The following is a 117,566-nucleotide window of genomic DNA, read 5'->3' on the forward strand; positions in this document are numbered from 1 at the left end:
AATGTTCCCACGCCAACTCCTCTATCTTGAGATCTTCAAGTTGATTGAAGATCCCCGCCGCACGCCGCCACACAGGCTTGCCTCACTGCAGCTCCCAGCTAAGTATAGTTGAGAGTGCGTCCTATGTGAATGCTATACTTCCAGCTCCTGATGTCCTCCCTGCCTCCCACACCTGTCACCCTCACTCATGCTGACACCCATGGATGCATTGGGTACTAGCATGGGTGTGGGTGATAGGCGTGGGTGGGTGGGGAGGACAGCAGGAGCCGGCAGTATAGCGTCTGCATAGGATGCACTCTCAGCTATACTTAGTATAGCTGAGAGCCAAATATCTTTAAATTTCCCTCCTCATGATCCCCATTGGTCTTTTAAGGAACCAATTGGGAGCTTTGGAGGGAAATGTGAAGATGCTTTGGCTCTCTGAGAGCAGTTCGGCGGAGGCGGCGTATGTGGCGGTGGTGCGCAGTGATCTTCAATTAACTTAATGAAGATTGCAAGATTAGAGGATATTGGCGTAGGATATTTCCGAGGATTTTGGCGTGGGAACATTTTTTTAAAGGCACAGGTAACTATTTATGGTTAATAAAGATTATTAAAGGACTTTTTCTTGTTGTTGTGTTTTTATTTCATTTAACCCTTTGTGGAAATGGGTAAGGAATTCTTTGTACCCCTATACTCATTCCTCCTGGGAGGGGGGTGGTTTCACCTGGGCGGTGGGCATCTGGGGTCCTCTTCTTGAAGGAGTCTCCAAGATGCCACCATGAACTCCCCCAGGGAACTGTCACCCCCACCTTCTCCTGGTGCACTAGAGGTGGGGAAGAGCCCCTTGTCCATGGATTGGACAAGGACTCTGGGGGGAGGGGAAGGCTTGGACATTCCTCTCCCCCGGAGCCCCCGCATACCATGGACCATGCAGGCTGGTATAGCTCAGGGTGCAAAGCCCCAGTCGGCTTCTTGCTATCCCATACGCTCGATAGGGGGGACCCCACATCATTTTTTTTTATTTCTCACCCTCCGAACACAAAAAAAAGTTTAAAAAATAGAAAAAGATGCCATGGATCTTTATAGAGCCATGTTGCGGCTGTATAGCGATCCCTGGCCAAAGCATTGCGGCTCTGGAGGGGTTTCCAGGGGTTCCGTACGCACCACCTGGAAACCCCATCAGGAAATGAATTACTCTTTATTTTGTTATATGTAAAATTACACCACCATTGTTACATTAACTGTCATTTACCACATTTAAGTGTATACTTTTTTCCTTTGAAACCTTAAAATCATTTTTTTCAAAAACCATAAGGTCTTTTTTCCCCCTTGTTCCCACTGTTCTACTTAACATATCCTGAAAAGTTGGTGTTTCTAGCATGTAAGGGGGCTTTGCTATTAACCGCTAAAGTCGGCGGGTTTTCAGGTAATAACAATGGCTGTGATCACGGCTAAATTCGTGATCATGAGCCGGATTTGGACCACGATCACGAGTGCATTTGGAACTGAATCCGTGATCGAGAGGCAGTCACGGAATCTGACCTTGTGATCAGGAAAAACAGCTTGTGATCACAGGTTACCCATGATCACTAGCTCGTGATGAGCAATACTAATGGAGACTGAAACCAGCGCGAGCCTGACGTGGGTCGTGGGCCATGCCTACTTCATCAGAGGTACGTTGAAGAGATCAGACATCATCTTGGTCACTGTTTGATAATAAATCTGCCCATCACTAAATCAATTTCTAATCAGATTTTTCTTACAGGTGTTCTGCTGCCCGGAGTTCTAAGTGCTGCCCTACATTTGATGAGTTCTATTGCCAGTAAATTATTGCTGCTGGTAATGAGCCCCATGAGGCTTTTGGTCTCTCTAGGAGCACAGTTGCTCCAAAACTGTTATTTAATGGTTACTGTTGATATCCATCTGTTCATGAGTATCGTTTTGTAGTCACATGGGAGGCGTTGTGCACTGGGAACCAGATCTTCCCCTAGCATATATTTTTATTCTGGTAATAATAAACCTTTAACATCATCACTAATAACGCCAAGGGGCTAAATTCCCCCGTTAAATATATAAAACTTGCCAACCCGCGGCATAGCATACGCCGAATAAGGGGATATTGGCACCCCCTCCCTCACCTGGGTCCCCCATGTGCACTCCCTATGCTGTCTCTCCATTAGTAAGGGACGCAGCTACATTTCCCACTCCGAAACTAATCTGAAAGTTCTCCACAGCACTTGCCTCACACCAGCAATTTTACACAGTATGGATGGCAGTGGATCTAGTCGTTGTTTTAGACTCTGCGGGAGAGAGGGCACCTGTTCTCATATATGGTGGTTTTGCCCCATTGCCCGATCCTTCTGGTCAGAGGTGGTGGCTCTCATTGGCTCAATTTTAGACAGAACCATCTCCCCTGCTCCTTTTATGCTGTTATTAGGTGACAAACCAATGCGGTGGAAATATGCTTTACATAGATTGTCGCAGCATATAGCCAAGGCGGCCAGGCTCCACATCGCTTGACAGTGGCAAACTCCCGCATTTTTGATTGAAATGACCAAAACCATTGTCTCTTCTATTCTTATCTCTGAACGTTTAATTGCTGTGGTTAATGACACAATGGATGTCTGTACTCATGCTGGGGATCCACGGTATGTTTCTGTACCGTGTATCGAGCAGCTGATCCAGCCAGCTTATAATATTCAGCTGGTACGATCACGCTGCTCGACCCGCGCCCGCTCGATCCGCGGCGGCGGACAATGGCAGGGAATCAAGCAGCTGATAAGGAGCACCGGCGGGGATGAGCAGCAATCGATCTGCGCACACGCGCGGACGAGCGGGGACGCGGCGGGGGTCGATCCGGCAGCTAATCGACCGCCGGATCGACCCGTGTACTCCCAGCATAAGACCTGGCAGCCTTGGTTGTCTTTTGTAGACAATCCTGGTTTTTGCTCTGTGGTTCTCACCCCATGATGACCTTACACATTTATGTTAATTGGCCTCAATATTGTGATTTGTGTCCCTGTGTTGCCACCTTGTGCTCTCGTTCCTCCTATTTAATACTCATGTTCTTCTCTGAGGTTCATATTGCCTTTTATCCTGTTTGTTTGTTTTTCTTTTCGCCATGTTATCTTCTGCCATGGGGAAGCCAAACAGGAAATCCCGTTCTGAACGGGATTTTCTGTTTGCTTTGATTGCCGGAGGCGATCGGAGGGGGTGGGGGGATGCCGCTGCACAGCGGCTATCATGTAGCTAGTGCTAGGCTAGCTACATGATTAAAAAAAAATAATAATTTAAAAAAAATGTGCTGCGCCGCCCCCTGGCGATATTATTGTATCCCCCAGGAGGTTAATTGCTGCTCATGTTTGTAATTTTGAACTGGCTGTTCAATAAAATTATTTGAAACAAAAAACATCTATAGTTGTCCATGGCTAGTGACGAGCACACATTTTGCAAAACTGTCATTTTGCATCGTTCTTCGCAATTACAATGCGAAATTGTAATGCAAAATTTCTGAAAAAATGTATAATTAATTTTGCATGTAAGCATAATGCATCAGTCATTTTGCATAATTATGCAAAATTTAATATTGAGTAATTTTGTGCCGAGTAGGTTAACAGCAAAGCCCCCATACAAGCTATTATCACCAAAATTGCTACGTATGTTAAGGGGAAGACTGGGAACACGTCTGTGAAATGCACACAAAAAGTGGTTTGTTAAACTGTCATATTTAAGAGTTTAAAAAACATTTTTCTTTGTATTTTTAAAAAAGATTTTCTCAAAAAAATCAGACCTGCACCCACTATTCTCCTTAAAGAGACTCTGTAACAAAAATTTCATCTTTTTTTCTACCATCCTACAAGTTCCTAAACCTATTCTAATGTGCTCTGGCTTACTGCAGCACTTTCTACTATCAACGTCTCTGTAATAAATCAGCTTATCTTTCCCCTGTCGGACTTGTCGCCCTGTGTCTGGAAGGCTGCCAACTCTTCTGTGCTGATCTGTTATGCACACCCCTCTCCAGGCCCCTCTATGCACACTCCCCTGTGTGTTACTTGCATAAGCCCACAGCGTCTCTGCTCTCTTATCAGTGAGAGAAGAGAGCTGGATAAAAATCCTCCTCTGTTAGGCTGTGAAAGGGGCTGGGCTGTCACATACTGAGGAATTACAGAGACGGGGCAGAGCTGTCTGCAGGAAGAAACAATCCGCCTGTCACTCTTCAGTGCAGGAGAGCTGCAGGGGACACTAGGTAAACACACAAATGATCTCTTGAGATTCAAAAGGAAGGCTGTATACAGCCTGCTTGTGTATGGATGTATTTTCTATGTGTGGACATACTGTACATCAACCTACTTCCTGTTTTGGTGGCCATTTTGTTTGTTTATAAACAAACTTTTTAAAACTGTTTTTGACTACTTTTAATGCGTCGGGGAGCGGTGAAATTGTGACAGAGGGGAATAGGAGATGTCCCCTAATGCACAGGTATGTTTGTGCGATTTTAACAATACAGATTCTCTTTAACATATGTAGCAACTGGTGTCAATAGCATGTACGGGGACTTTGCTATTCACTGCTAAAGTCAGCATGAAATAACACAAAAAATACACCAATTTTTGCTTGACATTACGAATGATTATATGAAAGCAATTGTATTTACGTAATTGTATTTAGCTGATTATGATCATCACTGTCCATGGCAGTCTGAGGGTTAAGACTTATGCATTTCATTATTTAGTGAATATACCCCATTGGCCCATAACACATTTTCTTTTTTGAGATTTGAATTTTTTTTTTGTAAATCTTATCCATTACTGGATGCCTTTCTTTGTTGGAGAAGTCTTCTGTCCTGCAACTCCACCCCACAAGCCCAGATGTACAGTGAATATGGGAGATTGCTGTCACACGTAGTACACAGCCAGTACCTGCCAGAAATCCCTTCAGCTCCTTCAGTGCTGCTGGAGGCAATTTGGCAGCTTCCCCGACCAGTTTTATTTATTTTTATTTTTTTTAAAGAGACTCTGAAGCCACTTAAAAAGGGTTTTTACCTTTTATTTATGTAAAGCACGCTTGCCCCTGTTAAAATGCCGCTATCCTGCGGCAGAACGAGGGTTTTTTACCCCCCAAATCACCTGTGCAAAATCCACAACTTTCTTGGGCGTGGATTTTGCTGCCCGGGGAGGCAGAGGTTTCGGCTGTAGCCCTGCCTCCATTTGCGTCAATCTGCGCTGATCACCGCCTCTCCCCGCCCCTCTCAGTAAAAGAAGAGTGAGAGGGGTGGGAGAGGCGGCGATCAGCACTGATGGACGCATGTAGAGGCAGAGCTGCAGCCAAAAGCTCTGCCTCTCACGGAAGCGCTCTCTGCAATGTGCCCCGAGGAGTTTGGGGGTAAAAAACCCTCGTTCTGCAGCGGTAGAGCAGCATTTTAAGGGACAACATAGTTAACATAAATAAAAGGTAAAAACCCGTTTCTAAATGTCTCTTTAAATCATATTTAAGTGGTGGTCAGTCTTTGACTATGTCTCTGTTGTCCCATATTTTCTCATTTTTATTTATTTATTTTTTTTTCTTCTTTTATGCCTGTCTTAGCTGTATTTTATGGGATATTCAATGTTGTAGATTTATTTTGCACCCTTTTTCTGACTGGCAGTGTTCGACAATGAGGTTGGATATTATGTAAGCTCCCTGGGAACCATAGCTTTTGCCATAGCAACAACTGTGACAGGGAAGTGCTACTGGGGCAGAATACATTGGAGCCTCTTTTATTGATGTCAGGTGTGTACTCTAGAAGAGGGAATGCTGGGATTACACTACAATGTGCATCAGAAAGTATTACATTCAGTGTGTGCACTCTTATGCAGCCAGTTTATTGTACAATAGCTGATGACCCAGCATTGTCTGTTTATGTATTTGGCTGGTGTTGGCTCCACCCTCTTTTTCTAACCCTAACACATAATTACTCAATTACTCAATGACCTAGTTTGTGAGCTTTGTGGTCTTCGCATCAATAATTTGCATTGAAATGAAACAAATCTGATTGGCTGTTTGTGGCTCCACCCCCTTTTCTGAATTTGAACCCCAGTCACCCAATGACCAACTGTACCAGGTCTGAGGCTTGTGCCATTAACAGTGCAAGAATGGCAGCAATGAGATATTTCCCTTGAAAATCAATAGGTGCATTTTTGTTTGGCTTTTGTAGGCTTCACTCACTTTTCTGATAATGGATAATGAAATGGTGCCAGTGGATGACAAAATCTCAATAACGATAAACATCATTAACGAAATTGGTTAACAATAAATACGACCCGGGTGGTGCCTAACCCTAACCAACCCCCCCCCCTGGTTTTGCCTAACCCTAACCAACCCCCTCGTGATGCCTAACACTAATACCCCGGTGTTGCCTAACCCTAACAACCCCTGACCTGAATGGTGCCTAACCCTAACCACTCCCCCTGGTGGTGCATAAACCTAACCACCCCCTCTGGTGGTGCCAAACCCTAACCACTCCCCCTGCAGAAACACCCTTTTTACACATAGAAAAAAATAATATCTTTGATAATATAAAGTCTGTACACACAAACAAAATAATATGACAAAAAGTATAACATTGCAAGCTTCTAACATGATAACTACTTCAACTTTTAATGTTGTAATGTTGTTAACAATATTTATCGGGCAACTTTTTTTTCCCGCCGTATTAACGATAATTGCATTAGAGTCCATGGTGCTAGTGTGAAAGTAAGAAGCAGAGCAGGAATCAGAGACGTCTTCCAGCTCATCTGCTTCTTTAATACCGACTAGGAAAGAGTTAAATATGACATCATCTTCGCCATCCCCTAGACCAGACTATTGGTTGAGGGGGGTCATAATACCCACCTACTCGATTAATATTTAATGAGGCTTTTGACATACTTACAAGAATTTGGTATTTAGAAAACAAGGCCTATGTTTACTGTTCCTGTGGTGTACGTGTTGAGGTCAGTGTAGGCCTGTGGCCTTCTCTTAGGAACATGACTTTGATGAACAGAGGCGCCAGCCAGGGCCGGGCCAAGGCATAGGCTGGAGAGGCTCCAGCCTCAGGGCGCAGTGTCAGTTGTCATTCCCAATTGTGTTTGAAGCAGAAAGAAATAGGAAAAGGGGATACATGGCAGTGACTGCAAGTCAGATAACTAGAGATTAAGGTATTGGGGAGGTTGGGGGCCCTGGGGCGCCTCTTAGTCTAGTAGCAATCAGTGTGTGACGGCTGGGGCGGAGGGATGGAGGGGCGCACTTTGGTGTCTCAGCCTTGGGTGCTGAAGGACCTTGTCCCAGCTCTGGCGCCAGCAGAATAAAAACAATAATTAAAAGTTTTAAAATATGCTGGGGAGGCAGTGGTGGACTTACCTACGAAAGCAGACTAGACTACTTGTCTGACATAAATAAACACTTTATTAGTACCCCAATAGATGCAACGCGTTTCGCAGGACCAAGCCCGCTTCATCAGGCAGTAAAACAGGGGACAAAACAGTAGCTCTCAGGTAGCACATATAGCGCCTCTGGGCTATTCTCTTAGGAACATGTTCTCAGTATCTGCGTGTATCCTCTGCTACACGCAGACCCTGAGAGGCCTCTGCCTGCATCACAAGAACTCTATCTATTTTAAAGGCATACACTGCGGACAAGCCTTTTACATAAAACTCAGGCCAAGTAACTGAGGCCTACTTAAATTATAACAGCGCCCTTTTTTGCCCACTAGCCACCAGCAATCTTTTTTTCCTGAATAGAGATAAAGCTGCGCTAATGGAAAAAACAAATTAGCACGTGGAGCGCACTAAAATAAACAATACTGTAAATTGTCCAATCACAAATCCAAAAACTTTCTAATGCGCTCTATAGCTGATAGCAATAAGAGTTCAGTTCACATAAGTCACCATCCAGCAGCTTAAATCCGTCCAGCTGAATGTCCCAGGAAGTCACTGAGTCTCCTCATTGGCCAGCCAACACGTCATGAAAAAATGAAAGAGAAACATACATAGCGTAATCCAATTGATGCAACGGTTTTTCCCTTCACCACTCCAGAGTGATAAAACACACCACCTTGTGCTGGAACACACTCCCCCCGATGTGCCCGCACTCACCCTGTCAACCTCCAATCGAACCGGAGGTATGGATATAAAGCATGTACAGGGGAAGGCAGGGGCGGCAGAGATCAATCCGGCAGGTACGCAGTCTAAAAAACTTAAGAATGCGCCATATAGTGTAAAAACATTTAATACCACAAAAGTAAAAACCAGTTACACTCACAAGCGTAGAAGATCAAAGCGCATTGTATCATGTATAATGGCAGTCCCGGGTAGCCGCTCACATAGACGCTTCTGCTTCAGACCCTCACGTCCTGCAGTTTCCTGGATCCTTTGGTCATGTGACACAGCTCCGCCCTATGCATTTCGTCACATAGAGTGACTCATCAGGGGCATGTGTCACAGAAGAAGAACGTAGGTTATATTCACATCTAAAAACCCACCCCCTTTTTGGTTAGACCCGCCTGGTATTAGGCTCGAATCCTCTGCAAGCCTCTATATCAGCGCTTACCCGTGGGGGACAAGAGGACAACAGAGGAAATATTGCACTATTGATATTACATCAAAAACACAGGCTTCCAAACTTCAAACAAATAAAATCAATAATAAACACAATAATATAGCAGCAAAACGTTATATTGCAACAAACCCCCCCACATGGATCTCATCCTATGGATTATACTGAAGGAAAAGAGGTGTACAGCGCTAAGCCAATTTGTGGCAGAACACCACACACCAATCAATAGAAAACATACAGCTCCATAAATGAAGACACCCCCCTATATATAATCACGGATTTATATACTCCAAAAACCCCATAAAACACGCAAAAGACGCGAAAAAAGCGTCGAGAAAACATTAAAGCGGTAAAAACACGTGAAAAACGTGAAAAAAACGTCGGTAAAACGCCAAAGCGGTCAGACCAAATAAGGTCAAAACCTACTTATTTGATTCTACACGATTATACACGGTCGGATGAAGATCCACAAGAGTGAAATGTTAAAAAATAAATAAAGCAACATCAGCTATTAGAAATAAAACAATTAATGTCCAACTCAACATTAAGACCAATTGGACTGGACGTATCCAAATCGAAAATCCACTTGGTCTCTTTTTTTGACAACTCTCGGACCCTATTGCACCCCCTCCAGTTAGGTGTGAGTTTTTCAACTGCGCAAAAATGCATTGCCTTTGGATTACACTGATGTTTAAGTTTAAAGTGGAGAGACACACTATGTTGCTCAAACCCTTTCCTTATATTTGTAATATGCTCACCGATTCTTTCTTTTAGTGATCTGGTGGTGCGGCCCACATATTGTAGGCCGCAATCACACCAGATCACATATACCACAAACGCCGTAGCGCAAGTCACAAATTGCCTGATCTTGAACACACCACCATTTGCTGTTGATATAATTTCATTGGTTTTGTGGGCAATAGCCTCTCTACAACACTTACAGCCCCTACACGGAAAAAATCCAGATGTTTGCCATCCTATTACATTTTTCTGTTCTGGGGGGTCTACACAACTTGGAGCAATCCTATTTTTTAGAGTGGGAGCTCGACGATAGATAAAGCTAGGATTATTAGGTAGAATATTCTTCAGTACATAGTCACTCTGCAATATATTCCAGTGTCTTCGAAAAATCCTCTCGACTGATTTATAATCGGCCGAAAAATCACTTAAAAAGGAAAAGGCCTTATTATCATCTCTTGGCTCCTCCCCCTTTGGTTGCAGTAGAATCATTCTATCCTTCTCTCCAACCCCTTTTTGAACTTCTTCTAACCAAGTTTCACTATACCCCTTCTCTATAAACTTAACTTTCAAGCCATCTGACTGCTCATAATAATCTTGTAGGCTTGAACAGTTCCTGCGGACTCTCGTAAATTGTCCTTTTGGGACACCTCCCAACCACTGTGGGTGGTGACAGCTTGTTACATCAATATACGCATTGCGGTCCGTAGATTTAAAAAAACATTTGGTGGAGAAACCCTCTCCTTCTCTCGTGATCGTAAGATCTAAAAAATGTATGGATTCAGTACTACATTCTGCTGTAAGTTGAATGTTTTCCTTTATACTATTAATCTCAGCAATAAAGTTTCCAAAACTTACCTCATCACCCCTCCAGAAAATCAGCAGGTCATCGATGTATCTTTTCCAGAACACCAACCTAGACCCCCCCCTTCTAATCGCCTCCTCTTCCCATAGGGCCATATAAATATTTGCCAAACTTGGCGCATAAGATGCCCCCATCGCACAACCGTATATCTGTCTGAAGAACTGATATTTATGCCAAAAATAATTACGTTTTAAAGAAAAATCTAGTAAAGATAAAATAAACTCCATCTGAACACCGCGCATCTCACCAAACCGGTGTAAACACGATCTGACCGCTTCAATACCATCCTCGTGGGGTATATTAGTATAAAGCGACCCCACATCTGCCGTCGCCAACAAAATACTACCCTCTATCTTCAGTTCTTCCAACAATTGTACGGTATGCTTGGTATCCAATAGCACATGAGGTAAACGAGGAACCAATGGCTGAAGATAACTGTCTATGAACTGACCCACTCTATGGGTGATAGAGCCCACCCCACTGAGAATAGGTCTACCCGGAGGATTATTAGGGTTCTTATGGACCTTGGGGAGCTGATACATAATAGGTATTCTTGGAGCTGATGGCACCAAGAAATCACTGGTTTTCTTATCAAGTAATCCCATCATCAATCCCTCATCCAACATGAGGGCCAATTCTCGTTTGTACTTTAAGGTGGGATCACCTGACAATTTCTCATATGTACTTTCATCGTAGATTAATCTATCCAATTCTTCAAAATATTGATCTTTACGTAATACTACTACTCCCCCCCCTTTGTCTGCAGAACGCACGACTAAGTTTTTTTCCTTTAGAATACTGTTAATGGCTTGTTCATCCGATTTTCTCGATTTAATATTCAATTTCTTTAGGTCATAAATTACCCGATCTTTAAAATTTTCCACTGCGTTCAAAGCTGAATTATCTTGTGGGTTAAAAGTTGATGCATTCCTAAAAATTACACTACTGGTAGACCCAATATTGTTTGCTCTATTCGTGGGACCCTCATTCTGAGCAAAATATTTCTTGATGTTCAACTTCCGTGTATAACGGTGAACATCAATAAAAGCATTGAATTTGCTCAGATGATTTCTAGGAGCATATTTCAACCCACGATCTAGCAACTTTATTTCACATTTTTCCAGGGGGACTCCACTCAAATTAAAAATACCAGTTCCTATTACTGCCTTCTTCTTTTGTTCCCTTCTACCTGCTCTCCTCCCCCTTCTGCACCTCTTTTTCTCGGTGTGTTTGGATGCCCCCCCAGGTATTCTCCCTCCTCCCAACCTTCTCTCCAATACCGGGGGCGTGGGGCTAAAAAATGGGGTTGTCCAAAATTCCTGTCATCAACTAACGGTTGGTATCTGTTCTGAGTATGAACGGGATACTGGTGGTAGGGTTGTGGATCCTGTCTTCTATTCCAATGGGACCCCCTGTTATTCTGATACCCACCTCCCCTCCCCCTATATGATCCAGGGTTAGTTTGATCCCCACTTCCCACCGGCTGTTCCTGAGATCTAAGTATCTTCCCTTTGGGTTGTGTTACTTGTACTGGGACATTAGATACTACAGTGTTAGATTGGGCCCCTGCTGAATTCTCTACTTGCTGATCTCCATTTTTTCTCGCTTTGTCGGCTAGTCTTTTTTGTACAATAGGTTGCCATTTATAAGCCATTTTCTTCTTATGGGCCTCACTATCCCTTGCAAACTTTCTTTGCTTATCCGCTATGATATTCTTCTCACTAACTGCAAGAACCTCTTGGATCTTTTTAGTTCGCGCCACATATTGTTCAGTATTCTTATATGGTTCAGTTTTTATTCTAATATTCTCAATTTCCGTACCTAACCTTTCAATTCTTCCTGTTTTCCTTTTAATTAGAAGCTCAATCAGACCCAATCCGCTTTTATCAAAATATTCCTCCCACTCTTTAGAGTTTTCCTCTGTATCTTCCCCATCATCAGGGGTAATATCCCACCTGATTTTTTTGGGGATAATTCCTTCCTTGTGATATTTTTTAAGTGTTGCAATATCCCACCACGTTTGCTGCTCTTTAACCATTACATTCTGGAGGGATTTAAAATCACTATCCAAATCAATTACACCTGGCGCTGTATCTTTAAACAGCTCATCTAAATCATGCAATCTTCTGTTCCTACTTTCAAATAGATCCATAGCTGCAAACAATTTTTTACAGAAAAATGACAAAACTTGAATAGAGATAAAGCTGCGCTAATGGAAAAAACAAATTAGCACGTGGAGCGCACTAAAATAAACAATACTGTAAATTGTCCAATCACAAATCCAAAAACTTTCTAATGCGCTCTATAGCTGATAGCAATAAGAGTTCAGTTCACATAAGTCACCATCCAGCAGCTTAAATCCGTCCAGCTGAATGTCCCAGGAAGTCACTGAGTCTCCTCATTGGCCAGCCAACACGTCATGAAAAAATGAAAGAGAAACATACATAGCGTAATCCAATTGATGCAACGGTTTTTCCCTTCACCACTCCAGAGTGATAAAACACACCACCTTGTGCTGGAACACACTCCCCCCGATGTGCCCGCACTCACCCTGTCAACCTCCAATCGAACCGGAGGTATGGATATAAAGCATGTACAGGGGAAGGCAGGGGCGGCAGAGATCAATCCGGCAGGTACGCAGTCTAAAAAACTTAAGAATGCGCCATATAGTGTAAAAACATTTAATACCACAAAAGTAAAAACCAGTTACACTCACAAGCGTAGAAGATCAAAGCGCATTGTATCATGTATAATGGCAGTCCCGGGTAGCCGCTCACATAGACGCTTCTGCTTCAGACCCTCACGTCCTGCAGTTTCCTGGATCCTTTGGTCATGTGACACAGCTCCGCCCTATGCATTTCGTCACATAGAGTGACTCATCAGGGGCATGTGTCACAGAAGAAGAACGTAGGTTATATTCACATCTAAAAACCCACCCCCTTTTTGGTTAGACCCGCCTGGTATTAGGCTCGAATCCTCTGCAAGCCTCTATATCAGCGCTTACCCGTGGGGGACAAGAGGACAACAGAGGAAATATTGCACTATTGATATTACATCAAAAACACAGGCTTCCAAACTTCAAACAAATAAAATCAATAATAAACACAATAATATAGCAGCAAAACGTTATATTGCAACAAACCCCCCCACATGGATCTCATCCTATGGATTATACTGAAGGAAAAGAGGTGTACAGCGCTAAGCCAATTTGTGGCAGAACACCACACACCAATCAATAGAAAACATACAGCTCCATAAATGAAGACACCCCCCTATATATAATCACGGATTTATATACTCCAAAAACCCCATAAAACACGCAAAAGACGCGAAAAAAGCGTCGAGAAAACATTAAAGCGGTAAAAACACGTGAAAAACGTGAAAAAAACGTCGGTAAAACGCCAAAGCGGTCAGACCAAATAAGGTCAAAACCTACTTATTTGATTCTACACGATTATACACGGTCGGATGAAGATCCACAAGAGTGAAATGTTAAAAAATAAATAAAGCAACATCAGCTATTAGAAATAAAACAATTAATGTCCAACTCAACATTAAGACCAATTGGACTGGACGTATCCAAATCGAAAATCCACTTGGTCTCTTTTTTTGACAACTCTCGGACCCTATTGCACCCCCTCCAGTTAGGTGTGAGTTTTTCAACTGCGCAAAAATGCATTGCCTTTGGATTACACTGATGTTTAAGTTTAAAGTGGAGAGACACACTATGTTGCTCAAACCCTTTCCTTATATTTGTAATATGCTCACCGATTCTTTCTTTTAGTGATCTGGTGGTGCGGCCCACATATTGTAGGCCGCAATCACACCAGATCACATATACCACAAACGCCGTAGCGCAAGTCACAAATTGCCTGATCTTGAACACACCACCATTTGCTGTTGATATAATTTCATTGGTTTTGTGGGCAATAGCCTCTCTACAACACTTACAGCCCCTACACGGAAAAAATCCAGATGTTTGCCATCCTATTACATTTTTCTGTTCTGGGGGGTCTACACAACTTGGAGCAATCCTATTTTTTAGAGTGGGAGCTCGACGATAGATAAAGCTAGGATTATTAGGTAGAATATTCTTCAGTACATAGTCACTCTGCAATATATTCCAGTGTCTTCGAAAAATCCTCTCGACTGATTTATAATCGGCCGAAAAATCACTTAAAAAGGAAAAGGCCTTATTATCATCTCTTGGCTCCTCCCCCTTTGGTTGCAGTAGAATCATTCTATCCTTCTCTCCAACCCCTTTTTGAACTTCTTCTAACCAAGTTTCACTATACCCCTTCTCTATAAACTTAACTTTCAAGCCATCTGACTGCTCATAATAATCTTGTAGGCTTGAACAGTTCCTGCGGACTCTCGTAAATTGTCCTTTTGGGACACCTCCCAACCACTGTGGGTGGTGACAGCTTGTTACATCAATATACGCATTGCGGTCCGTAGATTTAAAAAAACATTTGGTGGAGAAACCCTCTCCTTCTCTCGTGATCGTAAGATCTAAAAAATGTATGGATTCAGTACTACATTCTGCTGTAAGTTGAATGTTTTCCTTTATACTATTAATCTCAGCAATAAAGTTTCCAAAACTTACCTCATCACCCCTCCAGAAAATCAGCAGGTCATCGATGTATCTTTTCCAGAACACCAACCTAGACCCCCCCCTTCTAATCGCCTCCTCTTCCCATAGGGCCATATAAATATTTGCCAAACTTGGCGCATAAGATGCCCCCATCGCACAACCGTATATCTGTCTGAAGAACTGATATTTATGCCAAAAATAATTACGTTTTAAAGAAAAATCTAGTAAAGATAAAATAAACTCCATCTGAACACCGCGCATCTCACCAAACCGGTGTAAACACGATCTGACCGCTTCAATACCATCCTCGTGGGGTATATTAGTATAAAGCGACCCCACATCTGCCGTCGCCAACAAAATACTACCCTCTATCTTCAGTTCTTCCAACAATTGTACGGTATGCTTGGTATCCAATAGCACATGAGGTAAACGAGGAACCAATGGCTGAAGATAACTGTCTATGAACTGACCCACTCTATGGGTGATAGAGCCCACCCCACTGAGAATAGGTCTACCCGGAGGATTATTAGGGTTCTTATGGACCTTGGGGAGCTGATACATAATAGGTATTCTTGGAGCTGATGGCACCAAGAAATCACTGGTTTTCTTATCAAGTAATCCCATCATCAATCCCTCATCCAACATGAGGGCCAATTCTCGTTTGTACTTTAAGGTGGGATCACCTGACAATTTCTCATATGTACTTTCATCGTAGATTAATCTATCCAATTCTTCAAAATATTGATCTTTACGTAATACTACTACTCCCCCCCCTTTGTCTGCAGAACGCACGACTAAGTTTTTTTCCTTTAGAATACTGTTAATGGCTTGTTCATCCGATTTTCTCGATTTAATATTCAATTTCTTTAGGTCATAAATTACCCGATCTTTAAAATTTTCCACTGCGTTCAAAGCTGAATTATCTTGTGGGTTAAAAGTTGATGCATTCCTAAAAATTACACTACTGGTAGACCCAATATTGTTTGCTCTATTCGTGGGACCCTCATTCTGAGCAAAATATTTCTTGATGTTCAACTTCCGTGTATAACGGTGAACATCAATAAAAGCATTGAATTTGCTCAGATGATTTCTAGGAGCATATTTCAACCCACGATCTAGCAACTTTATTTCACATTTTTCCAGGGGGACTCCACTCAAATTAAAAATACCAGTTCCTATTACTGCCTTCTTCTTTTGTTCCCTTCTACCTGCTCTCCTCCCCCTTCTGCACCTCTTTTTCTCGGTGTGTTTGGATGCCCCCCCAGGTATTCTCCCTCCTCCCAACCTTCTCTCCAATACCGGGGGCGTGGGGCTAAAAAATGGGGTTGTCCAAAATTCCTGTCATCAACTAACGGTTGGTATCTGTTCTGAGTATGAACGGGATACTGGTGGTAGGGTTGTGGATCCTGTCTTCTATTCCAATGGGACCCCCTGTTATTCTGATACCCACCTCCCCTCCCCCTATATGATCCAGGGTTAGTTTGATCCCCACTTCCCACCGGCTGTTCCTGAGATCTAAGTATCTTCCCTTTGGGTTGTGTTACTTGTACTGGGACATTAGATACTACAGTGTTAGATTGGGCCCCTGCTGAATTCTCTACTTGCTGATCTCCATTTTTTCTCGCTTTGTCGGCTAGTCTTTTTTGTACAATAGGTTGCCATTTATAAGCCATTTTCTTCTTATGGGCCTCACTATCCCTTGCAAACTTTCTTTGCTTATCCGCTATGATATTCTTCTCACTAACTGCAAGAACCTCTTGGATCTTTTTAGTTCGCGCCACATATTGTTCAGTATTCTTATATGGTTCAGTTTTTATTCTAATATTCTCAATTTCCGTACCTAACCTTTCAATTCTTCCTGTTTTCCTTTTAATTAGAAGCTCAATCAGACCCAATCCGCTTTTATCAAAATATTCCTCCCACTCTTTAGAGTTTTCCTCTGTATCTTCCCCATCATCAGGGGTAATATCCCACCTGATTTTTTTGGGGATAATTCCTTCCTTGTGATATTTTTTAAGTGTTGCAATATCCCACCACGTTTGCTGCTCTTTAACCATTACATTCTGGAGGGATTTAAAATCACTATCCAAATCAATTACACCTGGCGCTGTATCTTTAAACAGCTCATCTAAATCATGCAATCTTCTGTTCCTACTTTCAAATAGATCCATAGCTGCAAACAATTTTTTACAGAAAAATGACAAAACTTGAATAGAGATAAAGCTGCGCTAATGGAAAAAACAAATTAGCACGTGGAGCGCACTAAAATAAACAATACTGTAAATTGTCCAATCACAAATCCAAAAACTTTCTAATGCGCTCTATAGCTGATAGCAATAAGAGTTCAGTTCACATAAGTCACCATCCAGCAGCTTAAATCCGTCCAGCTGAATGTCCCAGGAAGTCACTGAGTCTCCTCATTGGCCAGCCAACACGTCATGAAAAAATGAAAGAGAAACATACATAGCGTAATCCAATTGATGCAACGGTTTTTCCCTTCACCACTCCAGAGTGATAAAACACACCACCTTGTGCTGGAACACACTCCCCCCGATGTGCCCGCACTCACCCTGTCAACCTCCAATCGAACCGGAGGTATGGATATAAAGCATGTACAGGGGAAGGCAGGGGCGGCAGAGATCAATCCGGCAGGTACGCAGTCTAAAAAACTTAAGAATGCGCCATATAGTGTAAAAACATTTAATACCACAAAAGTAAAAACCAGTTACACTCACAAGCGTAGAAGATCAAAGCGCATTGTATCATGTATAATGGCAGTCCCGGGTAGCCGCTCACATAGACGCTTCTGCTTCAGACCCTCACGTCCTGCAGTTTCCTGGATCCTTTGGTCATGTGACACAGCTCCGCCCTATGCATTTCGTCACATAGAGTGACTCATCAGGGGCATGTGTCACAGAAGGGGCATGTGTCCTGTTACCCCCTAACCTATTTGTTCATTTGTCAATCAATAGCACAGGTTACAGGTCACATGAAAGGTGGGACAAGTTCTGACATGATTTATTGTGATCTCATTTTCTCTACATCACAAAAATCTGGCACTTTAGCAGAGCTGTGTACACTTTCCATATCCGAAGTACATCATATCTCTGCTTGATTGTACACACATGTGATTGACATATAATTATTTCACTTCAGGAATAGTTCTTTAGAGTTCATTTCAGGCTTTATGAGAATAATGTATATTTTGGGGAGGAATATGCAGCATAACAACCCAGCACTGGAGGCCAGTATGGCAAATACCTCCACAGCCACCATGTACTTCCCTCTGGTGCTCACATAGGCCGGGATCATGGCAATCCAGACACTGCAGAACACCAGCATGCTGAACGTGATGTACTTGGCCTCATTAAAGCTGTCCGGTAATGTCCTCACCATGAAAGCCAGAACTAAGCTCACACCGGCCAGAAGCCCCATATAACCCAACACAGAGTAGAAGCCAATCACTGAGCCCTCATTACACTGGATGATGATTATCCCAGGAGAAGAGGACATGTCATTCTCTTGGTAGGGAGGAGACACTGACAGCCAGATAATACAAATCAGAACTTGGACAGAGGAGCAGGTTGTTACAACATAATTAGATAATTTACTCCCCATCCACTTTCTCCAGTAACATCCAGGCTTGGTGGCTTTGAAAGCAATGCAGACAGTGATAGTCTTGGCCAGGACAGAGGAGACAGCGATGGTGAAGAAGGTCCCAAATGCCACCTGTCTCAGCATGCAGGTAATGTCCACAGGACATCCCAGGAACAAGAAGACACACAGGAAGCTCAGCAAGATGGAGGTCAGGAGGATGAAGCTCACAGTCCGGTTATTGGCTTTCACAACTGGAGTGTCCCAAAATGAAATAAACACTTTCAACGTAATAACAGTAATGATACAGCTTGTGAGAGAAAAGACTGAACAGATGAGAGCCAAAGTGTCCTCATGTGACAGGTACTCAAGTGTTTTTGGAATACATGTTACTTTCTTCTCATTTGGCCATTCTGTGTCCGGACATCTGTGACAATTATCACTGTCTGTGGGAAGATAAAGTGAGACATGAAATACAAAGATGTACTCATGATGTGGTGATTGTGGATATTAAACATTTGTTACAGATTACCCAGAAGGCTGATGGTGACACAGAACCACGAGGACAGTATAGGGGCTAAAAGAGACCAGAAAACACTCATACTAAAAAGCAATGCTGGGTATAATTCCCCTTCTTAAAACAAAAGCTATTTGGAATAATCCAGCCTTAGGAGAGCTATTGTGCCCCTGGCTTCAGGGGCAGACAGAGAGGATTTGCATATTCAGAAGCAATGCATCATGGGAAACCACAATTGTTCACCTAAAGCTAAATTACCTCAAATAGCTTCTGTTTTAAGAGGGCAACTTATACTAAACATTTATCATGAGAGAACGGGTTCCAACTTTTATTTTCCATATTTTTGGAAGCAGACTGAAAGGATATGTAGGTATATATGTATGTATATATATATATAGTAGTAGTATATAGTATAGTATATAGATCAATTTCATATACAAGCATACATGTATCTGATCAATGTGATATTAATGTGTCTATAGAAGAATCAGCCATCTGAATCTGAATTATGCATGTGTCATTTAATATAAGCTTTTCTGTAAGAGAAACATTTCAGAAATACAGTAATGTAATTAATTCCTGTAAATTAGGGTATAGTTATACAATAACATGTATCATAATGTATTCATATGTATTGTGTACAAATTGACACATATGTGTGTAAATTGAGAGATTGTATTGAGTACATGTTTGTGATATGTATGGTAGAAAGGTGATACCCGCAGGGACGTAAAAATAGGGGGTACAGAGGTAGTGGCCACACCGAGGCCTTTGGTCCACAAGGGCCCCGAAGGGTCCACCCTCTATCACAGTATTAACTCTCTATTGGTCCTGTAGTGGTAATAATCACTTCTATAGTCTTTGAATAGTAGCAATCCTTAACACACTGTTTCCAATCCCCGTCTTGTATCTCTGACACTGTAGTTGTCTTTGACAATTTTTGGCGCGCTGTATCAATTGCTATGTATAGAGTTCTTGGGGGGGCCCTAATGTAAAACCTACACCAGGGCCCGCAGCTCCTTAGTTACGTCACTGTGCACCCGTGAAAGTATGTGTTGAAACTTTGGGTATATCTGCCTCATAAAATAGCTTTTCTTCTTTCTTATAAGGAGATTACTTCTTTAAATTATTTATTTATTCTCAAGTAGTTAATTAGACAGATACACACTCCTATGGGTAATGATTTTTAGATAAATGCAGATGTAATTTTGAAATAGTTAGAAATAAAAGTATCGAGATATGTCCGGTTCTTTGACAAGGGATTCATTTTTTATTGGTGTTTCCGGGTGGCTGCGTGAGACACCTGCTTGTGGGTTTTTTCTTCTGCCAGCAAGAGAAATGAGGAACTAATTACTTTGTCGTTTCTTTCTTGCAGAAGGGGAAAAAATGCATTTAAAACCCTTTCTGAATATACAGTATATCTGTATACATGTATGCATACATATGTATACATGTATATAGGAGTAGAAAGGAATTTTATGAGTTATATTATTGGACTATTTAGAACAGTGAATAATTTATATATATATATATATATATTCCTTTTGGAATATTTTAAAATGTAACTTTAAATGTCATATTTATCTACACAACATCTTAGGTTTTTTCTTAGTTAGATGTTAGACATAGCAGTCATTATTTTCTCCTGAAACTTAGTATCCTTCAATCAGATTAGATTAATTCACTGATACCAACTGTCACCCAGGTCTATATGTATGTGAACGAAGTTTCCCATATTCCAGAATAGATTTTTGGAATTTTTATATCGTGTCCAAATGAGGTTCTGATATTTTTTCATAGGTAGTATAGTGAAATCATATATCATAGTTTGGGGTCAATTTGGAAGGGAGCCGGTTGACTTGTCTGTGTTTTTTTTGGGTGAGGAAACTGGAGTGCCTGGGGGAAACCCATGCAGACACGGGAAGAACATGCGGACTCCTTGCAGATGTTGACCAGGCAGAGATTTGAGTAACATTGCAAGGCGAGAGTACTGGCTGCTACACCACCGTGTTACCTTAGTTTTTTTGTGTAAAGTGAATTGAGTTTTTAGTACAACCATAATTCCCTTAGGCTAAGGTGGATTAATTGAGTAATGGCATTTGTCACCCAGACTTATACAAGTGAGTAGAGTTAAATCATTTCCCCATGGCATGGTAGTTTGCCATAAGTTTGTTAGAATAATGTTCATATTTGAACAGAATTTATATAGCTTGTAACTTTGAAGCAAATAGATTCAAATGATTTACTCAATAGTTCTCCATGGATAAGTTCCTTCTTGAATATTGTATCATAGTTGGTAGGCTGTATTTTTTATATAAATCGCAGCAGAGAAGGCATTTAATGTTGTTTGCAACTCATTTGAAATGTTACTAGCTCTTGTAACTAAGTTGTGTCTGATTTAATTCTTCACTGGCCTGGTCAACCAGTTGAAGAAATTTTCTCAGCCTCTTCGCCACCTAGAGGTTGATAAGAAAACTGCTCCTCCTCCAAGCCACACTGATAAAGCACAGTTATTGTAACTTCAATATTTCTAAATGCCATGCAATTATTGGAAAAAAAATAATGCATCGTATACTGTCTGTACTTATATTTTAGTGGATATTGTGAAACTGTGACAGCCATATTCATTTGGGAAGATTTATGGAAAACATTGAGGACATATTAAATAGTCAGGACAGGTATACAGTTTTAGGTCAATTAAGATCACATGTGTAGTTCTGGGTCACACTTGCTGTTTATTTCATATCGCCCTTTAGATTATGGGAATTCTTTTCCAATAGTGGGGGTTTTTGACCTTAATAACCCCTCTTCCTGTTAATAAATCCATCTCCTTTAAATTAATATCTCCTCTCCGGGTGACACAACATCTTTGTGTGTATGTAATTAATGACATATATTAGCAGAGAGTTGTTTAAGGCTCTGACTCTAAGTCACTCGTGGTTTTAGTGAGAATATATGGTTTTTTGTAAGCCCAAAATCCTTGCACTCAGCATAGGAAAATAAGTACATTTTTTCATCCTTAAGAAAATAGTTTATTTTAGTTTGCTTGAACTTTTTGACGAACTGCAGAATCATTTGATGTTGGTATGACAATTATTTTATGGATTTTTCACTGTTCTGAAGACTCCAGAGAGAAAAAATACACTGTTTAATTGTATAGTGTACTGATTAGAAGCTTTACCTCTGACAGGATTTTAATTTCAGTTCTGTAGTTCAGTGTCTGTTTAGTAAGGAGGCCTCAGCCTAGTCTCTCTAGTGCTGTTCTTTGTATGTGTGCCTATAGAAGTGTGTCTACCTTAAGCGCACTATGGGGAAAAGGACATTATAGATGTTCTTTGTATGTCTGTAGCTTTAAATCTGAAAGGGGACCCAACCCTATTACAGGGAGACAGTGCTGGCCACTGTCCCGCCGTACTGTGACCCTGGTCATATTATGCCATATAGCCTTTTACTAACTCTGACAAGGCATTAAAATAACTTTAATGTATGGTGAAATGGGGGAAAGGAGGAATATGGAACGGTCATGTTAGTTTGTTGTCTATACACATGTCCAGCCCTGCCCAGGCCTAGTGATCTGTGTCATGTCATTTCATGTAGTGGTGTAGTAAGAAGGGGTAGTGAGGTAGATATTGCACTAGGGCCACCTAAGTTCTTTAAATACATTGATTGTGGAAGGTATGATGGAATGAGAGTGTGACTGGTAATGGAAGAATGAAAAATGGGAATTCATTATGGTGTAAAAATTAATTGGGAATTTATCCTCTCTGCCATGTATGGAGTCACATACTCGCACGGGTACAGCGACACGACGTCATGCGAACGGGGTATTGCGAGAAATCCGTTAGGATCATAGAAAGATCCGCTAAGTATGTTTTGAAGTTCATGGTGGAGAGTATGAATCATATTAGTATTACAAGTACTAGGAAAAATAAATGACTTATTGGATTTTTGGGAAAAATATGATACTCGCACATTTTTCTTTATTCTTTCAGAAACAACTTGCCAGACATCTATCCTGAGGAGGACAAGAGTTGACTGCCTGACCAGAGTCCATCCGGAGGTAATCCATCCAGTGGGAGTCTGACCAGAGGCTATCCTGAGGCTATCTTTACAGAAGGATTTTCTACTGGATCCACTGTATCTGGTGAAATAGTTCAACTAAGTCCTGAATCCCAAGAAAAAAGAGACTATTCATCAGGTGGACAGTAACGCGTGCTCTGATAAAAGTTTCAAGGTTGCTTGTGTCATCTGTTGAAGAATGGAACAAGATCTGGATCTCAGACCCAGGAAGATTGTATGGATTGTGGGACATTCTTATGTGTATTGGGCTCGTAAGAAAGCTATTAATAGTAGCTATGGGGAAAACCTTGGTTTATCTAAAAATAACTTCTATTGGTTCAGTACTAGAGGGGTGGGCTACGATATTAAGGATATTCTAGATGGAGAGTTAGTTGGAAGTCACATTATGGGTTAATGCTTTCTGAATAGTAAAAAGCCTTTATTCTTGCTATATCATTCTTTAAGTAAAGATTAGGATTAGGTTTTTTTTTTGTAAGTTACATAATGGGTTGATATGTAATGAGCTGATAATTTTTTTTATCTCAATTACTAAATAAGGCCAAGTGCTGATTATCCAGGGATTTTTTCTGATTGCCATTTTGGAGTCGGGAAGGAATTTTTCCCTTTCTGGGGCTAATTACACTATGCCCTATAAGGGTTTTTCGCCTTCCTCTGGATCAGCAGTGAAATGGGCCGGTGTGGTGCTTTGTTTTGGTTAAACTTTATGTACACACATCTTTCTTCAACCCAGATAACTATAAAATTGTATATTTATCAGACGGTAAAATATATATATATATATATATATATACGCATATGTGTTACTACACATATAATTCAGCAGGCCTGATCTCAGTGGGCAATTTTCAGGGAACAAGTCTCCTATTTTCTGATACTTTGGTCTTCAGTAGATTCAATCTGGCCATAATTGTTTTGTGAAGGGTCCATGTTGCTATTGTGTTGTGTCCTATCCTGATTGTGAATATAGTTGGTGAGTGTCCATATGTGTGATTAGCAGAGTCCTTCTAGTATGGTTAAATCTGAAGGTAGCCATCATTACAGTTGTCCTGTTAGTCCTGACCTAGAAAGAGTATCTTTGGCAGCGGTTGCTATTAGTTACATCTTTTTCTGCTTTGATTTGTAGTGTGTCTGTATAGATATTTACCATTACTGTGGTAAAAAGTCAATTAGCTAACATTCCCTTCCCTTACTAAATCAGAGTTTGTTTATCTGTTTGTCTGAGCAAGCATAACAGGCTTTGGTCAGTATGATTGGTGTGATGGACTACAATTTCACAGCACCACAGTTGCCTTGAGCAACCAGATTGGTATATTTAATATGGGATAATTGGAAGGCCAGAGATGTTGATGGTCTCATACAGCCTTGTTCCCTAGCCTTCTGCTGTGATCTGTGTATTCCCTTTCACAAATATGACCTGTACCTGAGGCCTGTAGCTACGTTTTGACTTGCTTAGTGAGTTCTGGCAGTACTCCTGTATTTTCTGATCTCAGCCTCTGTACTCTGGGCATTAAGACCTGAGTATGATTGTAGTTGGGTTGGTGTCCACCCCCTGGGTTAACAGGAGTGTGTGACTTAGAGTAAAGGATACAGAGATAGCTTGGAGTACAATGGCTGATGGAAGGTGAGAAGTTTGCCATGCCTCACAAACGGTTTGTGAACTAAATTGTAGAGTCAAGACCACCCTCTCCCAAATATAGCCACCTTATGCATGAGTTAGTTGCTACCATAAGGGTTTCTGACCTTGGCCTACCTAAGGCCTAGTATTTAGAAAAGTCCTTTTCCAGAAAAGAGCAGATGGAAGTTTCTCTTGGAGTAAGTGCTGAGATAAGAAAGCTTCTTATATTGATCTAAGAGAAATATCCCTGCTGCAGGCTAAGTTATACACATGAGTGTACCCTCACTTGTAGTCCGCATAAGATCTTTACTAGATCACATCAGGAAAGAGAAATGTTCTTAGTTCTGATCTGCATCAGGAAAAATAATTATTGGTTTTTTTCCTGAATAATTTCTGATTTGGTTCTTTTCTGATTTTTCTGATGTGTTTGACCATTAGATTGGCCAACAGTATTTAATTGGTTGTTTAAGGTTACAGGTTGGTTAATCATTTTCTTTGGTAGGAGTACTTTACCAAATAGCTATTCGTGTTTTGACCATTAGGAGGCTTCGACCAAAATTTTTGCCCACTATGATGCTAGCTCTGCCTGCTTTAGGTATTGGCTTTAGTATGGTCATCTTCTTCCTTTGGAAGAAATGACCAAAGGGGGGACTGAAAGGATATGTAGGTATATATGTATATATATATATATATATATATATATATATATATATATATATATATATATATATATATAGTAGTATATAGTATAGTATATAGATCAATTTCATATACAAGCATACATGTATCTGATCAATGTGATATTAATGTGTCTATAGAAGAATCAGCCACCCACACACATCTGTGCAGGAAGAGCTGGCTGCATGGAACAGAGAATAGCCAAATTCTTCTTGCTGGGCAAAACCCCTAAGTGCCCCAAATGGGGACACCTGGAAAGTCATAAATAACATGTTTTCCCCGTGATCATTGAACTGTGTTAATTCTCGTAAATCACATGACTTTCTGTAATTATGGTGACATATGATGATATACTGCGCATGAGCAAAACCCTGTATTGAGTAGGATATAAGGAAAGCAGCTGAAGTAAAAAGCTAGCATAATTTGTGCTCACATCTCCTGTGTCTGTGTGTTCTGTTAACCATTTTATGTCCTGGCGCCAGGAAGTGAAGTAGTCTAAAGCATCTGATATCTGACATGAACTTAAATAGATACGACTCCTTTCACAGACAAGAATCAGTATTTTCACAAACAGAAAGGGCATTAAGTAGAACAGCGAGGAGAATGCCAGCGCATACCACTAAGGCTGCATCTGAAATGACCCCAGCTCAGTGTGTAGCACCTATATAGACTTTCTGCACACTTCGCATTCAATTCAGATGCAAATCATATGCAAATCTGCTACTACTTATCATGCAAACAGAAAACTCAGGAGGAGGGGCTGGGTGCAGCTAACCTGACAGTTACTTTGCATGCAAACCATATTGGAAGCTAAAGTTCCTCCTAGTTTAATAAATGTTAGCACTTGTTTTGGATGCAGGGCATGCATTTTTCAGTCTGGCAGAGGCGGTGTATGCCTGTGCGATTAACCATTCAATTGCAACATGTGTTTAGGGATGCGCAGCCTTTTCCTCCAACCTTTCCTTAAGAAAGTACATTAACATTACCAAAATCTATTGGATGTAATGGTGTATTTGTAATGCATTTTTTTTGTCAAAACTGGAATGTCACCAAATTATAGATATTTTTTTGTGAAAATTAGGGCTCAGAGGACACATTTGTTTTACTGAAAAGTGGCGGGCAGAATAATGTGAGATCAGTGGCGAGATCAATGATGACTTTAACCAGCCACCATCCAAGTGAGAAAGACATGGAAATATGGTCAACATGTTTTCATAGAAAATTGCCAGATTATGGAATGTAAGGGCAGTTCTGCACAACATTCCTCATTGTCAGGAAACATTATTTCATCTCCAAAGAGATTTCATAGAATTGGGCTACTCAATCCCTCGAAGGCACAGTGTTTGGCCAAGAGATGGAGGATTTTTGTAAACCTTGTTGCTATGGTGTGCTGAAGTTTTAGTGCACAATATTGCCGCGCTCATGGCTAAGAGTGGACGCTCGGCTATGAAATAGCCAACCGTTCATTGAAAATTGATGATCATGTGGAGTGAGGCTTGCAGCTGACTGAGATGACCACCTAGTCCCGGAGCTCTACACTGATGAGCATCTTCCCCACGGGATTAGAGCAACATAAGCTGCGTACCCACCTTACCATTTTACCAATGATTTTTCTGACAATTGGCGATTGAGTGATGAGCAGTCATTTACGCGATTTTGCAATCAGTGGGTGAAGGGCAGGAAAGGGTGTGTCGGGGGCGGTGCTATGTATATGACCCTGTCTGGCAGGGAGTACATCAGTGGGTGAAGGGCAGTGAAAGGTGTGTGGGGGGCGGTGCTATGTATATGGCCCTGTCTGGCAGGGAGTACATCAGTGGGTGAAGGGCAGTGAAAGGTGTGTGGGGGGCGGTGCTATGTATATGACCCTGTCTGGCAGGGAGTACATCAGTGGGTGAAGGGCAGTGAAAGGTGTGTGGGGGGCGGTGCTATGTATATGGCCCTGTCTGGCAGGGTGTACATCAGTGGGTGAAGGGCAGTGAAAGGTGTGTGGGGGGCGGTGCTATGTATATGACCCTGTCTGGCAGGGAGTACATCAGTGGGTGTAGGGCAGGGAAGAGTGTGGGGGGGGTGCTATGTATATGACCCTGTCTGGCAGGGAGTACATCTGTGGGAGAAGGGCAGTGAAAGGTGTGGGGGGGGCGGTGCTATATATATGACCCTGTCTGGCAGGGAGTACATCAGTGGGTGAAGGGCAGTAAAAGGTGTGTGGGGGGCGGTGCTATATATATGACTCTGTCTGGCAGGGAGTACATCAGTGGGTGAAGAGCAGGGAAGGATGTGTGGGGGGGGGTCCTATGTATATGACCCTGTCTGGCAGGGAGTACATCAGTGGGTGAAGGGCAGGGAAGGGTGTGGGGGGCGGTGCTATGTATATGACCCTGTCTGGCAGGGAGTACATCAGTGGGTGAAGGGCAGTAAAAGGTGTGTGGGGGGCGGTGCTATGTATATGACCCTGTCTGGCAGGGAGTACATCAGTGAATGAAGGGCAGTGAAAGGTGTGTGGGGGGCGGTGCTATGTATATGACCCTGTCTGGCAGGGAGTACATCTGTGGGTGAAGGGCAGGGAAGGGTGTGTGGGGGGCGGTCCTATGTATATGACCCTGTCTGGCAGGGAGTACATCAGTGGGTGAAGGGCAGTAAAAGGTGTGTGGGGGGCGGTGCTATGTATATGACCCTGTCTGGCAGGGAGTACATCAGTGGATGAAGGGCAGTGAAAGGTGTGTGGGGGGCAGTGCTATGTATATGACCCTGTCTTGCAGGGAGTACATCTGTGGGTGAAGGGCAGGGAAGGGTGTGTGGGGGGCGGTCCTATGTATATGACCCTGTCTGGCAGGGAGTACATCAGTGGGTGAAGGGCAGTGAAAGGTGTGTGGGGGGCGGTGCTATGTATATGACCCTGTCTGGCAGGGAGTACATCAGTGAATGAAGGGCAGTGAAAGGTGTGTGGGGGGCAGTGCTATGTATATGACCCTGTCTTGCAGGGAGTACATCTGTGGGTGAAGGGCAGGGAAGGGTGTGTGGGGGGCGGTCCTATGTATATGACCCTGTCTGGCAGGGAGTACATCAGTTGGTGAAGGGCAGTGAAAGGTGTGGGGGGGCGGTGCTATCAATATGACCCTGTCTGGCAGAGAGTACATCAGTGGGTGAAGGGCATGTGATCGGTGTGCGTGGGGGGCGGTGCTATGTATATGACCCTCTCAGCGCACTCTGCCGCAATGTCATATAAATAGATTTTTTTGGCATTGTGGTGCAATGCAAAGGGGCGGAGAATCCCACCACAACACTCACAACAAGTAGTAAACCGGTCAGAATTTACAATACTGACAAAAACATAATGACGCAATTACAGCTGATTATACACCGCAATAAACAAAAAATGTCACACACACAAAAAAGAAACAAAACAATTATATAGCTTTGTAACTTTGAGTACCCGTCATGTTGGATATCTCTCCCTCTGAGCAGGGGACACATTCATAGCAGCAGACAGGGTATTTATTGACCATAACTTTCCTGTATCCGGGGGGACAACGTTCTGAGCAGCGAGACTGCGGGGCCTACATAGGAAAAAAAAAGAAAGAAAAAATGAAAATTATCTCTTTTTGGAAAATTCTGTACAAATTGTTTTTAGGGTTTGCTCATCAATGCTGCCTGAAGAAGTGATGGATGAGGAGGCGGTTTACAAAATAACCTAACCCTGATTTGTATGTTTAAAACTAGTGATGATCCTAATCTGCTAATGACAATTATGCAACATTTTGCATCATTTTTTGCATTTATGGCCAAATGTATTTACGATTTGGACATTAACCATTTCAGCCGGCAGGGATTTTTCACCTTATGCAACAGTGCAATTTTCACCTCCCATTTATTCGCTAATAACTTTATCACTAATTATCACAATGAATTGATCTATATCTTGTTTTTCTCCACCACTAATTAAGCTTTCTTTGGGTAGTACATTTTGTTAAGAATTATTTTTTTCTAAATGCATTTTAACAGGAAAGTAAGAAAAAATGGAAAAAAATCATTATTTCTTAGTTTTCGATCGATCATAGCTTTAAAATAATACATGCGACCATAATTAAAACCTATGTATTTTATTTGCCCATTTCTCTCGGTTATTACACTATTTACATTTTGTCCCTATCACAATGTATGGCGCCAATATTTTATTTGGAAATAAAGGTGTATTTATTTTCAGTTTTGCGTCTATCACCATTTATAAGCTTATAGATTAAAAAATGGTCGTAATATACACTCTTCACATGCTTATTTAAAAAGTTCAGATCCTTAGTTAACTATTTATGTTTTTTTTATTTATATATAATTGTAATCTTTACATTTACAAACACCGGGGTGTGCAAAGTAGGTGGGGTTCCATGCACTCACACTGCTTGGGACCATGCTCTGCAAATTACACTCCGAGGAGAGCAGGAGAAGCACAGACAGCCCCCTAAGAATGCTCTCACCACCTGAGGGGACCATCCACAACTGCTCCCACCAATCAGGCACGTCGCTTTTTGGGTTAGATCCGTGGCCCGGGCCCGATCCCTGCTTAAAGTATCCCGAACCCCGAGTCCCAGCAGTGATCACCACTGTTGCCATGGCAGTGCAGCCGCCATGATAGTGGGCAGGCGGCAGATGCTAAACAGAACTCTTCTCAGCCTTCCTTTGTTTCTGCCCGGCCGGCCCCCTTTTGTATGCACAGAGCTACAGAGGTGGAGGTGGTTGGAGAACATGTGCATGCTGCCTGCTGCACATTATGCAAAGATTTCCTGAGACCACCCAACACCGCACACACTTCTAGATCCCTGCAGCTTCCTCTAATCTGTCTCAGGTAGGTGGCTGCTGGAAAGATCACTGCATGGGACATAGGCGAGGGGGACTGCAGGGGGAAGAGTTGCTACTACCCCCAACTTTGAATGGAAGGAGCGTATACCTGCCTGGAAAAGTCTGGCCAGAGGTAGCCTTCCCCCCTTTCAGGATGAAGCCATGTCCCCTGCTAGAAATGAGTAACTGTGCCCTATTGCCTCCATTAGTGACCTCTCCCTGCCTTAAACAGCACCCACAGTGACCCTTACCCTTAGGTACCCTACAGTAACCTCCCTCTCCCTTCCCCAGTGGCACACACAGTGACCCTTACCCCTAGGTACCCTACAGTAACCTCCCTCTCCCTCCCCCAGTGGCACCCACAGTGATCTTTGCCCCTAGCTACCCCCCACAGTGACCTCTCCCTCCCCCAATGACACCAACAGTGCCCCTTACCCCTAGGTACCCCACAGTAACCTCCCTCTCCCTCCCCCAGTGACACCCACAGTTAACCTTACCCCTAGGTACCCCCCACAGTGACATCTCCCTCCCACAGTAGCACCCACAGAGACCTTTACCTTCCCCCAGCATGGTGTGTCAATCAGGCCGGGCAACACAGCTTGAAGGCCAGGGCATCCAGCATGGCATTACGGCCAGCACAGCATGACAACCAGCACAAAATTGTGGCCAGCCAAGCAGCACCACCTGCTACTGTCAGACCAGCCCAGCACACATCACTACCAAACCAGCTGAACGCAGCACCCAGGCCACCAGACAAGTCAGGTGAGGGAACACCCTACCTATTATTGTGAAATGCTGCCTTTGTATGATATTTATATGTGGCAGCGCACTTGTTGCACTGTGAATGGCAGCACAGCACACTTCTAGATTAGACTGCTGCTAATTTTAAGTACATTTGGCCTCACCCATGTCCATGCCCACTCTCCGTACATGACCACATCCATTTTTACCACTAACCTAGTGTCCAGAGGTGCCCCAGATCTCCCAAGACCCTAGCAATGCCCCTGCCACCAATTACAAGATTTTTTTGTACAAAACCCCCTCAACAAGCAAACAAAAAAACACTAAGGGCTTGATCATAAAGCGGTGCTAACTGTTAGCACGCTTGTGAAAACCCCCTTAGCACGTCTAAACCAGCTTTTCGCGCGTAAAACTTTACGCGTGCACTGCACAGAGCGCAGGGCGCTCCACGCGAAGTGCCTATAGGACTTAGAGCGCGCATAGGACTTTGCGCGCGTAAAACTTTGCACGCAAAACTTTGCGCGCGATCTGATTGAGAAATCCGGTGCTAACCTACTTAGCACCCTGGTTAGCACGTCTAAAGACTTTAGATGTGCTAAGTAGGTTAGCACTGCTTTGTGAATCAAGCCCTAAGTAGGTTAAGAACTAACGTGCAAACAGCGCCTGCCTTAGAAATAATCTGCAGAAGCCCATAAGCAAATTGAAGGCACAGCATGTGCAGTCAAGCTGCAGTACCAAACTATCCGTGGCATGGGATTTAAAAAAAACAAATATACAAATGCAGAGGTGACCCCGCCTGTTTTGCACACCTGTGTGTTGGGATATTTGTATTTTTGAAATCTCACAGGTAAGTTGGCCTCCAAGTCACATATAGTGGTGGGGCCCCTTTTGACTTTGGAGGGATTTCAATGTTGTAAAAGAGTCTAGTATGAAATGCCTTGTCATGCAAAACATTTTGGAAGTGAACATCCCCATTTAGTGTAACTGAATGCAAATGTATGCAAATAGAGCAAAAACATTGTATGTTTTTATCTGTACTCTAATTCCCCCTATCAAGCATCTCCCTTTATTTTGAGGCAACAGTGGCGTGATTTCAGCCCTTGCATAGTTTGGTGTTTCAGTTGCATAGTTTGGTGTTTCCGTTGCATAGTTTGGTGTTTCAGTGTTTTTTTGTTTTGTATTTTTGTGTGTTTTTGTGTGCTCTTGTATTCTTTAAATTTACAATCCATAGTTTTTATTTTTCTAAAAATAGGTCCAGCTTACTAAAGAGATCTGGTTTCCCTGAACCCTTTGGGGACAGGCCTAACCCCCCCTTAAGGACCAGACCATTTTACATGCGGGTGGGGGAGGATGTGGCGTTTGGAGGGGTCAGGCAGCCGGAACCCTGGTAGCGCCAGCTGGGCATGGTGTCCTCAGTGTGGCCAGGTGTCCCCGGTATTGCCAGCAGCCTTTACTCACCACCCAGGCTCCAGTGATGAGCAGCTCTAGTGCCCTCCACTCTGGCCGGCATCCCCACTCGCACGGCCGCTCAGTTCCGGGTCGAGAATCACATACTGTAGTCCTGTAGCTGATGTCGTAGGCCTGCTTATGATTGGCTGGCGGGGGTGGAGTCTTTAGGCTGGCTTGTGGACATTGTCGGTTATATGTAGATTGGCTGACTCCGCATTAGACTGATACGCACTGCTACACAGGGATTTACTGAGTTTTTTATGTGTTTTTACACATCTATGACCAGACTGACTGTTTTGCAGCGCGCTGTCTGTGTGTATGGGCTAACCTGACTTATTACCACCTTTTATTGGTTTATTGCTAAAAACCCAAGAAGTTTGGAATGTATGAAGTGTTTGTAATACTCTGTACAGCTATTGGCTCTTCAACATTATGAATATGCATGTATGTAATTTAGATGTAGACACTGCAGTCTTCCATCAGGTCCACTGATGTTATATTTAAAGGCATCATTTTGTAGAGGTGTTTTAGTGAGTATTGGTGTCTAGGAGAAAAAGAAAGTCTGGCACTATAGTTTATTAACAGCAGAGTGAATGCGGCATGATGCGGTAGCAAAAAACAGATGTACAGTACAGAACTGACATGCATGAGAAACTCGTCTGACAAGTGAATCCAAGCGCTGTACCTGGGTAGTGGGAGGTGGCAGATGTGGGCGCAAATGGTGCATGGCCTTATCATGACCATTTTGCTGGGCTAAACACCAGGCTTCTTCTGAGGTGGGATGTGCACAAAGTGACTAGAACGGCAGCGAGGCTAAATGCGATCAGAGGGTTTTACTTCTGGGTCCCTGCAGGGGGAAGGCCCCTCCCAGGTGATTGGTCCGTAGGATCTGTCCTGGTTATGAGTGTGGTGGAGCGCACGGCCATCTGAGGGAGGCTGTCTGAGCGCGTCACTGATGACGCTGCGATCAGATGATCTCTGGCCGAGCACCCGCCTCCCGTGGCTACGTAGCAGGATCTGTTGTAAGGTTGCTATTGCAACCCAAGGAAGCTCCCTGCTAAGAAAAAAATCAGCGCACAGGGCAAAAAATAAAACTCTTTCCCATAAAACAAGTTATACAGGGAAAGGTTGCCGGATAGGCTGAACAAAATAATAGCCCGTTCAGCAAGAACCTGCTGTGCGTGGAGATATTCTCACACACATAGGCTAATTGGACTAATGGAGGTAGCAAAAGGACAGAACAAGTGGACGAATGGAGGTGGGGCAAGGGTAGGATGCTGGTGTAGTGTCCCAATGGGTGGCAAAAGGTGAGAGGGTGAAAGTGAAAGGGGAGGAGTGAAAAGAAAGAGAGAAGAGGTGAGGATAAGAAGGGACACCAACAAAACTGTGCTAAAGGGAATGGTGAGCAAGATATAGGACCAACAGCACATGAAGTAAGAGGTATGGCTCTCGCCGTGGCAGAGGTGGGCACATCTCATAAGAAACATGCAACACTGCTTACACAATAACTTTATTAGAAAAATTATACAAAAAGGGCTCTTCAAAAGAGAACATCTTTAAAAGAGAATTGTATATTCAAAAAGCATTATAAAAAATCCTAATAGAGTGGACCTAGTGCGGTTGCACAAGTTGGTCCAATAAAAGAGAACCCCTACCAGGGCGGGAGCTAAAAAAGGGCAACAACCGGAAGTCGAGTGGAAAAGGAAAGCCAGGAGCCATTAAGGATCCAAGAAACAGGCACGATCTATATAGTCATTAAGACCCAAAGCGCCCATTGCATTAGTGCGCAGGATTTTAAGATTTTCTCTTTTGAAGAGCCCTTTTTGTACAGCAGCTCAGCACAGAAGCCCACAGCACACCATGATGTAAAATCTAGAAAATGTTTTTTGCTCACTCACAAGCTGCCTTGGCTGTCTTTTGGATGTGCAAAATAAAGGTTTTCTGGACTTAACATCATGGTGTGCTGTGGGCTTCTGAGCTGAACTTCTGCATGTCACCACATGGAGAGATTGCCAGACACCACCATACGACAATACGACAAGGGGGTCAGTAGCATTCTGTGTACCCATTTTCTATTCTGGAGTACATATGATGAACAGTAGAGAAGAAAGAATAATCTCTTTCCTCAACGTTAAGAACCTTCCAGGCATGTAAGAGCTTGAAAGCCCTCAGAGTTTCTTAGATTTTCAGTAAGCTTTTATCTGGTAAATTTGTTTTATTCCTAGAATTATCCAGGATGGGATCCAAGGTTACAGTGACATCTTCAGCTGCCATGATCTTGCCCCTAGCCTCAGCTTATCCGGGAATAACTGGATGAAGCCAGACTCCTCTGAATTAGGGGCATAGACATCGGTCACCAGTGCCAAACAGCCATGAATAAGCCTACAGACCTATATAATAAGAATGTGATCACAGAACTTCTTTTCTACTAGAAGATTCATTTTACAGTTGAAAGTAATAGCTACCTTACCCTTTTTCCCTAGGAATATAATTCAAAATCTATTTTTGATATCTCTTAGAGGTTTGTGGGAGACTAGTTCCAACTTTAAATTCAGTCTCCAGAATGATGGCCATGTCAATTTTAGAAGAAGTTCCTAGTCAGATGGAGAAATCCTGTGAAAAAAGCCACAGCTTGGTGTTAGATTAAGAATTATCTTGGGGTTTTGATGAAAAAGTGATCAAGATGCGTAATGACTCGGTCCAGGTCACTGGCTGCTCTCAGGGCCGGGCCGAGGCATAGGCTGGAGAGGCTCCAGCCTCAGGGCGCAGTGTAGGAGGGGGCGCAGAATTCATTCAGCTGTCATTCCTAAGTGTGTTTGAAGCAGAAATAAATAAGAAAAGGGGATACATGGCAGTGACTGCAAGCCAGATAACTAGATATTAAGGTGTTGGGGAGGATGTGGGCCCTGTGGTGCCTCTTAGTATAATAATCAGTGTGTGATGGCTGGGGTGGCAGGGATGGAGGGGCGCACTTTGGTGTCTCAGCCTTGGGTGCTGGAGGACCTTGTCCCGGCTCTGGCTGCTCTAAAGGAAAAAGTAAGTAAATAAATTACCAAAGCACAAATGCTTAGAGCATCCTCTGCAGGTAATAGAGGGAAATTTGGTGACCAACTTTATGGCCCATATGCAATTAAATTTTTCACCTCAGTTTTCTCCTAGGTGATAATGTTAAGCAATCGGAGTGAGACGCACCAGGAAGTGACATCTCATCTCTAGATCGGAGGACAGGAAGTCACGGTTCCGAGCCGCCACGCCTGAGTAACTCCAGCTAATAGCAAATTACCGGAGCGGTGATGTATGCTGTGTGACCGGATAGTACCAGCGGACACAGAGGGACCCTTCGAGCCAACAGACGTCGCCAAGTTTGAGGACTCGGAAAACATACTCGAGCAAGGCCGCTGCGAGTGGTGAGACTTCAAGACACAAATATTAGTGTATTAGTTTCATTGCAATTGTGGGAATAAAGAGCCTGTTTATTTGAGGAAGAGAACGGACAATATCTAAAGACCCAGCAATTCTATATGATCATTGGTAACATCACACAGTGCTCTTAGCAATATACAAGTTTTAAATGCTCTAGGAGGAATTTTTTTTCTATTTTAAAAGATTTTTAATATTTTTTTATCAGCATTCTTTTTATTTATTTGTTTCTAGCTGATTTCCCGGCATTGCCCGGGTATGTATTTGGCTGGTGTTGGCTCCGCCCACTTTTATAACCCTAACACACAATGACTCAATGACCTAGTTTGTGAGCTTTGCATTGTTTGGCATCAATAATTTGCATTGAAATGAAACAAATCTGATGAGCTGTTTGTGTCTCCACCCCTTTTATGCAATTGAACCCCAGTCACCCAATAAATAACTGTACCCAGTTTGGGGCTTGTGCCATTAACAGTGCAGGAATGGCAGTAATGAAATACTTCCCTTGAAAATCAATAGATTAATTTTGATTGGCTTTTGTAGGCTCCGTCCACTTTTATGAATAATAGCTGATGAATCGGTGTTGCCCGGGTATGTATTTGGTTGGTGTTGGCTCCGGCCACTTTTTCTAACCCTAACACACAATTACTTAATGACCAAGTTTGTGAACTTTGGGGTCTTTGTCATCAATAATTTGTATATTCCCATAGAAATTAAGCAAATCAGATTGGCTGTTTGTGGCTCTGGATCTCTCCGGCATTTGAACCCCAGTGACCCAATGACCAACTGTAGCAGGTTTGAGGCATCTGCTATTAATAGAGCAAAAATGGAAGCAATTCAAATATTCCCCTTGAAAATAAACAGGTGAATTTTGATTGGCTGTTATAGGCTCCACCCACTTCCCATAATATTAATCTCAGTCACCCAGTGACCATCTGGGCAAAGTTTGAGAACCCTTGCCATTAACAGTGTAAGAATGGCTGCAGTTTATATTTTCCTAGTGAAATTTGTTTTTGGCTCTGCCCAATTTTTGTACCCTTGACACACAGTCACTCAATGACCAAGTCTGTGAGCTCTGGGGTCCTTGGCATCAATAATTTGTAATTTACCAGTGAGATGAAACAAATCTGATTGGCTGTTTGTAGCTCCACCCCTTTTCTGAATTTGAACACCAGTGCCCCAATGACCAACTGTACCAGGTTTGAGGCTTGTACCATTAACGCACTGTTAATGGCAGCAATGTAAATATTCCCCTTGAAAATCAACAGGTGAATTTTGATTTTCTTTTTAGGCTCCACCCACTTTTTTGACTATGAATCCCAGAAAATCCCAGTGACCAAGTTTTAAGCTTTTGGGTTTCTGCCATCAAAATTGTGTGAATGTAAGCAGTTTATCCAGTAAAGTAATCTGATTGGCTGTTTGTGGCTCCACTCCTTTACTGCATTTGAACCCTAGCCACTTCATGACTGAATGTAGCTGGTTTGAGGCTTCTGCCATTATTAGTGTAAGAGTGGCAGTAGTTTCAATATTTCCCTTAAAAATCAATAGGTGAATTGTGATTGGCTGTTGTAGGTTCCACCCACTTTCCTGAATATTAATCCCATTCATCCATTGACCAACTGTGTCACGTTTGAGAACCCTGCCAATAACAGAATGGCTGAAATCAATCTAACAAATCTGAATAGCTGTTTGTGGCTCCGCCCCCTTTAGTGAAATTGGACCCCAGTCACCTATCAGCTAAGAGGCCTCTGCCATTAGCAGTGTAAGAATGGTAGCAATGTAAATATTCCCCTTGAAAATTAATAGGTGAAATGTGATTGGCTGTTGTTGGCTCCACCCACATTTCTGAATATTAATCCCAGTCACCCAGTGGCCCACTGTGTCAAGTTTGGGAACCCCACCATTAAAAGTGTAAGAATGGCTGCAGTTTATATTTTCCCCTGGAATAAAATGCAGTTTTGGCTCTGCCCACTTTTTCTAACCTTAACATACAGTCACTCAATGATCAAGTCTGTGAGCTTTGGGCTTTTGGTATCAATTATTTGTATATTCTCATTGAAATTAAACACATCTGATTGGTTGTTTGTGTCTCCGCCCCTTTTCTGAATTTGAACCCCAGTCACCCAGTGACTAACAGTACCAGGTTTGAAGCATCTGCTATTAACAGTGTAAGAATGGCAGCAATGTAAATATTCCCTTTGAAAATCAACAGGTGAATTTTAATTGGCTGTTGTAGGCTCCACCCACTCTCTTGAATATTCATCCCATTCACCCAGTGACCAACTGTGCAAAGTTTGAGAACCCTGCCAGAAACAGTGTAAGAATGGCTGCAGTTTATATTTTCCTAGTGAACTTTATTTTTGGCTCCACCCACTTTTTGTAACCTTGACACACAGTCACTTAATGACCAAGTTTGTGAGCTTGCAGGTTCCCGGCATCAAAAATGTGTGAATGGAAGCAGTTTATCCAGCAAGGAAATCTGATTGGCTGTTTGTGGCCCCGCCCCTTTAGTGAATTTGGATCCCAGTCACCCAATGACCAACTGTACCAGGTTTGAAGCCTCTGCCACTAACAGTGTAAGAATGGCAGCAGTTTTAATATTCCCCTTGAAAATCAATAGGTGAATTTTGATTGACAGTTGTAGACTCCACCCACTTTCTTGAATCTTAATCGCATTCACCCAGTGACCAAGTGTGGCAAGTTTAAGAACCCTGCGATTAACAGTCTAAGAATGGCTGCGGTTTACTATTTTCCATTTAAAATGAACGACTGAAATTTGATTGGCTGTGTTATGCTCTTCCCACTTTTCCTGGATTTGTAACCTCGGCCACCAAGTGACCAACTGTGCCAAGTGTGGGGACTCTGGCTTGATTACTGTGAGAATGGCAGCCTTTTACATTTTTTCCATTGACTTGAATGGGTGAAATCTGATTTGCTGTTTGTAGCTCCGCCCAGGTGAGCAGGTGGGCCGCGAGACCCCCAGAACATATCATCCCAGGTAGTAAGGGATCTGTATACCAAGTTTCGTTCAAATCGGTCAAGCCGTTTTCACGTGATCGCGGCACATACACACACACATATACATACATCCGATTTTATATATATAGATTTTTTCATTGGTCTATAGCTACATATATATACTTTTTGTGGATTTGCTCATTTTAAGGGGAACCAGCATGATCTATGTGTGAATGTATGTATGTATGAGAATGGATATAGGATCTGAAATACAAGGGTTGTTAGATGATATATAACCTCTAATAAAATCTTTTATCTACTGTAAACACAAAATCTCTCTATTAATTTATGTCCAGCGCACCTCCTATTACTATCTATTTTGATTCTTTTGTTGAGGTGGGGAAAGGGGGTCACCCCATCTTGGATGGTTGCAGCAGGAGGCAGTTCATTTGTGTGGAAGGTCTCACGCCAGTAATTTGTTCAAACAGGATCTCAGGCAGCGCCCTCCAGTGTTTTTGAAGTTGCGATCATTTTAAACTTGTCAATAAAATACCTTTTAAGCCACCAGCAAGCAAAAAAAATACTCAAAATAATTTTGATAATACTTTCTCGCCTACTTTTTGGTACTTTTTTAGTTGAAAAGTCTGGAAAGCTATTTTAAATTGAAGTTAAAAAGTATCTCCTTGGAGAAAACTCAGGTGAAATTGGCCTCAATTCACTAAGCTTATCTCCTGTCTTTAATAACGTTTCTAGAGTTATCACCATGGTGATGAGGTATGTGGTATTCAGGAAACATTTTACCTCAGGCAAACCGAAAGTTAAATCTTCTGTCTTTAAGTTAACTCTCCAATCCTTAAAATAACTCCAGAGTTAAAGACAGGCTGTTAATTAACTGCGTGTGAAAATAACTACAGAGAAGGTACCAAGGTCGGCAAGCTGCCAGCGGCGGACTGGAGCAGCAGTGAGTGACTACGAGGGCACAGGATGGCTGCATGGGGCTGGTAGAAGCAGAACTAGCTGCCGGCGGGAGACTGGAGCAGCAGTGAGTGACTACGAGGGCACAGGATGGCTGCATGAGGATGGTAGAAGCCCCAGGTAAGTGAAACTCATTTTTTTATTTTGCTTGGACCTTCCCTTTAAAGTGTGCCAAAGCTCAAAAATAAAAAGATTTTATACATACCTGGGACATCCTCCAACCCCATCCGCCTTGGCAAACACATTATGTGGGTTTTAATTATGGTAGCATGTTTTATTTTAAAACTATAATGGCTGAAATCTTAGAAATAATGATTTTTTTTATTATTCCTCTTAAAATGCAATTAGGAAAAAATAATTCTTAGCAGAATGTACTACCCAAAGAAAGCCTGCAAAAACTAGATATACTGTAGATCATTTTGCTTTGTTAAGTAGTAATAAAGTTGTTGGCGAATAAAAAGGAGGAGCCCTGACAGGTGAAAATTGCACTGGTCCATTGGAGGTGAAGTGGTTAAGGAAGGGAGGCAGATCTTCATGTCTTATAGAAGAAGGGTTCCCCGTAAACTTAAAGGGGCACTACAGCGAAAAACTGTAAAATTTTAAATATGTGCAAACATATACAAATAATAAGTACATTTTTTCCAGAGTAAAATGAGCCATAAATTACTTTTCTTCTATGTGGCTGTCACTTACAGTAGGCAGTAGAAATCTGAAAGAAGTGTAAGTAATTTATGTCTCATTTTACTCTGGAAAAAATGTACTTCATAGTTGTATATGTTTGCACATATTTTAAATTTTACAGATTTTTGCTGCAGTGCCCCTTTAATGTTGTGTCGGCGTGATTAATTTTCCAAATCACACAATTTTGCATTTGGTTTTAGAACTTTCAACTAGCAGAGTCCCAGTGGATTGGCGTACAGTCCACATTTTCCCATTATTTAAGAAGGGCAAAAAATCAGATCCAGGAAATTATAGACCTGTAAGCTTAACATCAGTTGTATGCAAACTATTTGAGGGGTTACTAAGAGATACTATACATGACTTCATAGTAGAAAATAATCTTATTTCTCAGCATCAACATGGGTTTACTAAAGACAGGTCCTGTGTGACTAACATGCTCAGCTTTTATGAGGTAGTGAATGCTAATATGGATATTGGGAATGCTGTAGATGTGATATACTTGGACTTTGCAAAGGCCTTCAACACTGTTCCCCACAAAAGTCTGGTGCAAAAGTTGAGGATGCAAGGACTGGGGAAGAGTCTGTGTGCATGGATAGGGAACTGGCTAATGGACAGAAAACAAAGAGTTGTGGTCAATGGATTGTACTCAAAATGGGAGACTGTTAGCAGTGGGGTCCCATAGGGGTGTGTACTGGGTCCAGTACTCTTCAATTTATTTATTAATGACCTAGTAGATGCAGTAGTGAGCAATGTTGCTATTTTTGCAGATGATACAAAATTGTACAGAATCATCAACTCTCAGGAAGATAGTGTCATATTGCAACAGGATCTGGATAGGATGGCTATATGGGCACATACATGGCAGATGAAATTCAATGTTGAAAAATGTAAAGTCATGCATTTTGGTCGTACCAATGGTCTAGCACCATACAAAATAAATGGGATACAGTTGGGGACATCAAACTTGGAGAAGGACTTAGGGGTACTCATCGACAACAAGTTAAATAATTGTACTCAATGCCAAGCCGCTGCAGCTAAAGCTAACAAAATTTTGGGATGCATTAAAAGGGAAATAAAAACTCGAGATGCTAGCATAATATTGTCCCTGTTTAACTCTCTAGTAAGGCCACATCTGGAATATGGAATTCAGTTCTGGGCACCACATTACAAAAAAGATATTGCAGTTTTAGAGCAGGTGCAGAGACGAGCAAAAAAATTGATACGTGGGATGGAAGGTCTCACTTATCAAGAAAGGTTAGAAAAACTGGGTTTATTTAGTCTAGAGAAAAGATGCCTTAGAGGAGATCTAATTAACATGTATACTGTAAATACATCAGAGGGCAATATAATAGCTTGGCAGATGAGCTTTTTGTCCCTAGGCCTTCTCAAAGGACTAGGGGACATGATCTGCGCATGGAGGAAAACATTTTAGCCATGTATTTAGGAAAGGGTTCTTTACAGTAAGAGTGATTAAGATGTGGAATGCATTGCCACAGGAAGTCGTTATGGCAAACTCTATACCTGCATTTAAAGGGGGCTTAGATGCTTTCCTTGCGTTGAAAGACATCCATGGCTACAATTACTAGGTAATGCCTAATGATGTTGATACAAGGATTTTATCTGATTGCCATCTGGAGTCGGGAAGGAATTTTTCCCTTTAGGGGCTAATTGGACCATGCCTTGTAAGGGTTTCTTCACCTTCCTCTGGATCAACAGGGATATGTGAGGGAGCAGGCTGGAGTTGTACTTGGTACTGGTTGAACTCGATGGACGTATGTCTTTTTTCAAAAAAATAACTATGTAACTATGTAACTATGTAACTTGTGTCTTGCAGAAATGCAGAGTTATATGTTGCCAGCTTGCCTACACCCCCCTCAACCGCTTCAAGTTTATTAGTGAGCTTTCTTATTATGTCTTTAACAAGTTTTCATTCATGAGAAGCTGTTGGAAAGTTGTTTTTTTGGTTTTTTTTTCCCCTGGCAGATTCTAAAACTGGGGAATCAAACAGCAATTTTGTATTGGGACTTTTTTTTTTTGAAAACCGGACCCAACTGATTTTTCTAGATTGAACTCTGAATCCATTTGTGGGCCAGCCTTGCTCTCCTAGGCCTTAGTGAGCTTTGTGGGGACCTCCTTCTTGTGATCTATTGGTGTCATCTCTGTTGCTGTAGCAGTCAGAGTGCTCAACTAGGAAAGTCTTGAGTAAAGCTGCTGGAAAAGGATCTGATTTGTGGTGACTCACAGAGTTTTGCCACCTAATGGAAGCTACAAAAAAAAAAAATCTAAAATCAAAAATTACATCAACCAACATTGGAGAATCTTATCAAATCAGGTCTTATTTGTTTGGAAAAACATAATAATGAAGTCTTAGAATTGAGTGTTAACAGGTAGGTGTTCTTAAGTTAATGATCACACAAGAGAAATTAATTTCATTAAAGGGGCACTATGGTGAAAAATTGTAAAATGTAAAATATGTGCAAACATATACAAATAAGAAGTACATTTTTTCCAGAGTAAAATGAGCCATAAATGACTTTTTTCCTATGTTGCTCTTACTTACAGTAGGTAGTAGAAATATGACAGAAGCGACATGTTTTGAACTAGTCCATCTCTTCATAAGGGATTATCAGGGATTTATTTATTTTCAAAAGCACTTAGTGAATGGCAGTTGCTCCGTCCAACTGCCAAAAAACTCTCTAGCGAACAGGAAAGCTGGCCGGCATCATTGTTTAAATACTTTTTAGGGAATATCTTATAAAGAATAAAGGCCATGCTGATAATTCCCTATGAAGAGATGGGCTAGCCCAGGCATGGGCCAACTTGGCCCTCCAGCTGTTAAGGAACTACAAGTCCCACAATGCATTGCAGGAGTCTGACAGCCACAGTCATGACTCATAAAGGCAAATGCATTGTGTGACTTGTAGTTCCGTAACAGCTGGAGGGCCGAGTTTGCCCATGCCTGGGCTAGCCCAAAACCTGTCGCTTCTGTCAGATCTCTACTGCCTACTGTAAGCGACAGCAACATAGGAGAAAAGTAATTTATGGCTCATTTTACTCTGGAAAAAAATGTACTTCTTATTTGTCTAGGTGTGCAGACATTTTACAATTTACAATGTTTTGCCATAGTGCCCCTTTAATCTACAGAACACTATAAATCAATCTGAATTACATATTTTTGTAAAATAAAAAAGCTCACAGCTATATAAATCAACCTCTTGTTGAAGAAAATAATAATATTTTTGTTAATCTAAAATTAAAGATAAAAAAAAAAATATCTTACCACCCCATTTTTCCAAGATATGTTTTTTGAATAAATGACAAAAGTCCTTTTGCCTGCTGAAGATTCATGAAATAGGCCAGAAGTACTCACTGAAATGTTATTGCGAACTGGGCTTTGAATGATAATCCAGTTTGTTAAGACAAACAAAGAATGAAATGCTTGGGTTTCTCTAAAAGTCTTGAGTCCTTTATGAATGTATTTCTGTAACTTGAGGGGTAAAAAAATACTGTATCATTTCTTTTTCCAAGTATAAAGTAAACAGAATATTTTTTGTTTATAACAAAAACAAAACAAAAATGATTTTTGCATTTGATATGGAAAAAGAAATCAGTTGTTAAACTATTAATTGAAATATATTAACATGTCTTCCATGTCTTCAGCTTCAGTTAGCCCCAACGTTTGACCCAAATATTAATTATCTGATCTGTATTAGCCAAACTGAAAATTGCACGTTACTGGATTTCAAGTTTACTTGCGGGTTGTGGCTGACGGTTTCCTAGCAACAAAAGGATATTTAGCCAATGCATAGATAAACCCTGCCTACACTCTGACGAAGATCCACGTAACCAAAATCCGTTGGTAGGAGGAGTGGCCAGTGCATGCACGGTACAGATGCTGCTGTTGTAACCCTTCTACGCGGAACTCAGTCAATACAAACAATGTGGAATGAGAAGAGAACCATCCTGCCCGCTACGGTATCCCACAATTCAGAAATCTCCCAGGAGAGGTAAAAGAATTTTATGCACAAACTCCAATGTGCTGGTTTACAGCCTCTATTGGACGGCAATGCTGAATGGACTCTGCTGCTCCATTGCTACAGTTGTGGACAATTGATGTTCATGTGCCAAAACATCTCCAGTATGAAGTGGACTGATTTCAGGCCAAAAGCCATTGGGCTATACTCTGGAACATCTAAACTCTGTTTCTGAAAATGGAAGCCCTTAGAGGCGCTTGTGGTTTATGGTGGCGGGCAGCACATGTAGCATGTGCATGTTTAAATGTTTAGGTGACAACAATTTTCAGAGACCAATCTGATATATTTTCTCTCTTTGCTAATTAGGTGACAGCAATGTCTGATTTTTAATCATTTGTCCTTTACACTTTATTTTATGATTTATTAAATTCTTTGTTTTATACTTTAAAAAAGACACTCTATACTTTACTCTCTATTGGAACCCTGAGGAGGAGGATTTCCAGGGGTCTATGAAGGGACTGATGGGGAGCCCCAGCTAAACTTTCAGATGCACTGCCAGGGCTTGCTGTCTCTGACTGGTGCTAGCACCCCCACTCTCCCCCCTCCCGCTCTCACTGTAACCAGCTATGCTGAGCAAGGGTTATAATGCAGCAGAGCAGGGGGTTAATATGTTGCAGTGCAGGAGTCACTGATGGTGTTAGGACAGATTGCTGTGGTTGCCCTGGGGTAGGTGCTTTATGTTTCAGCGGGGGTGGGGGGAGGGAGGAGAAGATCGGTGCTGGCAGTAGTCAGGGTCCAGGCTTGCTATATTTTTGAAAGTACCGCAAGTGCTCCCCATTCGTCCCTTAACAGAGGTAGAGGTGGGGATGAGCCCCTTGTCCATGGATATGCCTAGGACTTGGGGGAGAGGGGATAGGTTCATATCATGGACCATGCAGGCTGGTATAGCTCATGGTGCGGATCCCCTCATGGTTTGGGCTCCGCAATCTGGCTATACCAGCCTGCATGGGGGTAAAGGGGTTAAAGAGGCTTTAGAGTGGGGACTGGGGAGCCATTTTTTTTCTTTAAAGTTTTAATTTTATCAGTGCAAATAATAGGTATATTTGTCAGGTATCCAGGCAAAGAAAAAGCAGGATGGACACAGGTCTCAAATGTCTAATACCCCCTTGAAGGGGGCAGTGAGACCCCCAGAACATATCATACATACAAGGTAATAAGGGATATGTGGACCAAGTTTAACTGAAATTTGTCAAGGAGTTGTCAAGTGATTGGGTACATACACACACAAACAGATATATATACATACTTACTAGCTGATGGCCCAGCATTGCCCGGGTACCGGGTATGTATTTGGCTGGTGTTGGATCCGCTAACTTTTTCTAATCCTAACACACAATTACTGAACTACTCAATGACCTAGGTTGTGAGCATTGCAGTCTTTGGCGTTAATAATTTGCATTGGAATGAAACAAGTCTGATTGGCTGTTTGTGGCTCCACCCCCTTTTCTGAATTTGAACCCCACTCACCCAATGACCAACTGTACCAGGTTTGAGGCTTGTACCATTAACAGTGCAAGGATGGCAGCAATTAGATATCCCCTTTGAAAAGCAAAAGGTAAATTTTGATTGGCTTTTGTAGGCTCCACCCACTTTTCTGAATATTATTCCCAGGCACCCAGTGACCAACTATTCAAAGTTTGACAGCCCTACCATTAACAGTGTAAGAATTGCTGCAGTTTACATTTTCTCAGTGAAATGTGTATTTGTCTCCACCCACTGATGACTCGGCATTACCCAGGTATGTATTTGGCTGGTGTTGGCTCCACCTACTTTTTCTAACCCTAACACACAATTACTCAATGACCAAGTATGGGCGCTTGGCGGTCTTTGGCATCAATAATTTGCATTGAGATTAAACAAATCTGATTGGCTGTTTGTGGCTCCACCCCTTTGTCTAAATTTGAACCCCAGTCACCCAATGACCAACTGTACCTGGTTTAAGGCTTGTGCCATTAACAGTGCAATAACGGCAGCAATTACATATTCCCCTTGACAATCAATAGGTGAATTTTGATTAGCTTTTGTAGGCTCCACCCACTTTTCTGAATATTAATCCCAGTCACCCAATGACCAACTGTGCAAAGTTTGAGAACCCTGCCATTAACAGTGTAAGAATGGCTGCAGTTTACATTTTCCAGTGAAATTTGTATTTGTCTCCGCCCCCTTTTTGGTTATGGGAATAAAAAGTATCCTATACTTTATTCCAGGTAATGTACTATGTGTGTGCCAAATTTCATTCAAATTCGTAATATGCCAGTGTTGCATGATCGAGTAACAAACATTCGAATATCCAAACGTTCACATTTGTAATATTAGATAGATAGATAGATAGATAGATAGATGTATTTATTTGGAGGGGAGCTGCACTGTGCTATGGGAACAGATTGTACTCTATAGATATAGATAAGGATGATGATGATGATGATGATGATTGAAAGAAATGTTGCAGCTGCTTGGCACTCCCTGCAATCTCAGATCTACAGGCTCCAATAATCTAGTCCACCTGGAAATGTTTGGTCCCAGAGCTTTCTGTCATGCTGCTCCTATATTATGGAACTCCTTACCTCAGCAGATCAGGACAGCTCCATCCCTGGACATGTTTAAATCCAGACTGAAAACCCACCTGTTCAGTTTGGCATTTGCAGAAATATAACTTTGTTGTGTTAACACTTCATCCTGCTACCAATTACTGAATCTGAGAGAGCCTAAGCGCTTTGAGTCCTATGGAGAAAAGTGCTATGGAAATGTTATTGTTGTTATTGTTATGATGGTGGTATTCTTATTTACCTTTGCTCTGTATCTGTTTGTTGTGGATTTGCTGTATCTCTGCATGTCGTGTAAGGCATAGGCCAGGCTATACACAGCTGTGTACACAGAGAAGTGGCTTGGGAAATTCATATTACTGATCTCAGAACACAACTGATATAGAAATGGAAACTTTTCTCTTTCAGACATTAGAAAATATAGCTTTGAAGCCAGATGTTTTATATTAAAACCTTTAGATATATTTTTCTGTAACAAAAGAAGGTACAACAGATCTTGAATTATGACATCACTTGACAATTCATACCGTTTTAAATTGCTAAGAACCTGCGCGGAGTATTGCTTGTGTCCTGGCATAAACATTAAACTGCAATTAAGAGAAAGCTGACAATCTGTTTTCTGATGGAAGCTGAAGATCCAGGATTCATGGAGGATTAATGTTATGTTACGCAGGACATCGTCTAATCCGGCCAAAAACAATTGTGTAGAAGACAATTTTCCAAAGACAATTATCACTCTGGCTTTTGATTTCTCAATGACATTTACTGATTCTGAATTCCTGTTCCTGTCACTGTTAAGGACGTAGGCAATGCAGATCTCGTTACTGTCCAACTCTTTTCTCAGCTCCTGCAGCTCTATCTTGGTGCTCTCCTCGTCTGATGTGATGACTCCAACCCAGTTCCACCCAAAGTGCTTCAGGCAAGAAGAGATGGCTGGAAATTGAAGAAGATCATTTGGAGCAACATTGAAAAATGTTTTATGACCCTCATGTTTCTGTGATAGAGGATCATCGGTGTCATAGCTGATCTGTGAAGGACACATAAATGACACTTTGTTGTTGGATTTTGGCTTGTAATGTGTGTTCTGGGACTTGTCATAATTTGTGTAGCCTTTAGAAATGAACTTCTTAATCTGCAGAGTGGCATTTATACATGGCAATCTAGAATAATTCCATTCCCTGCCTTTATAATTAGAGATGGCCTGAACTATTCACAAGCGGACAGTTCCTGGCGGACTTGGGCTGCTTACCATTCACTTTTAACACAATTTGTTTTAGTTAAAAATTTGTGTTTGCATCTTTTACAATAAAGTTACTGGCTGCCGACTTAAGCTGTTAATAGCAAAGCTCCCATACATATTGGAAATACCAGGGTGCTATGAGTGCTCCAGGGTGACGGTGTGGTGGGCGGGAAGGAGAGTGGGACCCACAGAGGAGGGAGGACAAGCAGCGCTCTAGCTATACTAAGTGTAGCTAGAGCGAAAGCATCTTTACATTTGGCTTCAAGGCTCACAATTGGTCTGTTCACAGACCAATCTGATCTGTTAATAGACCAATTGGGAGCTTTGGAGTCAAATTCAAAGATGCTTTGGCTCTAGCAATTCTTAGTATAGCTAGAGCTGCATGGGAAGCTGTGGTGTGTGTCGGCGGGTGTGCGGAGATCTTTAACCACTTTGTCCTTCTGGACATAGAGCTACATCCAGGAGGTTATGTGCGCTCCCGCGTGCTCCCGCGGCCGATCACGCATGTGCATGCATGCTCCCGGCCGCAGATTGTTAGCTCAGGAATCAATGAATCGGGCCATGGTGCCCAATCACTGATTCCTCTCCCCCGCAGAAAAAGCGACAGCTTCTCTCAGAAGCCTTGCTTTTTTCTGCCTCCTACGTCCCCCTATGTCGCTCTAAGCGTACATGTTACGCTTAGAGTGACGTCATGTAAACAAACCTAAAAAGTAAAACTACATCTACATTAAAAAAATAAATAAATTAACATATTTACATTTAAAAAATTACTATTTACATCCCACCCTCCCAAAAATACCCAAATAAAATGTTTAATCATAATTAAAAAAAAACATTACAATAAAAAAACACATAAATATTTACCTAAGGGTCTAAACATTTTAAATATCTATGTAAAGATGAAATATTTCTATTTTTTTTTTATTATTATAAGCTTGTAAATAGTGATGTATGCAAAATGGAAAAAATGCACTTTTATTTCCAAATAAAATATTGTCGCCATACATTGTGATAGGGACATAATTTAAACGGTGTAATAACCAAGACAAATGGGCAAATACAATACATTGGTTTTAATTAAGGAGGCATGTATTATTTTAAAACTATAATGGTCGAAAACTGAGAAATAATGAATTTTTTCAATTTTTTTCTTATTCTTACAGTTAAAATGCTTTTACAGTAAGTTAGCTCTTAGCAAAATGTACCACTCAAAGAAAGCCTAATTGGTGGCGGAAAAAAAATATAGATCAGTTCATTGTGATAAGTAGTGATAAAGTTATAGGTTAATGAATGGGAGGTGAACATTGCTCGGATGCATAAAGTAAAAACGACTGAGGGCTGAAGTGGTTAATCAAGACGCAAGATTAAAGGATATTGGCATGGGATAATTTCTGAGGATATTGGTATGGGAACATTTTTTGTAAAGGTACAGTTAAGTATTTCTGGTTAATTAAGTTAATAATAAAGGACTTTTCTCGTTGTGTTTTTATTTCTATTTGTGGAAATAGGTAAGGAGTACTTTGTACCCCTATACTCATTTCTCTTGAGGAGGGGGCGGGCCACCATGAACCTCCCCACCAGGGCATCATTGCCCCACCTCCTCCTGGGGCAGTGGAGGTGGGGAAGAGCTCCTTGTCCATGGATTGGAATTTTTACTCACCTGGGGCTTCCACCAGTCTTCGGCAGCTGTCCTGTGCCCTCACAGTCACTCGTGCATCCTTCTGTCCCCCGACACCAGCTGCTTTTGATTTTGGCCGACAGGTGCAGTGTGCCTGCGCAGACCTAGCCACCTGTGCAGGTGCAGGACACTATTGCGGACAGAAACGCATAGAAGGCTTTGCGTGGCCAGGCCTGTCGGCAAAGTGAAAGTAGTTAAGGGACCTGATCGAGACTGTGAGGGCACGGGACAGCTGCAGGGGGCTGGTAGAAGCCCCAGGGGAGTACAACTTCTTTTTTTTTCATAGGCTTTAGTGTCTCCTTAAAGATACAAGTGAAAGACTGCAAATTGAATACACCCAGCATAAAAAAAGAGATTGAACATATTAAACAAATAAACAACCAGCGCGGGGAAATAGCTTCACAAATGAGCCCCAGAGAAACTAAGCAAGAGGAAATCTCAAGCTTACAGGACAGTGTAAAAAAGCTAATAGAAAATTCAAACACATCAGAATGTTCAAAGAGCCACAATAGCACCCCTACAGAGAGAGAGAGGAGTTGCAAGACAACTCCTTTTGGGAGACTTGGGGCCATATCCTATTCAAGGTGATAAGTAGCTTGCAGATGCGAGCTACTTATCACCTTGCCATCGCGCGAGGATTACTGGCAAATCCTATTGCCCATATCCTTCGCACGATGGCCGATCGTTAGGGAGCATTACGCAGGCGAAAGCCTGAGCGATGCTCCCTTTTACCGAGCGATGGGGAGTGAGGTTTACGCTGTGGTGCTGTCCATCAGCACCACGGCCTCACTTCCCACACATGCGCGCCCGCCTAACATCCGCCGCCATCTTCCGCCGCAGCATCTGGGGCTCTCCTTTAATAAGGAGACCCCCAGAGCTCCCCGTCGGGTCGCCGCACAGTTTAGAAGCCCCCACGCAGCTCTGCACCGGTACCCCTGTTGGCATACATACCGCCGCAGATCACCCGCCGCCTCTCGCCGCAAAATCCGTCGCATAATTACAGTGTATCTAACACTGTAATTACTGTCCGCACAGAAGGAGCCCGGGCAAAGCATCTTTGAATCTGCAGCCTGGGCTCCCCATTGGTCCGCTGTCTGAACCAATAAAATGGCTCAGACAGCGGACCAATGGGGAGCCCAGGCTGCAGATTCAAAGATGCTTTGCCCGGGCTCCTTCTATGCGGACAGTAATTACAGTGTTAGATACACTGTAATTACGCAACGGATTTTGCGGCGAGAGGCGGCGGGTGATCTGCGGCGGTATGTATGCCAACAGGGGTACCGGTGCAGAGCTGCGCGGGGGCTTCTAAACTGTGCGGCGACCCGACGGGGAGCTCTGGGGGTCTCCTTATTAAAGGAGACCCCCAGATGCTGCGGCAACAACGTGCGTTAGCTAGTTTAGACCTGCTTTTTGCAGGTCTAAGCTAACGCTCATGTCTGCCGGGAAGCATCGCTTCCCGGAGACATGATAAGGGTAATTGGATTCGGTGTTAAGAACTCGCTGGGCGATTATATCGCCCAAGCGAGTTCTTTTCCGCCTGGGGGGGTCTAAAGTTTAATTAGATTAGGCGATGCCCCCATCGCCTAAGTTAAGAACTCGCCAGTGCTTAGCGCTGGCGAGTTCAGCAATAGAATATGGCCCATGGAATCCAATGGGCAAACAATCCAACCAAAATATTCAGCACATCCCAAATGGCCAAGCCTGGCTACACTACTTCCAAGACCTATACAGAGATATTGCTGTAAAAGAACTCAGAACAAGAACAAATAATCAACAAATTAAAGAACATGGAGGAGAAGGTGAAATGTGTTCAAAACCCACACAATACATGTTTCACATTGGAGGAAATAAAAGTGAAGATAAAACTCATGCAAGGGATAAAAGCTAGTGGCACAGACGGAATCCTATAAGAAATGATCAGATCTGGCACTCCAGAACTCCGTGCTGCAATATGGAAACTATACAACCTTGTCCTGTGTTTACAAGAGTAGAGATTGCTACGACCCGGCCAACTACAGAGGCGGCTGTGTGAATAAGAGAATCCTCACCTTTCTCACCCAGCACAATGTTCTCAGTAAAAGCCAAGCAGGATTTGTACCAAACCATTACACCACCAACCACATCTACACCCTGCACACACTCATCACTCATCACCATGTACACAGACGAAGGAAGGAAAAATGTTTGCCTGCTTTGTGGACTTTAAACATTTAAGCTGCCTGGACATGATTGTCACTAAAGATGGGCCGAACCTCCGATTTTAGGTTCGCGAACCCTGTTCGCGAACTTCCGCGAAAGGTTCGGTTCGCGAAAAAGTTCGCGAACCGCAATAGACTTCAATGGGGAGGCGAACTTTCAAAATTTTAAAAAATTCTATCAACTGGAAAAATGATAGAAAACATGTTTCAAAAGCTTTAATACCTGGAGCCCCACCTAATTGAGTGAAATACACATCACTGCTGGAGGACCCACCCTCCCTCCTCCAAGCAAGGTCCTTTATACCATTTGCCTACCTACACTAATTAGTTATGGGACAGCTGCTACACACTCTGCTAGGGAAATTTTAATTGGCCTCCTCCCACCTCCCTTCTCCCTTCTCCCTTCTCCCTTCTACCGGAGGGAGGAGGGTCTCTTCTGCCAGGGAATTATACTTTTTTAAAAACCAGTATACATCATACCATAGCTGGTACATCATACCATAGCTGGGAATACATACATGAGTACACATCATACCATAGCTGGGCATACATACATGAGTATACATCATACCATAGCTGGGAATCAAACCCAGATCTCACTGTGTGGTGGGCACGTCACCCTAAGCACTGTACCACTACAGAAGTAAGTGAAGCTAGCCTAAAATTTAACATTTATGCTCAATGCAATAGAACCATTAGGTTGCTTAAAGGAGAACTGTAGTGAGAGTTATATGGAGGCTGCCATATTGATTTCCTTTTAAGCTATACCAGTTGCCTGGCAGCCCTGCTGATCTATTTGGCTGCAGTAATAATAATAATCCAAACATTTGTATAGTGCTTTTCTCCTGTCAGACTCAAAGTGCTCAAGAGCTGCAAGCCACAGGGGCACGCTCAAGAGGCCACCCTGCAGTGTTAGGGAGTCTTGCATTGAACTCCTTACTGAATAGGTACTTGACCTAGCCAGGATTCAAACCCTGGTCTCCCATGTCAAAGGCAGAGCCCTTAACCAGTACACTATCCAGCCACTGTAGTGTGAATCACACCAGAAACAAGCATGCAGCTAATCTTGTCAGATCTTACAAAAATGTCAAACACCAGATCTGCTGCATGCTTGTTCAGGGTCTAGGGCTAAAAGTATTGGAGGCAGAGGATCTGCAGGATAGCCAGGTAACTGGTATTGCTTAAAAGGAAATCAATATGGTAGCCTCCATATACCTTTCACTACAGTTCTCCTTTAAAGGGAACCTTAACTGAGAATGATATGGATGTTTCCTGTAAACAATACCAGTTGCCTGGCAGTCCAGCTGATCTTTGTGACTGCAATAGTGGCTGAATCACACCCTGAAACAAGCATGCAGCTAATCCAGTCTGACTTCAGTCAGAGCACCTGATCTGCATGCTTGTTCAGGGGATGTGGCTAAAAGTATTAGAGACACAGGATCAGCAGGCGATCCAGGCAACTGGTATTATTTTAAAAGGAAAAATCCATATCCTTCTCCGTTTAGGTTCCCTTTAAGGATTTGTAGCATAAAAGCCAACTCACATTGGCTGGGATTTGAACCTGGGTCTCACTGTATGGTGGACAAGCACACTATCCACTATACCAACTGAAGCTGGCCTGCAATTGCTGGCCTAAAAATTACTATTTATGCTCAATTAGTGTTGGGCGAACACCTGGATGTTCGGGTTCGCGAACGTTCGCCGAACATCGCCGCGATGTTCAGGTGTTCGACCCAAACTCCGAACATAATGGAAGTCAATGGGGACCCGAACTTTCGTGCTTTGAAAAGCTTCCTTACATGCTACATACCCCAAATTTGCAGGGTATGTGCACCTTGGGAGTGGGTACAAGAGGAAAAAAATTTAGCAAAAAGAGCTTATAGTTTTTGAGAAAATCGATTTTAAAGTTTCAAAGGGAAAACTGTCTTTTAAATGCGGGAAATGTCTGTTTTCTTTGCACAGGTAACATGCTTTTTGTCGGCATGCAGTCATAAATGTAATACATATAAGAGGTTCCAGGAAAAGGGACCGGTAACGCTAACCCAGCAGCAGCACACGTGATGGAACAGGAGGAGGGTGGCGCAGGAGGAGAAGGCCACGCTTTGAGACACAACAACCCAGGCCTTGCATGAGGACAAGAAGCGTGCGGATAGCAATTTGCGTTTTGTCGCCATGCAGTCATAAATTTAATACAGATGAGAGGTTCAATAAACAAGGAACGGAAACGCTAACCCATCACAGATGTTCATTATTCATGTTACTTGGTTGGGGTCCGGGAGTGTTGCGTAGTCGTTTCCAATCCAGGATTGATTCATTTTAATTTGAGTCAGAGGGTCTGCATTTTCTGTGGAGAGGCGGATACGCCGATCTGTGACGATGCCTCCGGAAGCACTAAAACAGCGTTCCGACATAACGCTGGCTGCCGGGCAAGCCAGCACCTCTATTGCGTACATTGCCAGTTTGTGCCAGGTGTCTAGCTTCGATACCCAATAGTTGAAGGGTGCAGATGGATTGTTCAACACAGCTATGCCATCTGACATGTAGTCCTTGACCATCTTCTCCAGGCGATCGGTGTTGGAGGTGGATCTGCACGCTTGCTGTTCTGTGTGCTGCTGCATGGGTGTCAGAAAATTTTCCCACTCCAAGGACACTGCCGATACCATTCCCTTTTGGGCACTAGCTGCGGCTTGTGTTGTTTGCTGCCCTCCTTGTCGTCCTGGGTTTGCGGAAGTCAGTCTGTCGGCGTACAACTGGCTAGAGGAGGGGGAGGATGTCAATCTCCTCTTTAAAGTCTCCACAAGGGCCTGCTGGTATTCTTCCATTTTGACCTGTCGGACTCTTTCTTCAAGCAGTTTTGGAACATTGTGTTTGTACCGTGGATCCAGAAGGGTATAAACCCAGTAATTGGTGTTGTCCAGAATGCGCACAATGCGTGGGTCGCGTTCAATGCAGTCCTAGGCCGAAGAGGTCATAGCCTAGGGTCACAAAAACCTGTTTATTTGGGCTATTTCAATGGTAGTGATGGTGACGTACATAAATCTCAGCCATGGCCGTTAGCAACGTCTGAATTTCACGAAATGTCTTATGCAGGTAGAAGACATATTGTTAGACTTGGATTCCAAAGATGGGGTCCCTACATCTCTGCAAACCAGAGTTACAGGGGTCCAAAATTGGTAAAATCCCCCATAGACTTTCATTGCCTCCCTATTTCACTTTCCAAAATCTCACATCTTTTCAAAGGGCAATGGCTCAGCAGTACCAAATTTTCTAGCATTGTAGGGACCCTTAGGGGGAACATGACTGGTGAGTTTCGGGCCCCTAGGCCAAAGAGGTCATAGCCTAGGGTCACAAAAACCTGTTTATTTGGGCTATTTCAATGGTAGTGATGGTGACGTACATAAATCTCAGCTATGGCCGTTAGCAACGTCTGAATTTCACGAAATGTCTCATGCAGGTAGAAGACATATTGTTAGACTTGGATTCCAAAGATGGGGTCCCTACATCTCTGCAAACCAGAGTTACAGGGGTCCAAAATTGGTAAAATCCCCCATAGGCTTTCATTGGGCCTACTATTTACCGTTCCAAAATCTCACACCATTTCAAAGGGCAATGGCTCAGCAGTGGCAAAACTCACCAGTCATGATCCCCCTAAGGGTCCCTACAATGCTAGAAAATTTGGTACTGCTGAGCCATTGTCCTTTGAAAAGATGTGAGATTTTGGAAAGTGAAATAGGGAGGCAATGAAAGTCTATGGGGGATTTTACCAATTTTGGACCCCTGTAACTCTGGTTTGCAGAGATGTAGGGACCCCATCTTTGGAATCCAAGTCTAACAATATGTCTTCTACCTGCATGAGACATTTCGTGAAATTCAGATTTTGCTAACGGCCATAGCTGAGATTTATGTACGTCACCATCACTACCATTGAAATAGCCCAAATAAACAGATTTTTGTGACCCTAGGCTATGACCTCTTTGGCCTAGGGGCCCGAAACTCACCAGTCATGTTCCCCCTAAGGGTCCCTACAATGCTAGAAAATTTGGTACTGCTGAGCCATTGCCCTTTGAAAAGATGTGAGATTTTGGAAAGTGAAATAGGGAGGCAATGAAAGTCTATGGGGGATTTTACCAATTTTGGACCCCTGTAACTCTGGTTTGCAGAGATGTAGCGACCCCATCTTTGGAATCCAAGTCTAACAATATGTCTTCTACCTGCATGAGACATTTCGTGAAATTCAGACGTTGCTAACGGCCATAGCTGAGATTTATGTAAGTCACCATCACTACCATTGAAATAGCCCAAATAAACAGGTTTTTGTGACCCTAGGCTATGACCTCTTTGGCCTAGGGGCCCGAAACTCACCAGTCATGTTCCCCCTAAGGGTCCCTACAATGCTAGAAAATTTGGTACTGCTGAGCCATTGCCCTTTGAAAAGATGTGAGATTTTGGAAAGTGAAATAGGGAGGCAATGAAAGTCTATGGGGGATTTTACCAATTTTGGACCCCTGTAACTCTGGTTTGCAGAGATGTAGGGACCCCATCTTTGGAATCCAAGTCTAACAATATGTCTTCTACCTGCATGAGACATTTCGTGAAATTCAGACGTTGCTAACGGCCATGGCTGAGATTTATGTACGTCACCATCACTACCATTGAAATAACCCAAATAAACAGGTTTTTGTGACCCTAGGCTATGACCTCTTCGGCCTAGGGGCCCGAAACTCACCAGTCATGTTCCCCCCAAGGGTCCCTACAATGCTAGAAAATTTGCCACTGCTGATCAATTGCCCTTTGTAAAGATGTGAGATTTTGGAACTGTAAATAGGAGGCCCAATGAAAGCCTATGGGGGATTTTACCAATTTTGGACCCCTGTAACTCTGGTTTGCAGAGATGTAGGGACCCCATCTTTGGAATCCAAGTCTAACAATATGTCTAACAACACAGCTAACAATATGTCTTCTACCTGCATGAGACATTTCGTGAAATTCAGACGTTGTTAACGGCCATGGCTGAGATTTATGTACGTCACCATCACTACCATTGAAATAGCCCAAATAAACAGGTTTTTGTGACCCTAGGCTATGACCTCTTCGGCCTAGGACTGCATTGAACACGACCCACGCATTGTGCACATTTTGGACAACACCAATTACTGGGTTTATACCCTTCTGGATCCACGGTACAAACACAATGTTCCAAAACTGCTTGAAGAAAGAGTCCGACAGGTCAAAATGGAAGAATACCAGCAGGCCCTTGTGGAGACTTTAAAGAGGAGATTGACATCCTCCCCCTCCTCTAGCCAGTTGTTCGCCGACAGACTGACTTCCGCAAACCCAGGACGACCAGGAGGGCAGCAAACAACACAAGCCGCAGCTAGTGCCCAAAAGGGAATGGTATCGGCAATGTCCTTGGAGTGGGAAAATTTTCTGACACCCATGCAGCAGCACACAGAACAGCAAGCGTGCAGATCCACCTCCAACACCGATCGCCTGGAGAAGATGGTCAAGGACTACATGTCAGATGGCATAGCTGTGTTGAACAATCCATCTGCACCCTTCAACTATTGGGTATCGAAGCTAGACACCTGGCACAAACTGGCAATGTACGCAATAGAGGTGCTGGCTTGCCCGGCAGCCAGCGTTATGTCGGAACGCTGTTTCAGTGCTGCTGGAGGCATTGTCACAGATCGGCGTATCCGCCTCTCCACAGAAAATGCAGACCGTCTGACTCAAATTAAAATGAATCAATCCTGGATTGGAAACGACTACGCAACACTCCCGGACCCCAACCAAGTAACATGAACAATGAACATCTGTGATGGGTTAGCGTTTCTGGTTCCTGTTTATTGAACCTCTCATCTGTATTAAATTTATGACTGCATGGTGACAAAACGCAAATTGCTATCCGCACGCTTCTTGTCCTCATGCAAGGCCTGTGTTGTTGTGTCTCAAAGCGTGGCCTTCTCCTCCTGCGCCACCCTCCTCCTGTTCCATCACGTGTGCTGCTGCTGGGTTAGTGTTACCGGTCCCTTTTCCTGGAACCTCTTATCTGTATTACATTTATGACTGCATGCCGACAAAAAGCATGTTACCTGTGCAAAGAAAACAGACATTTCCCGCATTTAAAAGACAGTTTTCCCTTTGAAACTTTAAAATCGATTTTCTCAAAAACTATAAGCTCTTTTTGCTAAAAAAAATTTTCCTCTTGTACCCACTCCCAAGGTGCATATACCCTGTAAATTTTGGGTATGTAGCATATAAGGAGGCTTTACAAAGCACGAAAGTTTGGGTCCCCATTGACTTCTATTATGTTCGGAGTTCGGCTCGAACACCCGAACATCGCGGCCATGTTCGGCCCGAACCCGAACATCTAGATGTTCGCCCAACACTACACGTGACCCGTTCGGCCAATCACAGCGCTAGCCGAACGTTCGGGTAACGTTAGGGCATGCGCTCTTAGTTCGGCCATATGGCCGAACTCGAACATCACCCGAACAGGGTGATGTTCTGCAGAACCTTAACAGTGGCGAACACTGTTCGCCCAACACTATGCTCAATACAAGAGAAAAAGTAGACAAGACAAATAACATTTATATCACACTTTTCTCCTGGCGGACTCAAAGGACCAGAGCTGCAGCCACTAGGGCATCCTCTATAGGCAGTATCAGTGTTAGAAAGACTTGCCTAAGGTCTCCTACCAAATAGGTGCTGGCTTACTGAACAGACAGAGCTGAGATTTGAACTCGGGTCTCCTTTGTCAGAGGCAGCGCCCTTATCCATTACACCATGCAGCCACTGCTTACAGATATTTAGCCAGACATGGCCTTCTCTTTTGTGTTATTTGTCTTGTCTACTTTTTCTCTTGTATTGAGCATAAATAGTAAATTTTAGGCCAGCAATTTCAGGCCAGCTTCAGTTGGTTTAGTGGTTAGTGTGCTTGCCCACCATACAGTGAGACCCAGGTTCAAATCCCAGCCAATGTGAGTTGGCTTTTATGCTACAAATCCTTAAAGGGAACCTAAACGGAGAAGGATATGGATTTTTCCTTTTAAAATAATACCAGTTGCCTGAATCGCCTGCTGATCCTGTGTCTCTAATACTTTTAGCCACATCCCCTGAACAAGCATGCAGATCAGGTGCTCGGGCTGAAGTCAGACTGGATTAGCTGCATGCTTGTTTCAGGGTGTGATTCAGCCACTATTGCAGTCACAAAGATCAGCTGGACTGCCAGGCAACTGGTATTGTTTACAGGAAACATCCATATCATTCTCAGTTAAGGTTCCCTTTAAAGGAGAACTGTAGTGAAAGGTATATGGAGGCTACCATATTGATTTCCTTTTAAGCAATACCAGTTACCTGGCTATCCTGCAGATCCTCTGCCTCCAATACTTTTAGCCCTAGACCCTGAACAAGCATGCAGCAGATCTGGTGTTTGACATTTTTGTAAGATCTGACAAGATTAGCTGCATGCTTGTTTCTGGTGTGATTCACACTACAGTTGCTGGATAGTGTACTGGTTAAGGGCTCTGCCTTTGACATGGGAGACCAGGGTTTGAATCCTGCCTTAGTCAAGTACCTATTCAGTAAGGAGTTCAAGGCAAGACTCCCTAACACTGCAGGGTGGCCTCTTGAGCACGTCCCTGTGGCTTGCAGCTCTTGAGCGCTTTGAGTCTGACAGGAGAAAAGCACTATTTAAATGTTTGGATTATTATTATTACTGCAGCCAAATAAATCAGCAGGGCTGCCATGCAACTGGTATAACTTAAAAGGAAATCAATATGGCAGCCTCCATATACCTCTCACTACAGTTCTCCTTTAAGCAAACTAATGGTTCTATTGCATTGAGCATAAATGTTAAATTTTAGGCTAGCTTCACTTACTTCTGTAGTGGTACAGTGCTTAGGGTGACGTGCCCACCACACAGTGAGATCTGGGTTCGATTCCCAGCTATGGTATGATGTATACTCATGTATGTATCCCCAGCTATGGTATGATGTACCAGCTATGGTATGATGTATACTGGTTTTTAAAATAGTATAATTCCCTGGCAGAAGAGACCCTCCTCCCCCCGGTAGGAGGGAGGAGACCAATTAAAATCTACCTAGCAGAGTGTGTAGCAGCTGTCCCATAACTAATTAGTGTAGGCAGACAACTGAGTCAAATGGTATAAAGGACCTAGCTTGAAGGGAGGGTTCTCTAGCACTGAAAGCAGTGTGTTTGACAATAACATATCTGCTGACAGTGAAATGGAGGGTAAAAATTTTGCTCAATACAGCATTATGGGGCGAATCGAACTTCCGCAAGCCCGGAGATCAATGAATGGGAACCTGGTTCCCATTCATTGATCTAAGTCCCCGGTAGAAAGACCGACGGCTTCTCATCAGAAGCCACAGTCTTTCTGACAAAAAAAAGTTTCCCGTCCACCATATGTTTCCTGGAAGCGAGCACTTCACTTCCAGGGCTAAAAAAGATAAAATTCACTGTGGCCATCTTGTGGCCAAATAGTAAACTACATCTACATACATTTTTAGTAAAATAAACACACATTATTACATTTACAATTAACTGTTTACTTCCCACACCAACAATTACCCAAATAAATTTTTTTATGAAAAAAAAAAAAAAGAAATTCCAATGAAAAAAATGAAAACATAAATAGTTCACTAAGGGTCTGAACTTTTCAATATGCAAGTGAAGAGGGTATATTACAAACATTTTTTTTAAATTATAAGCTTGTAAATAGTGATGGGTGCAAAACTGAAAAAATGCTCCTTTATTTCCAAATAAAATATTGGCACCATACATTGTGATAGGGACATCATTTAAATAATGTAATACCCGGAGTAAATAGGCAAATAAAATACATAGGTTTTAAGTATGGTAACATGTATTATTTCAAAGCTATAATGGCCGTAAACTGAGAGATAATGCATGTTTTTCATTTTTTTTCTTACTATTCCTGTGAAAATGCATTTAGAAAAAAATAATTCTTAGCAAAATGTACCACCCAAAGAAAGCCTAATTGGTGGCGGAAAAAACAAGATATAGATCAATTCATTGTGTTAATTAGTGACAAAGTTATTAGCGAATGAATGGGAGGTGAAAATTGCTCTGATGCATAAGGGGGAAAATACCCGCGGGCTGAAATGGTTAAAAAGGTTTTTGACTCAGTGTGGCACCCAGGTTTGTTCCCGAGACTCCTAGGGAGCAGAATAGGAGGGAAAACATACAATGCCATCAAGAGCTCATACACTGGGAACAAGTGCAGTGTGAAAGTGAAAAGAACACCCTTTCCCCCCAGGCCTGTGGGAAGACAGGGTTGCAGCCTGAATCCAACTCTTTATAACAAAGTTCATCAATACATTCTTGTTTTTTGGGGGTAAAAATGTTGGGTGCAGCCCTGATGACGCTGACAAGATGCAGAGACTTGGCTCCGCCCATGGTACTGGTTTACACATACAAAAAACATTTTTTTTTAGAAAAAAATTGTTTGTTGCAGCCACTGTAGCAGAGGCCAGAATGATGTTGTCATGGCATATACATTTTACATACAAAAAAATATTTTTGATTGAAAAAAATGATTATTGCAACTGTGGTGACACTGACAAGAGACTGAGGTGGCTCTGCACATGGATGGTACAGGTTTACATACCAAAAATGTAAAACGTGCAGTGTGTGTTTGTACATGTCGATCAGGTAGTGTAAGGGTTAGGCTCGCTTCACACTGACAGACCAAACCCCTTTTAAATGCTCTGCAAACAATCACAAAGAGCATTGTTTTTAATGGTTGGCACTCTCAGGACATAAATGTTTGTCTACTCAGCGGCAATCTTTGGGTAGTGCTGTGTAGTGGTTGCCGTGCTTGTGCGCAGGTTTGTGAGAGTGCAGCGTGAGCGGTTTTCCAGCCCCTATGGACGGGCTGAGGTAGTGCAACAACTGTAAAGTGACCAAAAAAACACTGATTCTGCAGTGTGGGCCCAGTGTTGGCTTAGTAGGCTTAATTGATCACCTGAGGTCACCATAAAAAAACGTATCCAGCCGATTGAATTTAGTCTGTCCACAATGAAGAAATGACCTTATTGTCTTGGGTGTGCCGCCAACATGCTAATATAGGTCATTGCTTTATTGTGATACACAAGCCCCTTCACCGCGGCAAGGTAACGATCACTAAGAAGAATTTATGTGTACATTTCTGCAGCCACTGTGTAGCACCAGAATCCAGAAAAATTTGGTTTTGTTGCAGCCGCTGTAGCAGCGGCCTGAAAAATTCAGAATTTACCTGTATAAAATATTTCCACCAAAAAAAATGTTTGGAGCCTAGTTGGTGGTGGCAGAGAAAGACAGCTCAGTAGTCATGCAGGGTGTAGAGAGGAAAGACAGCTGTTTGGGGACTGAGTCACAAGTCTTCCAGCGTGCAGTAACCCTCTGGGGTCCATGCCTCATTCATCTTCATAAAGGTCAGGTAATGAACACTTTGGTGACCTAGGCGACTTCTCTTCTCTGTGACAATGCCTCCTGCTGCGCTGAAGGTCCTTTCTGACAGGACGCTTGAGGCAGGGTAAGCCAAAAGCTTGATGGCAAATTATGACAGCTCTGGCTACAGGTTAAGCCTGCACACCCAGTAGTCCTTGGGTTCATCGCTCCTCGATATTAGCAGTTAACGCCAGGTAGTGCACTACCTGTTGGTGGAGGTGATCTCTAAGGGTGAACCCTATAGGGTTGTGGTGATAAATTGGACTAAAAAACTCTGCATGTCCAACGTTACCAACATATCGGTAAAGTGTCCTGTCCTTGCTGGCTTGGCCGTATGAGGAGGATTATTGGCACCTATTCCCTGTTATATTCCTGTGCTGCTATGACTTTACCCCTATACACATTGTACAGAATAATTCCCAGACAGTTTTGCAAACGCCTCATCCTTTCTGACTTCTGGTAAGTTGGTAACATTTCTGCCACTTTGTGCTTATACCGAGGGTCTAGTAGCGTTGCCACCCAGTACAGGCCCTTCTCCTTTAGCCTTTTTATATGGGGGTCCTTCAGCAGGAAGGACAACATCACAGACCCGTTTTTACAAGGTTGGACGCAGAGGTAGCCATCTCCTGTTCCTCGTCCTCACTGATGTCATCCAAGGTCTCCTCCTCTGACTCCCCCCAGCCACTTACCATAACAAGGGTCCTCAAAAGGTGGTGGTGATGTCAACCACAGCTTTTCCTCTTCCTGGTCACTGATCTATGGACTGATGAAGCACTTTATGCAGGGCACGCTCCAGGAAGAAAGCATATGGTATGAGGTCGCTGATGGTGCCCTCAGTACAACTAACCATGAGCACCCAGTAACGCGGCAAAAAACCCAGCTCTGCAGAGCCTGTTGTAGCACCCGGGTCATACCGATACTCATTAATGGCTCATTCTTGTGGAAGCAGGCATTCAAACATTATGAGCATGGAATTCCAGTGAGTCGGGCTGTCACAAGTCAAGCGCCTCACTGGCATGTTGTTTTGCCGCCAAATCTCATCAAAGTGCACCGTGGCCATGTACAAACTGGGCAAACACCTTCCTGGACTGCCTGATGACACCCTGACTCCCTTGTCAGAGGGACACACACACACACAAATGCCACACTGCTGAGCTTTGTGAGGATGGCATTCTGGTGGTGGTTTTGGCGTGCATGTTGGCTGGCTGACCCCAGGTGCTGATACATGCTGTTTGCCAGTGCCAGCAAGTCCTTGCAAGCTCCTACTGCTTCCAACTCATCTCATCTCTGTCTCCCCATCTGAACTGCCCCCCTCCTCATCTCTTCTTGCAGGAACCTACATCACGTGCATGGATACATTGTCATCATCAGCTGCTTCACTTGTATCTGACAACTCAGAAACACAAAAGGCAGCAGCAGCGGGTACATCAGCCTCATGACACCTTACGTCCATCTGTGTAATGTCGCCTGGCTGAGACATATCAGGTGTAACATCCTTATCTCCATTCTCTGGCAATAATGCTTGTGCATCACTAATTTCCTCAAACTGATGTGTAAATAACTCCTGTGACACATCAAGTGAAGCGGCTGTGGTGCTAGTGGTGGTGGTGGGGTGAGCTGTAAGTCATGGGGTGCCTGAATCAGAGCAGTAGGAGGAAGGTGCGGCAAGGTTCTGAGCAGAAATGGTAGAAGATGAAGTGCGCTGTGTAAGCCAGTCAAGTACGTCATTAGTGGCTGAATAGAGTACTGGTTAAGGGCACTGCCTTTAACATGGGAGACCAGGGTTTGAATCCTGGCTAGGGTCAGTACCTATTCAGTAAGGAGTTCAAGGCAAGACTATAACACTGCAGGGTGGCCTCTTGAGCGCGTCCCAGTGGCTGCAGCTCTTGAGCGCTTTGAGTCTGACAGGAGAAAAGCGCTATACAAATGTTCAGATTATTATTATCAGCATTTTGTGAGTTCAGGATAAGCGCCCCCTGAACACTGGCCATTATTCTATGGCCACCGGAAATCACAGCAGCATGACCCCTACAGTGCTGACTGCCTCTGTCTGTCATTTTTTTAAATTACTATTTCACAATATTCATACCCTGCCATTGAGGAGGAACTGGTTGTCACTTCACGCAGGTCAGGTGACCGATGGGTTTATATAATATTATCTGCAACGATCACTCACAATATAGGCCTAATACGGGAGGCAGTAGTGATCAAATACTAGATGATGCCAGTAGTGGTGGTGAAGGATTATTGGGTTATGTAGTTGTAGCACTGCTATGACCACCAGCAGACTGGCCTCAACCACTAACATGCACTGGAGACAGAGAATTGCAAAATAACAATATCAAGAGAGAAAAAAAAACACTTATTATGGGTATTGTACAAGGAATTGTACCACTACTAGCAGCAGTCTGTGCTCTGTGTAAAACAGCTTAAGTCAGTGGTGCACTGTGCACAGTCAGTGCAGTCAGACACACAGAACTGCAATATAATAACAACATCAAGAAAAAAAACACTTATGATGTGGGGTATTGTGCAAGATACTGTACCACCACTAGCAGCAGTGTGCACACCTGTGTCCAGCAGCTAAATTTAGACACAAAAAACTGCAGTATAACACTGAGAGGGAAAACAAAAAAACACTTAGGAGGGTATTGTGCAAGGTACTGCACTAGCAGCAGTGTGTGTACGCATGTGTCCAGCCGCTAAAGTCACTGCACTGTGCACAGTCACACACACAGAACTGCAATATAATATCTAAAAAACCAATGTACCAGCCCTTAGAATGGTTTTTGGGTGCTCAGGATGCTGTACTAACAGCAAGAAGCTTAGTGAGGACCCAGAACAGAGGCCTAACTAACGCTTTCCCTATTTGCAGTCTAACTCTCTCCCTGCTCTCACTCACAGCAGCTACAGGAAGACTGTAAAATGCCTGTTGTGCTGGTGTTTTTAGAGGGGGGGTGTGGTACAGGAGGGAGGGCTAGCTGATTGGCTGAAATGTGCCTGCTGACTCTGGGGTGAGAGGTCAAAGTTTGGCTCCGTGATGATGTATAGGGGGCGGGTCGAACGCGCCATGTGTCTGCCTGCCCGATGCGAGCGCGAACTAGAATTCTTTGTGGGGAACTGTTTATTGGCAAACAAGTCGGGCCATCACTAATGTTAGCATGAGGGCATTTGGCATTTGATTCTTGACCACGATTACTTCTTCTTCTCTTTGGTATGTAGCGTTGGCATGATGGCATTAGAGATGGCCCTGAACTGTTCACCTGGAGAATAGTTTGCAGCAAACAATGGGTGTTTGCGTCTGTTCGCGAACAAATGTCTTGTTTGATTCACCCCCTGTGCATTATAATTGAGCCAAAAATGTACCCCTCACCCCAGAGTCAGCAGACACATGACACATCAGTTATCCCTCCCACCTGGAACACCCTCCTTACCTATCAGAAAGCCAGCACAGCAGCCATTTTGCAGTCTGTGTTTGGCTTCTGTGTTAAGCAGATCAGGGAGAGATGTACTGCTATTAGGGAAAGCGTTAGTTAGGCCTGTGTTCTGTGTCCGCAGTGGAGTTTCTTGCTGCTACAGAACCAATTCACCATCTACATAACCCCAGAGCCCTTCTATAGGCTGTGTTTTGAACTTGTGATATTGATGTTCAGTGTGTCCACACGGTGCACTTTAGCTTTTGCAAACAGGTGCAGTCAGTGCTACAGTACTTCATCCTTCTAAGGGCTGTCTTTCTTTTTCTTGCTGTTGTTACATTGCAATTATCCGATCATAACCCACTAATCCTTCACCACCACTACTGGCATCTAATATCCACTACTGCCCCATGTACTGTATACGGCCTCCATGCAGAATCAGTGTTTTTTTAAGTCACTTAAAGAAAACCTGAACTGAAAATTAAAAGTCAAAATAAGCATACACAAGTCATACTTACCTTCCATGTAGTCTACTCCTCAGTCTCTTTCTCCTCTCCTGCGTCCTATTTGTTCACTGTGATCAAGGGAATTTTCCGTCCTCCATTTAGAAAATGGCCATTACCCCATAGCAGCTTTCTGGTCAGCACACAGTTAAACTGTAACATCGCCCACTTGAGCCATAGGGAAACATGGACATTACCTGGTACATCAGTTTTCCTCTCAGCTATAACTGACAGCAACTGATATATTTCAGATCTGACAAAATATTGTCAGAACTGGAAGGGATTATTGTCAGAAGAAAATGGTGAGCTTCTGAGAGGAACTGATGGCGAGGTAACTATATAATTTTCATTTGAAGTTACCTCATGTGTTTATTTTAAATATTTTTACTCAGTACAGGTTCTCTTTAACTGTCGTTGGACTACCTCAGCTCGACCATAGGGGCTGGAAAACCTGCAATTGCCTGCACTCCTGCGAATGTGCGCATAAGCATGGCGACCACTACAAACCACTACACAAAGATTGCTACTGAGAGGAGAAACATTTACAAGTACCCCAATAACCACCCTACAGCCAGGGCCGGCACTACCATAGAGGCAGGGGAGGCAGCTGCCCCAGGGCTCCAGAGCTTCTAGGGGCCCCCAGTGGCTACAAGAGGAAAAAAAATTCAAATCGGCCGTATAGTTTTTGAAAAAATCGATTTTAAAGTTTCAAACGAAAAAAAAATACACATTTAAAAACCTGCCGACTTTAATGGTTGATAGCAAATCCACCTTAAATGCTAGAAACCCTAAATTTGCGGGATATGTTAAGGAGATCATTAGGATTAAGAGGAAAAAAAACAATTTTTCAAAAAGACCTTATAGTTTTTGAGAAAATCGATTTTAAAGTTTCGAAGGAAAAAAGTATACTTTTAAATGCGGTAAATGTCACTTTTAGTAGCAAATCTAATGGTAGTGTACTTTTACATGCATCAAACAAAAGCGCAATAAATTTCCTGACGTGGTTTCCAGGGGGTCTATACGCAGCCGCAGCGCTTTGGCCAGGGATCGCTATACAACCGCAATATGGCTGTATGAAGATCCCTGGCATTTTTTTCTATTTTCCCAATTTTTTTTTATGTATAGAGTGTGGGAATTTAAAAAAAAAAAATTATGTGGGGTCCCCCTCCTGAAACTTTTTAACCCCTTGTCCCCCATGCAGGCTGGGATAACTAGAATGTGGAGCTTCGACTGATTGGGACTTCACACCCTGACTATACCAGCTGCAAAAAAAGTCCCCTAATGCCGATTTTTGTTCTGGGGTATATGTTGGGGGGGGCCCCCATGTTTATTTTGCCCTGGGGCCCCATTGTTGTTTAAACCGGCCCTGCCTACAGCCCCAGATCACCCCAATATCCACCCTACACCACCACAGTCTTTTGATCACCCAATATCCACACTACACTCCCCTGAGCACCCCAATATCCACCCTACACCCTCTGAGCACCCTAATATTCAATCAACACACACAGACCCCCTCCCCCTGAGCTCCTCAATATTCACTCTACACCCCAGAGCACCCCAATATCAACCCTTGACCCCAACAGTCCTATAAGCATCCTGATATCCACCACACAACCGACAGGATTCAGATAACTTTAATGTATTTATTATTTCATGTATTTGTCTCCTCATTTTGCAGGAAATCATTTTGAAGAAACACTTCCTACTAAAGTGTTGGTCTTTCTTTAGGGGGCGTGTTGTATGTAATGTGATGTATAATTATCGTCTCAGCTTTCAGGTTAACAGACTCTTAATAAGGGCACCTTCCTGAAACGCTGTGCCTGCTCGTCTGTGCTGTGCAATAACCAGGAACCTCCTTCTGTGTTGTTGGCAGAGCTGGAGTCATGTGGTCATTACTCCCTTCTGTAAGCCACGATGAGTCAGAATACCCATAAATACAGGTAACAGTCCTTACCATAACGTAGCCGTACATGTCCAGTAATTCTGCCATCCCATCCTCACCCACAAAGGCAGCTACTTCCCCCTCCTTCATACAGGAATAGTTTGGAGCCTCCATCTCATCTCCTGATAACATTGTTATAATATTATGCACAGTCTGTATCAGATCTCTGCAGTTGTCATGCAACTTATACCCCAGAGTAACGTTGGGGAGAAGCTCCTTATCCTCATTAATTTCTCTGACTGTGAGTACAAATATCCGCAGTTCTAAATAGTCCGTAAAACTCGGGCTGCAAAGATTGTGGACAAGAAAAATACAGTATAATGATTAAAAATATAGAGAGACAGACAGACTGATAAGGTAGTTAGATAGATAGATAGATAGATAGATAGATAGATAGATAGATAGATAGATAGATAGATAGATAGATAGATAGATAGATAGATAGATAGATAGATAGATATTCAAATATAAGCTGACCCCCCAACATTTACCATTTAAAAAAAAATGGGAAAAAATGATTGACTCGAGTATAAGCCCCCTCATGTGCAGATTGATGTTTGCCCACCTTGTGTTGTTTGCCATGGCATACCTCTGTAACCCCCCCACCCATTGTGCATAGTACTGTCGGCCCCCATCTTGAGCATATTTTGTGTAGACTGGCAGCTTCCCATTGGCTGTGTGCTCACTTTGTGCAGTCTAGCAGATCTTCTTGTTGACTGTGTGCACCCCCCCCCTTCCCCACAGCAGAGTATAGTTAGGCAGACCCTCTGTCTTCCCTCTCCCCCCATGTACAGAGAGCTCTCAGCTCTGTACTGTGCCCATGGCTCTAGAAATGAAGGGCCGTTAGATGGTCGTGTGCTGATTCCCACCCATCCCCATCGCCAGACCAGAGAACATTGTAAATCAGACCCCCGCTCTCTACTATGCCCAGGCTGTAGCAAATTAAAGGCACTTAGATGGATGTGCTGCTGGGAAAGCTGCCCCCTATCCAAGACTCACAGACCAGCTGGTTCCACCCTCCCCCCAGCATGTCCCCTGTTGTAAGCATAGCACAGTTTTGTTCCTTTACTTACCGGTCTGCACCAGAATGATTCCCCTCTAGTTTTTAATATGCAGTGTCTCATTGCTATGATCCCTGCAGATGCGCACATGATCACAGGCACCACTAGAGGGTGTAATAGTGCCGAGAGGCTGCTTCTTACAAGCTAGAAGGGAACCATTGTGGTGCAGACCACTAAGTAATGGAACAATACAGCACCATGCGTACAGCAGGGGACAATCATCGGGGGTGGAAAACGAGAGGGTCCGTGACATTCTGCTCCAGTTCACAGAGGCACATGGCCATCTAATGTCCTTTAATTTGCTACAGCCATGGGCATAGTAAAGAGTGGAGAGCACTTTGCACATCCCAGGAGGGGACACACAGCCTTCTCTCTGCAAGTATATTGTGGTGACTGGCTCATTTGGTGTGTGTGTGTGTGGGGGGGGGGGGGGGGTAGGGGGTGGGGGGGGGAGTATTAGCAACTACTGGTGACTCAAGTATAAGCCGAGACCACCACTCTTGGGCCACTTTTTTGGTCTCAAAATCCTGGCTAATACTTGAGTATATACGCCAGATAGGTGTGTGATATAGTGAAAATTAACTTTGCTATTTGGTCTACAGATACTGTCAATATTCACTATATGCACTTATTACACCAATTCACCTACAAAATGGAACATACAGTGCTGCCCATAATTATTCATACCCCTGGCAAATTCTGACATAAAGCTACTTGTATTCAACCAGCACGCAGCGGGGTCTTACCTAATCTAGTCAGGACAAAGGAGGAAGGACCATGCTCTACACTCCTGACTCCTCCCCAAAGCGCCTCTCTTCCTTATTCCCTGCAGGCATATATAGGGTCACCATAGCTGAAGGGGCGGGGGACACACAGCAGGGTTTTACCTAATCCAGACAGGACACAGGAGTCAGCACCGTGCTGTATGTTCTTGACTCCTCCCCATAGTGCCTCTCTTCCTTATTCCCTGCATGCATGTATGGGTGGGATCACCATAGCTGAAGGGGCTGGCAGGGGTCTAGTCCTGAGAAAAGAGGTGAGTGGACTCACCCAAAAAAAATCCCAGTGGTGGGCGTGGCCAAGCATAATGTGGGCGTGGTCATGGGTGGGGCCAAATATACATGACCTTAGAAGTGACGTAAAAGGTCTGCTGGGGAAGTTTGAGCTCTGCCGTAGCGTTTTCCCCAAAAATAGATGTAATCTGACAGCATTTCACCAAAAAGACACATAATCTGGTAGAAGTTGCTCCAAAATACAGGTAATATGGCAGTGGTTCCCCCAAAATAGACAATGTGGCAGCAGCAGTTCCCCCAACATACACATAATCTGGAAGCAGTTCCCCAAAACACGCAAAACCTGGCAGCGGATCACCCAAAATACACGTAACACCCAAAATAAATGCAATCTGACAGCAGTGGTCCCCCAAACCGACACAATCTGGCAGCAGTTCCCCAAAATACACTTAGGGCTTGATTCGCAAAGCCGTACAAACTGTTTAGCACGGGTATGCTAAACAGTTAGCATGTGAAGTGCCGTTCGCGGACTTTTGCACGCGCAATTTGCCGCAATTCGCGCGAATCGTGGCAAATTGCGCGTGCAAAAGTCGGATGTTTGGATGTTTGCGCACGTGCACACCAGCTCCACAGTCCAATGATTGGTTTTGGGGACCCCAGTCCCCAATAACCAATCATGTTGCCTAATAAATAAATAAATGAAGACTGCCTGGGAGGAGTGAAAAATGCTCTGGTTTTTAAGGGGAAAACCCCTCAGTTGTGAATTGGTTAATGGTAAAAACAGGGAACACCAAGAGCCCCAATAGTGTAATTCGTACTGGACAAGGTGGCAATAAGTTTGTATTGCTAAATACTCACAAGTCAGGGTCACCAGCAGGCAACCACTGTAAAGGCAGGTGGGGAGATTGTCCTGACCCCACTCAGGATTAAGAAGTCGCTCTCTGTAGACAGGAAGAAAGGGTAGCAACCCTCCACCAAGGGTGGACTCAAAATTGTATACAATGAACAGAGGCGCCAAAAGTATAGGATTAGATTAAATGAGCTTAAAAACCAACTTAAATGGCAAAATTGAAGGAGGAAGTGGTGGTCTTACCTCCCTCAAGCAGACACGACAACGACTGCGATTCAGACAGTCAAAAACATTTATTAGGAACTCCAAAAAGAAATGCAACGCGTTTCGCAGGTTCAACCCCGCTTCATCAGGCAATATAGGGAGGAGTATCAAACTGAAAATGCCAGAGACCAAAGTATGAATACACTCGTACAATCACAAATGTGTTATTATATAATATTCAAAAATAGTGATTTCAATATAATAAACTGAGTTCAAATGCAAAACTATGGATTAAATATATAAGGTAAGCCCATGATTTAATTAATTTCAGAATACATGTATCTTGGAAAAACACATATACATAGCCCAACATGGTAATGCATATGGTTCCCTCAATTAACTCAATAAATTGAGTTCAAATGCAAAACTATGGATTTTGTATATTCAGTATGTCACTAATAACACAATTCTCAGAATAAATGTATTTCGGAACAACCCATAGCCAAACATGGCAATGCAGAGAAATTGCAGCAAATGAGTGATTGTTTTAACTGATCTAATACAACATCCATGTGCTGCATATGAATTGAAGTAGTGGGTGTTTAATAGTGAATAATAGTGTATTCAGTATCAGGTATTTGTCCTGGATAAGGAGTGACTAAACTAAAGGTAATAAAGGTTTTGCTGGTATCACTCTAAGGATGTGTAAAGCATAATTATACAAACTAGGAGTCAAGATTCCAAAAGATGTAGCAAAGTGACTTACCAATCTGCACAAGGATTCAAATTAAGCGCCTCTGTAATGAAAGAGCAAGCCATAGCAGCTTAAATAGGTGTTGGGTGAGTATGGGCCAATCAGGGACTGCCATGTGGACAGTGTGGACAGGCCAGTGATGTAACTTTTTTTCTTCCCTTTCCCCGCCCAGCATTACATCACTAGTTACATCACTGGCCTGGGTTGGGTTGTTCCGAGATACATTTATTCTGAGAATTGTGTTATTAGTGACATACTGAATATACAAAATCCATAGTTTTGCATTTGAACTCAATTTATTGAGTTAATTGAGGGAACCATATGTATTACCATGTTGGGCTATGTATATGTGTTTTTCCAAGATACATGTATTCTGAAATTAATTAAATCATGGGCATACCTTATATATTTAATCCATAGTTTTGCATTTGAACTCAGTTTATTATATTGAAATCACTATTTTTGAATATTATATAATAACACATTTGTGATTGTACGAGTGTATTCATACTTTGGTCTCTGGCATTTTCAGTTTGATACTCCTCCCTATATTGCCTGATGAAGCGGGGTTGAACCTGCGAAACGCGCTGCATTTCTTTTTGGAGTTCCTAATAAATGTGTTTGACTGTCTGAATCGCAGTCGTTGTTGTGTCTGCTTGAGGGAGGTAAGACCACCACTTCCTCCTTCAATTTTGCCATTTAAGTTGGTTTTTAAGCTCATTTAATCTAATCTTATACTTTTGGCGCCTCTGTTCATTGTATACAATGGTTAATGGTAAAGTTCTCAAACTTTGCACAGTTTGTTACTGGGTGACTGGGATTAAGATTCAGAAAAGTGGGTGGAGCCTACAAAAGGCAATCAAAAATTACCTATTGATTTTTCAGGGGAATATTTCATTGCTGCCATTCTTGCACTGTTAATGGCACAAGCCTCAAACCTGGTACAGTTGATCATTGGGTGACTGGGGTTTAATTTCATAAAACAGGGTGGAGCCACAAACAGCCAATATGATTTGTTTCATTTTAATGCAGGTTATTGATGCCAAAGACCGCAAAGCTCACAAACTTGGTCATTGAGTCATTAATTAATTGTGTGTTAGGGTTAGGAAAAGTGGGCGCAGCCAGCACCTGCAAAATAAAGATGTGGCGATCAGTTCCCGAACCGTTCGCCAGCGAACGTGCGTGACAGCATGAGTGTGACAGCATGAGTGACGTCACGTTCATGCGCAGATAGTGCCCGGCAACAGGAGCGCGATCTAGGACGCGCTCCGCCGGGCAGCGCAGGCGTACTACTCCGGGTCATTGAAACTCGGAAGTAGTAAGAGGCCCAGAGAGGTTCGCCAGCCAAACAGTTCGGCCCATCACTACTGCAAAATACATAATCGGGCAATGCCGGGTCATCAGTAGGCGGAGACAAATGCAAATTTTACTGAGAAAATGTAAACTGCAGCCATTCTTACACTGTTAATGGTAGGGTTCTCAAACTTTGCACAATTGGTCATTGGGTGACTGGGATTAATATTCAGAGAAGTTGGTGGAGCCTACAAAAGCCAATCAAAATTCACCTATTGATTTTCAAGGGTAATATGTAATTGCTACCATTCTTGCACTGTTAACGGCACAAGCCTTAAACCAGGTACAGTTGGTCATTGGGTGACTTGGGTTCAATTTGAGAAAGAGGGGTGGAGCCAAAAACAGCCAATTAGATTTGTTTCATTCCATTGCAAATTATTGATGACAAACACCGCAAAGCTCACAAACTTGGTAATTGAGTAATTGATTAATTGTGTGTGAGGGTTAGAAAAGTGGGCACAGCCAACACCAGCAAAATACATAAGCGGGCAACACGGGGTCATAAGTGGGCGGAGACAAATACACATTTTACTGAGAAAATGTAAACTGCAGCCCTCCTTACACTATTAATTGTAGGGTTCTCAAACTTTACACAGTTAATTACTGGGTGACTGGGCTTAATATTCAGAAAAGTGGGTGGAGCCTACAATAGCCAATCAAAAATTACCTATGGATTTTTCAGGGGAATATGTAATTGCTGCCATTCTTGCACTGTTAATGGCACAATCCTCAAACTTGGCACAGTTGATCATTGAGTGACTGGGATTTAAATTGATAAAATGGGGTGGAGCCACAAACAGCCAATCTGATTTGTTTTTATTTTAATGCAGGTTATTGATGCCAATGATCGCAAAGCTCACAAACTTGTGTTAAGGTTAGGAAAAGTGGGCGCAGCCAACACCAGCCAAATACATGATCGGCCAATACCGCAACATCAGTGGGCGGAGACAAATACACATGTCACTGAGAAAATGTAAACTGCAGCCATTCTTACACTGTTAATGGTAGGGTTCTCAAACTTTGCACAATTGGTCACTGGGTGACTTGGAGTATTATTCAAAAAAGTGGGTGGAGCCTACAAAAGCTAATCAAAATTCACCTATTGATTTTCAAGGGGAATATGTAATTGCTGCCATTCTTGCACTGCTAATGGCACAAGCCTTAAACCTGGTACAGTTGGTCATTGGGTGACTGGGGTTCAAATTTAGACAAAGGGGTGGAGCCACAAACAGCCAATCAGATTTGTTTAATCTCAATGCAAATTATTGATGCCAAAGACCGCAAAGCGCACAAACTTGGTCATTGAGTAATTGTGTATTAGGGTTAGAAAAAGTAGGCGGAGCCAACACCAGCTAAATACATACTCGAATAATTTCAGGAAATCAGTGGGTGGAGAAAAATACAAATTTCATTGGGAAAATGTAAACTGCAGCCATTCTTACACTGTTAATGGTAGGCTTCTCAAACTTTGCACAGTTGGTCACTGGGTAACTGGGATTAATATTCAGAAAAGTGGGTGGAGCCTATAAAAGCCAATCAAAATTCACCTATTGATTTTTAAGGGGAATATTTCATTGCTGCCATTCTTGCACTGTTGATGGCACAAGCCTCTTGCACTGTTAATCACCTGTACCTGGTACACTTGTCCATTGGGTGATTTGGGTTCAAATTCAGAAAAGGGGTAATTAAGTAATTGTGTGTTAGGGTTAGGAAACGGGCAACGCCGGGCGTCCAGCTAGTTTATAATATTAGTAGGATGTGTGTATGTATACAGCAGCAGGCAATGCACAGTAACTTACACACTGTGCAAACAGAAGCCCATGCTTTACCTGTTTCCAGGAGCTGCTGCTAGTTCTGCTTCCTCGAGTCCCCACTGTCAGTGATGTCACACACACTGACTCACCATGTCACCCGCGTGTTCCCAGCACTCGCTCTCCTCTCTCTGATGGCTCCCTCCATGTCCCAGTTAGTGTTGGGCGAACACCTGGATGTTCGGGTTCGGGCCGAACAGGCCGAACATGGGCCAGATGTTCGGCATGTTCGGCCCGAACGCCGAACTCAATGGGAGTCAATGGGACCCCCGAACATGCCCATTTTGGGGGCCCTATGGGGTCGCAGGCATAAGGGGGGAGCATGCCCCGGTCGCGGGGGGGGTCGGAAATTCCCCCCACCCCCTCCGCTAGCGCTCCCCCCTCTGCCCGCTTCCCCATACAAAAAGTTTAAATCAAGTTCAATAGTACCTGGGCTGGTGGCATTGGCTGGCAGTGGAGTGAGGAGGAGGAGGAGTCCGAATAGCAGAGTGACGTTGAGGCCGGGCAGCGGGCGGTTCAGCGCTAGTACCCTTGTGGTACTTCCGCCCTTTCTCTGACCTCACGTCCTCTGCGTGATGACGCATACGAGGGTACGCGTGATGCGTACCCTCGTATGCAGAGGACGTGAGGTCAGAGAAAGGGCGGAAGTACCACAAGGGTACTAGCGCTGAACCGCCCGCTGCCCGGCCTCAACGTCACTCTGCTACTCGGACTCCTCCTCCTCCTCACTCCACTGCCAGCCAATGCCACCAGCCCAGGTACACTACTATTGAACTTGATTTAAACTTTTTTTATGGGGAAGCGGGCAGAGGGGGGAGCGCTAGCGGAGGGGGTGGGGGGAATTTCCGACCCCCCCCGCGATCGGGGCATGCTCCCCCCTTATGCCTGCGACCCCATAGGGGGGCCGTATTGCGGCCTGTTCGGCCGAACAGGGCCCTGTTCGCCCGAACAGGGGCCCTGTTCGGCCCTGTTCGGGGGCATACAGAAGTTCGGGGCGAACCCGAACTTAAAAGACCGAACACCATCAGGTGTTCGGCCGAACTCGAACATCACCCGAACAGGGTGATGTTCTGCAGAACCCGAACAGTGGCGAACACTGTTCGCCCAACACTAGTCCCAGTCCCACTCTTCTTCCCGCTGTCACACTCAGCAGGGATGCCGGGCAGGCAATTAGTGTCAAAGGTCCGATGCCCTGCCTGGGCCTGTTAACTTGATCTTCCCTGCAGGCATGTAGGGGGTCACCATAGCGGGATGGGGAGGGGACACACAGTGGGGTCTTACCTAATCCAGGCAGGACACACATGGCAGCACCATGCCCTACACTCCAGACTCTTCCACATGGCACCTCTCTTCCTCATTCCCTGCAGGAATGTATGGGGTCACCATAGCTGGAGGGGCGGGGATACAGGAGGCAGCACTGTGCTCTACACTCCGGCCTCCTCCCCACCGCACCTCTTTTCCTCATTCTCTGCAGGAATGGGTCACCATAGCTGGAGGGGAGGGGGACACACTCTCTCTCTTACCTAATCCTGGCAGGACACAGGAGGCAGCACCATGCTCTAAACTCCAGACTCCTCCCCCTCTCTTCCTCATTCCCTGCAGGCATGTATGGGGTCACCATAGCTGGAGGGGAGAGGACACACATCAAGGTCTTACCTAATCCAGACAGGACACAGGAGGCAGCACCACGCTCTACACTCCGGACTTCTCCTCACAGCACCTCTCTTCCTCATTCCCTGCAGGCATGTATGGGGTCACCATAGCTGGAGGGGAGGGGAACGGGACACACTGGGGTCTTACCTAATGCAAGCAGGACACACATGGCAGCACTGTGCTCTATGCTCCGGACTCCTCCCCACAGCGCCTCTCTTCCTCATTCCCTGCAGGCATGTATGGGGTCACCATAGCTGGAGTGGAGGGGGACACACTGGGGTCTTACCTAATCCAGGCAGGACACACATGACAGCACTGTGCTCTATGCTCTGGACTCCTCCCCATGGCGCCTCACTTCCTCATTCCCTGCAGGCATGTATGGGGTCACCATAGCTGGAGGGGAGGGGGACACACATCGGGGTCCTACCTAATGCAGGCAGGACACACATGGCAGCACCATGCTCTACACTCCGGACCCCCCCCCCCCCCCCATAGCGCCTCTCTTCCTCATTTTCTGCAGGCATGTATGGGGTCACCATAGCTGGAGGGGAGGAGAACGGGACACACTGGGGTCTTACCTAATGCAGGCAGGACACACATGGCAGCACTGTGCTCTATGCTCCGGACTCCTCCCCACAGCGCCTCTCTTCCTCATTCCCTGCAGGCATGTATGGGGTCACCATAGCTGGAGGGGAGGGGGACACACTGGGGTCTTACCTAATCCAGGCAGGACACACATGGCAGCACTGTGCTCTATGCTCTGGACTCCTCCCCATGGCGCCTCTCTTCCTCATTCCCTGCAGGCATGTATGGGGTCACCATAGCTGGAGGGGAGGGGGACACACATCGGGGTCTTACCTAATGCAGGCAGGACACACATGGCAGCACCATGCTCTACACTCCGGACTCCCCCCCATAGCGCCTCTCTTCCTCATTTTCTGCAGGCATGTATGGGGTCACCATAGCTGGAGGGGAGGAGAACGGGACACACTGGGGTCTTACCTAATGCAGGCAGGACACACATGGCAGCACTGTGCTCTATGCTCCGGACTCCTCCCCACAGCGCCTCTCTTCCTCATTCCCTGCAGGCATGTATGGGGTCACCATAGCTGGAGGGGAGGGGGACACACTGGGGTCTTACCTAATCCAGGCAGGACACACATGGCAGCACTGTGCTCTATGTAGTGTTGAGCCGAAATTTTCGACATTTCGCGTTACTATAATTACGCATGCGAAATTTGCTATTACGATGCGAAATTATGGTAGCGTAATTGCCATTAAAATCGTAATTGAAAATACCGTAAGCGTAATTGTCAACGCGTAATTTCGTGTTTTGTTCATAACGTAATTTCGCGTTAAACCATAACGTAATTTCGGGTTCGCTTAATTTTCGCGAAATTTAGCTTATTTTTTTTTTTGCGTTTTCATCTGCATGGCGAATTTTGATGCGAAATATCACTACATGGCGAATTTTATATGCGTAACGTGAAAACGATGCGAAAATTAATGCTTACAGTAATATGAACTATCGCGAAATTACGTTATGTAACTACGCTTACAAACGATTGCATGCAAGGCAAACGTAATTTCGCGATACCCACTGTAATGCGAAAATTACGCTTACGCAGAATTTCACGAAATCCTTCTTCATTACGATTATGTACTTACGGCCATAATCGTAATTACACTAATTACGCGAAATTTCGCGAAATCGTAATTAAATCATTATGCTCATCTCTAGCTCTATGCTCCGGACTCCTCCCCACAGCGCCTCTCTTCCTCATTCCCTGCAGGCATGTAGGGGGTCACCATAACTGGAGGGGAGGGGGACACACTGGGGTCTTACCTAATCCAGGCAGGACACACATGGCAGCACTGTGCTCTATGCTCCGGACTCCTCCCCACAGCGCCTCTCTTCCTCATTCCCTGCAGGCATGTATGGGGCCACCATAACTGGAGGGGAGGGGGACACACTGGGGACTTACTTAATCCAGGCAGGACACACATGGCAGCACCATGCTCTACACTCCGGACTCCTCCCCATGGCGCCTCTCTTCCTCATTCCCTGCAGGCATGTATGGGGCCAACATAGCTGGAGGGGAGTGGACACACAGCGGGGTCTTACCTAATCCAGGCAGGACACAGGAGGCAGCACCACGCTCTACACTCCTGACTCCTCCCCATAGCGCCTCTCTTCCTCATTTCTTGCAGGCATGTATGGGGTCACTATATCTGGAATGGAGGGAGGCCCCTACCAGTGGTGAGCCAAAATTTTGCATCAAAATGTGCAATTAAGCATTGTAATCGTAATGCAAAATTTTAGAGAAACTCGTAATTAATTTAATATGTAATAGTAATATTTCATAATTTTCGCCTTATTTCGCGTATTTCTTTGGCAGTTAATAGCAAAGCCCCAATACAAGCTATTGACACCAAAATTGCTACATATATTAAAGAGAATAGTGGGTACAAGTGATAAAAGGGCCTTGTAGTTTTTGAGAAAATTGATTTTAAAAATGAAAAGAAAAATGTTTTTTAAATGTCATTTTTCTAAGTTTAAAAAACAGTTTTTTCTTTGCATTTTTAAAATCCATTTTTAACCACTTCACCACTGAGGGGTTTTACCCCCTGAGCACCAGAGCAATTTTCACCTTTCAGCGCTCCTTCCATTCATTCGTCTATAACTTTATCATTACTTATCGCAATGAAATGAACTATATCTTGTTTTTTCCGCCACCAATTAGGCTTTCTTTAGGTGGGACATTATGCCAAGAATTATTTTTTTCTAAATGTGTTTTAATGGGAAAATAGGAAAAATGTGGGGAAAAAAATAATTATTTTTCAGTTTTCGGCCATTATAGTTTTTAAATAATGCATGCTACTGTAATTAAAACCCATGAAATGTATTTGCCATTTTGTCCCGGTTCTAAAACCATTTAAATTATGTCCCTATCACAATTTTTGGCGCCAATATTTTATTTGGAAATAAAGGTGCATTTTTTTCATTTTTGCGTCCATCCCTAATTACAAGCCCATAGTTTATAAAGTAACAGTGTTATACCCTCTTGACATAAATATTTAAAAAGTTCAGTCCCTAAGGTAACTATTTATGTATTTTTTTTAATTGTAAATTTTTTATTTTTTTTTTTAATTACAAAAAAAAAAAAAAATGGGGAGTGTGGGAGGTAATGAGTTAATTTTATGTGTAAAAGTCATTTATTTGTATGTGAAAAATGTGTAGGGTGTAGTTTACTATTTGGCCACAAGATGGCCACAGTAACTTTTTGTTTTAATGCGACCTCCAAGCTTCCTTCTGGAAGCTTGGAGGAAGTATAAGGAGGCTGGACACGTGAGTTTTTTCTCACAATGATCGCGCTGCCCATAGGAGAGCAGCGGATCATTGCGGGGCTTAGATCAACGAACGGGAATGGATTTTCCCGTTCATTGATCTCTGGGCGAGCGGGCGGCGGCGTGTTTACTAGCGGCAGGCGGCGTGTTTACGAGCGGGAGCGCGGACAGCGTCGGGAACGCGGAAAGTACGTATTTCTCCGTCCCTGGTTGTTAAAGGATGGAAAAAGGGGCGGAGAAATACGTACGCGCGGTGGGTAAAGTGGTTAAAATCCATTTTCTCAAAAACTACAAGGTATTTTTTGGAAACATTTTTTTTTTACGTTTATACGTAATTGAGAATATTTACATGAAATTTTGCGTAATTGTAATTAGCTGATTACGATTAGCACTAACCCCTACAAGATCTGGGACCCTGGGACAATTGCCCCCTTTGCCTCTATGGAAGTGCCAGCCCTGGCTGTATGTGTTGCCTGCTGAACCTGTCATTTCTGTTGTGTAGTGGTGTGTGCCCCCCTGCCCGCACACCCCGCCCTCACACCTGTCTGTCCATCTGTGAGCTCTGACTACACCTCTGTCACACATCCAGGTGGTCAGAAGCTCCACAGTGCTAAGGTGGCTACGCACAATATATATTTTTTATATTTTTGAATGTATCATACACATCTTGAATTTTTCCCCAAATATGAAAAAAAAAAAAAAAAAAACATTTGGAAACATTGTCTGGTCTGTAAATCAAGAAATTGACAATCTCCCCGTAACCATTCAACCTTTTTTCTTACAAAGAAATAGAGCTTTACATTTTTCTGTTTAATGGTTGTTTTTATGGATTAACATAACATTGAATATATTTGATTGAATTGTGTGTGGCTCCCTTAACACCAGGGTCCACATGCAGTTCACTTTTTCTCCTGAGTTATCGCCTGGGAGATCATTTTCATATTTTCTTTAAAATATTTGTAAACATTTTTCAATCAAAAAAAAAATACCCTAAAGTTGGTAAAAAAAAAAAATTACTATCATAATTATTTTGAGTATTTTTTGTTTTTGTTTTGCTTGCCGGTAGTTTAAAAGGCATTTTATGGCAATGTGTGTAAAGATCACTTAGGAAAAATCTCAGGAGAAATTGAATATGGAAAGTGAATATGGGCCTAGGTGTTGCTCTGTCCAGTTGTGTGGTAAGGGCATGATTAGAGGTCACAGACTGACACATTGGCATCAGTTAGATGGAGGAAGCCACACCCAACCTTACTACGGAATATGACTGCTTTGGCGGATAACATATGCAGGCCAGCTCTGCTCTCACAATACTAGCCTGCTGCACTCTATTGATTTCTCCCATAAGCAGTGGATTTTGCTGAGGATATGAAACTTGCTAACAACAACCCCACTTACTTTCTGCATGAAATTCTAGAGGCTTGCTTCCTGAAGGTAAGAGTTTCAGGTTGGCCCCATCTCAGGTTGAAGAGTCCCCCAATAATGACATCCCCATCGCTGTGATACTGCACAGGAGAGTCAGGCCTGGTTGCAGTGATTGTGCATTGGGAAGAGGAGTTGTAGGATATTCTGCAGGATGAGGGACATAGGAAGACCCCATAGACTGTGACACCAATCACGATGGAGGGAAGCCTCAGTCCCGACCTCTCCATGTCTCAGGGAGGAATGATGGAATCTACGAGGGTGCAGCTCTCCTGCCTTCATCATCAGCTGGTGATCAGCACAAATCCTCTCACTATATAAACCTTTCCTGAAGAATATTTACACCAGCAGCAGCAGCTACACCGAGCTGAAATATCTCCACAATTCTAAAAGCCGCATCACTTCTAATTCAGTTTTTTTTGTATCTTTGTATTTCTTTATTAATCACACTTGATGTATTTCTACAATTGTATTTATCAAATAATAATAAGGACAAGAGGAGTAAAACTGGTGCTATGGCATCTAGTAACACAAAACGCATCACGCTAAGAGGACCTGTCATATTGCACACATTCTATATTGACCAGAAATCTGACAAGCTAAACATACACAAATATCTGTACATGTGACACATTGGTCAGTGGAAATTGCTGATATTCACTGTTTATCTTACTATATCTATGAATTATGGGGCCCCCAGCAAATTCTGATGGGACCTCCCCCCCCCCCCCCCCCCCTTCCAGCCTCTTCTTCACTTAGCGAGCGCCAGTCCATCTAATAGGGGTTACTTAGCAATAATGATGTCGCGAACCTCCGATTTTCCGTTCGCGAACCTTTGCGGATGGTTCGGTTCACGGAAAAGCTATAGACTTCAATGGGGATGCGAACTTTGAAAAATAGAAAAAATTATGCTGGCCACAAAACTGATGGAAAAGATGTTTCAAGGGGTCTAACACCTGGAGAGGAGCATGGCGGAGTGGGATACATGCCAAAAGTCCTGGGGAAAAATCTGGATTTGACGCAAAGCAGCGTTTTAAGGGCAGAAATCACTTTGAATGCTAAATTGCAGGCCTAAAGTGCTTTCAAACATCTTGCATGGGTATACATCCATCAGGGAGTGTAATTAGAGTTCTGCTTCACACTGACACACCAAACTCACTGTGTAACGCACCGCAAACAGCTGTTTGCGTAGTGACGGCCGTGCTGGACTGGTGCGCACCGTGGCGAGAGTGTGGGCTGTGGCGGTTTTCAAGCCCATATGGTCGCCGGGCTGTGGTAGCTCAATGAAAGAACAACAGTGACTGTCCAGCTGATCAAATTTGGTCTGACCACAATGAAGCAACGACCTTATTATCTTTTGTGTCCCACCCCCACCCGAGACACTCAAATAGCCGGCGGTCATTGCTTCATTGTGATACTCAAGCCCCTTCACCGCGGCAAGGTAATGATCACGAAGGGGGATGGGCACATGTACATGCATTTTGTTTATTTGTTGCAGCTGCCCGTAGTGCAGCCAGAAAAATTAGGCAGGCATGTACACGCACCAGAAAAGTTAGTGTAGCGGCCGCTCTTAGCAGTGGCCTTAAAAATGCAGGAATCCGCCTAGAGTCCTGGACCCTGTTGGTAGTGGCGGAGAAGGCAAGTGGCCTGCAGGCAGAGATGCTGTGTGTGGGGACTGACTTAGTCTTCGGTCGTGCAGTAGCCCTCCGTGATCAATGCCTCATTCATTTTGATAAAGGTCAGGTACTGAACACTGTCGTGACTTAGGCGACTTCTCTTCTCAGTGACAATGCCTCCAGCTTTACTGGAGGTCCTTTCTGACAGGACGCTTGCGGCAGGGCAAGAGAGAAGTTGGATGGCAAATTGGGACAGCTCTGGCCACAGGTCAAGTCTGCGCAATCAGTAGTCCAAGGGTTCATTGTCGCTTTTTGCAGAGTCTACATCCACACTCAAGGCCAGGTAGTCGGCTACCTGCCGGTCCAGGCATTGGTGGAGGGTGGATCTGGAAGGACTATGGCGAGAAGTTGGACTAAAGAATGTCCGCATGTCCGACATCACCCTGAGATCGCTGGAGCGTCCTGTCTTGCCTGCGTGGACTTGGGAGGAGGACAGTTACTGCCAGTGTTACCTTGATTGCGTTGTGCAGCCACATCACCCTTAAACGCATTGTACAGCATCATCGACAGCTTGTTCTGCAAGTGCTGCATCCTTTCTGCCTCCTGTTGAGTCGGTAACAGGTCTGCCACTTTGTGCCTGTACCGAGGGTGAGGGTCTAGTAGCCTGGCCACCCAGTACAGGTCATTCGCCTTGAGTTTTTTGATACGGGGGTCCCTCAACAGGCTGGACAACATGAAAGAGGCCATCTGCACAAAGCTGGATGCAGATGTACTCTCCATCTCATCTTGCTCTTCCTCAGTGATGGGACACAACTCCTCTTCCTCCCTCCAGCCACGAACAATACCACGGGAACGTGGAGCAGCAGGAGCCCCCTGTGATGGCTGCCGCGGTTGTTCTTCTTCCACCGCCTCTTCCTCATCCACAGAAACACCTTCCTCATCATCATCATCATCAAAGTCTGACTCCTCTCCTTCCCCACCTGACTCCTCTTCTTCCTCCTCCTCCTCCCCCCTCTGTGCTGCGCAGGTGTTGTGGAAACATCTGGTTCGGATGTAAATCTCGTTCACGTTCTTCCACAGCTGTATCCACCACTCTATGCACGGCACGCTCCAGGAAGTAAGTGTAGGGGATCAAGTCGCTGATGGTGCCCTCAGCGCGACTCACCAGTTTGGTCACCTCCTCAAAGGGCTCCATGACCCTGCATGCATTTCGCATCAGTGTCCAGTTGTTGGGCCACAACATCCCCATCTTCCCAGATTGTGTCCTTGTTCTGTAATGATACAGGTACTGGGTGACGGCTTTCTCCTGGTCTAGCAGGCAAGAGAACATCAGCAGTGTGGAATTCCAGTGAGTCGGGCTATCGCAAATCAGGCGTCTCACCGGCAAGTTGTTTCTAAGCTGAATGTCCGCAAAGCGTGCCATGGCCGTGTAAGACCGCCTGAAATGCCCACACAACTTCCTGGCCTGCTTCAGGACGTTCTCTAAGCCTGGGTACTTGGACAAAAATCTTTGCATGACCAGATTCAGCACATGTGCCATGCATGGTACATGTGTCAGCTTTCCCAAATTCAACGCGGAAATGAGATTGCTGCCATTGTCACACACCATGTTGCCGATCTCAAGCTTGTGTGGGGTCAGCCATTGCTCCACCTGTTTGTTAAGAGCAGCCAGGAGAGCTGCTCCAGTGTGACTCTCCGCTTTGAGGCAAGACGCGTCTAACACTGCGTGACACCGTCGTACCTGGCATGCAGCATAGGACCTGGGGTGCGGGGTCTGTGTAGTTGGAGAGGAGATCGCGGCACCAGCCAAGGAGGAGGTGGAGGATGGCGACAGCGAAGAGGATGTAGCAGGTGGAGAGGAGGTGGCTGGAGGCCTGCCTGCAAGCCGTAGAGGTGTGACAAGTCGGTACGCTGCGCAGCCACGTACTCCCTGCTTGCTGCCATCGGTCACCAGGTTGACCCAATGGGCTGTGTACGTAATGTAGCGGCCCTGCCCATGCTTGGAAGACCAGGCATCCGTGGTCAGGTGGACCCTTGACCCAGCGCTCTTCGCAATAGATGACACCACTTGCCTCTCAACTGCACGGTACAGTTTGGGTATTGCCTTTTGTGAAAAATAATTGTGGCCTGGTATCTTCCACTGCGGTGTACCAATGGCCACAAACTTACGGAAAGCCTCTGACTCCACCACCTTTTATGGTAATAGCTGGCAAGCTAATAGTTCCGCCACGCCAGCTGTCAGACGCCAGGCAAGAGGGTGACTGGCAGACATTTGCTTTTTACGCTCAAATACTTCCTTTACGGACAGCTGGGTACTGTTGTGGGCAGAGGAGAAGGAACCACTCAAGGGAAGAGGCGGTGTGGAGGAGAGTGTCTGTGAAGGTGCAAGGGAGAAAGCGGATGAAGACGATGCACCTGAAGGAGGAAGAGGAGAAGGATGGTGGCTTGTCTTTTGGGTGCTGCTTTTCCTCAGGTGTTCTTGCCATAGCTGTTTGTGCCTTTTCTCCAGGTGCCTTCGTAAGGCACTTGTCCCTACGTGTGAGTTGGCCTTTCCACGGCTCAATTTTTGCTGGCAGAGAGAACAGATTGCTTTGCTCCGATCTGAGACACACATGTTAAAAAATTTCCAAACTGTTGAGCCCCCCTGGGATGATGGCACTATGGTGGCATCAGCAGCTGACGTTGAAGGGCATGTTTGCTGGCTGTCCATAGCTGGCGATACATGGCGCCGGACACTGCCCCCAGCTGTTTCTGAGGACGAGCTCCCTCTGCTTCTATCATGGAGCCGTCTCCTCCTACTCCTCTCTGACTCCCCCTCTGAACTGTCCCCCTGGTCAACTCCTCTACTGGGAACATACGTGGCATCCATATAATCGTCTTTATAATCCTCCTGCCCAGCTTTGCTTTCCTCAGACACCTCCTCAAGTGCACCAACTTCAGGTGGTCCACCATCATCCCCATCCACACACGTTACGTCCATACTATCGCCACCTAACTCAGACGTATGAGGTGGTGTACCTGCGCCTTCTTCTTGTTGTTGCAGTAGTGGCTGTGAATCAGTGATTTCACCACCACCAAATAAGTCCTGCGAAGTGTCAAATGCAGCGGATGTGGTGCTTGTACTAGCGCTGGTGGCACTGGCTGCGGGAGATGAGGTGTTCTGTGTTAAATACTCAACCACGTCCTCACAATTTTGGGAAGTGATGGCACGTGCCTTCTTCTGAGCACTTTATTTTGGGCCAGGTCCGCACGAAATCACAGCAACACCACCTCGCACAGACCTGCCGGTACCTGGTGGCCATCCTCTGGGTCTACCTCTACCTCTTCCTCTACCTGGTTTGTCCATTTTGTCCATTTCGGGGGGATGCTAGGTATATGCAGTGAGCTGAGTTCACTCAACACAACAGGTAGTTAGATGCAGTGAGCTGGGTTCACTGAACAGTAAAGGTAGTTAGACGCAGTGAGCTGGGTTCACTGAACAGTAAAGGTAGTTATATGCAGTGAGGTGGGTTCACTGAACACAACAGGTAGTTAGTTATATGCAGTGAGGTGGGTTCACTGAACAGTAAAGGTAGTTAGATGCAGTGAGCTGGGTTCACTGAACACAACAGGTAGATGCAGTGAGGTGGGTTCACTCAACATAACATGTAGTTAGATGCAGTGAGCTGGGTTCACTGAACAGTAAAGGTAGAGAGATGCAGTGAGATGGGTTCACTGAACAGTAAAGGTAGTTATATGCAGTGAGGTGGCTTCACTCAAAACAACAGGTAGTTATATGTAGTGTTGGGCGAACAGTGTTCGCCACTGTTCGGGTTCTGCAGAACATCACCCTGTTCGGGTGATGTTCGCGTTCGGCCGAACACCTGATGGTGTTCGGCCTTTTAAGTTCGGGTTCGCCCCGAACTTCTAATGGCCGCCGAACAGGGCCGAACAGGGCCCCTGTTCGGCCGAACAGGGCCCTGTTCGGCCGAATACGGCCCCCCTATGGGGTCGCAGGCATAAGGGGGGAGCATGCCCCGATCGCGGGGGGGGTCGGAAATTCCCCCCACCCCCTCCGCTAGCGCTCCCCCCTCTGCCCGCTTCCCCATAACAAAGTTTCAAGAAGTACCTGCTGTGTCCGGTGGTAGTGTGGGTGGCTGGCAGTGGGCGGCACTATGCAGTGACTGAATGAGGAGGAGGAGTCCGGAGAGTGACGCGTTGAGGGAGGCCGGGCAGCGGGCGGAACCGCCCGCTGCCCGGCCTCCCTCAACGCGTCACTCTCCGGACTCCTCCTCCTCATTCAGTCACTGCATAGTGCCGCCCACTGCCAGCCACCCACACTACCACCGGACACAGCAGGTACTTCTTGAAACTTTGTTATGGGGAAGCGGGCAGAGGGGGGAGCGCTAGCGGAGGGGGTGGGGGGAATTTCCGACCCCCCCCGCGATCGGGGCATGCTCCCCCCTTATGCCTGCGACCCCATAGGGCCCCCAAAAGCTGGATGTTCGGAAAGTTCGGGGTTCGGCCCGAACATGCCGAACATCTCGGCCATGTTCGGCGAGCTTTCCCGAACCCGAACATCCAGGTGTTCGCCCATCACTAGTTATATGCAGTGAGGTGGGTTCACAGAACACAACAGGTAGTTAGTTGTATGCAGTGAGGTAGTGTTGGGCGAACAGTGTTCGCCACTGTTCGGGTTCTGCAGAACATCACCCTGTTCGGGTGATGTTCGAGTTCGGCCGAACACCTGACGGTGTTCGGCCTTTTAGTTCGGGTTCGCCCGAACTACTCAATGCCCGGCGGAACAGGGCCCCTGTTCGGCCGAACAGGGCCCTGTTCGCCCGAATACGGCCCCCCTATGGGGTCGCAGGCATAAGGTACCCTCGTCACGCATACCCTCGTATGCGTCATCACGTAGAGGACGTGAGGTCAGAGAAAGGGTGGAAGTACCACAAGGGTACTACCGCTGAACCGCCCGCTGCCCGGCCTCAACGTGTCTCCTAGACTAGTCGGACTCTTCCTCACTCATGATCTCACCACAGCCAGCCAGCCACCACTAGTAGGTACTATTAACTTTCCGCAAACTTTTTTTTATGGGGAAGCGGGCAGAGGGGGGAGCGCTAGCGGAGGGGTGAGGGGAATTTCCGCCCCCCCCCCCCCCCCCGCGATCGGGGCATGCTCCCCCCTTATGCCTGCGACCCCATAGGGCCCCCAAAAGCGGCATGTTCGGGGGTCCCATTGACTTCCATTGAGTTCGAGGTTCGGGCCGAACATGCCGAACATCTGGCCCATGTTCGGCTGAATGGACCCGAACCCGAACATCCAGGTTTTCGCCCAACACTACAGTGAGGTGGGTTCACTGAACAGTAAAAGTAGTTAGATGAGTTAGATGCGGTGAGCTGGGTTCATTGAACACAACAGGTTGTTAGATGCAGTGAGGTGGGTTCACTGAACAATAAAGGTAGTTATATGCAGTGAGGTGGGTTCACTCAACACAACAGGTAGTTAGATGCAGTGAGCTGGGTTCACTGAACAATAAGGGTAGAGAGATGCAGTGAGGTGGGTTCACTCAACACAACAGGTAGTTAGATGCAGTGAGCTGAGTTCACTGAACAATAAAGGTAGAGAGATGCAGTGCGGTGGGTTCACTCAACACAACAGGTAGTTAGATGCAGTGAGTTGAGTTCACTTAACACAACAGGTAGTTAGATGCAGTGAGGTGGGTTCACAGAACACAACAGGTAGTTAGATGCAGTGAGCTGGGTTCACTCAATACAATAGGTAATTAGATGCAGTGAGCTGGGTTCACTCAACACAACAGGTAGTTAGATGCAGTGAGGTTGGTTCACTGAACACAACAGGTAGTTAGACGCAGTGAGGTGGGTTCACTGAACAATAAAGGTAGTTATATGCAGTAAGGTGGGTTCACTCAACACAACAGGTAGTTAGATGCAGTGAGATGGGTTTACTCAACACAAAGCTAGGTATATGCAGTGTTGAGGTGGGTTAAGTAAACACAACAGGTACTGGGTATATGCAGTACTGGGTAGTACAATGTGCAGCTCCCTGTCACACACAGGTAGTCACTGAATGTGCTGGGCTGCTGGCAGTGGCACACACACTATGAATTAGCAAGGCTGTGCATGCAACAAAAGTGTCAGTTTGACACACAGAGAAAAAAAAAAGTACAGGATTAGTTCTGATAAGAGCTGTTGAGGGGTGCTATAAAAGCAATAATAATCATCCAGGAGCAAGCTAAGCAGCCAATAACCTAACTAATCTGTCCCTAGGAGAACAATCTGCAGCAGCTTGCCCTAGTCTGTCTAATAGCAGGCAGACGAGTGACTGTAATGGCTGCTGGAGGCTGCCTTATATAAGGGGGGGGGGGGGGGGCTCCAGGGCTTAGTGTAGCCTGAATGGCTACAATGTGCCTGCTGACTGTGATGCAGAGGGTCAAAGTTGACCCTCATAGTGCATTATGGGGTGAATCGAACTTCCGCAAAAGTTCGCCTGGTGCAGGCGAACACGAACCACCAAAGTTCGCCTGGAACCGTTCGCCGGCGATCCGTTCGCTACATCTCTACTTAGCAAGTAAAGTCACCCACAACCGTGTAGGTAACATAAAACACATTACCCTTCACCCATAGAAATTATTCCTCAGTATACCTATGCCCCCCAAATGTAACCCACAAAAAAAAACAGACAGTGACAAGTGTTAAACAAACAAAAAAAAAATACCATAACTGCAAATGATGGGCCAAGCAGCAAAGTTCTGATGGGAATTTCCCAATATCCATCCCCTTAGCCCATCTCTGGTGGCCCCAGACGCCTTCAAAGTCCATCTAACAGAAGTCATTAAACAAACGAGGACACCATGACTTCACATAACAGTGCGGACACCATAAAAACCTTATCTTCGCCCATAGAATGTATTCCCCAGTATACCGATGCCCCCTAAAAATGCAGCCCTGTAATCCTGTATAGCCATACTCCCCCTACTAATGTCCCCCCAGAATAGCTATCACCCTCAGCACATAGGGGTTTCGGGAAGCCGATGTTGTTCCTATATGTCAAATAATGACTCTCTTAGTCTGGCATTTCGGGCTTTATCACTGCTTGTTTTTCGGTGCAATTTTTGGAGCACATACAATTTTTCGATCATAAGGACATGGGGATAATGCTAATTGTGGTGCAGACAGACACAAACGTAACAGTTATTAGCAGGGAACTCACCACTCCTGATGAACTCTCGCTCTGTATGGCCACAGGCAACCTCGGACTTCTGTATTGCAGTGAATAGGAATGTGAAAATTGGCCAATGGTGATGCAAATGTTTGACACTTCTCCAAAGACTGAGTATGCCGATAGTGACATCATCAGGATGGTGGCCAATGGATTCCCTGCTCCCTGGCAGCCACACTAAGGGTGAGATTACAGAACAAATGGTTCTTCACATGAATGGGGTCCAGGGGACCAAGACAGGGCACCCCTTGAAAGTCCCCCAGTCACTGATGGCAGGCTACAGAAACAAAAGGTTTCTTTTTCACATGAATTTGGGTACCAGGGAATCCCCTGCCCCCTCCCCTGCATGTTTTCAAACTCCTTTCCTAGTGAGTCTTTTGGGGACTAATAAATCCCTGGTGGCCATGTTGAGGATGTTACTATGGGTATAAGCAGTCTCTGTGTTCTGCTGTTGGCCCATTTTTACATGCCCAGCAGCGCAATGCAGGAGTCAGAGACTGTCTATGGCCATTCAGGGTGGGAGTTTGTCATGGTCGGTGTTGGCATCAGCACCTTAGAGGATACTGGCATCAAATATTTTCTGATCATGGTGTGTGATTATTATTTAAAGGTATGTATTTGTAGAGATGGCCCGAATGTTTCACCGGCGAACTTGTTTGCAAAAACAATGGGGGTTCACGTTTGCGTCAAAATGCGAACACATAGCGAGTTTGACCTGCCCCCTATACCACATCATTGGGCTAAACTTTGACCCTCTACATCACAGTCAGCAAACACTAGAGATGGCTCGAACCTCCGATTTTAGGTTTGTGAATCCCGAACGCGAACTTCCAGAAGAAGTTCACATTTGCGAAAACTTTGAGAACCACAGAAGACTTCAATGGGGAGGCAAACTTTCAAAACTTCAAACACTAATTGTGGCCACAAAAGTGATGGAAAAGATGTTTCAAGGGGTCTAACACCTAGAGGCGGGCATGGCGGAGTGGGATACACGCCAAAGTCCCAGGGAAAATTTCGGATTTGACGCAGAGCAGGGTTTTTAGGGCAGAAATCACATTGCATTCCTAAATTGGAGGCATAAAGTGCTTGAAAACATCTTGTATGTGTAGACATGGATCAGCAGGTAGTGTAATTAGTGTACTGCTTCACACTGACAGACCAAACTCACTGTGTAACGCACCACAAACAGCTGTTTGTGTAGTGACGGCCATGCTGGACTGGTGCACACCATGGCGAGAGTGCAGGCGATGGTGGTTTTCAAGCCCATATGGTCGTCGGGCTGTGGTAGCTCAATGAGAGTACAACAGTGACTGTCCAGCTGATCAAATTTGGTCTGTCCACAATGAAGCAACAACCTTATTATCTTGGGTGTGCCCCCCCAACACACTCATATAGCCAGTCATTGTTTCATTGTGATACGCAAGCCCCTTCACCACGGCAAGGAAATGATCATGAAGGGGAATTGACACATGTACATGCCTTTTGTTTTGTTGTTGCAGCCACAGTGAAGCCAGAAAAATTAGGCAGGCATGTACACGCACCAGAAAAAAATTATTATTGTTTTTGTTAGCACCCACTGCTAGCAGCAGCCTTAAAAATTCAGGAATCCACCTGGAGTACTGAACCCGGTGGGTGGTGGCGGAGAACGCAGTCAAGCGGACTGCAGGCAGAGATGCTATGTGGGGACTGAGGACCGACTTAGTCTTGGGGCAGGCAGTCACACGGCGTGCAGGCAGAGATGCTGTGTGTGGGGACTGACTTAGTCTTCGGGCAGGCCTGACCGTGCTTTGCAGACCAGGCATCCATGTTCAGATGGACCCTTGACCCAACACTGTGTGCCAGAGATGACACCACTTGCCTTTGCAATATCACGGTACAGTTTGGGTATGACCTTTTTTCAGAAATAATTGTGGCCTGCGATCTTCCACTGCAGTGTGTGGCTTTGCTTTTGTGTAATGCTTTTCCTTTGGTGGTAATCCCATTGCAGTTTGTGCTTTGTCATCATGTGCCAAAACAGGGGTGCCTCTAGTCATTTTGTCACTCCAGGCGAGAAAACCTGTGGCACCCCCCCCCCAAGCCCCTCCCCCCTAGGAAAATAATCATAATGCAGCATCGTTTCACCAGAAAATAATCATAATGCGGCAGTGTTTCATCAGAAAATAATAGTAATTATCGTAATTCAGAATCGTAATTCACCAGAAAATAATCGTAATGTGGCAGTGTTTCACCAGAAAATACACTTATTGCAGCAGCATTTCACCAGAAATTAATCATAGGGCAGCAGCGTTTTAACCAGAAAATAATCGTAATGGGGCAGCGTTGTCAAAAAATAATCGTAATGCGGAAGCGTTTCACCAGAAAATACACATAATCCGAGCAGAGGGAAAGAGTAGAGAGGGAGAGGCAGCATAAGATGTAAGAGGGGGGTAGAGAAACAGAGAGGGGGAGGGATAGACAGCATAAGATGGAAGAGGGTGCAGAGAAACAGAGGGGAGAGGGAGAGACAGCATAAGATGGAAGAGAGTGCAGAGGAACAGAGAGGGGTAGAGACAGCATAAGATGGAAGAGGGGGCAGAGGAACAGAGAGGGGAGAGGGAGAGACAGCATAAGATGGAAGAGAGTGCAGAGGAACAGAGAGGGGTAGAGACAGCATAAGATGGAAGAGAGTGCAGAGGAACAGAGAGGGGTAGAGACAGCATAAGATGGAAGAGGGTGCAGAGAAACAGAGGGGAGAGGGAGAGACAGCATAAGATGGAAGAGAGTGCAGAGGAACAGAGAGGGGTAGAGACAGCATAAGATGGAAGAGAGTGCAGAGGAACAGAGAGGGGTAGAGACAGCATAAGATGGAAGAGGGGGCAGAGGAACAGAGAGGGGAGAGGGAGAGACAGCACAGCACTAAAGCACAGGTTTACAGCTTTACCAGCCTACAGCCTAACCAGCTTTCAAAGAAAACTCTAGTATCAAAAGAGCAGGGCACCTTCTAGCAGTTATAACAGTACTGGGAGTCTGCACACAGGACAGGAAGTGTTCTTAGCAGCCTGCCTGCATACCTTCTCTTCTGCCTGTGCATGCAGCTTATCATCTCTGGAGTAGTGATGGGTCGTTCGCGAACGAGCCGGCTCTTTGCTGCGAACGACAAGAGCCGGTTCTCAGTTTTGAAAGAGCCGATGCCTCAGCCGCCCCACACAGCTCTGCTTTGCTCTTCAATAAAGGGCGCTGAGGCATGCTGGGAGATGTAGTCCTCCTCTTTCAGCTTGTAGGAGTGTATGGGGCGGAGCAGAGCAGTAGCAGGAGGGATTGCCTCAGTCAGAGAAGCAGTCTGGAATTGTCATGGAGATGGGGGCGGGGCTTATACTCCGATTCTGAGTGGTGTCTAGTGATATTTAATGAAGAGCCGATTCAGAGCCGTAAGAGCTGGCTCTTTAATGGGAGCCAATTCAGAAGAGCGATTCTCTGAAAAGAGCCGGAATTCCCATCACTACTCTGGAGCAGAAACTTCCCTTCTCCCGGGCTGTGTTGCTGTCTTGTGCGGGGGCGGAGCTCCAACACGGACACATCACATTCTTCTCTCTGTGACTGCATCTGTCCCCTGGCTGTCTCGCTCCAGTGTCTGTGTGCAGCCAGTGACACAGGCAGGGCCGGGCCGAGGCAGAGGCAGGAGAGGCTCCAGCCTCAGTGCGCAGTGTAGGTGGGGGCGCACAACTTACTCAGCTATCATTTCCCTATTGTGTTTAAAGCAGATTGAAACAAGAAAAGGGGATACATTGCAGTGACTGAAAACCAAATAACTAGAGATTAAGGTGTTGGGGGGCCTGGGGAGCCTCTTAGTCTAAAATAAATCAGTGTATGACAGCTGGGGTGGGAGGATGGGGGGGGCGCACTTTAGTGTCTCAGCCTTGGGTGCTGGAGGACCTTGTCCCAGCTCTGGCCCGGGGTCAGACTGTCGGGGGCATAAGCTGGCTGGCCGCTGGCTCCTGGTTTGACTGGCGTGGGGCGGAGTTAAAGGCTGGGCCACACGAGGTAAACACTTTACCTGTGTGGCTACTGAGAAGAAGGGGCACGGCTTTAAAGAAGGAGCCTGGCAGAGAAGAGCAGTATTGATTGCTCTATTGGCTGGGGAGAAGTGGAGGTGGAGGCACTGCTGAGCACATGGTAGCGTGCCGAGCACTGGGGACTGAGTCGGGAGGTTATATAATATATAAAAAAAAAAAAAAACATGGTCATGGTAGCAGCGGTGGGGGAATGTGCCTCACCACCTCATGGCGCCTCACCACCTCATGGCGCCCCAGGCAACCGCCTATACTTGCCTGGTGGGTGAGACGCCCCTGTGCCAAAATGTTTGTCCAGGGGTTCACCCAGGACATCGCAGCGGATGTTGCTGTGGTGTTCACTTATTCTACGTCATATATCACGTGTTGTTTGACCAACATACGCCTGGCCACAGGGGCAAGTAATGAGATATATAACCCCCTTACTTGAGCAATTGGCAAAGGTGTACAGATAGATTCGATAACCCTTTTGGGGATGCGCAGAGTGCTCGCCACGACTAACAAAATTACACTGCATACAGTGACCACAGGGAAACATGCCCTGTGGTTTGGGGACAAGAGATGGCCAGTGAACTGATGATTGAGGTGGCGGAGCACTCTGCGCATGAACCAGGGAGTCACAAAGGTTTTTCGCTCTACGGTAAGCACAAATGGGGGGATTCTGAAAGGTAGTCCCCAATGCTGGATCACTGTTAGGAATGTGCCAATGCCTGTGAACGATGGAAGCGACCTGTTGGGACAAAGGGGAGAAGGTCAGTACCAAAAGGACTTTTGAAGGGTCCTCTTTTGGTTTAAACGTTAACAAATCTGATCTATTGAGATTGGATGCTCTCTCAAGTGCTCTCCTAAGTATATCATCCCGATACCCTCTACGCTTAAAATTCTCGTACATCTTATTGGCCTCTAAATAAAATATTGCATCATCAGAGGAAATTCTATGGATTCTAACAAATTGGCTGTAAGGAAGACCTGCCTTAAGTCTCTTTGGATGATAACTGTCAGCGGAGGGATAAGTGTTCTTGTCAGTGGGTTTCCTAAATGGTCTGGCCCGAAGTAGGCCATCTTTAAGATATACGAGCACATCCAGGAAATGGACCTCTGAGGTGCCATATTCAAGTGTAAATTTGATGGACGATAATGACTCATCCAGATCGCGTTTGAACGCTAGAAGTTTTTCATCGGATCCATGCCAAATAAAAAAGATATTGTCAATGTACCTAAGAAAAATTAGGACTTCTGTACCATATAGGGGATGTGTATAAGCATATCTCTTCTCAAAGTTGTCCATGAATAAATTGGCATAGTCAGGGGCCATTTTGCTCCCCATAGCTGTGCCCTGACATTGTTGGAAATAGACCCCCTCAAAAGAGAAATAGTTTTGAGTTAGTAGGATTTCAAGAGGGTTAAGCAGATATTTAGAGAGTGGTGTTGGAAGAGTCATAGATGTAAAGACTTCCTCAATCATCCAAATGCCAGCCTTGTGTGGAATAGAAGTGTAGAGGTTTGTTACATCCATAGTATATAGAAGAATCGGCCTCCGGATCTCACCCACCTGTGCAATCCTAGAAAGAAAAGAAGTGGCGTCCAATAGGAAAGATGCCATCGTTGCCACCCTAGGTCGAAATACTTGATCGAGTAGTACCGCCAGAGGTTGGAACACTGAATTGGTGCCTGCCACTTATGCATTTTAGGAAGTATATAAAATAAAGATGTTAAAGGATAGTCTGAGATAAGAAAATCTGCCAACCGCTTATCAATCATACCTTCAGTGTAAGCACTGTTAAACAAATTATCAATTTCTCGCTTAATAGATACCAGGGGGTCAGCCCTCAATCTGTGATAAACTGTAGTATCTCCTAGTTGGCGTAATACCTCCTCCTGTAATCACTACTATTCATAAGGACCATGGCACCCCCCTTATCAGCAGGTTTGATTGCCAGCTCAGGATCAGAACATAAAGAGTCCAGCACCCTGCGCTCAGCAGATGTCATGTTGATCCTAAGCTGGCGATCCCCCCCAGAGCATGTCAATTTTGCCACATCCCTCTCCACCAGATTAATAAAGGTCTCAACAGCTGGTGAATTGGTGGGAGGGTTCCACTTACTTTTGGATCTGCACATTCTGATGTCTATTTCAGGAGGGAAAGTGGGGGTCGTTCCTGTAGCAGTGGTCAAAGATTTATCTGAGAAAAAGGTCTTGGTACGCAGTGTTCTGTAAAAACAAAAAAGGTCCGTGTCAAGTTCCAAAGTAGAGCCTGGGTGAGTAGGAACAAACCCTAGGCCCTTGGACAGTATCTTAGTTTCAATATCAGTAAGATTACGGGAGGACAGGTTAACAACTAATTTGTCCTCTGGGTTTGGCTCCTGGTTATTCTGGAGTCAATTACGTTGTCCCTTCCCCCGTCTCGTCCCCTTCCTCTTCCTATTTTGCCCCTGCCTAAAAAAGCAGTACCAGTCAAGGGGCCTTCTCCTGAGCTTACGTCAGAGGGGGTATCAGTACCTGAATCTGGTTGGGGTTGTGGGAATCTACCACGGCGTCTGCCGTCTTGCCAGGTATAAACCTTGTCCTCCTTATGGTCGATAGTATCACGTCCATATTTTTCAAGTTTACTGGTAATTGTTTCTTGTCTGTATATTTCAAGTCTAATTTTCAGTTGTTAAAAAAAGGCCTTTGTCGTCTCTTTCTAGCACAGTCTCTAATGTACTTCTAAGTACCGCGGAGGAGGATTCAAATTTACTGATATCGTCCTGGATGTCCTGTTTCTGTACCATCAACGCTATTAAATCCAAGCTGCACTTATTTAAGATTTTGAACCAATTGTCACAGAAAGACTTATTACTCTTACAGAAAGTGGGGTGGATGTTCAAACGCAAACCCCTTGGGATGCGTTTGGCTTTAAGATATTCAATCAAAGTCTCAGAATGTAGTTTATACTGTATAATGCATTTTTCTAAGTTCTTAAACTGCTTCTGCAGGTAAGGTATATCAGTTGTAAAGCTGCTATTGGGATTCGTATACTGCTGAATTAATTCATCAATCTCACCCTGCTTAAAGGCTAATGTCTCTGCACTTTGGTTGGTTAACCCTGAGAGGTCAGAGAAAGACATGCTGTGCAATACACAAAAATGGAAAGAAAAAGAAAGTTGGGTACAGACCTATAAAAGAGAACACATAAAAAATAGGGTATTTAGATATTGCACTCCCATATGAAGAAGAATTAAGCATAAACATGCTTTTATGGTTATCTGGATATCCGGATCCGAAACAATTCAGATTTTAAAAAGTACTATCCGAGCATCCCTGGCAGTCAGTGTATACCTTTCAATGCATCTGTGTGACTGCACTTTGTATTATACCAGCAGTCAGTACCTTTAACTACATCTGTGTGACTGCACATTGTATTATATGTATTATACCAGCAGTCAGTGTATACCTTTCACTGCATCTGTGTGACTGCACATTGTATTCTACCAGCAGTCAGTGCATACCTTTTACTGCATCTGTGTGACTGCACACTGTATTATACCAGTCACTGCATATCTTTCACTGCATCTGTGTGACTGTACATTGTATTATACTAGCAATCAGTACCTTTCACTGCTTCTGTGTGACTGAACGTTGTATTATACCAGCAGTCAGTGCATACCTTTCACTGCATCTGTGACTGCACATTGTATTAGTCAAGTCAGTGCATACCTTTCACTTCAACCCCCCCCCCCCCCCCCAATATGGACAAAACAACAGGCAGATGCAGAGACAGAGCCAGAGGCAGGCCACCTGGCAGGTCTGTTTGAGGTCGTGCTGACGTGATTTCAAAGTACAGTTGTAACATCCGCTGAGGCCACGGCTGCGGGCACGCAGGGTGTCCCCGCAGCCGCCTCGCTTTCCTGCTTGGGGAGTTCGCCTGCTCTTTTGGTGTATAGTACGCCGAGGACGGGGTTGTCATTTGCCCGTAGAGTTGGGATCACGCGGGCGCGCGCGTAGACAGGACCTTTATGCTTGGAGGAGGCGCGTCAGCTGACCAGCCGGTCGGCTGACGACAGAGGTGACTCATGGCGCTCCGGATTGGCTGATTGGAGTGGGCACGGCCGTGGGGTCTCCTCTGCTTCAAAAGCCTTCGGTATTCACTCGCAACCTGTCTGCTGTTGCGAATACTTCTGTGTTAGCACTCAGACCTTAGACAGTATCCAGTGTGCTTTGATCTGGGAGGAAACCAGGGATTTAACACAAGACTAGGATTATTGTATTATTGTTATATTTTGATATTCTGTGTATGACTCAGAAGCAAGGCTTATCTCTGACCTTGCTCTTACTAATCAATTCTGTACCTCTGCCTATCTGACTCTGTTGCTGAACTCTGCCTGAATTATCACTACTCTCTTGCCTGTCGACTTTGTACTGTTCCTGCCTATCTGTTACCTATCCTAGCCTTTCTGACCAATCTACTCACCAGTGAGCCCTTGTCACTGGTGAGGTGCTCACTGATAGTACCCACCAGCTCCTCTGGTGAGGTCTTGTCAAACTTTTCAGTTACTGTTGCACCAAGCACTATACACCTTGTTATTCTGCTAGCTATACTTGCATTATTGGTGATTCTGCAGATCACCACATAGCCAGTTATAGCGTCTGGATTATCGGTGATACTGCAGATCACACATAATCACACGTCTGTGTTGCTACACCAATCGTTACAACAGTGTTCAGAAGGCACGTGCCATCAACTCCCAAGATTTTCAGGATGTAGTTGACTATTTAACACAGAACACCTCATCTCCCTCAGCTTTTGCACAGAACCATGGCATATCTTCCTCCTCCTGCTCTGATTTTGGCACCCCACTTAACACACAGCCACCAGTGTTACCACATCTACTCCATTTGAAAGTTTGCAGGATTTATTTGGTGGGGAATTAACTGATTCACGGCCATTATTGTTAGAAGATGAAGGCGCTAAGCATGTTACACCACCTCATATGTCTGAGTTAAACATCAGTATGGACGTAAGTTGTGAGGAACTGAGAATGATGAAGTACCTGCTGTTGGTGCAGTTTTGGAGGTGTCTGATGCAAGCAAAGCTGTGGAGGATGATTATGATGATGATGATGATGATGATACTGCCATGGATGTCACATAGGTTCCCAATAGACCAGATGAACAGGGGGACAGTTCAGAGGAGGAGCCAGAGAGGAGTAGGAGGAGATGAGTTTCTGAAAGAAGCAGGGGGAGTTCGTCATCAGAAACAGCTTGTGGCAGTGTCCGGCGCCATGTATCGCCACCTACGGACAGCCAGCCAACATGCCCTTCAAGGTCAGCTGCTGCCGCCACCACCAAAGTGCCATCATCCCAGAGCTCAGCGGTGTAGAAATTTGTTTGTGTGTCTGCCTCAGATGACAGCGATGCCATCTGTACTCTCTGCCACCAAAAAGAGACAAAGACCCGCGTAAGGACAACTGCCTTACGAAGGTACATGATGAAAAAGCACAAACAGCAATGAGATGACCACCTGAGGAAAAACAGCACACAAATGCAAAGCCACCCTTCGCCTTCTCGTTCTCCTTCAGGTGCAGCATTTTCAGCCGCTTTATCCCTTGCACCTTCATTGTCACCCTCCTCCACTCCGCCTCTCACCTTGAGCAGTTCCTGCTCCTCTGCCCAAAGCAGATAGTTCCAACTTCCACATAGGACTCAACCCTCCAGCTTGTAGAATACAGTTCAATATTTATGAATCCATAGTGGTGATACAACATACAAGAAAGCACTTCAAGTGCTTTCTTGTATGCTGTATCACCGCTATGGATTAATAACTACCGAACTGTATTCTACACTCTGGAGGGTTGAGTCCTATGTGGAAGTTGGAACTATCTGATGTATGTCATGAGGTTTGGTGGGCCCCACACCACACTGGACTTCTTGCATGATTTAGTTATCCTCTGTGGCCAGTATTTTTCACACTACATTCCTCTGCCCACAACAGCCAGGTTTCCATGAAGGAAATCTTTGAGCGGAAGAAGCCAATGTCTGCCAGTCACCCCCTTACCCGGTGTCTGACAGCTTTGCTTTGCAGAGCTGTTAGCTCACCAGCTGTTACCATACCAGTTGGTGAACTCGGAGGCCTTCCGAAAATTTGTGGCGATTGGGACACCGCAGTGAAAGATACCAGGCCGCAATTATTTTTCTAAAAAGGCGATACCCAAACTGTACCGTGATGTTGAAAGGCAAGTGTTGTCATCTCTGGCACACAGAGTTGGGTCAAGGGTATATCTGACCAGGTTCTGCAAAGCACAGTCAGGGCAGGTACATTTCTTATACAGCCCATTGGGTCAACCTGGTGGCCGCTGGCAAGCAGGAAGTAAGTGGCTGTGCAGCGGACCTAGTTGTGATTCCTCCACAGCTTGCAGGCAGGCCTGCTGCCACCTCCTCTCCTTCTCCTCCTATTCCTCCTGCTATATTCTCTTTGCTGTCATCCTCCTCCTCCTCGGCTGAGTGGCAGTGCCACTCTACTGCTGCTGCGATCTTGTCTCCAACCACACCCCAAGCTCCCGAGGGCCTATTCTGCATGCCAGGTACGGCGGTTTCACGCCGTCTTGGACATGTCTTGCCTCAAAGCCGAGAGTCACACTGGAGCAGCTCTCTTGTCTGCTCTGAACAAACAGGTGGATCAGTGGCTGACCCCACACCAACTGGAGATAGGCAATGTGGTGTGTGACAACTGAAGCATCTATTGTTGGCTTTGAGTTTGGGAAAGTTGACACATGTACCCTACATGACACATGTGCTGAATCTAATAATCCAAAGATTTGTGTGTAAATACCCAGGCTTACCAGAGGTCCTGAAGCAGTCCATGAAGGTGTGTGGGCATTTCAGGCATTCCTACACGGCCATGGCATGCTTGGCCGATATTCAGCAGAGAAACAACTTGCCGGGGAGGTGCTTGATTTACGATAGCCTGACTCACTGGAATTCAATGCTCCTCATGTTTGACTGCCTGCTACAACAGGAGAAAACCATCAACCAGTATCTGTACAACTACAGTGAAAGGTCATGCTCTGGGGAGCTGGGGTTGGTCTGACTGAAGTACTGGACACTCATGCAATATGCCTGCAGGCTCATGCATCCGTTTGAGGAGGTGACAAACCTGGTGAGTCGCAGTGAAGGCACCATCAGTGACCTGATCCCATATGCTTTTTCCTGCAGCGTGCCGTGCGTAGAGTGGTGGATCAAGCTGTAGAGGAGTGTGAACAGGAAGAGGAGGAAGAGTGGGAACAATCATCAGCAGAACCAGATGTTTCCTCAACACCTGCGGCAGCAAAGAGGAGGGGGTAGGAGGGGGAGGAGGAGTCATGTGGGGAAGAGGAGTCAGAGGAGGAAATAGAAGAACAACCACAGCAGGCATTGCTTGATACAGCTATGAATCACCATTTGATCTACTTTGTGCTGGATTGCCTTGAACTGGTGCTGAGAAATAATTACTTTAAATTCGGTGATGAGTTCTTTATACAGAAGCAGGGAACGAGTATGTGTGGTCCCATTGTTTGCTATCCTTTTTATGCATAAACTGGAAAAGGAGATGTTGTAATGAATAGCGGAGATGCCGCGGCGCGGTCTGGCGGCAGGGCGGCTGTCTCCGCATTCAGACCGGCGGTTTCCGCACAGCAGCATGCGTCTGGTTTGCCTGGGCCTTCTAGTGCACACAGATGGAGAGCTACGCGCGCGCGCGCTAGAAGACAGAACCTTTATGCCAGCAGGATGATCAGCTGATTCCAGCGGAACTCCTGATTGGCTGAGTGGCTGGGGGCGGCGCTGAGGAGCGCTGTAGTATATATAGATCTTGCTTGTCAGTTGCTGGTTGTCTGCCGTTGCGAATACTTATGTGTGAGCACTCAGACCTCAGTCAGATCCTACAGTGTGTTAGAACCAGGTGGACCTGGGAATTCACACTTAGCCAGGGTGTTGAGACCAAGGACCTCACACCCAAGTTTAGGATTACTGTGTCATTACTGTGTTATACCGTAGACCAGTTCCAGGGTGTTGAGACCAAGGACCTCACACCCAAGATTAGGATTATTGTGTCATTGCTGTGTTATACCTTAAACTAGTTCCGGGGTGTTGAGACCAAGGACCTCACACCCAAGCTTAGGATTACTGTGTCATTGCTGTGTTATACTTTAGACCAGTTCCAGGGTGTTGAGACCAAGGACCTCACACTCAAGCATAGGATACTGTGTTATTCCTTAGACTAGTTCCTGGGTGTCGAGACCAAGGACCTCACACCTCAGACTAGGATTGTGCTTTATATCTGTTATGACCATTTGCTCTGTCGACCTCTCTCTTGCTTTCTGATTCGGTACCTCTGCCTATCTGCCTACCAGTTGCCAACCTTGCATGTACCCGGTTACTGAATCAGCCTTCTGTCTTTGTACCTTATCTGCTCGTGTGTTGCCGACCTGGCCTGCCCGACCCTTCTGGCTGTAACTCATTCCACGAGTGTTCAGCCTGTCTGTACTACCCGTGACACTATTCCACCAAGTGTCAGTTAGCTGCAAGGACTCTTGCTCCTTAGGGAGTCCTTCCTGCAGTGCAACCAGTGGCCTCTACTCCATAGGAGTCCCCTGGCTGCAGTACAGTCTGATTACTAGGTTACCAGGAAATCACTGGCTGCCAGATTATCTCCATCCCCTCTCTTAAGAAGATAGTCCCTGCACAGCCGAGGGCCACCTGCTCCTCAGGTGGTCTCTGGCCAAAGTTATCTGTGTCTCCTGCCCCACGGGAGATAGCCTACAGTTGCACCAATCACTTAAACTTCATTAGGTGTCCAAAGGTTAGTCATACTTGTATTATTGGTGATTCTGCAGATCATCCATAATCAGGTATACATCTGTATTGTTGATGATTCTGCAGATCATCAATAATCAGATTATCTCTGTGTGCTGACACCAATCGTTACAGATGTTCATTAAGAATGTGAAATATTGTAAATGGATCCAGTGGCATTTCCGTTTTGTCGATGACATATTGATTGTATGGAATAGTTCAATCACTTCTCTGAAAGAAATGGTCGATGACGCTAATTTAGCCCATCCCACAATTAAGTTCACGCTTGAATACTCCACCGAACTGATACACTACCTTGATATTGCGATCTCGGTTTCATCCAAAGGGCTACGTACTGATTTGTACACTAAACCGACAGATCACAACAACTTATTGAAGACAGACAGTTTCCATAACCCAGCAGTAATGAGAGGGATCCTAAAGGGCCAGTATTTAAGAGCAAGGAGGATCGCCTCCACTGAGCAAGGTTATAAAGTTGCTGCAAGACGGATCACAAAGAAGTTCTCTGAAAAACATTATAAGATTCCTGAGCTGGAAAAAGTAGAAAAAGAGGTGGCTCAGATGTCGAGAGAATCTTTGCTCAGTGGATCTAAGAAGAATACAGAGAAAAATCAGATACCGTTTGTGCAGACCTTTTGTAAGCAATCCAGTGTGATCAAGGGGGTCGTGAGGAAGTACTGGCGGATACTTCAACATGACCCCACATTTGGTGAACTTTTTAAGGAGCCACCTCTGTTTTCCTATCGGTGAGGCCGAACGATTCGGGATAGAGTTACCAGGGTGGATCTGTTGACCAGTAAGAGTGAGATCAAAGATCTCACTAAGAAACGGGGGACACACCCCTGTATGGAATGTAACTGCTGTAGCTCCATTGTAAGAGGTACGTATATAGAACATCCTCATTCAGGTGAAAAAGTGGATATTAAGTCAATGTATACCTGCAACAGTGCTTTCGTGATATATGCTCTAAAATGCCCCTGCGGAATACTATATGTGGGGGAGATCACTCGAGTAGTGAAAAAGAGAATTCAGGAGCATAGGGGTTGCATTCGTGGCTATTAACCCGGGGGTGAGGGCCTGCGACACCCAGTGGTCAGGCATTTCTTTGATCATGGCCATGGGGTGTCGCAGCTCCACTGGCTGGTGCTTGACCACGTTCCACCACTGCAGAGAGGAGGTGACTGAGAAAAAATGTTGTTACAGAAGGAAGCAACGTGGATGCGGAGATTGAATACCATTGTTCCAAGAGGGATGAATGAAATGTTTGGCTTGAAATGCTTTCTGTAATATTGTGCTTGCAATTTTATGCAATTGTTTTTGTCCCCCTCTCTCCTCAGATGATGATGGGCATTCGGTCCATTTGCGTCTCTGGGGATATCGATTGGAAGGTGGTAAGATTAGACCGATTGGTCAATATATTGTTGCATAGCGGTTGCATTATGTTGCATAGTGATTGCATTGTAAAATCGTGGACGATCGCCCTGGAGCTTAGAATGATCGATATGTACATCAGGTTCAATGGGTAGACTGGTATGTAGTGCCCTGTGTACTTTCTTTTTATTTTGCAGGTTTTGGGACTTTTTTCCATATATATGGATTATGGACTTTTTTCCTATTGGATAATAATGGGTTAACCCTTACAGGAATGTGATGTAATGGGTCAGCTGACCAAAGAGGGGGTTGTCCTTGATGGGTGTGATGCACTTGGTCCATTTATTTAAACACTGTGTTTTTTAGGGAGCATGTACAACTGATGAAGGGGGTTACCCCAAAACATGTCCTGTATTTGATAAAGTTTAGATAAACCCAAGTTAAAAAACCTGTTGTGTGTCTTCTCCCTTGTTTATTGGATTACTTGAAGTGAATTGGTGACCCACTGTGGGAACGAGCATCGCGACTCAGGATAACCTAACCTGAGCAGGTTACCGTTGGTTACATCTGTCTGTGACCCCCTAAGGAGAGAAGAAGAAGCTGAGGGGGAGAAGTGCCATCAGAATGTGCTGGGGGCCTCATAATGCATAATCATAGTAAGATAAACAGCCAATATCAGCAATTTCCACTGACCAATGTGTCACATGTACGGATATTTGTGTATGTTTAGCTTGTCAGATTTAAGGTCAGTAAAGAATGTGTGCAATGTGACAGGTCCTCTTAGCATGATCCATTTTGTGTTACTAGATACCATAGTACCAATTTTACTCCTCTTGTCCTTATTATAATTATTTGTTATAAAATACGTCTGTAGAAATACATCAAGTGTGATTAATAAAGAAATACAAAGAACAGAAAACTGAATTAGAAGTGACGTGGCTTTTAGAATTGTGGAGATATTTCAGCTCGGTGTAGCTGCTGCTGCTGGTGTAAATATTCTTCAGGAAAGGTTTATATAGTGAGAGGATTTGTGCTGATCACCAGCTGATGATGAAGGCAGGAGAGCTGCACCCTCGTAGATTCCATCATTCCTCCCTGAGACATGGAGAGGTCGGGACTGAGGCTTCCCTCCATCGTGATTGGTGTCACAGTCTATGGGGTCTTCCTATGTCCCTCATCCTGCAGAATATTCTACAACTCCTCTTCCCAATGCACAATCACTGCAACCAGGCCTGACTCTCCTGTGCAGTATCACAGCGATGGTGATGTCATTATTGGGGGACTCTTCAACCTGAGATGGGGCCAACCTGAAATTCTTACCTTCAGGAAGCAAGCCTCTAGGATTTCATGCAGAAAGTAAGTGACCGTTTTTGCAAGTTAACTTCGATGCGACCGCCTAATGCAAGATGGCGGCCGCAGAGTGGCTCTCTCATTCCTTAGTCATGCCATATGGCGTGATCTCACAAGAGGTGTGATTTGTAGGGAACAAGCGCTCCCTGAGAAGAAAATGTGGTAAAATTAATTTGGGTGAAAGTTATATGACTGAGCAGTAAACCATTAAACTTGTGAAGTACCAAATTGTAAAACATGGTCTAATCACTAGGTGGGTATAAACCTCTGGTCCTCAAGTGGTTAATAGAGATGGCTCGAACCGTTCGCCGGGCGAATCTCTATGTGCCCTTTACTACTTCCGAGTCGCTATGACCCAGAGTTGTATGCCTGCGCTGGCCCGGTGGTACGCGTCCTAGATCGCGCTCCTGTTGCCGGGCACTCTCTGCGCATGAGCGTGACGTCACTCATGACGTATATCCTCAGCAAAATTTCTCCCAGAGTTAAATGAAATATTATTATTACTATTATTATTATTATGATTATTATTTCTATACCCCTTTGGCACTTACAGTATGTAGTAAAAAGTAGTGATGAGCACAGATTTCACATAATCATACATTCACATCATACTTTGCAATTCGAATGCAAAATCATGATGTGACACTTTAAGAACAATCTGAATTAATGTAATGTGTAATTGTAATCAGAAACCATACTTTCGGAATTTTGCCTATTTTTCATGTAATGGAATAGTGGAAACAATGTAACATGTAATGGGATAGTGGAAACAAGTAAAAAAATAATAATTATTCAAAAACTCCTTGTGGTTTTTGAGAAAATTTTAAAAATGCAAAAGAAAATATTGTTTTTAAAACTGTACTTTTGCCAAGTTTGAAAAGCATTTTTCCTTTGCATTTTTAAAATAGATTTTTCTCAAAAACTACAAGTTATTTTTGAAAAATATGTTTTGACTTGTTTCCACCATTCCCCTCCTCTTATTATAGTTAGCAATTTTGCTGAAACCATGTTGTAATTTCATCAGAATCACAATCATTTATTTCACCGAGTACAAATGGGAGGTTGTACCGGAATTGGTTTTGGCTCATACAGGAAGGATGGGGGGGGGGTAATGTCTGAAAGCCGAGAGCCGAGGCTGCCATACTACGGCACCACCAGTTGCACTTGGCAATCATCTGTCATCCCTAAGGAGACATGGAGGGGGGACATAGGGAGACAAAGGTTCAGCAGTGGTGACCCAGTTCTTCATAGAAACCTGCGGTGCTTGCTGAAGCTGCTGAGGATCCCGATTGCTGGCATATGGAAGTGCTGGCCAAGGTGTTCCAGTTTAAAAGGTGCAGTTGTGTTCATTTCTGTGGTGGAACCCACCACATTATTAGCCACCACATACCTATGTCCATATTTGCAAAAATGTATTCAAAATGTTACATTGGCTATTGAAGAAGTTACCATCTTAAAGGACCACTATTAATTTTAAACACATACAGATAAGATGTACATTTCCCTTAGAGAAAAAGCACACTATATTGTATTCCTATAGCACTAGGCCACTTACAGCATGTAGTAAAATGTAGTGATAAGAGAAGATTTCACATAATCTGTATTTCACATTGTAATTTGCATTGACAATACAGAATTGTGATGCAACCTTTTGGGAAAAAAAAAATCTTAATTTCATTTGTAATTATAATCAGAAATCGTAATTTTGCAAAATGTTAACGTAATTTTGTGCTGACTTTAGCGGTTAATAGCAAAGCCCCCATAAATGCCGTCACCAAATTGCTAACTATGTTAAGGTGAAGATTTAAAGCAAGTTAAAAAAAATAATTGTTCAAATAGTCCTTGAAGATGTTAAAGGATACCCGAAGTGACATGTGACATGATGAGATAGACATGTGTATGTACAGTGCCTAGCACACAAATAACTACGCTGTGTTCCTTTTTTTCTTTCTCTGCCTGAAAGAGTTAAATATCAGGTATGTAAGTGGCTGACGCAGTCCTGACTCAGACAGGAAGTGACTACAGTGTGACCCCCACTGATAAGAAATTCCCCTTTTTACCTCTTTCTTGCTCTCAGAACCCATTTTCTTCTAGGAAAGGGTTTTATAGTTGGAATTTCTTATCAGTGAGAGTCACACTGCAGTCACTTCCTGTCAGGATGGAGTCAGCCACTTACATACCTGATATTTAACTCTTCCAGGTAGAGAAAGAAAAAAAAGGAACACAGGATAGTTATTTGTGTGCTAATCACTGTACATACACATGTCTATCTCATTCATGTCACATGTCACCTTGGGTATCCTTTAATTCACCAAGTTTGAAAAGCATTTTTCCTTTGCATTTTCAAAATAGATTTTTCTAAAAAAAAAAAAAAAAAAAAACCTACAAGTACAAAAAAATAAAAAATAATAAAAATTATATATATATATATATATATATATATATATATATATATATATATACCGTATATATTGACTTGTTTTTACACTATTTCGCTTAACATAGTTTTTAATTTTGGTGACAGCATGTACAGGAGCTTTGGAATTAATTGCTACATTTGGCACAATATTACAAATGGATTACGCAAAATCATTTGATTTTCCATATCGTAATTACATATGGCCTTAATTGTGAAAATGTGCGCAACATTTTGCGTAATCGAAATTACCAGATTACGGTCATCACTAATAAAAATGGGACAAATTTAGACCAGTCTATCGTCTGATGGGGGATTCACAATATTTCCTTTATTCTTTACAAAATCAAGCCAAGAGAAGATCTATACAATAATGTCAGCCAGCTTCCCTGCTCGCTTGCACACTATTTTGGCAGCTGCTTGTGAGGAAACGCGGAAAAGCCGCCGCGTGTGCCAAGAGCTAGGCGGCTGACTCCGCGTCCTACGCGGCGGTTTGCACGCGTCTGGTAGTGTGGTGGAACGCGGGAAAGCCGCCGCATGTCCTGACAGCAAAGCGGCTGTTTGCATGCAGCAGCATGTGCTTGGTGTGGCTGGGTCTGTTAGTGCACCTAGGCAGATGGAGAGCTATGCACGCGCGGGCCTGAATGCAGGACCTTTATACCAGCAGGGGAAGTGTCAGCTGATCAGGAGGGTCAGCTGATTCCTGCAGGACTCATGATTGGCTGAATGGTTCGGGCGGGGCAGCAGAGTCCAGCAACTATATATTCTGCTGCTTATTCAGTTGCTGGTTGCCTGTCGTTGTGATCACTACGTGGGAGCATGCAGACCCTTAGTCAGATCCGCAAGTGTGCCGGGACCAGCTGGAGCTGTAATCCTACACTTAGCTAGATTCTGTTGATAGTCTAAAGTACTAGTTTGATTGTGATTATCTGTTATGACTTTCTGCCTGTCTGACTACACTGCCTCTGTCTTCTGATCCTGTACTTTGTTTGTCTGTGAGTTGCCGACTTGGCCTTCCCGACCCTGAGAACTATCTCTATCGCTAGGAGATAGTTCATGCCTGTATGTGCTGGGCACCTGCTTCACAGGGCCAGCTCTGTATGTGCTGGGCACCTGCTCCACAGGGCCAGCTCTGTATCTGCTGGGCACCTGCTCACAGGGCCAGCTCTGTATTTGCTGGGCACCTGCTCCCCAAGGCCAGCACTGTATGTGCTGGGCACCTGCTTCACAGGGCTAGTTCTGTATGTGCTGGGCACCTGCTCCCCAGGGCCAGCTCTGTATGTGCTGGGCACCTGCTCCCCAGGGCCCGCACTGTATGTGCTGGGCACCTGCTCCCCAGGGCCAGCTCTGTATTTGCTGGGCACCTGCTCCTCAGGGCCAGCACTGTATGTGCTGGGCACCTGCTTCACAGGGCCAGCTCTGTATTTGCTGGGCACCTGCTCCTCAGGGCCAGCACTGTATGTGCTGGGCACCTGCTCCTCAGGGCCAGCACTGTATGTGCTGGGCACCTGCTCCACAGGGCCAGCTCTGTATTTACTGGGCACCTGCTCAATAGGGCCAGCTCTGTATTTACTGGGCACCTGCTCCCCAGGGCCAGCGCTGTATTTGCTGGGCACCTGCTCCACAGGGCCAGCTCTATATTTACTGCCCCAGGGCCCATCCTGTATTCATTGGGAACCTGCTCCTCAGGTTCCTCAAGCTTGTTACTATTCTTCTGTATTCTGATCTTGTACCTTGTCATTCTGATACCCGGTTGCCGAACCTCGGCTCGCTGAATGGTTCGGGCTGAATGGTTCGGGCGGGGCAGCAGAGTCCAGCAACTATATATTCTGCTGCTTATTCAGTTGCTGGTTGTCTGGCGTGAGATCACATATGTGGTAGCACTCAGACCCTTAGTCAGATCCGAAAGTTTGCCGGGACCAGCTGGAGCTGTAATCCTACACTTAGCTAGATTCTGTTGATAGTCTAAAGTACTAGTTTGATTGTGATTATCTGTTATGACTTTCTGCCTGTCTGACTACACTGCCTCTGTCTTCTGATCCTGTACTTTGTTTGTCTGTGAGTTGCCGACTTGGCCTTCCCGACCCTGAGAACTATCTCTATCGCTAGGAGATAGTTCATGCCTGTATGTGCTGGGCACCTGCTTCACAGGGCCAGTTCTGTATGTGCTGGGCACCTGCTCCACAGGGCCAGCTCTGTATCTGCTGGGCACCTGCTCACAGGGCCAGCTCTGTATTTGCTGGGCACCTGCTCCCCAAGGCCAGCACTGTATGTGCTGGGCACCTGCTTCACAGGGCTAGTTCTGTATGTGCTGGGCACCTGCTCCCCAGGGCCAGCACTGCATGTGCTGGGCACCTGCTCCCCAGGGCCAGCTCTGTATTTGCTGGGCACCTGCTCCTCAGGGCCAGCACTGTATGTGCTGGGCACCTGCTTCACAGGGCCAGCTCTGTATTTGCTGGGCACCTGCTCCTCAGGGCCAGCACTGTATGTGCTGGGCACCTGCTCCTCAGGGCCAGCACTGTATGTGCTGGGCACCTGCTCCACAGGGCCAGCTCTGTATTTACTGGGCACCTGCTCCATAGGGCCAGCTCTGTATTTGCTGGGCACCTGCTCCCCAGGGCCAGCGCTGTATTTGCTGGGCACCTGCTCCACAGGGCCAGCTCTGTATTTACTGCCCCAGGGCCCATCCTGTATTCATTGGGAACCTGCTCCTCAGGTTCCTCAAGCTTGTTACTATTCTTCTGTATTCTGATCTTGTACCTTGTCATTCTGATACCCTGTTACCGAACCTCGGCTCGCTCTTAGACTCTGCATCTGACTCCTGATTCTGTACCCCGATATTTCTGATACCCTGTTGCCGAACCCTGCTTGTTTATTAGTCTCCGCCTCTGCGTTCTGAATCTGTACTGTATTTGTCCGTGTGTTACGACCTGGCTTGCCTGACTTCGAGAACTGACCTTACTGTTAGAGGCAGTTCCCAGATCTGTTAGTGACACTCTCTCCTAGGTGTCACTCACGTTCTGTCCTTCCTACGCTCCGCCTGACTCCTCCCCCGGGAGAGTACAGGCCTTTGGAAGGAATCTGTATTGCTGCAGTACTTCATACTGTACGGCACTTGTTTCTGAGGCTTAGTCCTCGAGGTATTACTGTTGCACCAAGCACTTACACTACACAGGTGTTCAGAGGTTAGCGTTATATCGGATTATCGGTGATACTGCAGATCATCGATAATCGGGTATATTCTGCATTCTCGGTGATACTGCAGTTCACCGGTAATCAGACCCTCTCTCTGCTACACCGATCGTGACACTGCTGTTCAGAAGAGGCTTATAAAAATAAAGAAATAACTGAAATTCTCTCATATGGGGATTGACGAGTGTAAAACCTTTACAATCTGTCAGACACTGACCCTAATGAGCTATGAAGCGAAAAGACCAGAGGACATAAAAGTAGGTTTTTCGAGCACTCGGCTGTAGCAGAAAATGGGCCTGTGCCATCTCCAGTATGTGTGCAGCCTGCAATACTTGTATGGAATTCACTAGTGGTTTCTAGCCAGCGGCAATAGGGCTAAGATTACCCACTAAATACCGGGAGTGTAGGGGATATATTTTCAGTGACATTCTTGTCAAGGATGTTTATAAAATATCTCAGCAATATATTTGTGGGGGTGAAACTCCTTTTTACACAAGTGTGATCCCCGCCCTAGCAAGCCAAAATTAAGCCCTTTTTTTGGAGGCTTTGACTCTCACTAGCGTGGAGGCACCAATCATTAAAGGAAACACGAGGTAAAGATGAACGGATGAGATAAAACTTTTTTTTTTTTTCTGTCCCCCTCGCCTAAAAACAACTTTTTTTCATTAGATTCCCCACAGTTTTATTTTATTGTTACATCTACTTTTTAACTTTTTACTGTGGGTAATTCCATGGCCGTTCGACATAATTTGCACTTGACCTCTCTGATTGTGACCAATTTTTTTACCGTGGTCAGTGACCCCTAACCCCCCAAGCAACCAAATTTTAGCGAAAAATTCAGAAATTTGGCCAAGCAGTGGCTCAAAGTTGAAATGGCCAATTTTGATGTAAACCAGTTTTCAAAAAATGATAGCTTCATCAAAAATCATTGCACAGATGGAAGACTGAGCTCATTGGAAAGGTATTTATCTAAAGTTTAATGAAAACAAAAAAACTTAGTTTTTAAAGATTTTCAACATTTTTTTTTACATTTGGAAAATTTCTAATCGAATTTTTGAAAAACACATACCCTTTGATTTTTTTTTTTTTTTTTTTTTTTTTAGTTTTGGATATGTTAAAGGCCACATTTTGAATTACAGTTACGTAAAGTTTGACATTTTGGTCTCGTACCTCACAAGAAATGACTCTGTTTATAGCGCAGTGCACCCTGAGACGTTGCGGTGCCGGGCGTGTCTGGGAGTGCTGGAACCTGGCTTCTCTATCACAGCTATGCCCAGACTCATGTCCTCTCCCCCCTCCCATCCCTTTGCTTCTCCCCCTTCTCCCCTCCCCCCTCTCGTTAAAAAACGGGGGTTGCAGTACTCAAAATACAAGTATTTTCTGTAAATTTAGCTTTTAATAAATAAAAAAGAAAAATGTGCAGCCGCACAAGATGGGCAAACATCAAATTGCACATGGGGGGGGGAGCTTATACTCGAGTCAATCATTTATTTTTTTTATGGTAAATGTTAGGGGGTCTGCTTATACGCGAGTATACAGTGTAGACTATCTATCTATCTATCTATCTATCTATCTATCTATCTATCTATCTGTCTGTCTGTCTGTCTGTCTGTCTGTCTGTCTGTCTATCTGTCTGTCTGTCTGTCTCTCTATATTTTTAATCTTTATACTGTATTTTCCCTGTCCACAATCTTTACAGCCCGAGTTTTAAGGACTATTTAGAACTGCGGATATTTGTACTCACAGTCAGAGAAATTAATGAGGATAAGGAGCTTCTCCCCAACGTTACTCTGGGGTATAAGTTACATGACAACTGCAGAGATCAGATACAGACTGTGCATAATATTATAACAATGTTATCAGGAGATGAGATGGAGGCTCCAAACTATTCCTGTATGGAGGAGGGGGAAGTAGCTGCCTTTGTGGGTGAGGATGGGATGGCAGAATTACTGGACATGTACGGCTACGTTATGGTAAGGACTGTTACCTGTATTTATGGGTATTCTGACTCATCGTGGCTTACAGAAGGGAGTACAGACCACATGACTCCAGCTCTGCCACCAACACAGAAGGAGTTTCCTGGTTATTGCACAGCACAGACAAGCAGGCACAGCATTTCAGGCAGGTGCCCTTATCAAGTAAATGTTAACCTAAAAAAATAAGACAATACTCGACCCCTAAGGGGCGGGCACAACATGTAAGGAAAAACATCCCCCTTATGCATATAATTTGGAACAATTATGATCAAAAGAACATAATTCAATTAAAAGCTGGCAGAAGCAATCTGGAATGAACCATGCAGCTAAAGGAAACCCTTTAGTCCAAACTCATTGTTTAGGCCATACAGTTTTAGCATTCCTAATTTATCTATCCAAAATCATTCTCTTTCCAAGAGTATCCATGCGGGGGTTGGGTCCTTCAGGAAAGAATACCTCCTCAAACACACACCAGTGTAATTGACTCACATTACACAAAAGGTCAATAATATGTCTTGCTAATGGTGGATTTCATGGCATATTTTTGTGCTGGGGCTTTAGACTGCAGATCGCTGGCAAGAAATCTTTAGTGTTCTGTTCTTTGACGGTGCAAATATTTGATTTTTGTTAATTAACCTGCCAGACCACAAGGACACTTGCAACATAAATAGCACCCTCAGTATTGCAGGTTACAAAAAAAAAATGTGCATATACGTTTACTTGATCTGGGATATGCAACATTATCAAGCCTGATGATACTGCTGCAATTCTGACAATTGTGACAAGGTAGCATGTCAAACACTGGAGGACCCAAAAATCTTTGGATGCCAGATTTGGTCCTACCGATGTCAGCACTGATAAGCGAATGCCTCACACTTTTGCCTTTCCTGAAGGCAAAAATAGTTTTCTTACTGTTAATGGTAGACAACTAGGGATCAGCTGCCACCAAAGGCCATCTTTTTAGGATTACCTTTAAAATAATTGATTCCTTTCAGAATGAGAAGACAAATAAAGGAGGGTTATCTGAATCATGTGGGTCTCTGAATAGATGGCAGATAGCCTTGATAGCCTGGTGGTGTTGCTAGGGATGTACCTGAAGCGGCGGCCTGAAGTAGTGCCTGCTGGGATAGGAGGGGTGGTTCAAAATTCTGTTTGCCTTTGGAGGAGGTCCAGCGATGGCAGGAGTGACTTAATGATCCTCTCCGCAGAGTTGATGACTCTTTGAAGTATGAGCCTATCACTTGTGTTGTTTGCACCCACGTACCAGACTACAATGGTTGAGCAAAGAATGGACTCAATAGTGGCAATGTAGAAGCAGGTCAACAGATCTAATGGCATTCCAAAATTCCACAGTTGTCTCAAGAAGAATACCCTTTGCTAAGTCTTCTTCTGGGTTTTAATGGAGTTCTCCCTCCAAGTCAGATCTATGAAGATGATGTTGACTAAGAACCAAGCACTTGACAGTCTGGTGACTTCAGTGCCCTCAATAGAGACCGGGTTAAGTATGGTGGGGCACTTTCTGAAGTCCACGACCAGTTCAACTGTCTTCGCTGTATTCAGTATGAGTGTATTGTCTTTGCACCATTTGAAGATGCACTCGCTACAGTATGCTTGATTTCCTTCACTGCCAGTGAGTATAAGGTATCATATGCAAATTTGATGACCTTTAGAGATTCCACACAGATGACGTTCAGCTGTTTGTGTACAAGGCAAACAGGAACGAGGATAGAACACAACCTTGCTGGGCACCTGTGCTGGTGGTTTGGTTATGTACCGGGAGGAGCAGTTACCATGCTTAACTATGTGCCTTGTTGGAGAGGAAGTCTTTGATCCAATTGCATAGGGTGGGGTCGAGGCTGAGTTCAGCAAGGTTATCATGCAGGATATATGGGCTTTGAAGGCAGAACTTAAGTCAGGGAAGAGGATGCTGGCGTAGGTGTCAGGACTGTCCAGCTGTTCCAAGATGTGTGCCAGAGTGATGTTCATGGAATCTTTTATTGACCTGTTTGTCATGTATGCAAATTAGAGAAGGTCCATGAGAGCCTCTGTGGAGCACTTCAGATGGAATAGTACCAGTCTCTTGAGGACCTTTATGATTGGGAGTAAGGGTGATGGGCCTATAGTTGTTGGGGTCTGTCAACACTGGATTTTTAATGGACTGGGATGTTAGTGGATTTCATGAGGCAGAAGGGCACCTTGCCCTCTACCAGTGATTTATTAAATACGGAGGTGAGGAAGGGGGCCAGCTTTGTTGTGCAGGTTCTAAGGCAAACCAATGACACACCATCTGAGCCTGAGGCTTTCTTGGGATTGAGCTTATGGAGGTACTTAAGAACATAAGCCTCCCAGAACCCTATTGGCACTGGGGAGGTGTGGAAAGGCTGGAGTGATAAAATTGACTCTTGGTGTGGGTTTCTGGGCCCTGGGAAGATTTGGCTTATTGTCAAAACTGCAGTAGATCTCATTGAGTTCCTTGGCAAGCTCCCTGCTAGGTGGTGCATAATGAGGAAGGGATTTAAAGTTTGCGGTTGCCCTGGGGGCTTTCCAGACTTCATGTGGGTTGCTGGACTGGAGGCCAAGGCTTAGCTTGTCTGAGTAAGCCTATTTCACTGCTTTTAGTCTCCAATTAAGGTCATCATTAGAAGTAATGTGCTTGGCCCTTGTGTATTGACTTTTTAAAAAGCCTATTAATCAAACTTGGGGGATGGCAACTATCAGCGGACATAACAGTATTGCAAAATAAATCAGTAGTAAATGTGTTACCGTTAAAACCAACATCCACACTCATTTTTGTATGTGACAACTCCATCTTAACCACTTAAGCCCTCGGTCGTTTTCACTTTACATCTGAGCAATGTTCACCTCCCATTCATTAGCCTAACACTTTATCACTACTTATCACAATGAACTGATTTATATCTTGTTTTTTTCTGCCACTAATTAGGCTTTCTTTGGGTGGGACATTTTGCTAAGAGATACCTTACTGTAAATTCATTTTAACAGTAAGAATAAGAAAAAAACTGAAAAAAATTCATTACTTCTCAGTTTTCGGCCATTATAGTTTTAAAATAATACATGCCTCCATAATTAAAACCCACGTATTGTATTTGCCCATTTGTCCCGGTTATTACACCGTTTAAATTATGTACCTATCACAATGTACGGCGACAATATTTTATTTGGAAATAAAAGAGCATTTTTTCCGTTTTGCATCCATCACTATTTACAAGCTAAAAAAAAAAATAGAAATATTTCATCTTTACATAGATATTTAAAAAGTTTAGACCCTTAGGTAAATATTTACATGTTTTTTTAATGTTTTTTTTATTATTAAACATTTTATGAGGGTATTTTTGGGAGGGTGGGATGTAAATAGTATTTGTTTGGGGTAAATATATGTGTATTTTTTTTTTTTACATTTAGATGTAGTTTTACTTTTTGGCCACTTTTTGAGTTTGTTTACATGACATCACTCTAAGCGTACAATGTACGCTTAGAGGGACATAGGAGGCAGAAAAAGCGAAGCTTCAGAGAGAAGCATTCGCTTTTTATGCGGGGGAGAGGAATCAGTGATTGGGCACCATGGCCCGATTCATTGAATCCTATCCTGGGCTAACAATCCGCGGACCGGGAGTGCGCCTGCACACGCGCGATCGGCTGCGGGAGCGCACATATCCTCCTTGGCGTAGTTCTATGTCAAGGAGGACAAATGGTTAAATTTTAATATGGTGTATAGGAAGTTGAGAATGTGGCAAAAAC

The 117,566-nt window shown here is 44.4% G+C and overlaps 1 protein-coding gene across 1 annotated transcript; it reads right to left on the reverse strand.

Moving 5' to 3' along the window:
- Positions 1 to 17,897: 17,897 nt before the first annotated feature.
- LOC137532707 (vomeronasal type-2 receptor 26-like) lies at positions 17,898 to 82,017 on the reverse strand. The gene is made up of 5 exons (XM_068253541.1): positions 81,764 to 82,017; positions 68,334 to 68,607; positions 47,113 to 48,000; positions 28,668 to 28,791; positions 17,898 to 18,790 (listed from the first exon to the last, which is right to left on the reverse strand). The coding sequence occupies exons 1-5, from the start codon at positions 82,015 to 82,017 to the stop codon at positions 17,898 to 17,900; spliced, it is 2,433 nt and encodes an 810-aa protein (XP_068109642.1).
- Positions 82,018 to 117,566: the final 35,549 nt, after the last annotated feature.

This window comes from Hyperolius riggenbachi, chromosome 1, assembly GCF_040937935.1.
Source record: "Hyperolius riggenbachi isolate aHypRig1 chromosome 1, aHypRig1.pri, whole genome shotgun sequence".
NCBI classification, from domain to species: Eukaryota; Metazoa; Chordata; class Amphibia; order Anura; family Hyperoliidae; genus Hyperolius; species Hyperolius riggenbachi.

Coding starts and splice junctions, on each gene's coding strand:
- LOC137532707 (XM_068253541.1), bottom strand. CDS start 82,017: ATGGAGAGGTCGGGACTGAGGCTTCCCTCCATCGTGATTGGTGTCACA. Junction 28,792..47,112: donor CAAACAGATACAGAGCAAAG/GTAAATAAGAAT, acceptor TTTCCTATGTAG/GCCCCGCAGTCTCGCTGCTC. Junction 18,791..28,667: donor AGAGATATCCAACATGACGG/GTACTCAAAGTT, acceptor ATCTTCCCACAG/ACAGTGATAATTGTCACAGA.